We start from the raw sequence: 105,330 nt of genomic DNA, 5'->3' as shown, positions 1-105,330 counted from the left end.
TTATGTATAGTTGGCTGCCAACAGCCTGTAGAAATCAATACCAGAATGATATACGCAGCAGCTGTATTCATATTTACACATCCCAGCAGTAATTCCATACAGGGACAAATACCTACAGGGATGCAGAGCATATGTCCCTATACACATCAATCACAAAACTCCAGTACCACGGGGGATGGGCATTAATAAATGGGAACTGCTGCTGGGTGTTGCACCTTGGCATTGATTTCTACTAGCTGAATGCAAGACCTGTTATTTGCTAGCACAGGAACATGCCCAGTTTTTATACAGTACAGCTCTCAGTTCCCATGTGCATGAGCCATTAGAGCACATCTTTGTATTAACGATAACCCCCACTGACTACGGGAATTATAGGTCCCTTCTAGCAACAATAGTTACCCCAGCAGCAAGAATATATACCCCAATAACAACAGTAGATGTATGAGCAACAATAGATAGCAACAATAGTTACCCCAGCAGCAAGAATATATACCCCAACAACAACAGTAGATGTATGAGCAACAATAGATAGCAACAATAGTTACCCCAGCAGCAAGAATATATACCCCAACAACAACAGTAGATGTATGAGCAACAATAGATAGCAACAATAGTTACCCCAGCAGCAAGAATATATACCCCAACAACAACAGTAGATGTATGAGCAACAATAGATAGCAGTAATAGTTACCCCAGCAGCAAGAATATATACCCCAACAACAACAGTATATGTATGAGCAACAATAGATAGCAGTAATAGTTACCCCAGCAGCAAGAATACATACCCCAACAACAACAGTAGATGTATGAGCAACAATAGATAGCAAGAATAGTTACCCCAGCAGCAAGAATATATACCCCAACAACAACAGTAGGTGTATGAGCAACAATAGATAGCAAGAATAGTTACCCCAGCAGCAACAATCATTAGCCAAGAATCAAGAAAAGATAGCCCAGCAGCAACAATAGATACCCCAGCAGCAATAATGTGCCTCTTAGCAGCAACAATAGATCCCCATACCGTTCCTCAGCAGCAACAATAGATCCACATTCTCTATGTAACATGAACAATTAGTTATGGGGAAACTGTGCACTCAGCCAGGAGGAGCGAGGACACTAGGAGTGGGCACAGCAGCAAACCTACAGGCAGCAGAACTCTCTCAGTCCCTGCAGCCTGTTCCTGGCTCTCCTGTCAAGGCATATCCCCTACCCTATACAGGGAGAGGGCAGCTTCACATAGATCTCTGCTGGAGACGGTCAGAACTGCTGCAGCCGCCGGCCAGCACTATAGAGGCAGCGTTGGCAAATGCATCCGCCTGCTTACTCTGTGGCCGGCACAGCTGCAGAGAGCTGAGAAAGTCCCACTCGTTCCCCGCGTACATCAGTGGGGGTGTCAGACCCTAGTTCAGCCAGAAGGAAAGCCCTGTGTATATATATATATCTATCTCACACATGGACATGTTTTCTGTTCAGCATTAGGGACTCAAGCCTCCACATCACAAGGCCCCAATGATGAAGAGAACTGAATGACATGTCACTTGGGACACTGCAATAACATTCCAGCAAAATGTAAACAACCCCGTCCACCAAAATGTGATCTAGTGAATGAATTCTACAAATTCTACATAATTAGGGGATTAAAAATGCATTGTATGACAAGTGTATTATAAGGAAAAATCTATTGTTGCTATTAGCAACCAGTCAGAATTCATTTCATAGCCTGGTGCAGCACTGACAGCTAGAGGCTGACTGGTTGCTAGGGGCAACAAGAGATTTCTGTCACAGCACACTTCTCCTACATCATCCCCAGATAGGGCTTTCAGTGATTGCTGCATAGGGATGATGGCAGGCTGTGCATAACACACAGCCCTGATACCCAAAGGGATGCTGGGACTTGTAGTCTGCACAGACTCCAGCCTCAGGCTCATCACTACATCCTATATCATGGCATATGGGAGGGGCCTGGAAACCACAGGGCAGGCCTACCACACCAAACCCCACCCACAGGGAGAATAACTAGTCCTCTAGAGGAGGGGTAGGCCTTGTAGGTGGGGCTAGCACTGTAATTGGGATTACTGGTGGGCCATTCAGATTCCTAGGGACACTGCTAGGGACAGGCCCATCAAAACAGAGAAACGGTAACCATAGCAACGGTTTAAAAAATTTATTTAATAACACTCACTTATTGTCTCTGGGCGTTCAGACGTCATCTCCGGTCTTCTCTGAAACGAAATCACTGTAAAATCGCTGTGGATGTGACTAGAAATTACCATTCAGTCTCCCTGCTTCCCTCCTCTCCAATCTCTCAAAGCAGAGTGAGCTGTTAGTGTCAGAAGTGACAGTTGGAGGTCACCTGACCCTGACCGACCAATCACTGGAGACTTTCTTCATTTTCTTGCACTCCGGCTAAACTGCACGATTTGTGGCTCACAATGACTTTATATTCCTAATAAATTATATATTTTCCGAAAGCAGAGACTCTGGAGAACACATTGATGCTAGTTTCAAATTTTTATCTTACAGCATACTAGCACAGCGGTTTAATAAACCCCCTATTGTTAGTAAAAAAATGTATATAAGTTAGTTTTGATGTATACAAACACTAAAAAATTCTCATTGTTTGATGAAATATAAAAGATAAGGTTGAGCCAAGTACAAACCCAACATGTCAAGTCATAAAATTGAAATGGCAACAAACTTTGATACCCCAAATTATCCATAGGTGATGCTTTAAAGGGCTCTTTGCAGGTCATCAGTTTTGTCTTTTTAGATCTGTCCTAATAAAGAAATGGTTTTATCGGATGGCAGTCATTCCTCCATCCTCAGATCTAAGCTGGACTAGCACTTGATAGTCCTGGCAGACAAGGGTGGACCAGCCTGGAGCAGTAGTTTTGGTGTTCTTCAGTTCACAGTTAACCATGAATGATGGCCCTAGAATTGATCTCTCATTCATATCTAATATGTGTGATACACTCACTGTTTTTCTTTGGCACACTCTACATACGTGTTTACATTTGTATGTGCATGCGCTTATGTAGACGGTGGGGGGCTTTAACCCCTTGGTGACCAAAGGTAAAACAAATGTTAATGCCTGAACACCATTTTGCAACTTTGGCAAGTGTTAGTACAACTGTACATATCGGTGCGACTACTTATTGTATCCAGGTCCATTATACCATGGTGTATTTCAGGACAAATGGGGCTTTCTTACAGGGGTAAATGGTAATGGATAGCTCCTGATTTTTATTTTTATTATCAAAGGGAAACTGATTCAAATTATTTAAAAAGAAAAGCAAAAACTTATTTTTAAAAATTTAGCTTTTGTATTTTTTGCTATTACCATGCTTTACCACCAAGAAACAACCCAAAATAATATCTCCTACTCCTGATGATCGCAGCGATACCACATATGTGTACATTATTTGTTTGTACCCGTAGTACAGCCCATAGACAACAGTGTGTATTTTGCTTTTTTTATCCTACCTAAACAGTACTAATTAATAATTTTAAAAATGTTTTTATTTTTTAAATCCTACTTAAAATATACTGTCCTTGACCTTTTACCTTTACCTTAACCCTAATGCTGACCCTGGCATTGATTTAGATCGTACCATGGTATAGCTAATTTTTTCTTTGTTTTCATTTTTTCTAATATATTTTCTTTACACACATTTGTTTATTTACTTCTTCCTCTCGTGCAAGAAGAGAAAGATACAATGTATCCTCCTCCCACCTAGAGTAGGAAACACATGATCCACAATAATATAAAAATCCTGGGCACATGCTACATACGTGTTTACTTTTAAATATGCGTGGGGGTGGCGGCTTAAAACAATTTTTTTAATTCATTTTTTTCACAGGAACAGGTCTCTCCACAACGCCATTTCATTTCACTTCTTGCTCTAGTGGAAATGCTAACATTCTGCATTTTGTCGCACTTTCTGTCCCAGTGGCAGTGGTCTGCAGGATGCATAGAGAGGGTGAAGGGTGAATCTCCCCAGATGGGGACACCAATAGAAAAAAAAAAAAAGACAAAAATCTAACCCTTCCCCCAGACTATTTCAGTTTCTTTTACAAAGAGCTTTATTGAATAGTAAGCAAAAAATAAACAGACATTCGGAGCATAAATTCAAGGACCAACAATTATGGATCATAATAAATGACGAGGAACTTGTTCAAGGCATGCATCAATAAAGGCATAAGCTGAAGAGTTAACATAGAAGCCTTGTAGGAATAGGTGGAGGAAGGGGTTATAAGGGAATGATTAACAAACCTTTGTGGGTCAATGATAATGTAAACTCCAGAGAGAGTTTTAGCTACATCAACATTATAGAAAACAGGAGAGGCCCAAGAAGAGGCTTCTCCAAAAAATTGTTCATGCTCATAACCTAGAGAGTGTATTGCGGATGTAGCGCAGAAAACAACAAGCACAATCTGTGAAATATATTTAAGGACAAATTGAACAGCAGGAAAGGAAAAGACATACAGTAGAGAGACACGGACATCACAAACAACAACGACAACAAAAAAAAAAAAAAGGAAAGGGGGGGAAGTTGGCGCTCCAAGGGGATCACGGCAAAATCCAACCTCATATCGACAGGAGGGATTGGTCGAATCTCGAGGGTTGAGCTACATCCAACCAGGAGCGCCATATCTGCAAAAATTTTGTATGGGTATCTAACAATATGGCCGTCAATTTTTCATTAACCATGATGAAATTCATCCGGTTTTTGACAGCCTCAAAACTAAGGACAGGAGTCTTCCAAGCCCTTGCAATTGTCAATTTAGTTGCCATAAATAAGTGTGATGCCAGCTGCCGTTCAGAACGGAGAAGACCCTCCAATGGTTTAATTAGAAGCGCTTCATACGGATTACGCTTGATGTCTGTGTGAAGGATAGTGCGGAGAAGGGCGTACACCCTAATCCAGACTATTTCAGTTTCATTCAGTAACAATAGTTGCTAAAACCAATGAAATGCAAAAAAAAATAAAAATCCTTGCCCAGAGTAGTACAATATTACTATGGTAACATTGTATTGCTTTGGTCACCGTGTGTTGAAAATGGTAATAAAATAAAAAAGTAATAAAAAACTGAAAAAAATAATTAAATTATTATTTATTTTTACATACTGTCACCAGGTCAGTGTCCCTAATCACCGCCACACCACTTATATGATAATACTGGACTGGACTGGTGACAATATGTAAAAAAAAAAAATATATATATATATACAGTCAGGTCCATAAATATTGGGACATCGACACAATTCTAACATTTTTGGCTCTATACACCACCACAATGGATTTGAAATGAAACAAACAAGATGTGCTTTAACTGCAGACTGTCAGCTTTAATTTGAGGGTATTTACATCCAAATCAGGTGAACGGTGTAGGAATTACAACAGTTTGCATATGTGCCTCACACTTATTAAGGGACCAAAAGTAATGGGACAATTGGCTTCTCAGCTGTTCCATGGCCAGGTGTGTTATTCCCTCATTATCCCAATTACAATGGGCAGATAAAAGGTCCAGAGTTAATTTCAAGTGTGCTATTTGTGTTTGGAATCTGTTGCTGTCAACTCTCAAGATGAGATCCAAAGAGCTGTCACTATCAGTGAAGCAAGCTATCATTAGGCTGAAAAAACAAAACAAACCCATCAGAGAGATAGCAAAAACATTAGGCATGGCCAAAACAACTGTTTGGAACATTCTTAAAAAGAACGAACGCACCGGAGAGCTCAGCAACACCAAAAGACCCGAAAGACCACGGAAAACAACTGTGGTGGATGACTGAAGAATTCTTTCCCTGGTGAAGAAAAACACCCTTCACAACAGTTGGCCAGATCAAGAACACTCTCCAGGAGGTAGGTGTATGTGTGTCAAAGTCAACAATCAAGAGGAGACTTCACCAGAGTGAATACAGAGGGTTCACCACAAGATGGAAACCATTGGTGAGCCTCAAAAACAGGAAGGCCAGATTAGAGTTTGCCAAACGACATCTAAAAAAGCCTTCACAGTTCTGGAACAACATCCTATGGACAGATGAGACCAATATCAACTTGTACCAGAGTGATGGGAAGAGAAGAGTATGGAGAAGGAAAGGAACTGCTCATGATCCTAAGCATACCACCTCATCAGTGAAGCATGGTGGTGGTAGTGTCATGGCGTGGGCATGTATGGCTGCCAATGGAACTGGTTCTCTTGAATTTATTGATGATGTGACTGCTGACAAAAGCAGCTGGATGAATTCTGAAGTGTTTCGGGCAATATTATCTGCTCATATTCAGCCAAATGCTTCACAACTCATTGGACGCTGCTTCACAGTGCAGATGGACAATGACCCAAAGCATACTGCAAAAGCAACCAAAGAGTTTTTTAAGGGAAAGAAGTGGAATGTTATGCAATGGCTAAGTCAATCACCTGACCTGAATCCGATTGAGCATGCATTTCACTTGCTGAAGACAAAACTGAAGGGAAAATGCCCCAAGAACAAGCAGGAACTGAAGACAGTTGCAGGAGAGGCCTGGCAGAGCATCACCAGGGATGAAACCCAGTATCTGGTGATGTCTATGCGTTCCAGACTTCAGGCTGTAATTGACTGCAAAGGATTTGCAACCAAGTATTAAAAAGTGAAAGTTTGATTTATGATTAATATTCTGTCCCATTACTTTTGGTCCCTTAATAAGTGGGAGGCACATATGCAAACTGTTGCAATTCCTACACCGTTCACCTGATTTGGAGGTAAATACCCTCAAATTAAAGCGGACAGTCTGCAGTTAAAGCACATCTTGTTCATTTCATTTCAAATCCATTGTGGTGGTGTATAGAGCCAAAAATGTTAGAATTGTGTCGATGTCCCAATATTTATGGACCTGACTGTATATATTTATTTACAACTTAAAAAAACTTGCCGTGCCTCTTACTAAATAACTTTGGCTGTCTATTTTCCAAAAATGGGTCATTTGGGGGGTATTGGTACTGTCCTGGCATTTTTGGGCCTCAAGAAATGAGATTGGTCATCAGTACATCAGAATTGATTGATTGGTAGATATATGTATATGCCATGGTTTGTGGACTCTATAACTTTCCTACAGACTAATAATATACAATAATTTGGGTTATTTTCACTAAAGAAATGTAGCAGAATACATTTTGACCTGAATTTGTGAAAAAAGGTTATTTATTTAAAACATTTTATAACAGAAACAAAGAAAAATGTTTATTTAGCAAAAAAAAAAACTCAGTGGTGAATAAATACCACCATAAAAAGCACCTTACAGCATCTGTCTCCATCCTGGGGATAATGGGATCCTGCCGACATTGGGGATCCCTGTGGACCTGCTCCGCTGCCTGGAGCGGGGAATCGGGTTCTGTTTGACCCCCATCCGTAGAGCTGGAGGTTCACGGCCTACGTGGCCTCCGAGAGGGGCCACACTATATGCCACGGCTCATATATCCCCTCCCCTCGATGTGCTAGTGTCCTTCGATACCATGGGCAGAGTTGCTTCCCTCTGATGTGGGTTCAGTTTCCACCTAGTTTATACTTATTCAGTAATATTCAAGAAAATATTTTTCCTAACAAATTCATTCAAGACCATATTGCAAAAATGAATACACCTCAATGAAAGTCTTAGACGCAAAGCTAAGTTTTAGACAATAAAATCCTAATTAACAAGAATTCAACTACAGGTGAGTCTAAATATTCATTAAACAGGTGTACAGCAGTTGATTATAAAAGGGCATTACTTAACAAAGAAAACCCCTCCCATTTCATGCTGTCAGCAATGGCACCACATGGAAGAGAAATGTCACAAGGCCTGAGAAATAAAATAATTTCTTTACACAAGAAATGTGAAGGCTACAAGAAGATCAGCAACGCTTTACTTATCAGTCAGAATTCTGTAGCAAAAGTGATACAAAAATTTAAAAAATATGGAACTGCAACCATCTCACAGAGACTTCCAGGCTGTCCACGGAAGTTGACACCTCAACAAGAGCGTCTTCTGATGAGAGGGGTTAAAGAAAATCTCCATGCAAGTTCATTGCAGTTGTCTAAAATAGAAAGCAAAAACTGGGGCAATTGTTTCCTATGACGCAATATGGCGTATACTGCAGAGGAATGGCATGCATGGGTGTCATCCACGTAGGAAACCTCTCCCACGCACAAAAAATCCTGCCTAGAATTTGCCAGGGACCATACTCAAAAAGAAGACTGCTGGGACTCTGTACTCTGGAGTGATGAGACCAAGATAAATGTTTTTGGAACTGATGGCTTCAAAACTGTACGGTGTTGCAAAGGTGAGGAGTACAAAGAAAAATGCATGGTGCCTACAGTGAAACATAGCGGTGGCAACGTCCTTCTGTGCTGCCGCATGAGTGCTGCTGGTGTCGGGGAGCTGAATTTAATTCATGGTATCATGAATTCACTGATGTACTGCTCTGTATTGAAAGAGAAGTTGTGCACTTTTCCAACATGACAATGATCCAAAACACACATCTAAGGCCACTGTTGCATTTCTGAAGAACAAGGTGAAAGTGATTCAGTGGCCAAGTATGTCTCCTGATCTGAACTCAATCGAACACCTATGGGGAAATCTTAAAAGACAAGTTGAGCATCACTTTCCATCCAGCATCCAGGCTCTAAGAGGTTGTTCTTGAAGAATGGAAAAATTTAGATGTTGCAATGTTGCCAACTTGTTCATTCCAAGCTTAGAAGACTTGGTGCTGTCCTTACAAATCATGGAGGTCATACAAAATACTAGATGTAGTAGTTTTTGTTGTGGGGTGTATTCATTTTTGCATCAACTAATTGGAGTAAAACTGAAGATTTTGCAATCTACGTTATACCTTACTTTCATGTAATGAGCAAAACAAATGTTACATAAAACTCAGTTTTGACAACATTTTGGAAATTGTTCTTCTGTTGAGATATTGAATAAAATCTTACTTTTCAAAAGGGGTGTACTCATTTATGCTGAGCACTGCATATATGGAATGCCTTTAAATTATCAGTAGCACATAATGGTGTGATTTTATATAAAGTTTTATTACAGCCCAGTAAACATCAAATAGGAAAGTCCAACAGTTACTTATGGTGTCATTGAGTAAAAATGACAATTTTCAATTACGGAAGGTGTTGTGTACTCTTTACTCAGTATGGCCTATAACTGAAAACAACCCTCAACAAAGAGCAGAGCCCATAACCCCAATTACCATGGCACTTTGTTGCCATTTTGGTTTGTAGGTCACGCTGCTGACAAACTGTACATGAATCCATGTTTCTAGGAAGTAGCAGAAGTCCAGGGCGTTATCACACCGGTGTCCCTGTTTTGGCTCTCCTCACTTTAAGCTCCTTTTGGAGCTCATGATCAGATTCCCGTAATCTCCCAATGTCCAGCATGGGCTCTGTTAAAGGCTTTCCTTCTTTCTGCAACTGAGCCAGAGCAATAGCCCTCAGTAGTGGTGGGTATGGCACATAGCGGATGGGTTCTGGCTCCGGCAGAGGGATAAATTGCTTGAAGTTCTCTTCTTCATGCCGTGGTATAAGACGCCAGTCATGGTACATGACTTTGCTGATCTCCTGCTCTTCAGGCACGGTTTTACCTGAGTGAAGGAAGAAGATGACCATCAATATAAGATCACCAAGTCACTCTACCTCAGATAGGCTCTGCTTATGATCCTGGATGAGAAATATGCTATATGGCCAAAGCTACAAGGACCCCACTCCAAATAATTGAGTGAATGTGTTTTAGTGAAGGGTACTGTTCATTCTACAATTCTCTAGCATACAAAGACATTTAGATTTGGATGTCAAGCCTACTACACACGGGCCAAATGTCGAGCGGTATTTTGACATCTTCCAATTTTTATTGGATATTTGGCCCAATGTGGTAGCCGGTCTGTCAGAAGCCAGACGTTCGGTGGGCTTCTGTCAAAGAGGCATGATTGAAGAAGGTCTGCTGATCAGCTCCTGATCAGTGCTCTCAGCCAATGGCTGACAGTGTTGACCGAAGTGTTCTGTCCGGGATGGGGGGCGTCCCTGTCAGAACCCAGGGGAGCTCGCTGTACCAATATCATATCATTAGTATACTATGACATACAAAGCCATCCACAACACTGCCCCAATTTACATATCTGATCTTATCTCTACATATCACCCAAACCGTACTCTCCGCTCCTCGCAAGACCTCCTACTCTCTAGCTCCCTTATCTCCTCCTCCCATGCTCGTCTCCAAGACTTCTCCAGGGCATCACCCATTCTCTGGAACTCCCTACCCAAATCTATCAGACTATCACCTACTCTACTTACTTTTAGGCGATCATTAAAAATCTCTCTCTTCAGGGAAGCCTATCCCGCCCTCTGCTAACACTGGAATCCTCTATGCTTCTAACCACTCCATCCCCCCCAGTTTTACCTATTGTACCACCACTCACCCCTCCCTCCTAGATTGTAAACTCCAAGGAGCAGGGCCCTCAATTCCCTCTTGTATTGAACTGTATTGTTACTGTATTGTCTCCCACTATAATGTAAAGCGCTGAGCAAACCATTGGCGCTATAAAAATCCTGTATAATAATAATAATAATTAGTGCAGCGGCTCCTCCTGAGCTGTCCGTTTTTTTTTCTCATTCAGTGTGTACCAGGCTTTAGTGCAAATAAAAAATGTATCATGGACAATACTCGATTGTTCCTAAGACATTCAGACAATTACAATCTGGTGACAATTGTTCAATACGAATACCCTTAATTAACCTGAGATGTCCAACAAAATCATATGGGTTTGATGGTCAATAAATGTCCGCAAATCATTAACCATATAGTGTACTTCACTCTCTTTATTACACAGCTTAGTTCATCAATTACTTTTCTACACTGTTTACCAAACTATTCACTGCAAACTCTACAAAGAATTAAAAGGAAACAATGGGGGTTATTTACTTAAACTGGAGGGTGCAAAATCTGGTGCAGCTCTGCATAGAAACCAATCAGCTTCCAGGTTTTATTGTCAAAGCTTAATTGAACAAGCGGAAGTTAGAAGCTGATTGGCTACCATGCACAGCTGCACCAGATCCTGAATGCTCCAGTTTTAGTAAATCTACCCCTATGTATATGTTTAAGAATTTATACTGGAATTTGGAAAATTAATATAATGAGTTAGTTTGGCCAATTATTTTTTTTTTTCTAATTTCATAACCCCTCATTTGCTGTGGCTTCAGTTTGTGTTGCTTGCCTATGAGTAAAAGGTCGAATGTTGCAATCAAATTTTATGGCATACTCCCTTTCAGATGCTATCATTTAAAGGCTGCACTGGGTTCTAAGCAGTCCTGCCAGAAAGACTTGCTTTTTTTTTTCTTCAATAAAGTCATCTGCAGACAACTGGATCTATGAAAACAGAATTATATAACAAAATGCATCCCCAAGATTCCTCTACATTGATATGTTCCCTCAAGACTAGCTGGATGGGATCATCAGAGAGCATGTACGCACGGTTTTAAGCAAACTCCCACACCCCTTCCTTTATAGAAAACAGTATTTTAGATGTCATCCAGACATTTTTACCACCAACCTTAATTATTAAACTAATTGTAAAGGATTGCTTTTTATTTTTATTTTTAACCACTTCCTGTCCAGCTGTTGTATATAAATGGCCGGACGGTGGCAGTACAGGGTCAGGTAAACATTTATAAACGGCCTCCCCGCCCCCTGCTTGTGCGTGCTCCCTGGGAGCACTGTGATCTAGTGCCCGCTGTGTCCTCCGGACACAGTGGAACACCGATCGTCGTACGGGACCTCTGTGCAAGGTACCGATCATGTAATCACTGATTGGCCAATCAGTGATCACATGCAGAGTATTAAGCAAGATGTTACTTCTGACATCATTGCTTACTACGTGTGAAATCTGTGAATGATCACAGAGGTCACATGGTACAAAGCTATTCACAACAGCCTTGTACCATGTGACAAGCTGTGACCAATCACAGCTCACACAGTAGTTCTCAATGGCTACAAGAATGCAGCCAGAGAGAAGGAGCAATGATTGCTTTTATAGCCTTTATGGGTGTAAAAGCAATCAGTGTAAAAAAAAAAAAAATCTTCATCACCCCCCACAAGTAGTAGTGTCACCATGGTGACACTGTACTGCTAGGGCGACAGTATGTTAAAAAAAAAATAATAATAATAAAAAAAAAAATAAAAATGTACAAACAAATGTTTAAAAATTATAATTTTGGTTATAAACTAATTTGGGTTATTTTTTTTTTTTTACTAAAAAGATAAACGGAATAAATTTTGGCCAAGATTTACGATGAAATATTATTTGCAAACTTTTGTAAGAAAAACACTTTTTTTCAAAATTTTGGGACTTTTTCATTTACATAGCAAAAAAAAATCCCAGTGGTGAATAAATACCACCAAAATAAAGCTTTATCTGTTTAAAAAAAATGCTAAAAAATTCATATGGGTACAGTGATGCATGACCGCGCAATTGTCATTCAAAGTGTGATAGCACTGAAAGCTGAAAATTGGCCTGGACAGGAAGGGGGTAAAAGTGTCCGGACTTGAAGTGGTTAAATAACAAACATGTTATACTTAACTGCTGTGTGCAATGGTTTTGCACAGAGCAGCCCCAATTCTCCTCTCCGTGAGTTCCCCTGCTGGCACTCCTGGCTCTTTGCCCCCACCGAGTGCCCTCATAGCAAGCATGCTTGCTTCCGAGCTGGCTCTGTGTGTCCATAGACACACAGAGCGCGGCTCCTCCCTGGCTCTGATTGACAGCAGTGGGAACCAATGAGGAGGGAGAGAGCCAAGAGAACGGCTGCTCCTGTGCACACTGCTGGATTGAGATTGGGCTCAGGTGAGTACAAGGGGAAGCTACATGCAGAAGGTTTTTTTTACCTTAATACACATTAACTTTCCCTTAATAATTTCTTTGAACTAAAATATTAACATGGATTTCTATTAAACTTTTTACAGTATGTTTTTGGTCTGTTGCTTTTTTTTTTATTTTGTAATGACATTTAATGTACCAGGACCTACCGCGATATGTTAAATAACCCCAGGCTTGCCCATGGTCCATGTTCTGGAAGACACAAACACAAGTTATAATATGTAAATTAAGATTAAAGAATGAGCACACTGTTAACAAAACCTAGCTAGTTTCATATATTATTTAGGAAAATCAAGCAAGTTGGCAAACATAACCTTTCAAATTTATCCATCCTCCTTCGGTCACCTTAGGTCTTCGGAGTTCTTCAGTGGTATTCTAGAATCCTGCAGCTATCTTCACTGGAGTACATCAAAGAAAACACCCCTTAAACCTCTTTATGTGTGCGTGCTCTTAGCTGACAGTCTTTCAATAACAACTCTAAATTATAATCTGTCCTATCATAAGTATACACTGGAGGTTTAACTAAAGTTCTGCAAGATGTAGCTGGTACATCTATCATGAAATCAACAGCTCTCAGTTTGTGCTATCTAAACATACACTATATTGCCAAAAGTATTGGGACACCTGCCTTTACACACACATGAACTTTAATAGCATCTCAGTCTTAGTCCGTAGGGTTCAATATTGAGTTGGCCCCGCCCTTTGCAGCTATAACAGCTTCAACTCTTCTGGGAAGGCCGTCCACAAGGTTTAGGAGGGTGTCTATGGGAAGGTTTGATCATTCTTCCAGAAGCAAATTTGTCAGGTCAGGCACGAATGTTGGATGAGAAGGCCTGGCTCACAGTCTCCGCTCTAGTTCATCCCAAAGGTGTTCTATGGGGTTGAGGTCAGGACTCTGTGCAGGCCAGTCAAGTTCCTCCACCCCAAACTCAATCATCCATGTCTTTATGGACCTTCTTTTGTGCACTGGTGCACAATCATGTTGGAACAAGAAGGGAACATACCCAAACTGTTCCCACAAAGTTGGGAGCATGAAATTGTCCAAAATATCTTGGTATGCTGATGCCTTAAGAGTTCCCTTCACTGGAACTAAGGAGCCAAGCCCAACCCCTGAAAAACAACCCCACACCGTAATCCCCCCTCCACCAAACTTTACACTTGGCACAATGCAGTCAGGCAAGTACCGTTTTACTGGCAACCGCCAAACCCAGACACGTCCACTGGATTACCAGACAGAGAAACATCTCCACTGCTCTAGAGTCCAGTGGTGGCATGCTTTACACTACTGCATTCAATGCTTTGGATTGTACTTGGTGATGTAATGCCCGGATGCAGCTGCTTGGCCATGGAAACCCATTCCATGAAGCTCTCTACACACTGTTGTTGTGCTAATCTAAAGGCCACACAAAGTATGGAGGCCTTTAGCTACTTACTCTGCAGACAGTTGGCGACATCTGTACACTGTGCGATTCAGCATTCGCTGACCCCACTCTGTCATTTTACGTGGCCTACCACTTTGTGGCTGAGTTGCTGTTCTTCCCAGTTTGTTATAATACCACTAACAGTTGACCATGGAATATTTAGTAGTAAGGAAATGTCACGGATGGACTTACTGCACAGGTGGCAACCTATCACAGGACCACACTTCAATACACTGAGCTCCTGAGAGTGACCCATTCTTTCACAAATGTTTGTAGAAGGAGTCTGCATGCCTAGGTGATGATTTTATACACCTGTGGCCATGAAAATGATTGGAACCCCTGAATCCAATGATTTAGAGGGGTGTCCCAATACTTTTGGCAATATAGTGTATATACTGGAGCAGGGTGGATAAAAATCAATGATTTTTTAAAAAAAAATCTGATTTGTTTTTATTTAAATCTGATTTTTTTTATTTAAAATCGGATTTTTTTGAATAAAATGCTTTTTGAGAAAAATATATTACCATCCAAAGGTTATTCCATCATGAAATAAAGATTAGTTTTTTAATTATGTAGAATAAGGCTGTATATGTTTAATTTTTTTTGGTAAATAAATTCCATTACTACATTCACAATGTCATGCTCTTCCAGAGGTTTTTGTAAGATTATTGGGCAGTTTCTCTGCCTACAAGATATTATCACAGATGCTTGGTTTACTTTTGCAGTTCTCAAAACTGAATTTTACTCAGCGGAGATCACATGCCTCTTCTTCACAGCAAAAATGTTATAACATGAACAGAGTTAAGAAAAAGATCTTAATCCTAACTTCTACAAACCTATGAATACAGAATCAACCCCTTCACTGCTAAGTTTCAAGAAGTTCAGTGAATAGAATAGAAACAATATTTTTCTGATTGTTTGGAGTGGAATAGATCTGCACAAGAAGAAAGTGAAACTAAGTGTGAGGAGGAAGGGGCTGACAATCTAAGTTTCTTAAAATATATATATTTTGTTTAGCCAAATTAGTTACCAAACATGGATGTTTGTTTAAGGAAATCACATATGCTGGAATGTTATTGTTTCAGTTGAATAAATCTATTTAAATTGTTATTATTAAGGTAATGATTATTTTTCTCCTTCCTAAGTACAACAGAAAAGTTGTCCAAATATGAATGATTAACCTATTAAACTGGGGATAAAAAAACTAATATGAAAAGTTGTTATTCTAAAAATCTTCATCTACTTGCATATTAAAGATATACCAGCAAGAATCAGTCTTTATGTAGAAAACTAGGATTTAAATCAAGCCTTACTGACTAGTGATTTAAATTGTGATTTAACTCAGTTTGATTTAAATCAAATCCACCCTGTACTGGAGTATTTGTTACATCTGAACCTATGTCACCATACAATAAATAATTTACTATAAGAATAGTGATATGTAGAACTGTAGGGAAAATTATGGCAATAGATCTAGGAAGGTTCTATGTATTATTAAAAGAGCAACCTCAATGACCCTTTACCATCCCTGTGTTCTATTTTTGTTCCCCTCCTATCTTGTTAGCAGGGTTACCTTCAAAATACATACTTACACATCCAGCTGATATAGTGTTGTCCTGGGTCAAACCACCGATCCACTGCAGCATTCCAGGTCTTGCTCCACCATCTCATTTACTTACAACATCAGGGGGGAACTATCTATTTTGGGTTCTTGTAGCTGGCCTCATGATGGCATGCATGTTTCACTTCATCAGGGGGCTGGCTGCAAGAACCAGAGCCTCAGCAAGCCCCCTGATGACGTGGCATTGTAAAGTACCCCAAGGCCTCCCTCCCTTGATGCACCAGGAGGGAAAAAAAAATGAAATTTTTGAGGTTCCCATGGCATCACCACAGCCCCATATTACACATGACCCCACCTTGGCTTCTAGCCCACAAAAATGAACACAACATGCAGAAGACGTAAGAGGCAGGCAAGCAAGTGAGCTGTCTTGTCTACCATGTCCATGTGTGCAGTATCCTTAAGGGCTGATTCACACTAGAATGCTGCGCGGGTTTCGTGCACTGCATTCTGAATGCGCTGCCCTTGCGACCTGCAGTGGGTGTCAGTGCAATATTACTGACACAGTAAACGCAGTGCATTGGCCCATACCACATTGCATGGTACAAAAGTACAATGCAATCCAGTTGTAGTGCGTTTACAAAAGTAGTGCATGCACTAATTTAGGTGCAGTGCAGTACAATTTCAGCCCATTTAAAATGAATAGGCTGAAATCGTACTGCACATAACTGCATATGAATCGTACAGGAACGTGCAGCGCATACCGGTGTGATTCCTAGTGTGAATCAGTCCTTAGAGTCTGATGAGCTTAAATACCATGGTGTGTATTCTGGCTAAGATTGTCAGCGCCACTTTCTACCCTCTCAATTTTGCAGGACGGCGGTCATGATCTTCTGAACTCTCCCTCACCTCAGCTCTGTAATCCACTTTGACCTTAGTAATATTCCAGTAGCAAGGCTCATCGAATTGCTCCAGCCAGGACTTCTTGGTCACCTCTATGTTCTTACATGCAGGGTTTACAAACAAATGGGGCACATTGAGAACTGGCTATATATATATATATATATATATATATATATATATAGTCTTTTGGCGCAAGCTACCATTTCAGATTGGTGTTTGGCAGCTTTTTTGGAGGACCAGAAGAGGGTATCTGGCAGGTTAGGCCTTCTGTTCTTACATGTAGAGTTTACAAGCAAATTTGACTCATTGAGAGTTGGCACTATATAAATTGTCTTTTGGTGCTTGCTAACATTACAGATCAACTTTTTGCATCATTGCAAATCACACATATATGTCTACATTGCGTTGTTGATTGATCTCTTATTGCGCAGGTCTTCTCCAAGATGCAGGGTCAGAAGGTATGCTGGAAGCTCTGAGTTCAGCTGGGTATACTTACTCCTTAGAGCCACACTCTGTGCCATGGAGCATTACCTGGAGAAGAGAGATGCCTGCTGACTGGACATGTGTAGTAAGTTGTGATTGGAACAGACAACACGTTTTTGTATTAGAGCCGCTTATATTTAAAGTGGAAGGATCAGTCAACTCCAAACTGATATTTTAGTTCTTTGTAGGTGCTGCTGAGATAAAATGCCTGTTAGTTCTTTATATCTCCTGGGGATTCTCTTATTGAGATCTTTGTTGAGCATCACAGGTTTTCACACCTGATGTGGCCATTATGAGATGTCCCATTCTCTCTATTGGGTTTTCATATTTATTCTAGACTGCGGAAAACATAGCCAGAGCAAAGGTGGCCAGGAACAGTCATGGATTATAGCAGGAAGATCTCCCTGTAAGAGCAATCAAGATCTAAGAAAGAAACCTGGGGCAGTCTCAGTCTGCCAGACGTCACCTGCAATAAAATATCCATCTGAGAGGGTTAGTCCTATTTGAGGAAATCTGTACTATTATTATTATGCAGGATTTATATAGCGCCAGCAGTTTGCACAAAGGATGACAGTACAGTTACAATACAAATTAATACAGGAGGGATCAGAGGGCCCTGCTCAGTAGAGCTTACAATCTAAGAGGGAGGGTCAATTGATACAAAAAGTAATAACTGCGGGGGATGGGCTGATAGAGAAAAATACATGTACCGTTGCTAGGAGGGGGCAGGATAAGCCTCTCTTAAGAGATGAGGTTTTTAGGGATTGTCTAAAAGTGGACAGGGTAGGAGATAGTCGGACACATTGGGGAAGGGAGTTTCAGAGGATGGGAGTACCTTTGGAAAAGTACTGAAGGCAAGAATAAGAGGAGGTAACAAAGGAGCTGGAGAGCAGGAGGTCTTGGGAGGAAGGAAAAGAACTGGAAGACTGGAATTTTGAGACTAGGTTAGTGATGTAGCTGGGGGCTGAGTTGTGGATGGCTTTAGAAGTTGTTGTAAGTACCTTGAATTTAATTAGTTGAGTAAGCGGAAGCCAGTGGAGGTATTGTCAGAGAGGGGTGGAGGACACTGAATGGAAGCCAGTAGAGGGATTGTCAGAGAGGGGTGGAGGACACTGAATGGAAGCTAGTGGAGGGATTGGCAGAGAGGGGTGGAGGACACTGAATGGAAGCCAGTGGAGGGATTGGCAGAGAGAGGTGGAGGACACTGAATGGGGGCCAGTGGAGGGATTGGCAGAGAGCGGTGGAGGACACTGAATGGAAGTCAGTGGAGGGATTGGCAGAGAGGGGTGGAGGACACTGAATGGAAGCCAGTGGAGGGATTGGCAGAGAGGGGTGGAGAACACTGAATGGAAGCCAGTGGAGGGATTGGCAGAGAGGGATGGAGAACACTGAATGGAAGCCAGTGGAGGGATTGGCAGAGAGGGGTGGAGGACACTGAATGGAAGCCAGTGGAGGGATTGGCAGAGAGGGGTGGAGGACACTGAATGGAAGCCAGTGGAGGGATTGGCAGAGAGGGGTGGAGGACACTGAATGGAGGCCAGTAGAGGGATTGGCAGAGAGGGGTGGAGGACACTGAATGGAGGCCAGTGGAGGGATTGGCAGAGAGGGGTGGCAGACACTGAACAATTGGTAAGAGCAAATAGGAGCTGTCAGTACTAAAGTCTCTTTTGGAAATTCTAGTTGCTGGACTATTATGCTAACCCAAAGGCTTTCAGTACTTTGAGTCAATAACTCAGATTAGATGAGCCGTTCAGATTTTACTCTGGGTTCATTAGCTAAATTCTTGCCCTAGGTTGGAAGCTCTGAATTTATTGATGCCAAAAATAGCCAAACAACAAACATTTTCAGGGGAAGGTCAGTAATGAAGGCATCCAGGCTGTGTCAGTACTGGTTTCCTTTATGTTATTATGTTAAAAAGAGAACAATACATTATAATAATTCATATTTTATGAGAAAAGGTCTCCATTGTATTCTTTTTATGGCACCACCTTTGTGCACAAACAGCAAGCCACTGCACACAATGTAATTCTCACACACTGTTTTCTGTAATTCCTTTTACCTATATGCAGAATACATTTTTTAAAGCTGAATGCCAAAAGCTAACCATGTGTATAATGTCATCATGTAATCTGGTAAGTATTCAGTAAACTATAATCAATGTATCATAAAACTAGCATATAGTGTTAAAGTGGAATTTCACACAAAAGAGGGAGTTCTTCTTTTTTGCCGCCAACTCACCCCCCAACATGTTTGGTCATACGTTGTTACGTTACGGTCATACGGGAAGGGGGTCGAGCGGGTATCTAGTTTTGACAGGTATCTGCTCCCACTTCCACTTGGATCGCTTAGGCAATCCGAGTGAAACTTCGCCCAGGCGATCCAAGAGAAACTTCACCCCCACCCCCCTCTTAACCCGCAACATTTTGGGACACATCACAAGTCCCAGAAAGCTGCAAGACCATTCACAAAGTGCAGCTCAACTTGTGCATGCGCAGTAGGTAGCTGGCTGTGAAGCTGTTAGGGCTCACTGCGCACTTCAATTAATAAACATGCTTGCACCAGGCTGCCAAAGACCAGTGAGTAACCAGCCCAGGTGAGGGCGGCACTTGATCCATGGATATCTAAATATCCTTATAATGAAAGTCAGTAGCTACAGTATTTGTAGCTGCTGACTTTTAATTTTTTGGGGGGACTTTGAAAATCCTCTGACTTGATATCAGCCTGCACAGGGGGCACTAAGACTGAGAGAGGTATTCTGAGCTTATCATGGCTAACACTGGGAGCAGCCTCCAAGGGTGGGAATCAGAGGGATGAGATCATCAGTATTGGGCAGGGTGGATAAAAATCAATGCTTTTTAAAAAAAATCTGATTTTTTTATTTAAATCTGATTTTTTTGAATAAAATGCTTTTTGAGGAAAATATATTACCATCCAAAGGTTATTCCATCATGAAATAAAGATTCGTTTTTTAATTATGTAGAATAAGGCTGTATATGTTTAATTTTTTCGGTAAATAAATTCCATGAATCCATTCACAATGTCATGCTCTTCCCGAGGTTTTTGTAAGATTATTGGGCAGTTTCTCTGCCTACAAGATATTATCACAGATGCTTGGTTTACTTTTGCAGTTCTCAAAACTGAATTTGACTCAGCGGAGATCACATGCCTCTTCTTCACAGCAAAAATGTTTTAACATGAACAGAGTTAAGAAAAAGACCTTCATCCTAACTTCTACAAACCTATGAATACAGAATCAACCCCTTCACTGCTAAGTTTCAAGAAGTTCAGTGAATAGAATAGAAACAATATTTTTCTGATTGTTTGGAGTGGAATAGATCTGCACAAGAAAAAAGTGAAACTAAGTGTGAGGAGGAAGGGGCTGACAGTCTAAGTTTCTTAAAATATATATATTTTGTTTAGCCAAATTAGTAAATAAACATGGATGTTTGTTTAAGCAAATAACATATGCTGGAATGTTATTGTTTCAGTTGAATAAATCTATTTAAATTGTTATTATTAAGGTAATGATTATTTTTCTCCTTCCTAAGTACAACAGAAAAGTTGTCCAAATATGAATGATTAACCTATTAAACTGGGGATAAAAAAACTAATATGAAAAGTTGTTATTCTAAAAATCTTCATCTACTTGCATATTAAAGTTATACCAGCAAGAATTAGTCTTTATGTAGAAAACTCTGATTTAAATCAAGCCTTACTGACTAGTGATTTAAATCGTAATTTAAATCAGTTTGATTTAAATCAAATCCACCCTGGTATTGGGGGATTAAGTAAGAAAATTGTTACTCTACCGGGACCAAAGAAGAGAATTTTTACCAAAACAACAGCAAAATTATACAACAAGAACACAAACAGTAACACTAGCACTGTAATAATAATATGTTATGAGGCAAAAAGAAGTATGTGTGTGTGTGTGGGGGGATAAGGAGTGCACATAAGACCTACTACAAATATTTGCTCAGAATGGTGATATAATGCCAGCTATTGAGAGCTGCTATCTTGGGGAGTCCTCTCTTCCTCTTAGATTTGGTTCACACCTGCAGATGCAACCAAATGCAGGTGCATTTCCATGTGTGGCATGAATGGCAGCCTGTTCATTTCCATGGACTGCTCTACACACGAGAAACACAGAAATTAAGTTCCGAACTCTTTTCATTCAGCTAACACAAAAATATTTATGGATTTTCCAATCGCTGTTTTTATATTCCAGGATGGTCTGGATCTATGTAAAGGGAAAGAAGAGCAAATGCTGATTCTGGTGGAGCCTAGAGAATTTCTCAAGAGTGTCTTCTATTACATTCAGGTAAAATTTGGAAAGGTGAAGAACATGCAGATTTATATATATTCTGTATCTGCCACCCCTCTCTGCCAATCCCTCCACTGGCTTCCCATTGCCCAACGGATAAAATTCAAAACATTAACAATAACATATAAAGCCATTTATAACTCTGCCCCAAATTACATCACCAATCTTGTCTCCAAATATCATCCAAACCGTACTCTCCGCTCCTTGCACGACCTTCTACTCTCTAGCTCCCTTGTCTCCTCCTCCCATGCTCATCTCCAGGACTTCTCCAGAGCTTCCCCCATGCTCTGGAACTCTCTACCCCAATTTATCAGAATATCGCCTACTCTGCTCACTTTTAGGTGATCTCTGAAAACCTATCTCTTCAGGAAAGCCTATCCTGCCCTCAGCTAATAATGGAATCTTCTACTCCTCCTACCAGTCCATCCCCCACAGTTACTAACTTTTGAACCACTAGCCCCTCCCTCTTAGATTGTAAGCTCCAAGGAGCAAGGCCCTCCTATCCCTCTTGTATTGTTGCTGTATTGTCTCCCGTTATATTGTAAAACGCTGAGCAAACTGTTGGCGCTATATAAATCCTGTATAATAATATACTAATAATAATATAGGGACCCATGGGGCATATAGCTCAATATCCATGTGCCATATGTACAATAATTGCATTTGCTGAGGTCAATTATAATAGATGTAAAAAAAGGTTTACAGTATGTGTCCTAGATTTTTTATTTTTTTGTGCTTAAAGTGTTACTAAACCCACAACAGTAAAATCAGTCTGTATATGCAGTAAATCATGCTTGTTATACTCACTGTGGAACCTAAGGGGTTAATCCTCTGCACTGTGTAAAAATTATGTTTGATCCAGACTTCTCTGATCCTCCCCTTCTACTGCTGTCCCCAATCCATCTGCTGATAGAACAGAGCCTTGGAGACAAGCTGCACATGCACAGTTTGGTGTGTATTGCTAGAGACCTTTTTTTATTTTCTTGGGAGAGTGCATATATCCAGCACAGGGTCAATAAGCACTGTCCAGACAGAGGTTTAGGGGTCATGCAGCCTCATAAGTCAGTCGGGAGAATGAAAACTCCTCCTACCATCTTTATCCAGTACTCTGCTGGACATTGATAGAAGTCTCAAGACTGCTCTACCCGCTGATAAAATAAAAGGTACTTAGCAGTTTATATTTACTAAAATAATTATATTTCCATGTTCTATGTACTGTGGGAGGCCAGATATAGTTAATGCAGGGTCCAGGGTTTAGTAACACTTTAAAGTGGAGTTCTACTCACTTGTCAAAAAATAACTCATTAGCTACAAAAACTGCTGACTTTTAAAAAACAGCCATTTACCTGTCCCTCGGTCCTGTGGTGTGTCTCCCGCAGCCCGTTTCACCGGCCGTCCTGGATTCCAGGAGGCCAGCAGGCCGTCATGTATTCCAGGAGGCCGGCATCTTCAGTGTGGGCACCCAGCTGTGATAGCTTGCGGCTTCACAGCCGGGTACCCACTGCACATGCGCGAGTAGTGCTGCACTTCCTGAATGGTCCTGTAGTCTTCTGGGACCTGTCACGTGTCCCAAAAGACTACAGAGAGGGAGGGAGGACAACTTCTGTTTTCAATCGCCTAGGCAATCAGACCGGAAATGGGAGCAGGTACCTGTCAAATTTGGGCACCCAAAGGTGCCAGTCCTTAATGGGGAGCGGGGGAGCAGTCCTTAAAGCGGAACTTCACCTTTTGGGAGGAGCTCCGCCTTAAGGCTCAGTTTACATCTGTGCGTTTAACTGCGTTTTTATCAAGTTCCTGTGAGTTATGTGTGGATCAGTTTATTAATTTCAGTGGGCTTCCCTACATGTAGGAATCATGGTAAAGAAGCCCCTGACCCCTGTTAAAAATTATGCCGCATCAAAACGTACCCTGCATTTCAGTATGTGTGAAAACAGACGCATGGGAGTGCCATTAGGAGTTGATAAATACTACTACTACTAATAATAATAATTAATTAATTCAGAAATATTGGCACTGCCACGTGTCTGCCAAAGGACAGCCCTTTTGTTACCATTTAGTAACTTATATAAAGAGAAGTACAGACTCCTGTAGTGTTGGCTCTGAAGAAGAGGTTGTGTCCTCGAAACGCGTTAGCCAGTTGGTCATCCAGGGTTCCATCGTATGGACTCAGATGTTGTTTGGATCATACACCTTGTTCAGTTTGACATGCCTGTGTTATTATGTCCATTGTGAGTATGATACCTATTTTTGTTTCTTTAATACATTATTTTAAACGATAATGCACTAGGTCGGTGCGCCCTTTTTCTGTTTCTCCATTTGTATCCAGTGTATTCGGACCACCCTGGTCTGTTGAGGGCAGCAAGCAGTGCATATTCCAGAAAATTCCAGAACATTCTTATTAGGTCTACTGAGTCCTTTCCTAGCGCAGGAGTAAAGTGTTTGTTGTACAGGATGTTTTGCGTCAGGAAAGCGCACAATTTTGTTCACAACCAACAGTAGTGTGAATCTTACCTTAGAGAGACTTGAAGTAGTAAAATGTTGCTAAATGTCTATGTATATTTCAGTTGTTTTCATTTTGGGAGATTATACGTGGAAGTAGTTTAATTACAAAGGAATATGTAAGAAAAGGCATGTACTGTAGATGGATATAGAAAAGATATGAAGTATACAGATAGAACAAAGGGGAAAACAAGGGAGTGATGCGAACTGAACCCACATTTTCTTCCACTCAGGCTTTAGATCACCTGAGCAGCCATTTTTTTTAATAACAACAAAAAGGTACTTTTTTTACTCAAAAGAATGTCATGGTAAAATGTTCCCATATTGATTCATGTGCTTTCTAATTTGTAATGATAGATCCGCTTTCATTGGTATTAAAAGCATGGCATGATCGGGGTGGAGGTTGTGTTTAATCCTTTCACTGGCACTGACGTAAGGGCAGAACTGCTTGCAGTAGGCCATGGCAGTAATCCTTTTTGCAGTTGCATTCCCTTAAGCCAAGGGTCTCCAAACTTCCTAAACAAAGAGCCATTACTGTGCTTCAGACTTTTGGGGAGCCGGATTGTGGCCCTTGGGAGTAGAAAGGTCCTAACATGAGTGGGAAAACACAATGCCCCATTTTTGGTGTCAGTGGGAGGAATTGTGCTCCATCATTGGTGTCAATTGTTGATGTCATTAAAGGGAGTTGTGTCCCTTCATTGGGATCAGTGATGGGGGGAGGTATGGTTGGTATCAGTGGAAGAAATAGTGCCCTAAGGGCTGGAAAAAACAAGCAAAGGCCTGCATCTGGCCCCCGGGACACAGTTTGGAGACCACTGCCTTAGTCTATAAGCTAATAGCCACTACGCTGATCATGAATTTATGGCAGAGTGGTACCTGAGACTCTCCTAATTCATGAAGGGCCACAATCAGCAGCTGCCGATCATAACCAGTGAAAACATTGCCAAAGTGGTCTGGGTATGTGAGGTGAAAAAATGGACATCGGGCCCAGCAGTGAAAAAGTTAATAACAGCCTTGTAAGATCTAAAGTAGCTGATCCCTCTCCATTCCTGGCTCCTGAAAACGCCATGACTCCGACCTCTGTGTTTGGAATAGATAGGAAGTGTTCTGGAAAGAAGATCACCTTGGCTGTTTTGGGGCTACATGATTATAGAAGGTAAGTTGGATTACAGACTGCAACTTTCATTAAAGAGGACCTTTCACTTTTGAAATAATACCATTAGTCTGATTCAAGTTAAACATTTTTATTTACATTTTTTTGTCCAAAAAACTTTCTGTTCAAAGCTACAGTGTTCAATAGTCAGTCTGATTTTAAGATGCAAGTCTGGTTTACAGATTGAAATTTAAAGCAGAACTCCATGTAAAATTTTACTTTCCCATGCAGCGCACAGCCCCACTTTTTCGTTTTGTCCAGGGGTTTAGTGGAAAAGCTATATATATCCCGTCCTCCGATCTTCCGGAAAACCACGCTCCCCCAAGTCCAGCGGTGGACTGTTCCTGCCATCCTCAGGCTCTGAGATGATCTGTTGGCATGATGACGTCAGGAACAGTCCATTGACAAGACCGCTAGTATGCGGGGGGGGGGGGGGGGAAGCGGCAAGGACCAGTGTTGCGCTCTGTGGATCATCTGATTTGGTAAGTATATTTTCACTCTTATGACCCCTAGACAAAAACGAGCAGATGGCCCGTGCAGTATGGGCACAGCACCACTGAATGGTTCAAAAAACATTTTGCCCCGATTTCTGCTTAAAGGTTAAGTGTTGAAGGTGAGGTTGCACACACATTAATAAAATCAAAAATGTGCATTTATTAAAATAGAAGTATGGGCTATACAAAGAGAAAATCTTCTACTCACCTAGGTTGATGCAGCATCAATCTGATGCTGCATCTGTCCCCCACCGGCTATCCACTGAGAATTAAGTGATCAGACACTGCTGATCGCTCAGTTCTCCCCTCCACTCTGAGAAGGGAGCAGTGATTGTCAGTGACTGGCTCTCTGCTCTGCCCCTCCAGCACTCACTGGAGTGATAGGCGGGGGTGGGAGTGGCTGGCTCAGGATATCAGTGGATTGCTGAGAAGCTGAGTCAGTTGCCGGTCCAGGATTCTGGGTGGATTCCAACCATGTGGTTAGGATCTTTCGGAGCCTGGACTGGCTCTGTGAGGTCAGAAAATGGATCACAGGAGTGCAGAACAAGCTGCACACCTATGATCCATAGGAGACGATTGGCAATGCTTCTCTTTTAAATATATGCATTCAGTCCTGCAGAGCATTGCAAGTGTAATCAGTGCATAGTGGGTGTAGTTCACAGGCACCTGCATTATTTACCCCAAGTCCTCAGTTTTTTGCTAAAAACCGTGCACTAACAACACCAGACTTCTGGTTCCAAAAGCTAACGTAACAAAGAGGTGGGTTCTCTTTTTATAGTAAGTAAAGTGCAGCACTATAAATAAGTAAATAAATTATAATAATGTCCGTATAAATGAATATTCTTATGGTGACAATCCGTGTGTAGAGTACCCACTATGGCGGTACTTCAGTGCTTGTGCTTTTAAAAGTGGGGTAAGAATACGCACTCACCAGATGCGTAAATAAATTACGCATATAGATCAATGATCGGAGGTCCCCTTTAATGAAGTGGAGTCATTGATTTCCTAGAGCTCACCCCTGAATCAAGATCTACCTTATTACACAGAGGAGGGAGTTCCTGCTACACAGGTTGCTACACCCACTCATCCCTTAAAGGGGACCTCTGGTTTACTGGATCCATATACCACCCAGAAGTGCCTGACATACCACCCATACAGAGGGAGGATATCTCTATACATGGCTTAATCCGCTTCCTTAAAGGGGACCTCTGATGATTGATTTAAATGCGTAATTTCTTTACACATTTGGTGAGTGCGTATTCTTACCCCACTTTTAAAAACACAAGCACTGAAGTACCGCCATAGTGGGCACTCTACACACGGATTGTCACCATAAGAATATTCATTTTATACGGACATTATTATCATTTATTTAATTATTTATAGCGCTGCACTTTACTTACTGTTTTGACTGAAGTTTTATTTGGTTACCTTTAGTGCATAGCTGCTGACGTTGAAAGCACTCACTTTTTTATTTATTTATTTGGGGTTCTCTTTTTATGCTTGAAGACGGAAAACACTGAGATGGTATAAGTGAACTGACTGAGCTTTAATAGTAAATGTTTTTTTGACCACCAGATGTCAAAGACTGTCGCGTAAGATGGAGAGACACTCTCTAGAGCCAAGCCTTTGCTATGATGAACAGCCAGAAAGCCAAGTGACCAGGCGACATATAGATGAGGTTGGTAGCTAATCTACATTTAAATACCAGTCCTCGGTTAAAGACTTCTCCATACATCATCTTCTTTAGTATCATCTTCTAGGATTAGTTTTGGAAACTAAATTTTGAATACAATTTTTTGTTTTAAGCAAGAGCCTAAAATGAATTTTGTTTTGCTACATAGTTCTTTTACTTTGCTGCATTGTGTCCTAAAGGGGGGGGGGGGACTATGTGGCCCAGTGAGCTTATGCAATACATTTTTGTCTTAAAGTGGAACTAAAGGCACACGTACTTACCTTAGTTCTAGTTCCAACGATCTGACACCCATAAAGTCCCTGCTCGGCGCTGGTCTCTTCTCCCTGGGTTCTTTTGGACCCTGGTTTTTGTCTGTTTTGATTGGCTGATGTGGGATGACATCACTCCCATACATGTGCAGGAGTGCAGTCATCCGGGCACGCTGGGAGTTTGCCAGTTTGTGCAGTTCAGTGTACATTCTACAGAGGACTGCAAATAGGCAGGAAAGTGTAACATTGCATTTTTTTTCTGCAATAAAAAGACTGCCTGTTCACAAATGTTTCTATTTTACATTTAGTTCCACTTTAAGTTTACATGTTCCAGACACCTCAGGTCCCATGCACACTAGACATTTAGCAACGAAGCATGAGATCCCAGCATCTTGATGCGGGCGGAAGGCAAAGGTTGCACCATCCAGCCTCACTGTCGGCAACTTGTAAAACTCTATGAGAGGCTGAAAGCTGCTGCGGCTGGACAGGCCTGGATGTTGCACTGAGTGTTCCTAATGTTTGTGGCAGTATCAGGGGTGGACTGACAACTCATGGGGCCCCCGGGCAATAGGGGATTATGGGGCCCCTGTGTCCTTGTCCAAACTCAAAAAAGCCTATGAAAAAGGTACCGGGGGCATCTCATGGGGCCCCCTACTGACCCCGGGCCCTCGGGCAGTGCCCGAGTTTCCAAATGGTCAGTCCGCCCCTGGGCAGTATGTGGCCAAGGATGAATGATGGGAGTGCACACTGCATGTATTCTGGGTATTCGTTCCTGGGAACATACTGCCCTAAATGTTAGTACCACTCTGCGCACCATCCAGTCCCATCCATCCGCAGCAGCTTTCAGCCTCTCATAGATTTTTTCAGACTGTCAGCAGTGGGGCTGGATGGTGAACTTTTCATTTGCACCAAAATGCCAGGATTTCAGGCACGGGGGGCTAAACACCCAGTGAGCAATGAGGCTTTTATGTTGAAGCCATAATATATTTTTCAAACTAGCTTCTGGGGAGAATTTACTAAAGATTTGTCACTTTATTTAACCTTCCTGTGTAATTTACAGTAGAAACTGAGTTATTGTCAAAACTTTTTGCAAACTGACTGCCAAGTGGCAAGATCAGCCCTCTTTCTGATCAGTTTCAGAGCTGTAATAAGAATCTCAGACCTTCTCTGCATCAGTGGCCCCGGCTTAGGTGTTTTTTTTTCTTTTGTTTTTTTTTTTACTTTTTGTAGTCATGAATGTAAAATTATTTTGTAAGAAAAGGAGCGACCTTTGCATCTCTTTACAAGATCCTTTTAGATTGGGGCAGCACCTAAATATGGGCGTAACATGGTGCAAAAAGATGGAGTTGCCCTTTAACTCTGATTTTTCTCTAGTTTATTATCACTGTTAGGCATGCTGTCAAATCTAAATTTTAATGTGAAAGCATTATGTATATTCTAATAAAGTTTTCTCTGTGATGTCACCTTCTTTGATAACTGTTATCCTCCTCTGTGGAGGTAGGCACTTATCTTTCTACAGCTGTACCATGAGACCGAAGTCTTATTCTTGGATACATGGAGAGAACTGGGGCAACATGTGTGTGCTGTGACCAAGAGTATAGCTCAGCGCCCGTTCCGGTGAGTTCACAAAAAAGTGACTGGACAATGTAAATTCCTTGTGAGTGAAAGGTTATACAAGTGACATGAGCAGCCTTATAATCATTGCCCTGCTTTAATGGATTATTTAGATTTCTGTTTTTCAGCAAATCAGCATTTTCAGGTGGTATAAAGGAAAAAGAATTTACATTTAAAATGAATTGTCTATTTTGAATCCACTGAATGCCTACTAAATTATTTCCGTTTTAGGTGTACGCCAATAACCAAACTGCAACATCTTGAAATAACATACACTTAGAGCAGAGCTAAACCCTCTTGCCCTTTACAGCCAAGGAAGCTATTTTCTTAGCCTCTGTTTAATCATTTGACCTCTCGAAGGTTTTACCCCCTTCATGACCAGGGAATTTTTTTTATATTCACCACTGTGCTACTTTAACTGGCAATTGCTCAGTCATACAACACTGTACCCAAGTGAAATTTGAGTCTTCTTTTGGTGTTATTTTTTATTATATAAACAAAAAAAAACCCCAAAAAAGTTTGGGGAAATAAAACACAATATTTTCTACTTTCTGTTATAAAAAATAAAGAAATGTAAAAAATCTAATTTCTTCATAAATTTAGGCCAAAATGCTGCTACATGTCTTTGGTAAAGGAAAAATCCCACTAAGTATAATAATTGGTTTGTTTGAAAGTTATAGCATCTAAAAACTATGGTGTATATATACTGGAATTTACGCAGCTTTAACGCTGTGCTGGTGATCAGTGACTTACAGTTGGACTGTGATAGTGTGGTGGGCAATCTAGTGCTAACAGACCGTCACTGGGAGGTAAATTAAATGACACTGACATCACTAATACAGTGATCAGATATAATACTTTACACTGTCCCTGTACTAATTACACTGGCTTGGAAAGGGTTCACATCAAGGGGCAGTCAAGGGGTTAACTGTGTGCCTAACAAGTGTTGTATGTGTAATATGTGCTGCTTTTACTAAGGCCCCTTTCAGACGGGGTGGACCAGTCAGCGGATCAACTGTCTTCTATGAGCGGTCGAATGGAAAACAACCGCCTGTGTGTTTCCATCCAACTGCCATCCCATCCGATCCGGTGGACAGAAGGGGAATGGATCCCCATCCATCTCTTTTCGACGGATCAAATCGGATTGGATGTCGTTGGGTGTAAACAGACACATGTCCATTTACACCCGCCGCTCCATAGAGGAGAATAGAGGTTTCAATGGGTCCACCTGAAAAACGGGCAGATGGACCCGATCAGAACGTCTATGTGAAAGGGGCCCAAGAGATCTGGCTGTTTTTTTTCCCTGCTTTTCAGGGAGAAGAAACAGACAGATCGCTGTTCTGTGTACAGAGTCCTGTGTGTTTGTAAACACAGGGCTGTGTGCTGTGAATGGATACAGCCAATCAGCAGGTGTCAGCCATAAATCATTGGATGAAACCTGCTGACAAAATTGCACAGTGTCCAGTCTCAGTGGGGGTCAGCAGTGGGCACACGCATGCGTGCCCCAAATTTTTCTTTTCTTTGCAGCAAACATTGAGGTCAGATGACCTATAAGTGATGGTGCAGCAAGGTGGACCGTGGTAAACAACGTTCTCTCTCTGTCTGCAGGTTGCACTGGGAGGCTCAGAGCTACTCCTTCTGCACCTCAGCAGGCACCTGGCGAGGGTGGGGACCCAAAGGATCGCTCACTGGCTTACCATTGGCCTGGAAGAGACAGATCCAGCAGTTTAATAGAGTCAGTCCAGCAATGGCTGCAACTATAACAGAGGCCTATCCTACTCCACAACTCCTTATGCAGGTCAGTGTCTTTGTGTAATGTGTTTTCTGCCCAGGATCCACATGCAATGGGGGAGATTTACTAAAGCTGGTGCAGCTGTGCATAGTAACCAATCAGCTTCAATCTTCAGCTTGTTCAGTTATCCTTTGACAATAAAACCTAGAAGCTGATTGGCTACCATGCACAACTGCACCAGATTCTGTGTGCACCAGTTTTAGCAAATCTCCCCCACTATTTTTCACACTAAAGGGAAAGCTTGAGCATCTGCAGATATTAGACAGAGGAGTGTATAGCCATAGGGATCATTGGTCACTCCTATCAAAACAATGGACCATCTTCTAAGGCAGGGTCTCCAAACTTTCCAAACAAAGGGCCAGTTTAACCTCTTGACACATGCAAATGTGCGGCCTCCCGGTGTCTGGGCCTAGACGCTGAGCGGCCGCACATTTGCGTTCTATTAAAAAAACATATGTGCTGAGAGCACACGCCTGCGCACTCCCAGCACACATGTCCAGTACTCATGGAAAGGTCCCAATCTCCTCTTTCGATCGCGACCTTTCCCGATCATGTGACAGTGTGTCACGGCGGTCACATGACGCTAAACCCTGCCCCGCCTCCCGACTTCTGAAACCCTTAAAGGGCCAGGAGGCGCCGGTGCCAAGGGGTAATGTCCTTTAGACTTTCTGGGGGCTGGATTAGGAGTAAAAAAAGTCCCTGATGTTAGTGGGGAAAAGTCATTGACGCCATCTTTGGTGTCATTGGGAGGAAATTTGCCTCATCATTGGTATCAGTGAGATAAATTCTGTCCCATCTTTGGTGTCATTGGGAGGAATTGTGCCTCATCGTTGGTGTCATTGAGATGAATTGTACCCCATCATTAATGTCATATGGCCCTATTGTTAGTTTCATTGGGAGAAATTGTGTCCCATCCTTGGTGTCATTGGCAGGAATAGTGCCCCATCATTGGTGTCAGTGAGGGTAATTATGCCCCATTGTTGGTATCATTGGATGAAATAGTTCCCCAAGGGCCAGATAAAAGCAAGTAAAGGGCCGCATCTGGTCCCCGGGCCACAGTTTGGAGACCACTGTTCTAAGGCATGCCGTAGAAAAGCACATATCTGAAATTGACTGGAAGTAAGACATTTACTTAGTTACATCAAGCTGATGTACAGTATATATAAAAATAGACCTTGTTTTTTAATTGCTTGTATAAGATGGTTTTGAAATTTTACAATCTTTCACAAAGCCCCTCTCATCTACTATTCCCCACTGACAGGTAAGCTCAGTGGCCAATAGGGAGGCACAGGAGCCAGGAGAGGGGGAGGGGGTGTCAACCCTCACCATTACTCTTTTAAGGCAATATTTGCATATTCGAGCACCCCAGAATATGGGGATCTCTGGTGGATCTGGAAAATATTAAAAGGAAAGTGCTTCAAGTATTTCTTAGACTTTACCATACTAGTCTGGAAGGTATTAAAAGGAAAGTGCTTCAAGTATTTCTTAGACTTTACCATACTAGTCTGGAAGGTATTAAAAGGTAAGTGCTTCAAGTATTTCTTAGACTTTACCATACTAGTTTAATAGAAACATACATTGATGCTGTTCTGTAATCATTATTACATCATATTAATGTATTTTTTTCAGTGTCAGCAGTGTAAGCACCATGTTTGGCTTGGTATCAGCCTGCATTCCCCTGTACAGCAGAGCTCAGAAAGGAGGAAGCACAATCAGCCAGGTGTTGCTGCAGTGCAAAAGGAGCATGCTGATAAAAGAGCAGTGATGAAGGGATGAGCGCAGTGTGCTGCTTCTCCTTTCATTGCCCTGACACAGGGTGGGGTGGAAAATAGATCTGTAAGTAAAAATGAATCCACAGCAGAGACAAATCAAGTCCCCTCCCCTTCCAGGCAGGGATGTGCTGTGAGGCAGAGCTGTGTAAATGGTAAGACCGGATGGACAGAAACACAAATCCTTTAGCAGGTAAATAAGCTCACATGTACGCATTTCATCTGTTCCGTATTAATTCTAGTAGTCGGTGTATAAAGCTGATGTTATTCAAAGAAAGTAAATTCTGTATCTTTTCTCTCTATCCAGGCATATGTGGCATGTAATACTGATAAAGAGAGACTATCTCTCCTCAGTAACCTGAGGGTACCACGTGCTGGAGGTGCCACAGACGATATGGAGTATCCAGATGAAGATGTCACACAGTCTAAAGACCAAGACCAGACAAAAGAGAGGCGCATTGGTCCTGATTTGTCACGACACATCTGGCTGTTCATGACCTCAACCAATCCAGAACTGGTATTGGACTTAAATTCCTAGTACATAATCACTGGTGCTTTTGTACTGTTATTTGGCAGTAAAGTATTTATAATAAAAATATGTTTCCAATCATTGCAGTAAGGAAAATGTGCCTGTGTGTTTTAATGACTGGCTCATTCACACCCTATGGAAAGATCTATAGTCACTTTAGATCAGTGGTTGTCAACGTATGAGATAAAGGGGGCATCAAATGTGGCCCCTGACATCACCAAAGGACCGCACATACTGTTCAATATATATAATGCTTGAGTGGACTGTCGGAGACTTCAGACTTTAATAGATGAAAATGAGGGCTAGAGAGTGTAGACGTGCCACATTTTGGGCTGGGGGTGTGCTTTTGAAGACAATAGAAAACAGGGAACACGTTACATGAAACTAGTAAACATCAATTCTATTGCCCCAATCGATGTTTCCACTATAGACCACTAAGGTCTGAGGGCCACACATCATATATGAAAGGGCCACATGCCTACAGTCAATAAAGTGGTACTTTAGCTAAAATAATAAAAATGGGCAAACAGGCAGGAAGTTTAATGCAGAAAAGACATGCTTTGTCTCTTCTGCACTGAAGTTACTTACCTGCTGATGATTTTTAGGTGACAGGTTCTCAGTCTAAAAGATGTCTCCTCTGTACTTCACTGAGTGTACTGCAATGCAAATCGCACTGCAATACATTCCTTCCCGACTCTGCTAGCCAACGAAAGTGACAAGTGACCTGGAAAAGATGTCATACACATAGTTTTCTGGGTCACAGCAAGAAGGGGAGGAGAGTGGACGTGTGTCCACTCTCCTCCCTCCCCTCCACCACATAAAATACCCCTCAAAATAATTATGAGGCCACTCCCATATACACTATATTGTCAAAAGTATTGTTCGGCCTGCCTTTACACGCACATGAACTTTAATGGCATCCCAGTCTTAGTCCATAGGGTTCAATATTTAGTTGGCCCCGACCTTTACAGCTTCAACTCTTCTGCTGTCCACGAGATTTAGGAGGGTGTCTATGGGAATGTTTGACCATTCTTCCAGAAGCACATTTGTGAGATCAGGCACTGATGTCGAACGAGAAGGCCTGGCTCACAGTCTCCGCTCTAATTCATCCCAAAGGTGTTCTACCGGGTTAAGGTCAGGACTCTGTGCAGGCCAGTCAATACCTTCCACCCCAAACTCACTCATCCATGTCTTTATGGACCTTGCTTTGTGCACTGGTGCGCAGTCATGTTGGAACAGGAAGGGGTCATCCACAAACTGTTCCCACAAAGTTGGGAGCAGGAAATTGTCCAAAATGTCTTGGTATGCTGACGCCTTAAGAGTTCCCTTCACTGGAATTAAGGGGCCAAGCCAAACCCGTGAAAAACAACCTCACACCATAATCCCCCCTCCACCAAACTTTACACTTGGCACAATGCAGTTTGCCAAATACCAGTCTCATGGCAACCGCCAAACCCATCGGATTGCCAGACAGAGAAGCGTGATTGGTCACTCCAGAGAACACATCTTCACTTCTCTAGTTCAGTGGCGGCATGCTTTACACCACGGTATCCGATGCTTTGCATTGCGCTTAGTGATGTAAAGCTTGGATGCAGCTGCTCAGCCATGGAAACCCATTCCATGAAGCTCTCTACACACTGTTGTTGAACTAATATGAAGGCAGCCTTTAGCTATTGACTCTGCAGACAGTTGGTGACTTTGCGCACTGTGAGCTTCAGCATGCACTGACCCCGCTCTGTGATTTTACATGGCTTAATTGCTGTTGTTACCACTTTGTTACAATACCACTAACAGTTGACCGTGGAATATTTAGTAGCAAGGAAATGTCACGGATGGACTTATTGCACGGGTGGCAACCTATCACGGTACCACACTTGAATTCACTGAGTTCCTGAGAGCGACCCATTCTTTCACAAATGTTTGTAGAAGCAGTCTGCATGCCTAGGTGCTTGATTTTATACACCTATGGCCATGGAAATTATTGGAACAGCTAAATCCAATGATTTGGAGGGGTGTCTCAATACTTTTGGCAATATAGTGTATATGGAGGGAGGGGTGTAGAGGTGAACAGAGGAAGGGAGTGGCTGCAGAGGTGAGCAATGGAGGTGATATGGGGGGTGCAGTGGTGACCAGTGGATGGAGGGTGGTACAGAAATGACCAATAGAGGAAGGATGCAGAGGTGACCAGTGGATAGAAGAGGGGGGGGGTTGCAGAGATGACCAACGTATGAAGGTAAGGGATGCAGAGATTGCTGGTGAATGGAGGTGGGGGTAGAGGTGACCAATGGATGGAAAAGGGGTGCAAAGGTAAGCAGAGAAGGAAGGAGGTACAGCAGTGACCAGCGGATGGAGAGGGTGCAGAGATGACCAGTGGATGGAGGGGGTGCAGAGGTGACCAGTAGATGATGGGAGGTGGGTAAAGAGGTGACCAGTGGATTAAGGAAAGAGGTGGAGAGGTAACCAGAGGATGGAGGTGGGGGAAGAATTGACCAGCAGGTGGAGGGGGTGCAGAGGTGATCAGTGGATGAAAGGAGGTCGGAGCAGTGTAGGATCGTCTTTAAATTTTAAGTCAATGTAGAACTCTCCATTTTTTTTCTGTGGTCAGCGTAATTGCTCCATTACATTGGTGGTTAATGTAAATGTTCCATTATATTGGTGGTCAGTGTAATGCTCAGATTAGATTGGTGGTCGGGGTAGAAAGCCCTCATACTGACCACCAATGTAAAGGGGGATCTGAAGATTTTACACTTTGAAAAAAAAACGAATTTGCTCATGTTCGCCAGGGCAATCTTCTTCCTACTGACCACCAAAGTCAGGGCATTCTTCTTCCACCAGACAATGATGCCAGATATTTAGCCTCCCACTAACCACAAGTATTTGTTTCTAACCACTGAAGCTAAGGCATTTTCCCCTACTGACCATTGCTGCTGAGGCTTCTTCCTTCCACTGATGCTGGGGTATTTGTTCTGCCATTGACCAGAAATGTAAGTACATTCTCCAGCACTGCTATGTACATTGCATAGTCCGGACCGCTATGCTCTATATACGGTTTAGATCAGTGGTTCTCAACCTTCCTAATGCCGTGACCCTTTAATACAGTTCCTCATGTTGTGTTGACCCCCAACCATAAAATTATTTATCCAGTAATCATAATTCATGAGTGTCGTTTTACCTCCAATACTGCTGCTTTCAACACAGCAGCTGCTTTCTACACAGTAGCTGCTCTTTACACATCGGAAATATGTGTTTTCTGATGGTCTTAGGGGACCCCTGTGAAAGGGTCGTTTGACCCCCAAAGGGGGCGCGACCCACAGGTTGAGAACCACTGGTTTAGAGCGTCACATAGACCTGATATGCTATGTTATGTTTTACATACAGTAATTATGCATAAAGTGTTTATTTTCTCAAAAGTTGCTCATTGCTGTGTAGTTTGTAACTATTTTAAACCAATACTAAAGGATACTTTTTTTGCTTTAAAATAAAAAAAGATGTTATACTTCCCTGCTCTGTAGAAGGATATTCTGTGATATTGCACAGAGCGGCTCCTTAACTCCTCTTTTGTGGTCCCCTGCCAGTGCTGTCTGCTCCCCTTTCCTCTGGGTGCCCCTTCAGTAAGCCGTGTGCTAAGGGGGCACCCGTGCAGCAGCGGTTCCGAGCAAGGCTGTATGCATCAATAGACACACACAGCACTGGTAAGCCACATCTGTGCTCCCTCCTCAGAAGTTTGATGACAGCAGTAGGAGCCTTTGAACCCAGGAAGTGGAGGGGCAGTGCTGCAGCCAAGACAGCACGGGATTGGTGAGATGAGCCAGCTAGATGTTTAGGGGCAGGGGGGCTAGGACAGGTATTGCAGTACTTTTTTAACTTTAATGGTAAAAAAGGTTTTGCGTTTAGAAGCACTTTAATGAAATTCTTCTTCAAGGTAGGCTCAGACAAAGTGTTAGCTATCTGTCTATATTCTGTTTCATTTCAGTAAAATATTCCTTTAAGTTAAAGTGGAACTACACTGCATTTGAGCACCACAAACCAAGATCGCTATTTAATTCATTTTTAATATGCAAAGCAAACTCCCCCATCAAGCCATGTCTCCATGGTTTATTGTCCTTTTATAAATCACTTTGAAAAACAACTCCCTAGCGTTTCTGGCTGCTGCCATCTTGAGTAAGGGCAGATGATTCATGTAACATTCACTTCCTGGAATTTATCTGCCCTTAGCTCAGGAATACAGGCAGGAAGGTGTGCTTAGCTGAGAAAACCCCTCCTCCCCTCCCGAAGACTCCTGGGATGTATGACCTCATTTGCTGGCAGCAAAAAAATTAAAATAATCAATGTTGAGAAAGTGGAGTTCCACTTTAAGCAAGGTGGGTGGGGTGAGGGAAAGTAAGTAAACATGTCGCTTTTCATAAATTACACTACATGGCCCCCATCCTTTATTTTCCATACATGAGCATCCATTACCTGTGATTGTGCAAACCGGGACATCCTGGTATATGTTGGGCAGCACAGTGGCTAAAATGTTAGCACTTCCACCTGGCAGTACAGGGTCGTTGGTTCAAATCCAAACCACAGCACCACCTGCCTGGAGTTTGCATGTTCTCCCTGTGCCTGCTTGGGTTTCCTCCGGGTACTCCGGTTTCCTCCCACACTCCAAAGACATGCTGGTAGGTTAATTGGCTCCTGACTAAATTGTCCCTAGTATGTGTATGTATGAATGTGAGTTAGGGACCTTAGATTGTACGCCCCTTGAGGGTTAGCGACTGATGTGAATGTACAATATATATGTAAAGCGCTGTGTAAATTGATGGCACTATATAAATACCTGGAATAAATAAATATGTGGAGATTATATTATTATTATTATACAGGATTTATATAGCGCCAACAGTTTGCTCAGCGCTTTACAATATAACGGGAGACAATACAGCAACAATAAATAAAGAAAAATAGTGAAGCGCTTACATTACATAAAAATTAATATAAAATAAAAAGTGCCTTCAAAAATGATAATAAATATAATAATATGTGACAACTCTATATAATATACGCTAATATCTCCCTCTAGTGGAGGAAGAAAAATGGTGCAACCAAACTTATTAAATTGGTGAATTAACACACACTGTGAAAGATACTATTTTGCAGGGCATATAATCAAAAGGACTCCACAAATCAAATTAAGAGTGAATATACAAGTGAATAAAAACTCATATAATATATCAATTAACCACTAAAATATCGTGCCTAATTTACACACATTATATATACATCATAGGTGATAAAATGTCCATGCATGTGACTCTGTGCTTTTAAAACCACTCGTGTTCTCCACTTCTAGGTGTAAAATGAATCCTCCAAATGGCAGCAATGCCTGCTCACCTCCCCTCCTTGACCCTCACAGGGCCGCAGAGCTGTTTCCACCTCAGTGGTATATCCCTCCTGGCAAACTCCTTATTCCTTCTCCTCTCTTAGTTCTCCACTCCAAACTCTTGCACAGGCTCTACAGTCCATTGGTCCGCCACTCATGCTGGTAGGTTAATTGGTTCCTGTCTAAATTGGCCCTAGTGTGTGTATGTATGAATGTGAGTTAGGGACCTTAGATTGTACGCCCCTTGAGGGTTAGCGACTGATGTGAATGTACAATATATATGTAAAGTGCTGTGTAAATTGATGGTGCTGTATAAGTACCTGAAATAAATAAATATGTGGAGATTATATTATTATTATTATATAGCCAACAGTTTGCTCAGCGCTTTACAATATAACGGGAGACAATACAGCAACAATACAGTTCAATACAAGAGGGTTAGGGGGGCCCTGCTCCTTGGAGCTTACATTCTAAGATATTGTCTGAATCAAGGAGCACTACAAGCCCCAGCAGAGCCAGAATTTCCCACTAAGTGCTTTAGAGTCCAAGTCTAAGAGTCCGCTGAAGTCGGTGAGTGAGTGGGATCATTGGTGGGGAGCACAGCATGTGAATTTGCCACTAATTGTATGGAGAACAGCACACTGGCACTGATATTAATGTACTTTTGATATGATGGACTTTTTATAGTGATATTTGTTTACACGTTGTGTTGCACTTATGCGTTTGAATATCCAATAAGGCAACGCTTATCTACCCGTATTTGTACAAGTTTACTGCTGGCTGAAGGTCAGAAGTAAAGAATCACCAACCCAAGACAAGAATGCGGATCAGGTGCTGTCATTTTTTCTACCTCTCTGCTTATTTCAGGCCAGTGGCTCAGTATTGACACCATCTGGAGTCCTTGAGAAGTCACCTATTCCTGAGATTTCTTTCACTTTCATTTTGCTCTGTTTAGTATGGCGTCTGCTGCTATGAGAGAAGAACTGACTTGTGGTATCTGTCTGGAAATTTACATGGATCCCGTATCATTGAGATGTGGTCACTACTTCTGCCATGACTGCATAGTGAAGGCACTAGACACCCAGGAAGGGGGTAGATCTTATACCTGTCCTGAATGCAGAGGAAAGTACCCAAAGAGGACTTGTCTGAAGAAGAACAGGAAGCTACGTAATATAGTGGAATACTTCAGATCAATGCAGAGAGAACAGGAGAAAACCGGGGTATCATGTATGTATTCTATTTCATTTTCTGTTCCCGTGTTTGTATCCTGAAGTCTGTTAGTATGAGATCACATGGAAGTCTTTATTGTCTTTTGTGCTCAGGGAGTGTTTCTCCAGCTTTAGCAACCCCACCACCACTTTAAGCAGGGGTCTCATTCTGAACCCTGGTCTCAGATAAGTAGATTCTAGTATTGGAATCTTAGTCTTGTGTTCCAGTATAGAGGCTCCGAGGCAGAGGATGATGTGAATATAATGCGGAGTAAGTAGTAGAGTTTAGACTAGGATCCAAACACACCAGAATTCATCCCTATTTAGCACTACCTTGCTGTGCAATAAAATTGTTAAATGCCCCCCACAATGTATGAAGAGGACATGCCAGGCTGGTGATTTAGGAGCTCACTGGCCAATTTAAATAGCTTCTTGTTGTTTCTTAGATTGTATTTCTGGCATACCACACCTTGTTCGCAACTCACCTGCATCTATCCATGAATTCTCTGTTTCCTGTCCACAACTTGTTCATCTCTACACAACCCTTCTCCATACACCCTCTGCTCCCTGACCACACGTAATCTACCAATGCCCAACACCTCTCCATGAACCCCTGCTACCAATTCTGTTCTGTATATATTTGTCATAAGGGTATTCTGCCTGTGTTTCCATTTTTGCCCTCCACTCTCCTTCTGTAATCTCAATCAGTGCTCTGCTACCTGTCCCCACCTCTTCTCAACATCTCCCTATGAACCCTCTCCAACTTGTTCCCACCTCTCACCTCTCCCACCCGCTTTCTTCCTGCCCACACTTCATTCACCTCTCCCTGTTTCCTCTCCATGAACCCTCTGCCTGCCCACACCTTACTTACCTCTGCCTGACACCTCTTCATGAATCCTCTGCTTGCCATCTACACCTCACTCACATCTCTTTGTTTCCTTTCTATGAACCCTTTGCTGCTTGTCCACACCTCCCAATACTAGCTATTTTATGCCTTGTCCACATCTCACTTGCATTTCTCCCTAAACCCTCTGCTGCCTGACCACAACTGACCCACTTCTCCCTAACACCTCTCCATGAACCCCTGCTGCCTGACTACACCTTATTAATTTCCTATATGTCCTATATTTTTTACTTTAAGAGCATTCTGCTCATGTTTCCATTTTTGCCATCCACTCTCCTTCTATAATCTCAACCTATTGCTTGCCCACTTCTCGTTCACATTTCTCAGGAGCCCTCTTCCTACCTGCCCACACCTTGCTTACCTCAACCTGACACCTTTTCATGAACTCTTATTTTTGTGTCCACACATCACTCACCTCACTCATCTCTACCTGTCTGTTCTCTGTGAACATTCCGCTGCCTGCCTACAACTTACTCTCCTCTTCCCGACACCTCTTTGTGAACCCTCTGATTCGTGTCCCCACGTCACTCACCTCTCCGTTTCTATTCCAGGAATCCTTTGTTGCCCAACCACACCTTGCTTACCTCTGTCCTACACCTTTCCATGAACCCTTTACTACCTTACTACACATCACTCCTCTATTTCTGATACAAAACTTCTCCATGAAACCTGTGCTGGCTGTCCACACCTAAATCACATTGACCAACACCATTTCATGAACCCTTTGTTGCCTGACCACACCTCACTCACTATTTCCAGGTAACTCCTCATAAACCTTCAATGACCCCATATAACTCACCTTGTCATCTTTCCTACTTGTACAATATTCCTTTGGCCACCTAATCTTCACCTTTTGATCACTTTCGTCCCATGTAATTCTCAGAATATTTTTCACATTTCCCTTGTGTTTCCAGTTACCATTTCCAGTCTGATGAGTGAATTCGTTCAGTTGGCCATAGGGCTGCCTATCAGATTTGTCAGAGAGGCAGCCAAATGGACAACTAAGGCAACTTGCACAGCAGACTGACAATGCCACTGTCAATTGGAAGATAGTGGCTTAGCACTATCAGTCTGCAACCTTCAGGTTGCTAGGGCTTGGTTTGCTTTGATATGATTGAAGACTGTTTTGTATTTAAGTTAAATCAAGAGCCTTCCCCGACAGATTCAAGGCAATGCTTGAAGCATAAAGCTAACACTTTTTTTGTAGGTTTTTTGTTTTTTCTGACTGCACTTATTAATTTTTGATTGAAGTGGGTAAGTTTTTGTCAGCTCTCTCTATGTCTTCCCCATGTCTTTATTGCTTATACACTTTATTGATTGAATAAAGTATGCTTTATTTTTAGCGTATGTACTTTACAGTGTTTGGATGTCTTCTTTCCATTCTCCAGTCCCCTTTACAGGCTTGGGTTCACCCAGTAGCCACAACTCCTACCACTGAAACCAGCACAGGTACACTTTCCTCAATGGGAACCAGAACCTTTACTGGCCTAGAACGTCGCAAGCTTATCCAGCAGCAGTTGGTGTTATTGCTACATGCACACAAGTGTCAACGACAGCAGAAAGGCAGTGGTGTCATGCATGTATGCAGTCTTCCCCATTGTCTTACCATGAAGAATGTTCTGAATCACATGCCACATTGTAAAGCTGGGAGAACCTGCCAGGGTAAGCTGTTATCAAATGTACCAAGTTGTTAAAATAACCTTTACTGCTGCTCCGTATTCACTGTACCATGTTCCCAACTAGAGATGAGCGAATTATTCAAAAATTCGATTCGGCTGATTCGGCGAATTTCAGGAAGAAATTCGATTCGATGCGAATTTATTCGCTACGAAGTTAACTTATAAAAAGGGTTTCTAGGCTTCAGAGAGCCTTTAAATTAGTGCAGAACACTGTACCTTTAATTTAAATGCCCTTGGAGATGAGGAAGGAGAAGGAGAAGGATGAGAAGAAGGAGAAGGAGAAGGATGAGAAGAAGGAGAAGGATGAGAAGAAGGAGAAGGATGAGAAGAAGGAGAAGGAGAAGGATGAGAAGAAGGAGAAGGAGAAGGATGAGAAGAAGGAGAAGGAGAAGGATGAGAAGAAGGAGAAGGAGAAGGAGAAGGATGAGAAGAAGGAGAAGGAGAAGGATGAGAAGATGGAGAAGGAGAAGGATGAGAAGAAGGAGAAGGATGAGAAGAAGGAGAAGGATGAGAAGAAGGAGAAGGATGAGAAGAAGGAGAAGGAGAAGGATGAGAAAAAGGAGAAGGATGAGAAGAAGGAGAAGGATGAGAAGAAGGATGAGAAGAAGGATGAGAAGAAGGAGAAGGATGAGAAGAAGGATGAGAAGAAGGAGAAGGATGAGAAGAAGGAGAAGGATGAGAAGAAGGAGAAGGAGAAGGATGAGAAGAAGGAGAAGGATGAGAAGAAGGAGAAGGATGAGAAGAAGGATGAGAAGAAGGATGAGAAGAAGGAGAAGGATGAGAAGAAGGACAGTTCTGTGACAGTTTCTGTCTATTTCTAACAGTTCTGTGACATTCACTCCATACAGCGGTTTCAACCGCTGTATGGAGGGAATGTCACAGAACTGTCAGAAATAGCCTATTTCTGACAGTTCTGGGACATTCACTCCATACAGCGGTTGAAACATTGTATCTATTTGTTTCCATAAATGACATTCTGCAGATACACTTAGAGGAGCTCTGCAGATACACTTTTTGCCGGCTTGGAATTATTTTTATTTTCATCCTACTTCTTCTTTTTCTTCTTCTTCTTCATCCTCATCCTCTTCTTCTTCTTCTGAGGATGAGGATGAAGAAGAAGAAGAAGTAGGATGAAAATAAGATTAATTCCAAGCCGGCAAAAAGTGTATCTGCAGAGCTCCTCTAAGTGTATCTGCAGAATAGAGGAGCTCTGCAGATACACTTTTTGCCGGCTTGGAATTATTCTTATTTTCATCCTACTTCTTCTTCTTCATCCTCATCCTCAGAAGAAGAAGAAGAGGATGAGGATGAAGAGGAAGAAGAAGTAGGATGAAAATAAGAAGAATTCCAAGCCGGCAAAAAGTGTATCTGCAGAGCTCCTCTATTCTGCAGATATACTTAGAAGAGCTCTGCAGATACACTTTTTGCCGGCTTGGAATTATTCTTATTTTCATCCTACTTCTTCTTCTTCTTCTTCTTCTTCTTCTTCTTCTTCTTCATCCTCATCCTCTTCTTCTTCTTCTGAGGATGAGGATGAAGAAGAAGAAGAAGTAGGATGAAAATAAGATTAATTCCAAGCCGGCAAAAAGTGTATCTGCAGAGCTCCTCTAAGTGTATCTGCAGAATAGAGGAGCTCTGCAGATACACTTTTTGCCGGCTTGGAATTATTCTTATTTTCATCCTACTTCTTCTTCTTCATCCTCATCCTCTTCTTCTTCTGAGGATGAAGAAGAAGAAGTAGGATGAAAATAAGAATTCCAAACCGGCAAAAAGTGTATCTGCAGAGTTCCTCTATTTCTGACAGTTCTCTGACAGCTCCTTCACATGTACAGCGGTTGAAACATCTGTTTCCGAATAAAAACATCTGTATCCTAAATGGAAACTAATAGATACAATGTTTCAACCGCTGTACATGTGAAGGAACTGTCAGAGAAATGTCAGAAATAGCGGAGCTCTCTGCAGGGACACTTTTGCCGGCTGATCGGGAAAAATCCGATTCGCGCACCCGAAGTAGGCAAATATTCGGATTCGCCGCGAATCGAATTTTTCCTGAAATTCGTATCGAATTCCGGTTCGCCTGGTTCGATTCGCTCATCTCTATTCCCAACCTTTGACTCCCTACTTTTAGATATTTTTTTCCATTGCCTTCAGTGCAAAAACTGTCAGGCTGCTCAGTCATTGTAGCTTCTGAATGTGACATCATAGTGCCTGTAAAATATGAAATTAAAAGAAAAAAGATGCAGAATGTGAATAGGATTCCAATATGTAAATCTTAGCGTTCAGGAGATAGCTATTAAATCATTTTCGATGTCTTTACTGTATATTTCTTGGTTCCATAAAATTGCTGCTGGAAACCAAATTTGACTCTTCAATTCTACATTAAATAGCCCACCTTGCTTATGATTTGGTTGCCCGTTTGAGATGAAACAATTTTAAGCTTTTAGGTAGGCTAAAACTGAATGTTTTAAGAGTGTTTTATTTTATAACAGAGCTTTGTCTAAAGAATTGTAGGCTTCTTCTTCAACTTTTGAAATAAACCTGTGGGATTCACAAACGAAGATATAGGTCTAAGTGAATTCTCCCTTTGAGGTAGACCGACGGTGCTCCAAAGGACAGTGTCTTCTTGGCACTTTAAATAGCATGAGAGTATAAGGTGAAGAGCCAGCAATCGCTCTCCAGATAAAACTACTTTATTAACCACTTCCAGTCCGCACACTTTTACCCCCTTCCTGTCCAGGTCAATTTTCAGCTTTCAGTGCTGTCACACTTTGAATAACAATTGCGCGGTCATGCAACACTTTACCCATATGAATTTTTTAGCATATTTTTGAGACAGATAAAGCTTTATTTTGGTGGTATTTATTCACCACTGGGATTTTTATTTTTTTTTGCTGTGTAAATGAAAATGTCCAAAAATTTTGAAAAAAAGTGTTTTTCTTATAAAATTTTGCAAATAAATAGTATTTCATCATAAATCTTGGCCAAAATTTATTCCGTTATCTTTTTAGTAAAAAAATAAAAATAACCCAAATTAGTTTATAACCCAAAATTATAATTTTTAAACATTTTTTTTATTTTTTTATATTCTTTTTTATGGTTTTTTTTTACATACTGTCACCTTAGCAGTACAGTGTCACCATGGTGACATTGTACTACTTGTGGGGGGTGATGAAGATTTTTTTTTTTTTTACACTGATTGCTTTTACACCCATAAAGGCTGTAAAAGCAATAATTTCTCTGTCTCTGTAGCTGCATTCTTGCAGCCATTGAGAACTACTGTGTGAGCTGTGATTGGTCACAGCTGTTGTAAATAGCCTTGTACCATGTGACCTCTGTGATCATTCACAGATTTCACACGTAGTAAGCAGTGATGTCAGAAGTGACATCTTCCCTACTACTCTTGCCAATCAGTGATCACATGATCGGGACCTCGCACAGAGGTCCCTGTAACAGCGTATACCCAGAAATGGACGCAGTTCAACCATTTTGGCTTCAACCTCCATCTTGGCAAAGGGATTAACCATCCTGACAAATATATTTCTCCCTCATTCTTCCCCCCTCCCTTTCTGAGAGTCCCAGCGACATTTGGCCAGTGTGTATGTGTGTCACAGAAGGGTCATAGGAGCTATAAAGCCCCCCAAGGGAGCCGGGGCCTCCCTGTCCAAAGATCCTGAAAATTGTAACACCTCAGAAGAGATAAGGTAAGCTTTCCCAGGAGTTGAAAGAGATTCCGACCTAATAAACCTAACTCAGCGTATGTGACAGAATCAGATAACCGTTGTTAAAATCCATTTTCCCCCTATGTCTCATATCTTGGAATATGAGAGACTTACATAAAAACCTGACATATCGTCAGATTGGCTACAAAAAGGCGAACAGTTTGTTGGATTACTTGCCTTGTCTCGAATACACAGGAAAGCAGAAAAGTAGATCTCGTGAACCATTCAGTATAGAATTACATATTTCACCTCTAATCAATCCTCAGACGTGTCTGCATAATAATCTACCTGCGGGTGGAATGTCACTTGTGCAGATGGAAAGTTAAGGGCCAAAATATGAGTAACGGGAGATTTTGGCTCTAGTTGAGGTATCCACCCATACCTCCACGCCCTACACGGGGTATTGGTCCTTGACTTCAGAGACACCCCCTGCTGGGGACTACAAAATAGGCTGTCAGGCCTAAGAGTGGGAGTTGAAGACGTCTCCCATTTTAACATCAATGCCACCTGGGGAGACCCGTGCCCTTTTGCTCTGAAACTTGGATCTGCTAACCCAGGATTTTGGCAAGTACCTTAACCCTTTCACCTCTCTCTGATATCTCTTTGCTGTGCTGTTGGTCTCTGTATGTTTATATATATATCTTAGTTACCTCTTTTCTGTAAATATTTTTATTGCACCCGTTTGACCTTTTAGTAATAAATCTTTCCTTCTGAAAGTGTTGAACTGTTTCTATAGCGCTTTTATTGCAATTTACGAATTCCTGTCTCTAAAGAAAATGCTGCTGTTTGTTTAACCCTCTGTATAACCGTGTTATGCAGACGATTACCTCAACCATTATAGTGTTATTGCTGAGATTTCCGAGGCTCCTCTTTCTCTGTACAAAAAGGAGGTAGTGGCAGTGTGAAGGGTTAATTGCGTAATTAACCTGACCCAGTAACAATCGCTCAGGCTGCCGGTACATCGATTGTGGTCCAATTAGCTGGAAAATCATTGTGCAGGGTGCAGTTGGGTGTGGCATTGTTACGCACGTGACATCGCGGTTTTAGATCAGCTAGTCCTTCGGTCACAAGTTTGGTGAGAAGGCCTGGGGTCTGACGCCGCGATCGTGACAGTCCCATCTGACGATCGGTGTTCCACTGTGTCCGGAGGACACAGCGGGCTCCAGATCGTGGTGCTGCGTGCTCCCAGGGAGCGCGCACAAGCAGGGTGCGGGGAGGCCGTTTATAAACGGCCACTCCACCCTGCACTGCCACCGTCCAGCCGTTTATATACAACAGCAGGACGGGAAATGGTTAATAAAGGGTACAGTGTGCAAGTTACAGCAGCTTACGCATTTTGGTAAAAAAACATTATTCATAGCCATGGCTATGAATAAAGACCTAATAAAGACTGGTCACTGCTAATCTCTCTCCCTGTGCAGGGTGACTAGTCTTGTATCTGCCCCTATTGTATTTTGCAGGCAGCGTGTAGTGGGTGGGCCACATTAAATGAAATAAAGTTTTTATTTATATCTTACCCTACAGTATGCACTTACAGAATATTGTGCCTTTTCATCCCTTAGTTCCCCACTGCGCTTCCTCCAGGCAGATAATCTCTCATTGGAAGAATTGCACACGGCGTGACTGTCCTGTGTGCGCACCTGTAGGGAATGCCAGAAGCAACAGGAACCAGCTGTGTAAGTGTATTCATTGCCCATGTATTCTTTGGTGATATAGAACAATGTCCCGCAAAAGGGCATAATTGTGAGCCATATCTGCCCTTACTGATGATAGAATATTGTGCATATGATATGTTGCAGAGCAAATGCAATTCCAAGCTTTAAAGTGACCCTGTTGTAATACCAGGATATAAACCCAAAGTACTCTGTAAAAGAAGGAGCTGAATACTTTCCTGTCCGGTGGGCAGAGAGTCCAGTATTTGTTTTATTCCAGAGCTAAAGGGTGCTGCTGCTATCTGACACTTCTGGGTGTGTCAGATAGTGTGTACTCACTGCACTCTGTGGTTCCATCTGCTGGTCACTATGTCACTCCAGCACCTTAAAGTAGTGTCGGAGCAGGTAGGTGATACTGCAGAACACGGCAGGGAAAACACTAACCTACAAACCCGGAAGTGTTGAAAAACAGTGATGCCACTAGCTCTGGAAGAGAAAGAACACTGAGAAGCTAAATACTGTGTTTCCCCGAAAATAAGACACCGACTTATAGTTATTTTTCCTCAAGAAGACACACTATGGCTTATTTTAAGGGGATGTCTTATTTTTATTAAGTATCGTACAGCAATCTACATTTATTCAAATATAGTTAAGTTGTCTTAAGCTGAAGCTTTTCCCCTATCCCCTGGTGTTTGTGGGGGGTGAGAGAGACCCACAGACTGTTGCTAGTCGGTGCTGGGGAGCAGCAGCTTTACTGGTGTTTGTGGGGGGTGAGAGAGACCCACAGACTGTTGCTGGTCGGTGCTGGGGAGCAGCAGCTTTACTGGTGTTTGTGGGGGTGAGAGAGACCCACAGACTGTTGCTGGTCGGTGCTGGGGAGCAGCAGCTTTACTGGTGTTTGTGGGGTTGAGAGAGACCCACAGACTGTTGCTGGTCGGTGCTGGGGAGCAGCAGCTTTACTGGTGTTTGTGGGGGTGAGAGAGACCCACAGACTGTTGCTGGTCAGTGCTGGGGAGCAGCAGCTTTACTGGTGTTTGTGGAGGTGAGAGAGACCCACAGACTGTTGCTGGTCGGTGCTGGGGAGCAGCAGCTTTACTGGTGTTTGTGGGGGCTGAGAGAGACCCACAGACTGTTGCTGGTCGGTGCTGGGGAGCAGCAGCTTTACTGGTGTTTGTGGAGGTGAGAGAGACCCACAAACTGTTGGTCGGTGCTGGGGAGCAGCAGCTTTACTGGTGTTTGTGGGGGGTGAGAGAGACCCACAGACTGTTGCTGGTCGGTGCTGGGGAGCAGCAGCTTTACTGGTGTTTGTGGGGGGTGAGAGAGACCCACAGACTGTTGCTTGTCGGTGCTGGGGAGCAGCAGCTTTACTGGTGTTTGTGGGGGGTGAGAGAGACCCACAGACTTTTGCTGGTTGGTGCTGGGGAGCAGCAGCTTTACTGGTGTTTGTGGAGGTGAGAGAGACCCACAAACTGTTGGTCGGTGCTGGGGAGCAGCAGCTTTACTGGTGTTTGTGGGGGGTGAGAGAGACCCACAGACTGTTGCTTGTTGGTGCTGGGGAGCAGCAGCTTTACTGGTGTTTGTGGGGGGTGAGAGAGACCCACAGACTGTTGCTGGTCGGTGCTGGGGAGCAGCAGCTTTACTGGTTTGTGGGGGGTGAGAGACACCCACAGACTGTTGCTGGTCGGTGCTGGGGAGCAGCAGCTTTACTGGTGTTTGTGGGAGGTGAGAGAGACCCACAGACTGTTGTTGGTCAGTGCTGGGGAGCAGCAGCTTTACTGGTGTTTGTGGGGGTGAGAGAGACCCACAGACTGTTGCTGGTTGGTGCTGGGGAGCAGCAGCTTTACTGGTGTTTGTGGGGGTGAGAGAGACCCACAGACTGTTGCTGGTTGGTGCTGGGGGAGAGAGACCCACAGTGCCGAGTAAAACAGCAGGCACAGCTTTACTTCTTCCCCGAGGCCACACAATATGGTACCTAAAGCAGAGCGTCCTGATCCTCACTTCACTGAGAAGACTTTTACTTTCACTTTCTACCTCTTCACCATCTCCCTCTATGAATTGGCTTGCAGCACGCACAGAATGACTGGGAGCCGACCTTGTTCATGGGGCTGCCCGCAACCTCTCCATTCACCTCCGAGATAGCAGCTGTCACAATGGGGGAGATGAGAAGGGCTGCCCGGCTCCGCGCCCGTACACTGCATAGCCACGCCTATCACTGTCTTATTTTCGGGGTATGGCTTATATTGCGCAAATGCTTAGAAATCCTGCTATGGCTTATTTTATGGGTATGTCTTATTTTCGGGGAAACACGGTACTTACCTATCCAGTGGGCACTGAATCCAATTTCAGGAATTTTTTATTATAGCGGCACATTCACTTTAAGGTGCACATTCCGGAAACTCTCCATGTGCATTCTTGAAATGCTCAAAAAATGTGTTAAAAATGCACATCACACTTGTTTTGCCATTAATTGTTAATGGTACCCCAAATGTGGCTAGCAAACACGTGTTTTGCGGCATGGTAAAACGTGTGCGAAACTTAATGCCCGAAAACGTCCGAGAGCTTCTTTTGGCACGTTTGTCCCCCATAGGGCAGCCCATTCAAATGAATAAACTGCCATATTCTGTTGCGGAAAAAGCACAGAAAAACATGGGTGACAAATGTGACACAGCACTGTGAATGGGACCTTGAATGTGGCATGCATTCCTGCAATATTGCACTCTCTGCTGTGGAGTATAATGGAATGCCCATCTATCTACAGACATGCAGGGAGGCTGGCACTCTTTTATACTCTATGGCATGCCTGTATCCAGAGGTGTACCTACAGGGGTCGCAACTGAGACCTGGCCCCATGCTTCAGGGAGCCCATGTGGTCAATTGTACGCCTGGATAGGAGGAGAGGCAGGGCAGCTTCGACCGCAGGAATTCAGTGGTTACAGGAGGAAAATCGAGAGATCATTTCCTCTATATGCAGCTTCCCCCATATCTCCTCCTATCCAGCTTCTTTCTGCTTTGTCATTTAGCGGCCCCTTCATTTTCTCAACAGACAGTTAGTGATCAGTACCAATCACTGACTCTATCTATTCATAACTGAAACACAGTAAACTGTGTTTACTATGCTTCAGTTTATGAATGGGCAGGGAAATCTGTACAGACCTATTTCTGTCCATTCATTCTGTGCAGCTGAGGATGCAGAGAATGAGATTGAGGGCTGTCTCCTTAATCTCATTTCTCTGTCCCAAAGGTGGAACATCAGAGGTCTGTTTAGACCCCTGATATCTCACCAAAGCCAAAGAGCTCCTAAAAACAAAATTGTAAAAAATAATTTAAAAAAATTTAAAAATGGTAAAAAGAATAATAAATAAAATAAAACAACAACAATAAAGAAAACTACTGACACCAGTGGCGGAACTACCAAGGTCGCAAAGGTCACACTTGTGATTGGGCCCTTGCGCCCCCCCCCCCCTTAGCTATTTCTCTAATGATTGAATTAATTTTTTTCCCTAATTATTTTATTATCACATTAAAAATGCTCCAAATGAAAAAAAAAAAAAACTTTTATTTTGATTATAAGTAGGTCCACCAATGCTTTGTTCTATTATTGTAAGTTTAGTGTTGTTATAAATTGGACAAATCAAAGAACAATGTAGACATTTTTATCTACTACACTAGTTGTTTTAAAAAAATACTTTTCAAAGTAGAAAACAAAACAGTTTATATATATATATATATATATATATATATATATATATTTATTTATATTCTATCCCTGGCCATGCGGGATCTCCTGCATGGTAGGGGTTGGGGAAAGACCTGGAAACCTACCCTGTACAATAATTGCTAAGAGAATTCATGGAAGAAGTCGCTTGCGAGTGATGGTCCATGCAATTGCCAAGGGTCGGATACAACTGAATGGATAGATAGATATTCTATGGATTTAATAGACAATAAAATATTTTTTTGCAAGACAATATAATCAAAAGAAAGTGTTGTTTGTGCTAAAAACTGTATTGTTTTGTTAAATTCTATGCAGCCATCCAATCAACCTATGGATATAAATTTGACCCTTTGTCTCTTTTAAATAGTGCTTATGTAGTGTGCAAAAATGCCTATAAAAATGTGATATCAGCACCAATATAACCACACATACATACATAGTATACATCTTCTTTATAAAATGCATTAGACTATTGGTGGTTTATGTGGATCCTCTGAGATCTATGCAAAGCAGAATGGGCCCCAGGTCAGTAAACATGCAGATACATATGTATGTCAGTAAGAAGATATGAACCAGGCTGGGCTGCAGGCAAATATCCCCTCTTCCTTTGTGTCCCTATCTGATAAATAGGTCTGAATGTGCAGTTTATAAGCATGATGTCCTTTTCCTCAGGAGACTTTATATAGTCATCATACAGGGTTTTTTAGTCTGGAGACTAAAGCTTGCCATAGATGGATCAAAATTTGACCAGTTCAGCAAGGACCGGACAAATTTCAATTAGTGTGAGACCTTCCCTTAGATTGATGACTGTCAAATGAACAAGCCGGAAAACTTTTGATGATCAACTGCTGCAGTCAATTGGCTGCAGCTGCTAATTAGTGTATTCTGACAGCACCGGGCCCCACTGTCAGAATACAATATCCCAGTTGGGTAGGAGGGGTTGATGGATTCCTCCATCCAACCCGTTTGTGTAGTTGGAGGAACTGTCTACGGTCAGCTTTAGTTAACAATTTCTAACACAATAGTTTGGATTGTCTTGGGTATATACAGGTAGTGCTGCAAAAACAAATAGCAAATAGTATTTCTCTGTTGAATATTTTTACTTTCTCTCTTTTTTTTTTTTTTTTTTTTACAGCATAGGTACATGGATATAAAGTCAATACAGAACTGAAAGGCAAAATGAAGCAAGATTCACTGACATCAGTAGCCCAACTGAGCGAACAGTGCCAGAACCTACCGTGTGAACTTACGTGGTGCCGCCATGCAGATTTTACTAAAGATTCAAAATAAAAAAACTATACAACTAACAAATAAAAATGGTCTTTGTGTATGAATTCTAATGGTTGCCAGTAGCCAAAAGCCCATTGAAGAGTACAAGTTTTTTTCTTATTTTTCACCATTTTTATTTTATATGATACCAATCAAGGTTTACGCTGGGCAAATAACCTTTCAGTTTTTGCCTGCATAGAATGAATAAATACAAATTATTTGTAGGTGATACTGCATGTATGAAACTGAAATATAACAGATGAAGACTTCAAGGGTTATTGGGGAACTGTCCAACTTCTTCTGTATGGTTCTCAGTGGTCTGAGAATTTAAATTGAAGAAGGCCCAGACTCTTCTCTATCTGATAAGTTATGCTTCCTCACATCATTATGCAGCTAAGGACTGGGAAATGTTTTAGGGCCCCTTTCTCCAGGATAACATGGTGTAAGCAGAAGTTGTTACTATACTCTTAAGTACCGAAGTGCTGTAATCTTTATTTCTGGAATTAAAGTATAACTAAAAGCAAACATTTTTTGTGTCAGATAGAAGGGAGCTCCTTCTGCTGCCAGTCAAACTCCTGCAAGGAGGGAGCATGGGCATGGCTTACCAGCGCTGTGTGTATCTATGCATGCACACCGCTCGGCTTGGGAGCGCATACACATGGGTGCCTTCTTAGCATCCGGCTTGCTGGGGAGGCACCCAGAGGAGGAGCAGGAGGATCAGACAGTGCCAGTAGGGAATTGCCAAAGAGGAGGTAAGGGACCTTTTAAATAAAACCTTAAAATAAAAGCCACAATATTGCACAGAGCAGGTAAGTATAACCTCTTTTTTTTTTTTTTTTAATTACAAAAGGTATTTATTGAAGTAAAAGGCATATCAGGTCATATACAGATACGGAGCACAGTCCGCGTATATACATCTGGCCTATTCTCCCGTAACGCAGACGGGTTATCAGATATTCATTTGAAGTGTGAATCGTTCTGAAGCAAAATAACACATTATAACAGGTGAACGATATAAACCAGTAAAGTATTGATTATAAATGGTAGTCTAGAAAATTAGGATGGATGCTGATCTATTGAGTAGGGAGTGCTCACATAATAGGACAATGAAGCATAGGACAACGATATCATCTAAAGGCGTGCATATCGTATGTGTCCGTATCCAAAAAATGTAGGTTTTTTTTTTTATAAAGGACATGCACACCTATATGCGAGAGGACACTCCATCCCTTATAAGAGATATAGTCAGTTGGGTAAGAAAAAGGTGTGAAGGAAAGAAGGAAAAGAAAGGAGAAGGGAGCATCAGATGAAAAGATAGGAAAGATAATGTCATAGAGGGGAGGGAGAGAAGGAAAAAAAAAAAAAGGGGGGGGTCAATTATTAAGTAGTTACTGTTAAACCAATCATATCGTGGTACATTAGTCAAACTAACGTATATTATTCCTTTGATTTAAGATACAGTATGGTTAGGCTCAATCCATGGAGCAATTCTGGGGGTGAGAGCTTTAAAGGTTGTCTCTTTTTTTTACTTTAACAAAAAAAATTATAGCCTTTAATATCACTTTAAGTGTGGGCCCTGACATGTCCAGAAGGCTGAAAAAAAGTTAGTTTTTGAAAATTTGCTTTTTATTAGTTATTGAGATGGTAATAATGCAACATATCTAACGAGCAGGGCCCTCTGTTTCCTCTTGTACCAAATTGTATCGTAACTGTAATGTCTGCCTTCATTTTGTAAAGTGCTGCGCAAACTGTTGGCGCTATATAAATCCTGTATAATAATAATATATTTCTCTGCAGCTCCTTCCCTGTTTGGTCAGGTGACAAAATGGAAAGTGATGGGAGCACTCACAATCTGCCACCAACAAAAGAAGGCATTCTAATGTCCTCCAATGGAAGGGGCACACAATACTGACCACCAACCTAAAAGGACCACTTTTACCATTGACCACTAATGTAGGAGACACTTCTCCACTGACAATCAGTGAAAAGGTGCACTTCACCTATGACTGCCTATGTAAGGAATATAAGGTGATACCACACTGAACACTATGTGAACATACTGCAAAAATACCACTGAATTTCATAAGCAGTGCTGTACATTACATACTCCTGACCTAAGGGTTTGTTATCTCAGCGGTTGCTGATTGCTAACTAGTACCCAACCTAGTTAATCAAGTTCTTACTTAAAGAGTAACTCTACTTTTGTTGAGAAGAATGCAAGCCCTATTGGGTAACAGTGTACTCTCCAGCACTCCGGGAATCAATTGCCAAAGGAAGGCCAGGGGAACCAAGGCAAAAGGTGGCCTATGGATAGCGTTTTGGAGATGCAGCCCTCCTCAGATAGGGAAATCAACAACTTAAAAAGAGCAAACAGGTGGCGCAAACACCTACTGCATTATCCAAGGTTTATTGAAAAGTAAAAAAGACAAAAACATACAGACATAGCATGTGTGCAAAGCTTTGTATGATAATAAGAGATGGCCACAACAATGGGCAGGGTGTTCCGACTGTCAGTGTGGTTGGCTCTCTGAAGCGTTTCAGGGACGAATCCCTTTCCTCAGAGCTAAGCTAAGCTTCCATCATTAGCTCTGAAGAAAGGGATTCATCCCCAAAACGTGTCAGCAAGCCGACCACACTGACAGTAGGAACACCCTGCCCATTGTAGTGGCCATCTCTATTATCATACAAAGCTTTACACACATGATATGTCTGTGAGTATGTTTTCGTCTTTTTTACTTTTCAATAAAACTTGGATAATGCACTAGGTGTTTGCGCCACCTGTATGCTCCAATCCCTATTGGGTGACCAATGTACATCTCAAGGATTTTATCAAACTTTGTGGCAGATTCCTGCCTTGCCCTTTACCATGAAGTTTTCTCTGTTTTTGTTTCACCATGTCCTCTGCAGACTGATTCTGAATGGGAGGGGCTGACTCATTATAATCAGCTGGTGTACTCTCAGTATTTTAATGAGAAAAGCTGCAGTATCTACATCCCTGAAGAATCATTTAACCCTTGGGGAGTACCTAACCCAAACTGAAATCCCTTGTGCAGGGGGTGTTTAAAAATTTTACTTATATCTTAGTGCAAACATCTGGGAAATTTAGTGAACCAATCAAATAAACAGGAATATGAATTTCTGGGACCCTTCTCTACACCAGCAGTGTATAGAACACAATCAGGTTGCCATATTACATTGAATTTTTCATAAGATTACAGCATCAGATTGAAAAAGAAAGGTAATTTTAATAAGATAACATTACAACATGGCTTGTGTTGCAATTCCACAGTATATGCTTCATTATTTTTTGCATTTTCTCTATTTTTTTCCACAAATGTTGAAGTTAAGGAAGGCAAAGGCATAGAGTTAGCTTAATGTCTATATTTTGTGCATAGGAAGGCATGCGGTTTCTTTTTTTATTTTTGTTCCAACGTTCACTGTGGTATGATATACTGTACGTTCCTTGGGATTTCTCTTTCCAGTGCGCCCAGGGTTGCACAAAATTTTTTACAATCAAAGCAATGCACCTGACTTAAAACATTCAGATTAAAAAATGAGGTGTCGCGCAGATATTATTATTACAGGTACTTATATTATTATTATTATACAGTATTTATAAAGCACCGATGATTCGCTCAGCGCTGTACATTACAAAGGGGGACAGAACATGTGACAGAACAATACCAATACAATGCAAAACATGAGGGGATTGAGGGCCCTGCTCTTTCGAATTTACAATCTTATATAGCGCTGTCAATTTACGCAGTGCTTTACGTACAGTTCAGCTCATATATATTTAGGCACAATTTTAGTTTTTTTTTCAGGTATTTACCAACACATATTCAAACTATAGTTATATCATGGATATGGGCTGAAAGTGCACACTCTCAGGTTTAATTTGAAGGTATGTACATCCAAATTGGAGGAAGGGTGTAGGAATTACAGCTCTTAAGAGTAGCCATCTGACCTTTTTCACGGGATTCCAGAGAAGGGATACTGTACAATAACCTTGCCAGCATAAGAACAGACATCTAGGATTACTCCTACACAGGGGCGGACTGACCATTTGGAAACTCGGGCGCTGCCCGAGGGCCCGGGGTCAGTAGGGGGTCCCATGAGATGTTCCTGGTACCTTTTTCATAGGCTTTTTTGAGTTTGGGCCCCATGATCCCCTATTGCCCGGGGGTTCCATGAGTTGTCAGTCCGCCCCTGCTCCCACATAAGGTCAAAAGAAGCGTTACTGCGTAGCATCCAGCCAAGGCTTTGGCTATAGACAGGGCTGCTGATAAGACAGTTCAGCCGGTCTTGTTGTACTAGACCTGGGCCCCATCAGCTCAACAGGGGTGTTTGGGGCAGCTTTATAATTCTTTTCTGCCAAATACAAAGATAGGACTCTCCTTTAAGAATCTTTCACCCAAGCTTTTCCAATTAGGGCCACCTGCCAGTTTTTCATGCTTACCTTAATTGAAAGCTCCATGTGGGTCTACAGGAGTCTGGATGTAAATGGAATTCTTGCCATTTACATCCGCCTACCTCCATGTCCATTCAGGTCCAGAAAAAAAGTTTTTTTTCAAGGCAGGGTCAGGGGAGGGGCCAGGGGTGGGATCAAGGGTGGAGTCAAAGGGGGCCCTATCAGGTAGACTGTACAGGATTTCTATCAGTGACCCTGGCTATAGATACCCTTTAACATGTGATCTGCATTCATCTCTTGGGTCGGCTGCTGAAAGTATTCAGCATTCGTTGTCGTTTCCAGTATGTGCTGAATATCTTCACCCATTCAAGACAAGAACGCAGATAAGCAACTGTCATTTTTACTTCCTCCATACTTATCCTGGGCCAGTGACTCAGTATCTGGGGGGTTTCCAAGAAGTCATCTGTTCTTCTTAGAAATTCTTTCACTTTCATTTTGTGTTCATCATGGCGTCTGCTGCTATAAGAGAGGAGCTGACCTGTGCTATCTGCCTGGACATTTACACGGATCCCGTATCACTGAGATGTGGTCACTACTTCTGCCATGACTGCTTTATTTTATTTTATTTTTGAATTTTTTGGATTTATATTTATTTGGTTGGACTTTTTTTTGGACTTTTTTTAATTTTATTTTTTTTTTAATATTGATATAGAGTTGTTCTATGGGGCGGACTGTATAAGTATTAGTTTGTATAATTTTGGCACATTTCTATATTGTTATGCAACAGTTTAGCTGTGTTTTTGCAACCCCTGTGCTTGAAATCCTGGGCAGCAAATTGTGACAGATTTACAAATGTCTGACACAGATTTATCATTGTTGATAAGACAGAATTTCACTTTAAACAGACACACACAAAGTGGTCAGGTGAGGTTTCATTCTGTGGCAGTGCTCCTTTAGAGCAGCAGGTCTCTGGATGGCCAACAGCAACAGCCATGCTAGCCCAGTGCACCTCCCTCCATCTTCCTGAAACAGGAATAAGTATCTGAAACAGATTTATCATTGTTGATATGACAGAGTTTCCTTTAAACAGACACACACAATGTGGTCAGGTGAGGTTTCATTCTGTGGCAGTGCTCCTTTAGGTTGGCCAACAGCAACGGCCATGCTAGCCCAGTGCACTTCCCACCATCTTCTTGAATTATGGAGGAATTCTGCCATCTTGGCTATTCAAGTACTCCCGGCCTGAGGTCTGCTCCCAAGAACACTTGGTATTTTTGCTAATGAACGATTTTCAACACAGTCGGCTTTTTTGGATGCTTTACTAAAAAAAAAGAGTGGTACAAAGCTGTTCTGGCATACAAAACTGTTCCAATACTATTTTAAATTTTTTTCCGTTATCAGCTCCACCACCACTGACAACAGTCATCCGCCCCTTCAGAGGGAAGCATTCCCCTTCTCAAATCAACCCTAACTTCACCTGCAGCTCCTCTACATCTTTCTCCAGCACCACCTCTATAGATTCCTGCAACTTTCCCAACTGTGGGGTATTTGAGGCTGAGGACACGCTTGATCACACTGATCACAACTACACTTGGGAAAGTATTAGGGAAGCTGTCCACTGTTCCACCAGCCCAGAATGACTAGGAACAAGGAGAGCCCAGGGGGTCTGTTACTATTGATCCAACCCCTGACCCCTTGCCAACCAAAATTTCTTCCTAGGCTCCGTCTGTCACGGATCCACGGTCGCCGCCACCAACATGCGACAATCGCACGACCGTGACTAACAGTAATACATCACGCCCACGGCGTCAGACACCAGACCTTCTCACCAAACTCGTGACCGAAGGACCGGCCTATCTAAAACCGCGGTGTGACGAGCGTAACAAGGCCCCACCCAGCCGCACCCTGCACAGCGATTGTCCAGCTAATGGGCTACAATCGGTGCCGCCTGCAGTCTGAATGCGCTTGTTACTGGGTCAGGTTAATTACACCACTAGCCCTTCACATTGCCACCACCGTCTTTAAATGTACAGAGAAGACGGACTCTGTCAGAAATACACTATAATGATTGAAAAGTCACCTGTCCAATATGGTCAATTGGGCAGGGAGTAAACAAACACAGTAGCCTCTCTTCAAAAGGCAGGAATTCGTGAATTGCAGGTAAGCACTTAAAAACAGTTTAACACTTTCAGAAAGAAAGATTTATTACTAAAAGAGTCAAACAGGTGCAATAAAATATTTACAAAGAGATGTCACAAATATATATATATATGTATATAAAGACACAGCAGCAAGATAATAGGAAGGAGATTACGGGGTTAAGTTACTTGCCTTGCCGTGGTTTTGCAGATTCAAGTTGCAGAGCAGGGTGATTCTTTGATCTCCTTTTGTTACGATGTTCACTGGGAGATGTGTGTGTATCTTAAACTAGCTTTTCTCTTCTTAAAAGTCCCTCTCAAAGGGGAGGGGGGCTCTTACTACAAGTTTTGGGAGTGGTCAGTGGGAAACTCAGTTAAAACTAACAGCTTCATAATCCATGACATGAAACACACAGTTGACCTGAGGAATGTTCAATTCTCTTTTAAGTCCTGGAGAGAAGCTATTATCTGTTTTATGATGTGGGGGCTTACACAGTTTTGGGGTCAGTGCTTCCCAATTCTCTTAGAAATGCTGCCTTATCAGACGTAGGTGAGAAAGGTTACATGTTTCCCCAGACAACTGGCACCCAACCAGGGATGTCTTAACCTGGTTGACCCACACCATCTGTCAGGAGATAACGTTTGCCTCTCAGGACTGCAGGGGGGGGTAGGAAATGAGGCTGAGGAATGAGAAATATCTTGAATAAAAAGAGAAAAAATGGAAAAGGAGAACTCAGCTCCAACTCTGATGAGTTAGTTTGCTACACTGTCCTCCTCCCAAGGTATGGCTAGATATTTTGGTTTCTCAGGATCTGTAAGGGTTTCAAACAGATACATATGACACTTCCCACACTGTGGCTACAGTGGTACCTGCGATTCCCTAACATCATGATGGCACAAAGGCAGTCCTCTGTTGTGCAGGAACCTCAGCCCACTGTCCACTGTAGTTCCCCCACCATACAGGGCCAAACCTCATCCTAAGTAGCTCTTTTCCAAGGTAGTAGAAACCTGCTTTCCACTTTAACCACATGACCTGACAAATTGCTGCGTTCTTTCCACTGCCCCTTTGATTCCGCCTTTCAATCAAGCCCCAACTAGCAAAGCTGATATATTCTCCTTTGGTGGCAACATATCCTACCCTGTCAACTACGCCAAGTGTAAGCAGTTCCTGGTTGGCCACCAATAACTGTCATGCCAGGCCAGGGCACCACCCATTCCCTTCCTGAAACATGATCGAGATGGGGTACCAAACACCTGAATTATGGAGGAATTCCTTCATCTTGGCTACTCACATAATCCTGGTCTGAGGCCCACTCCAAAGAATACTTGGCATTTTTGTTAATCAACGATTGTCCATACGGTCAGCCATTTTAGATGCTTAACTAAAATAATATAAGAGTGGTTAAAGTGGTACAAAGCAGTTCCTGTGTACAAAACCATTCCAATTCTTTTTCCTTCTACCTCTCCCCACAAACTCTGGCAACTCTAGTATGAACACGGTGGGTACAGCAAAACCTTCGCAGATTCAGTCCCAAAAATAATTGTCCATAGCTCAGACCCACTTCTCTCAGGAGCAGCCTGGGGCCTATCAGGGTATTTCTCTAAACCCTTGTAGCCTCACATGTTGCTATTGCCAGGTCACTATCTCCCCTTCAGACCCTTCTCCCTTCCTGCAGGGGCAATATATATGCCAAACGTTGACTCAACCCCCCAACACGTCTCCTGGGCAGGGCTTACACTTAAAGGGCCTTTATCCCCTGAATACACTGATCAGGGGCTTCAGCTGCCGACCGACAAAAGTTTTCCAACAAACCATAGATATTTTAAAAAATGTAAAGTGTAAGTTCACCTTTGCACAAAAAAAGGATAACTAACTAACACACTGCAACCTCCCCACCCCCTGGTTCCCGCTACTTACTTTGGTGGATTAGCTTTCATTGCCCGTGCAGCCAGTGCGCTGGTCCAGGGATTTGAAATGTGCCATTTTCTTCCCCTTCTTTTCTTAAGGATGTTGGGACGTATGAGAGTGATTCCAATTGGTCAAAGCAGTCACGTGCCAGCCCTGACCAATCAGAATCCCAAACTCTGTTCTGAGTGGGGCTTACACATAAAGTGCCTTTACCCTCTGCCTGCAAGAATTTAAGAAGTGAAGCATCATTACACACTCCATGAAACAGTAAGAAGAACTGTAGCAGCATACCTTACTGTGCTGTGTTCAGGCAAAGCATGCACATTATGGGCAGTGCACAGTGAAACATGGGACATGTAGTCCCACAGATTTCAATCTCTGACATGCTCAAGGTATAATCCCTGAGTGGATATTCAGGGAAACTGAAGAGAAGGACTAAAGAAAGAGGAAATCAAAAAAGGAAGTTTTTGGGGAACCTCAAAGGAAAATAACACTATACTATGTACTAGTTGGGTGGATCTTAATGTAATCTTAATGTAATGTAAGAGAAATGTTACACAAAGGTTTAATGTTCTCTAAGGAGTAACCTTGTAGTAAATCTGTCTCCAAATCTGTTTCACCATTTCTGTTTAGGATGAGCTAAGGCATGTTTGGATCCTAGTTCAAAACCACCAGGAAAATATTCCCAGAGAGAAATCACATCTAGTGCATCACTATATACGCCTAGCTCAACCAAATTCTAAAACATAATGGAGACCATCACAAAGCAACATTACAGCAGACACAATGTTAAGAGCTCACCCCAAGCTGCACAGGGCTGCCCAGAATAATAGGAGTGAATGAGGCAATGATTACCAGATAGAGGTTAGAAGCCAACTATCATCCCATCAATTGCAAGGCCTGTCCTCCTCTCCCACGGCACAGTTTTTCCTGAAGAAGCAGGTCTTAATTCCTACATAACGTGTTGAGACATTGTCTGCGAATTTAGCCACGCTCAACAAACCATATGCTCATCTACTGTAAGGACTTTTGCCCGGTTTTAATACGTTGGTGATAACCACTATGAGATATTTATAATTGTCTATATTTAGCTGTATTAGGGTGGCACAGTTCTGCAGAGGATTTCTCTTAACCTTTCCCCATGATTGTTTTTAACAAGAATTTGAGTGTTTTTTTAATCTTTTGAATTGATAAACTTTATAGGGGGTTACCACATTTTTTACAATATGTTGCGTTAAAGCGGAGCTCCAGTCCCCCTAAAAATGTTTTGTTAAAAACAGATCCACAATGACCTTACAAATAGCATTAACAATTGGAATAACTCAATATTAAAAGCATTGTAATTACTTAGAAAATCGTAAAGATTTACCAGGATCTCAGAAGCAGGCAGGCGCCATGATGGCTGTGGGCATCTGAAGCCTGCAAGTATTTATTTCCTGGAATCGTGCTGCTAGCTATCCCAGCGTGCACCACTCGTTCTCACACATGCGCAGTACAGACACTGCTCGGCGCAACGTGTGCAGTACAGGTTGCCATAACAATGGTGGGGACGGATGAAGTTCCCGCCCCCCGTCAGGCAACCTGTACAGCACTGCACTGCAAGGAAGGGAATATATCATGAACTCCGGTAAAATGGCGCAAAACACCTCCCATTTGCAAGTCCCGCGATTACAGGAAACCAAAGGACTCCTGGGATACAGGAAATGACATCCCAGGAGACCTTTGCAAATCGCCTTACAACGTCATCGCCTAGGTGGTCGGGACCGGAACTGCAGGCTTGCAGTGGATTAACCATTAGCCGCCCGGCCTATAGCCGTTTGGCGGCCGCAAAAATGCTTCAGCTTTCCGGGTGCACACCATTTGGCGTGCTCCCGCACATGCGCAGTTTGCGCGGTTGCAGAGCCGCGCAGCGGCGCGATCTGTCACCGGCCGTGTACCTCGGACACGGCCGATGACAGATCTGAGTACCGGCCCCCGTTGCCGGTACCATGTGACCTGCTGTGACCAATCACAGCAGGTCACATGACAGTTGTATACAATGGATGGCTTCATTCATGCCATCCATTGTATACTAGTGCCTAGCTGTGAATGGTCACAGCAGGTCACATGCACATGTCATGTGATTAGCTGTGGCCAAATCACAGCTAAGCACAAAAAAAAAAAAAAAAAAAACCTGAATGAATCGATTTTATTCAGGTAAATGCTTGCTTATAGCAAAGTAATTCTTTGCTATAAGCAAATTGTGTAAAAAAAAAAAAAAAAAAATACTGATCACTTCCCCAAAGTAGTACAATGTTACTATGGTAACATTTACTACTTTGGTCATAGTAAAATATGAAAAAAAAATCTTAAAAAAAAAAAAAAAAAAATGTAATAAAAAAAAAAAAAAAAAAAAAATATATATTTTTTTTTCATACTGTCACCAGTCAGTGTCCCTGTTCACCGCCATGCCAGTTATATGATGATGCTGTACTGCACTGGTGACAGTATGTAAAAAAAATAGTGAAAATCATTTTTTTAATTTTTTAATTTTCCGAAAAATTATGACAAAAAAAATACAACTTCAAAAAACTCGCCATTCCTCTTATGAAGTACGTCGGACTGTCTACTCTGCAAAAAGGGGTCATTTGGGGGGTATCTGTACTGTTCTGACATTCTTGGACCTCAAGAAATTAGATTGGCTGTCAGTACTTCAGGATTGATCAATTTTCAGATCTATACCATAGTTTGTGAACTCTATAACTTTCCTACAAACTAAAAAATACATCCTAATTTGGGTAATTTTCACCAAAGACATGTAGCAGAATACATCTTGGCCTAAATTTATGAAGAACTATTATTTATTTGTAAACTTTTATAACAGAAACAAAGAAAAACGTGTTTTTCTTTTTAAATTTTTGGTCTTTTTTTGTTAATTTAGCAAAAAATAAAAACCCCAGCAGTGATTAAATACCACCAAAAGAAAGCTCTAGTTGTGTGAAGAAAATGATAAAATTTTAGTTTGGGTACAATGTTGTATGACCGCGCAATTGTCATTCAAAGTGTGAGAGCGCTGAAACGTGAAAAATGGCCTGGGCAGGAAGGTGTAAAATTGCCCGGTATTGAAATAGTAAAAGGTATGTATAATGAAGAAAACAAATATTCAACTTGTGCTTTATTTCACAGTGACTACATAATAAGGTAAAGTATTAAAAATGGGTGGCACCCCGCTTTAAGTGTGTATTCCATGAGAACCTCTAAAGTCCTTTTGTAGCCAAACCCATTTTGTTATATGTTACTACTTGGGCGTGGTGCTCCTGCAACATGTCCCAATTAGCCCCTCCCATCAGGAAGCTGCCATTGTGCTTGGCCAATCATAAGCACGTATATGCGTGGGGAATGCCTCGACCACTTTTGACCACGATTGACCAAGTATAATGACAGCTTCCTGATGGGAGATGCTTTAGCCTTACTTTGCTTTAGCAAAATTGTTAAATGTCTCCCACAATGTATGTAGAGGACAGACTGAGGTTTTGGTAGCTCTCTAGGCAATTTTCAATATCTTCATTAGTTTCTGGTGGTTTATTGGATTTGTATTTCTGGTACACTGTGTTATACCAACATTGTAATCCTGTCCAAATTAGGTGGCGAGCCCCCCGTTCGGGAGTGTCCTGAAAAATTCCAAGACAACACATTGTAAGTAAACTGATCTTTCCATCTCCTAGTAAACACTCACCTATTTCATTTTAATTTCATAATGAAGGTTAGAAAGTGATTACAGTGGGTTTCATTTTTACTTTAATCAGAGGGCCAAACAAAAAAACAAACAGATTCCCCAGTCGACACAAGCGAGGTGGATGGAGGAATCCTCCGCATTGTGCCATTGGATTCTGACAGCGGGACTCACTCAGTCTCTGTCCTCTCCTCTCAGGACTGTACACGGAGCCAACTTACTCCATCCATTCTGCCCCATCCTTTCAGGAGCCTGTCATGGGGCCCCCAACTAACCTGCCCCTGGCACCTGCACCCTGCGAAGTGAAACAACAAGAAGCGCACCAACCTTGTGCATTACCTCAGTAACCAAAATTTATTTAATAAAAGAATGGTACTCACAAACAGCGAATAAACACAGGCATGTAAGTCCTCCAAGGGACTTCAAAGGCAAGAGGCCAGCGCAAATCCCATCATGGGGGTAGGCACTCAGTACAGCTGACGCGTTTCGAAGGTCATGCCTTCTTCCTCAGAGCTTAGCTGTTTTTATTCGCTGTTTGTGAGTACCATTCTTTTACTAAATACATTTTGGTTACTGAGGTAATGCACAAGGTTGGTGCGCTTCTTGTTGTTTCACTTCACAGTTCTGTTCGGGCTTCCCCAGCCTTGGTTTGGAGCTGCACGACCTTGTATACTCCGGTGGTTGCTTTTTTGGAGTTTTGATTTCATCTACTCACCACCGGCCTGGGTCCCGGAGCGCAGGAGAAATCGCATTTGGTTACCTGCACCCTGCTCCATGTCCATCCGTGCCATGTGTATGATAGTGTTTGGGGCAGAGGACATGGTGGGGTGTCTGTCTGATAGATCATCGAGGAGGAGGATACTTTCTGAACCAGTAAAAGAACCCAGGGTGTAACAATGAGAGAAAGGAGGGAGAGCTATGTGTGACTGGAGAGCTGAGAACTGAAATGTGAGAGCTGGAGGGGAGACCTGTGTCTGTGTGTTTGTGTGGAGGTGCTCTGTATTCTCTTTATGTAGTAGGGGGGCCAGGGGCGGACTGACAACTCATGGGGCCAACGGGCAATAGGAGATCATGGGGCAATCTGTGTCCCTGCCCACACTCAAGCCACACTCACACAAAGCCCCACCTACATATTGTAGTGACCGCATTACATGTGTTTGTCACAGAATTTCTCTACACTATATTCAAAATAAATGTTTATTATAGAAATTAAAGAAAGTTTTACCAAAGACATGTAGCAGAATACATTTTGGCCCAAAATTTATGAAGACATTTTATTTTTTTAATTTTTTATTGGATATATTTTATAGCAGAAAGTAGAAAATATATTTTTTTTTCAAAAGTTTCAGTAAACAGTTAATAGAGTCCACCTGTGTGTAATTTAATCTCAGTATAAGTACAGCTGTTCTGTGAAGCCCTCAGAGGTTTTTTTTTAGAGAATATTAGTGAACAAACAGTATCATGAAGGACAAGGAACACACCAGATAGGTCAGGGATAAAATTGTGGAGAACTTGAAAGCAGGGTTAGGTTATAAAAAAAAAAATCCCAAGCTTTGAACATCTCATGGAGCACTGTTCAATCCATCATCCGAAAATGGAAAGAGTAAGGCACAACTGCAAACCTACCAAGACATGGCCATCCACCTAAACTTACAGGAGAGCATTCATCAGAGAAGCAGCCAAGAGGCCCATGGTAACTCTGGAGGAGCTGCAGAGATCCACAGCTCAGGTGGGAGAATCTGTCCACAGGACAACTATTAGTCGTGCACTCTACATATATGGCTGTTATGGAAGAGTGGCAAGAAGAAAGCCATTGTTGAAAGAAAGCCATAAGAAGTCCCATTTGCAGTTTGCGAGAAGCCATATGGGGGGCACAGCAAACATGTGGAAGAAGGTGCTCTGGTCAGATAGGGCAGAATGGAACCTTTTGGCCTAAAATCAAAATGCTATGTGTGGTGGAAAACTAACAATGCACATCACCCTGAACACACCATCCCCACTGTGAAACATGGTGGTGGCAGCATCATGTTCAGCAGGGACAGGGAAGCTGGTCAGAGTTGATGGGAAGATGGATGGAGCTAAATACAGGGCAACCTTAGAAGATAACCTGTTAGAGTTTGCAAAAGACTTGAGACTGGGACGGAGGTTCACCTTCCAGAAGGACAATGACCCCAAACATACAGCCAGAGCTACAATGGAATGGTTTAGATCAAAGCATATTCATGTGTTAGAATGGCCCAGTCAAAGTCCAGACCTAAATCCAATGGAGAATCTGTGGCAAGACTTGAAAACTGCTGTTCCATCCAATCTGACAGAGCTTGAGCTATTCTGCAAAGAAGAATCGGCAGAAATGACCCTCTCTAGATGTGAAAAGCTGGAAGAAACATCCCAAAAAGACTTGCAGCTGAAAGGTGGTCCTACAACGTATTGACTCAGGGGGGGTTGAATACAAATGCCGCCACGCTTTTCACAGATTTATTTGTAAAAAATTTTAAAAACCATTTATCATTTTCCTTTCACTTCGCAATTATGTGCCACTTTGTGTTGGTCTGTCACATAAAATCACAATAAAATACATTTACGTTTTTGGTTGTAACATGACAAACATAACATAACAAAATGGGGAAAATTTCAAGATGTATGAATGCTTTTTCAAGGCACTGTATATAACACTAATATCTGTACACTGACTGCTATTCCCTATATATAACACTGATGTCTGTACACTGACTGCTATTCCCTATATATAACACTGATGTCTGTACACTGACTGCTATTCCCTATATATAACACTGATATCTGTACACTGACTGCTATTCCCTATATATAACACTGATGTCTGTACACTGACTGCTATTCCCTATATATAACACTGATATCTGTACACTGACTGCTATTCCCTATATATAACACTGATGTCTGTACACTGACTTCTATTCCCTATATAAAACACTGAGTGTACAGATGTCAGTGATATACAGTTGTGTTCAAAATAATAGCAGTCAGACATCACTAACCTGATCAATCACTCTTTTTGGTAGAAATGATATTTCTACATGGCAAATAATTTACTAGCAGGTGTAGTAGAGTAACAGAAATCCAACAGACCCAACAGTCATGACATGCATGCTGCTGATTCTGTGTAATTGAATCACTAATTGAAAGGGGCATGTTCAAAATAATAGCAGTGTGGAGTTCTATTAGTCAGGTCATTCATTCTTTGAAAAACAGGTGGCAATTATTGCCCTTATTTAAGGAAGGAAGGCAGTAAATGTTGTACATGTTGGTTACAGTGCATTTTTCTCTGAAATTCTGAGGAAAATGGGTCATTCCAGACATTGTTCAGAAGAACAGCGTACCTTGATTAAAAAGTTGATTGGAGAGGGGAAAACATATAAAGAAGTGCAGAAAATGATAGGCTGCTCAGCTAAAATGATCGCAAATGCTTTAAAATGGCAACCGAAACCTGAAAGACGTGGAAGAAAGTGAAAAACTACCATTTGAATGGATAGAAGAATAGCCAAAATGGCAAGGACTCAGCCAACAATCAGCTCCAGGAAGATCAAAGAAGCTGTAAAGTTCCCTGTGAGTACTGTTACAATTAGAAGACGCCTATGTGAAGCCAAGCTATCTGCAAGAAGCCCCCGCAAAGTCCCACTGTTGAAAAAAAGACGTGCTGAAGAGGTTACAATTTGCCAAAGAGCACTTTTTCTGGCCTAAAGAGAAATGGCGCAACATTTTGTGGACTGATGAAAGTAAGATTGTTCTTTTTGGGTCTAGTGGCCGGAGACAGTTTGTCAGACGACCCCCAAACACTGAATTCAAGCCACAGTACACTGTGAAGACAGTGAAGCATGGTGGTGCAAGCATCATGATATGGGGATGTTTCTCATACTACGGTGTTGGGCCTATTTATCACATACCAGGGATCATGGATCAGTTTGAATACATCAGAATACTTGAAGAGGTCATGCTGCCTTATGCTGAAGAGGAAATGCCCTTGAAATGGGTGTTCCATCAAGACAACGACCCCAAAGACACCAGTAAACATGCAACATCTTAGTTCCAGACCAACAAGATTGACGTTATGGAGTGGCCAGCCCAATCCCCGGATCTTAATCCGATAGAAAACTTGCGGGGTGACATCAAAAATGCAGTTTCTGAGGCAAAACCAAGAAATAGAGAAGAACTGTGGAATGTAGTCCAATCATCCTGGGCTGGAATACCTGATCACAGGGGCCAGAAGTTGGGTGACTCCATGCAACACAGATGTACAGCAGTTCTCAGAAACAGTGCTTATACAACTAAATATTCATTAAGTGATTCAAAGGAAAGCAAAATCTTCAAACATTTTTCAGTTTATATAGTGAATGTTTGAGTTTGTAAAGAAGAATACAAACACTGCTATTTTTTTGAACAGTCTAATATTCACTTTTCTTCCATTTTTTTAGAGGAACAACACAAATTTGATATATTTTTCTTCATGTTTTGATTTGGAATAGAATGTGTAGTGTTTCCAATGCATTTGTGTGTATGGAAATAAAAGCTATTAGAAGGATTTTGAGCTTTATTCACTTTTTTCAACACACTATTATTTTGAACACAACTGTATATAGGGATCTGGACACCCAGGTGACACCATTGGTGGCATAGGGGTACATCAGTTTCTCACTGTGCAGGATTTGTGATGATGAGGATGAATTCAACAAAGAAGCAGCATGAATGTGTTATTTTTTTCTGTCAGTGTGAGTACCCTGAAAAATCATTGAAAAGAGCAGGAAGATATGAAATCTCTGTTATAAGACAGGAATTGATACATGTTCTTCACAACATGCAGCATAGAGTTTAAAAAGACTAAAACATTGTGGAACGATACCTACCAGTATTGTATGAGGAGGATACATATGCCCAAATTTTATCTGGGGGGGTTAAAACTGTCTCTCAGTGAGCCCTTTCTGTAGGGATATTTCTCTCCCTCAGCTACTTTCCTTTAAGGGCAGGACTCCAATTAAAAGGTTTTTAAAGATGTGGTGGGGACAGGTTCCTTTGTTGTCCCCATATTGTTAGACACAAAGAGATTGAGTCTACTGTAAATGGCAAAAAATGGAAAAGAAAAATCGTTATTAATTTCAACACTCAGTACGTTGTCTGATAACATGCAAGGTTTGCTCAGTACCATACAGGGGCGGACTGACAACTCATGGGGCCCTGGGCAATAGGGAATCATGGGGCCCCTGTGTCCTTGCCCAAACTCAAAAAAGCCTATAAAAAAGGTACCAGGGGCATCTCATGGGGCCCCCTACTGACCCCGGGCCCTTGGGCAGTGCCCGAGTTTCCAAATGGTCATATGTGGGTGGACTAGTAGAAGACTGTGGGATTGTCTCCATAATCACATCTATAACAATGAAAAAAATCTCTCCACAAATGTGGCTAAACATTTTATGGGCGTGCATGGGGGTGACCCCACAGTCTTATAAATACAGGGCATAGAAAGAATGGGAGGTGACATCTTCAGACTTCTCTGTAAGTGGGAAGTCTTCTGGATATTGCACTTACAGACAAGGATTCCAGGAGGCCTGGACTATGAATGAGATTTACCCACTGTTATGAATAGGCCACTCTGTCCGAGATTTAACAAGTAGGTGCTGGAATATAGATTTTAGTAGAAGAAAAAAAATCGAAAGTCATGCACAACCTGAAATTTTCAGATATGTTTTTATTTATTAGTTTGTTTTTTTTTCCTTGCAACTGTCACAGGGTATCTTTCATGCACACAAGATATTTAAAAAACTCTCCTAGAAGCTGTCCTCATGGCAGCAGTGTTTTTGCATAATAAAAGCCTGATGCTTGTAAAAGTATCTAACGCTTTTACAAGCGTTTAGGCACTTCTAAAATCGCATTTCATTGGCCAGAATGATCATTTATTCTGGCCATTGAAATGAATTAACACTCAAGCACTAGACATGCCTAGCATTTAGATGTGTTTAGCTGCGACAAGCATTTTTTTTCAGCCAAAACACTGCTGCTTCTGGACACACTGGCCCTGGATTTTTTTTTTCTGCTAGTAAACGCTACTGCAACTAAAAGCTTCTAAAAGTCTATGTGTGCATGGACACATAGGACTACATAGAGGGCCATTTGGAAGCACTAAAGCACCCCTAAAAGTGGCTGCAAAAACACCCTGTGTGCATGAGGCCTTAATGTGATGCTTTAGAAGGGGAAACATATTAAGTTGTTGATGGCATGTTTTGTTTTTATTTTACCAGTCTCTCATTCCCCCCACACTGAGTGGTTGCTTCTGTGTGACCCTATGTAGTCTCTTACAGCACCGCTCCAAGCGCCCATTCAGCCCCATCCAGTAACCCACTACTCAAGGGTCCTGGCCGGCTGTACAAAGTATGACTCAGAGGTGCCGCATCCTGAATCAGTGGATGGAAAATGTTCTCTGCCTAGGCTCTTCCCAGGCCATCTCCTCTGACACATTTGCTCCGCCCACATGCCTCTATGACTAAACCTCGTGGGTGGGGTGGAATTGTCCAGCACACACAAATTTGGTGGGGAAACGCAAACTTGTTGAGAATGATATATAAACAACTGAAAATGCCACACATGAACCAGTGTTGCATGTCACAAATGCTATAAGTTCCCAAGAATGCATATAAAATAGTGGCAATAGAAAAAAGTTAGTTATAATGCTCCAATTCTGTGCCCCAGATTTGGGCTACACTGACTTGTTGAAATGTACCAGCAAAGGGGGGCTGCTTCGGGGTCCCTGAAGGCTGAATCATCTCAAAGGAATATCCTTCGAACAGCCTCTGGCTCTGAGGAAGAAGGGTATTCCTCCGAAACGCGTCAGCCATTAGGGACCCCGAAGCAGCCCTCCTTTGCTGGTACATTCCTCTGTGCTTTGGAAACTATCCAAATTTGGCCACTAATGTGTGGCTTGAAGAGTGTATTTTAGTTCTGTGTTTGTGAGCACTTTGTGAGCAGTTTTCTGCTGGTATTTTTTATTAAAATCTCTTGGATAATGCACTACGTTGGTGCGCCCTCTTTTTTTTCTGTTGTTTCCACTCGCTCACCTCTATCTGTCTCCTCATAATGAACCCTTTGCTGCATGACCACACCTCCCAATACTGCCTGTCCACACCTTGTTCACATCTTACCCACATCTCTTCATAAACCCTCTGCTGCCTGACCACACCACATCCACATCTTCCCAACACTTCTCCATGAGCCCCTGCTGCCTGACCACAACTTGTTCAATTCTGTCCTATATTATTGACCATAAGGGCATTCTTCCTGTGTTTTCATTTTTGCCCTCCATTCCTCTTCCATAATCTCAATCAATGTTCTTCTGCTTGCCCACACCTCTTTCTCTCTCTTCGGCACCTCCTTATTTGCCTTTTCCTGCCTTCCCTAACTTTTGTCACCCCTCTTAATGAACCCTCTTGCTACCTGCTCACACCTTACTTGCCTCTCTTTGTCTCTTCTCCATGAGCCCTCTGCTTCCTGTCCACATCTCACTTACCTGTGTCCTGCACCTTTCCATGAACCTTCTGCTCCCTCACCACACCTTGCTCACCTTTCCATGAACCTTCTGCTCCCTCACCACACCTTGCTCACCTTTCCATGAACCTTCTGCTCCCTCACCACATCTTGCTCACCTTTCCATGAACCTTCTGCTCCCTCACCACATCTTGCTCACCTTTCCATGAACCTTCTGCTCCCTCACCACATCTTGCTCACCTTTCCATGAACCTTCTGCTCCCTCACCACATCTTGCTTACCTTTCCATGAACCTTCTGCTCCCTCACCACACCTTGCTCACCTTTCCCTGATACCTCTCCATGACACCTGTGCTGGATGTCCACAACTAAAGTACCTCGACCAACACCACATCATGAACCATGGATAGGGGTTTGGCATTGTCAGCCTGCAATGGGAAGTGTTGTTACTGACAGGCTCTTCAGGTAAGAAACTTTGTAACAGATTGAAAAAAATGCTTTAGTGACTTCAGTGGGGCATCTCATCTGTATGCCTTGTCTTGGTTGCCGGGGCTCTGTTTGCATTGATATGTTTTTTATTGTTTAATGATGAAGACTTTTCTATATCTAGGGTAAACCAAGAGCTTCTATCAGAAATTTGAATGGAAATGCTCAGTTCCTCCTTTGTTTAGCCTTTCCCTACAGATTCAAGGCAATGCTTGAAACCTGAAGCTCAGACTTTGTTGTAGGTTTATTGTCTTTCTTCGACTTCACTTATCTTCAGTTTATGATCAAAGTGGCTAAGTTTTTGTCTGAACCAATGTTTATTCTATCAGCTCTCTCTACACACTATACTGAGCATGTCTGCCTTCTGCTTTATTGCTTATACACTTTTAGTTTGTATAGCTTATATGTTTTACAGTCTTGGAAATCTTCTTTCCATTCTCCAGTCCCCTCTACAGTCTCCGGTTCAGCCAGTAGGTACAAATCTTTCCACTGAAACCAGCAGAGGTACATCTCCCTCAATGGAAATCAGACCCCTTACTGATCCAGAATATCGCAAGCTTATCCAGCAGCAGTTGGTGATAATGCTACATGCACACAAATGTCAACGACGGCAGCAAGTCAATGGTGAGATGTACGTATGCACCCTTCCCCACTGTCGTACCATAAAGAATGTTCTGAATCACATGACAATCTGTACAGTTGGGAGAACTTGTCAGGGTAAGCTGTTATCACATGTACTGAGCTGTTAAGACCCTTTCACACTTGAGCGTTTTTCAGGTTGAACCTCCATACTCAAAAACACTCAACAAGTAAAATCCCATTATTTCCAATTGTACCTGTTCACACTTGAGCATTCTGTTGCCTGTAATAAAATGCCTTTCACTGAAAAATGTACTTGCACTAATTTTCAGGCAGATCTGAGCATTTTGTCTCCATAGATTTGAATGGAAAATGCCTGAATAGTGGGAATGAGCATTTTTTTTTAGGCATTTCAGGCTCAAACAGCAGTTATCTCTATTGGCCTCAGCAAAAACGTCAAAATGAAAAACACCTGAAAAAAATGCCTATAATATTTGCAAATCTGCTAAAACAAAAAAGGTTAAAATTGCCTGAAAAAATCAAAGCTTGAAAAAACGCCTGAAAAACTCTCCTCCTTGTTCACTGCTTTGAATGTGCTAGGTTTCCAACCTGTGACTTCCTACTTTGGATGTTTTTTTCAATCAAGCTGTCAAATCATTGTAGTTTCTGAATTTATTACCATGGTGCCTGCAAAATGTGAACTTAAAAGAAACAAAATTTGCAGATGTGAATATAATTCCAGAATAATTATAGGATCATTCCAATTCTTAGGGGTCAGAAGCCAACAATTACTACATTTTCACTGTCTTTACTTTATAATTCTCGGTCCCATAAAATAACTGCTGGTAGCCAGATTTTTCTTTTTGACTCTTCAATTCTACATTAAATGGACCAACCTGCTTCTGATTTGGTTTTATTTTTTGGGCCAAAACAACTTTACATTTTAAGTAGGCTAAAACTGAATTTTTTAGGAACATTTTACTTCATAATAGAGCTTTGTCTAGAGAATTGTATGCTTGCTTTAATATTCCCCTCCCCAACAGCATATACTCACCTTTTCTTAACTATCCCCTTCGCTCCGTTCAATCACTGGTACACTTCTAAATATGGGTTCTAAATACAAGAAGCATGTTGAATACTGGTGCCCTTTGCGTACTTTGCTTCTGTGCATGACCGGTCACTGCTACTCTCTCCCTGTGCAGGATGGCTGTTCTAGTATCTGCTCCCTGCAGTTTCTTTGCAGGCAGCCTGTAGTGGGTGGACCAGATTAAATAAAATAAAGGATTTTATATGTATGTTAACTTATGTTTTACCGATTATTAACCCTTTTCATCCCTTAGTTCCCCACTGCTCTTCCTCTAGACAGATAATCTCCCATTGGAAGAACTGCACAAGGCATGACTGTGCTGTGTGCCTACCTTTAAAGACCTGCAGTAACAACAGGTCCCGGCTGTGTAAGTGTATTTTCTGTCCTTAGACTCTCTGGTGACCTAGAACAATGTTACTAAAAAGGTTGTCATTGTGAGCCATGTCTGCCCTTACTGATGATAGAATATTTTGTGTATAATTTATTGTGGAGCAAATGCAATTCTAAGCTTTAACGTGACTCCATTGCTATAATAACCCAAAGCACACTCTAAAAAAAGATGCTGATTACTTGCCTGTTGAGGAGGCAATGAGTCCGGGTGGTTTTATTCCAGAGCTATTAGTGATTCTATTATCTGACACTTCCATGTGTGTCACATATACATTGCATTCTGTGGTTCCATCTGCTGGACACTATGGCCCTGATTTACTATTGGGCTTGGGCGCATATTCGTGGGCGAACGTCTAATTTTTATGAGCGACCGTCTACTTTTACCCCGCAACAAGATTTACTATTGAGCAGCGTCCATAAGCAGATTCCCAATCGAATTTACTAACAAGGCACACGCACGGAATCAGACTCACAAAGCAGACTTGCTAAGAAGCACGTCTAACACCATGAAAAATCACTGCAGAGACATGTTCACTTAGAAATTTGCTTTGCCAAATATCAGGACTTCACTTTAAACAATATCTGCTATTTCCCAAAAAATTAAGAATGTGTTAAAAATCATTTTTTTAAAGGAAATCGACACAGTGAAAATCTAGACGCCCGTGCAGTGTCTTTGGCCGATATAAATGCGCATGTGCAGAACACATGTTAGACGTCCTCTGCAGGAGCTTGCTTTTTAGCCACTGCCCAATAGTAAATCTCTGTGTGGATTCCTCTGACAGCCGACACTCGGGCGCGTCTACCGTGTTTAATAAACAGCACTAGGCATATCTTTATGTATTCTAATTTGATTTCCGTAGTTTTAGTGATTCTATTTTTGTTTCTTATCCTTTATAATTATTTCTGTAATGATTTTACTTATTTCGAAGGTCTAGATAATATTTATTTTGACAGCTGAATGTAAAAATAAAGGTCTGCAATAAACCAAAAAAAAAAAAAACAGCGTGGATCCCCCCTCTCATCCATACCAAGCCCTTCAGGTCTGGTATGGATATTAAGGGGGAACTCCACGCTGAAATTTAAAAAAAAAAACAGCGTGGGTCCCCCTCAATATCCATACCAGACCCTTATCCGAGCATGCAGCCCGGCAGGTCAGGAGCGAGCGCCCCCCCCCCTCCTGAACCATACCAGGCCACATGCCCTCAACATGGGGGGGTGCTTTGGGGCAGGGGGGCCCCCCCCAAAGCACCTTTTCCCCATGTCGATGAGGATAAGGGCCTCTTCCCCACAACCCTGGCCTGTGGTTGTGGGAGTCTGCGGGCGGGGGGCTTATCAGAATCTGGAAACCCCCTTTAACAAGGGGGCCCCCAGATCCCGGCACCCCCCCTATGTGAATGAGTCTGCAGTACATGGTCCCGCGACTCATTTACAAAAAGACAAAGTGTGGTGTAAAAAAAACACAGTACAGGGTCTTTGACAAGTCCTTTATTAAAACAATGTCCCCCAAAGTAGATCCAGCGTCAATCACGGCGGGATGGGTCCTCCAGCATGACAATGACCCAAAAATTCCGCCAAGGCAACAAAGGAGTGGCTCAAGAAGAAGCACGTTAAGCTCATGGAGTTGCCTAGCCAGTCTCCAGACCTTAATCCTACAGAAAATTTGAGATCTGTTAAAAAGAGTGGACCAAAATCCCTCCTGAGATGTGTGCAAACCTGGAAACCAACTACAGGAAACGTCTTACTTCTGAGCTTGCCAACAAGGGTTTCTCCACTAAGTACAAAATTATGTTTTGCTTGGGGATCAAATACTTATTTTACAAATTCTGCAGAGTATCAAAGAATTTTTTTCCCCACTGTAATTTTATGAAGATCATACTGAATTAGGTACTGTTCTCTTAAAACCATTTCATCTTGAGATCTTGCATGCTATTAGGCTGAATAACTCAACATTTACATATGTTTTTCTCATTAAGTTATTTCAATTAAATCTTAGCACCTGAGTTCCCTGCTCCACCCACTTGCAAGGGCCATTACAAGGGCTATCACTTGCCATAAGGTACCATTGTGTATACAGAACTTGTATCATTTGGTTAGTAAGCAAGTATGATGAGTAAGACTTCACAGAATTTGTAAGCAGACCTGGGAGCCTCCTAATAGCTATTCCTAGCAATAAACACACAAATAATAGGAGGTTGTGATACATATCAGGATATGTTTTGTAAGAAGTCACTACTGCAGCATAGATTTTGATTTTGATTTCAAGAATACATATGTACAGATTATACCTAAGGTTCACCATAAAAATCCTGATCTTGCCCCTGCAGTGAAGGGTACATGAAATGCTCAGTTCAGGACCAGGCTATTTAGGGTTACCCTAGGAGGCACTTATGAGTGAATCCAACTTTGGAAGCACTCCTAGCCATATGGATATTTTTCAGATTTCTAGGTTGGGTAGCAGAACACTTAGCCTGGGTTCACATATATGCGGTGCGGTATATCGCATGTGATTCACACAGGATCCGCACCACATTCCTGTGCAAATCACATGTTACTTGTGTGCGTTGCAGTTGGAGCCATACATTTTGTATGGCTCTAATTGCAACGCATCCGCACCAAAAATGTACAGGACCCTTTTTTGGGTCCACACTAGAATCGGATCGGGTATTCACACCTATGTGATCCGATTCTGCACATTGCACCATGGCTTGCAGACCGCTTTTTGGGGTGTTGTTAACTTAACATACACACCCGCAGTGGTTCGCATGAACGGGGTGCGATTCTGAAGCGGTGCGGAATTCGCACAGAAAACGCTACAAATTCCGCACCGCATCAGTGTGAACCCGGGCTTAAGTGAAGGGTCCCAGCATGTTGAAGGATGAACGCATGGTTTCCCAGGGAGATAGTTGCACATCTATGACCACACTATGGGGGTTATTTACTAAAACTGGAGGGTGCAAAATTGGGTGCAGCTCTGCATAAAAACAGCTTCCAGGTTTTATTGACAAAGCTTAATTGAACAAGCTGAAATTAGAAGCTGATTGGCTACCATGCCCAGCTGCACCAGATTCTAAGTGGATTAGGTTTAGTAAATCCCCCCCATGTCTACCTGCAGTACCAGTCTACTGTCATACCTGGTTTATGGTAGTCCAGAGATACACATTAGCCCTTTAGTCTTCCTTCAGCGACCTCGTATAACAAACGTTAAGATTTGTCACTGCCTTTCTACCAGAAGTTTGCAGGAGGGAGGAGTTCCATTGTGATGTCAAGAGAACCGAAAAAAATGTATACACCACAAGAAAAGAGACTTGGAACTCAACATAAAAAGAGATGGGATACAATCGCGAGCTAGACTGTATATGTCAAAAAGGGAAGTTTGTTTGAAAAAGGACAGCAAGGAACCTCGAAGATTAACACTTTCTGTCACTGTCAGTGTGGACTTCAGCAGAAGAGTTCTCAGGATCAGAAAGGTGAGTTTGTTATGTAGCACTACCCCCTTAGGAGTTGCTAGAGATTTGGGTCCCCCTATAGTCCTGCACAGCCAGGCAACACGCATTTCTTTCCAGACTTGCATTCCAGAGACAGTACACAGTCCTTGAGCTTGTTTTTTTTTTTATATTATTAAGGCGTAAATAACTTAGATGGGATGAGGGGGTACATGGGATGCCCGAGGAACTGTAAAACTGAGGACAGCTTCCTGGATCTATGCACCAGTAGTCAGGGCCACTGTTAGATATCATGGGGCCCCGTACAGAGTTAATAAATAAAGCTGTGTGAGTAATTGAGGTCTTGGGGCTCATTCTCATGGGTGCTGTGGCTTGTAGAGTGTGAATCAGTGGTTTGTTTATGTGGCTGGAGCCACTTGGAGCCGTTTGCAGGCAACCTATGTTACACTATGGAAATGCTGCAGGTCCTAATTCGACAGGCATATAGGTGCAGGTGTACAGCCCTGAACACAGACAGTGAGCATTCAGGGCCACTTTCCCACGCCTGCACACCTGTCAGATGAAAACCTTTGTTCATACAGCTGCTATGTCCCCATAGCATAACAGGTGGCATTTTGTTTCTTTGCTGTGCAGGAAAATGCATGCATTTCTGCACCACAAATGATGTGAACAAGTCCTAAGGGCTGGTTCACACTATAGAAACATAGTCTAGATGTGTTCCAGATGCGTTTTTGCATGTGCGTTTTTGAAGCGTTTTTAGCGCATTCCGGTGCGTTTTTGATGCATTCCATTTCATTTTTCCTGTCTTTCTCTTCATTTTAATTAGGGACATCTGCGTTTCAGTGCCTTTTTGTTCATTCTGGAGTGTTTTTGATGCATTTTACCGCGTTCCAGTACAGTTCCGTGCAGTGCAGAAAAAATGCAGCCTGTTCTACTTTTTTTTTTCTGCAATCACAACACACTGGCGACATCTGAGCTGTAGGTGATAGGAAATGGGACACATTAACTAGATCAGTAAATAAATAGTTAAAAAGAATTGAACTGTGATTTGCAGAGGGAACAGGTGATGACAGTGGGGGGGGGGGTCAAGTTGTATAAGGAAAGAGAGGTTTGTATCAGTGAACTGAAAGGGATCAGCAGTTTGAGGGAGAGGAGAGAAACAAAGTTGCAATCAACTATAAACAGAAGGAAACTTGAAACTGTCAAACCTGTGGAGATGAAAACTTGAAATTGTCAAACCTGTGGAGATGAATGACAGGAGGCTAACAATGGACTTTTCCAGCTGTAGATGGGCTTGTCAGCTGCCCGGTACCTCCTCTGCAGCTGATGGGGCCGGGCCCCCTACAGGAGGGCCAGGAGTACCCCTTTATCAGTGGCCCTGCCAGTAGTCAGAACCAAAATTTGACCCCTCTGACTATTCCTCCAGCTCCCCCTAGCTACTTAGGAGGGTGCTACAGTTATATCTTCTTTTACAGGTATGGCTTTTTTTAAAACATTTTGTAAAGAGACAGGGTCATTTTAAAGAAAAGAGAGAGACCTCTGAAACACATTGTACCACAGTCATCTATTTTACCAAATGGTGAACTAGAAGGCTGAAACAATTCTGATTTTACTAGTGTTTCAGACTTGACTCAGCGCCCTACATTTTTCATGGTAACTGCATGCATGCTATATAACATGTAAACCTAAAGTGCTTCTAAGCGCAAAAGTTTTTTAAATCTGTGCATTCTTTGCAGTATGGGAAAAAAAATCTAATACCTGCCCCCCTAATCCTTAAACACTTACCTGAGTCCTCTCACAATTCAATGCTGTCCCCTTTGCAGAACCACTTTTCTTTTTTTTACCTTGGCTCACATCAGATTCTGAGAGCAGCAGGAGCCATAGGATCCTGCTTTTGTCAGTCAGAGGGAGCAGGGGACATGGCAAAAACACACTGTGTTTCTATGGACACACACAGCCTAGCTCAGGAACGTGCCTGCACAGGTGCCTGCATGACACAGCTTGCTATAAGGGTATCTACAGAAGGAAGGAGTGGACAGCGCCAGCAGGGGATGCCAGAGGAGTAGGTCAGGAGCATCTCTGTGTAATATCCTTTCACAGAGCAGGTAAGTATAACCTCTTTTTTATTTTAACCAAAAAAAAATAACTTTTAATATCACTTTAGCCATTTCTCAACAGGTGGACGTCTATGGACATACTTAACTTTCATCCACTATACCAGGATGATGCCTGCAGCTACAGGCATCATCCCGGTATCTTTCTGTTCAGCCAGTGATTCCCTCTTTTGTAAAAGCCATCCTAGTAGCTGATTATCCACTGGATTGCTTTTATGGGCAGCAGGAGGGGACACCCCCCCCCCCGGTGCCCACTGGTGCTTCTCTGGACCCTCCCATGTGTTTTATGGAGCCCAGTATCCGATCCGCCATTGCCATTGGGCTGCCATAGAGCTGTCTCTATGATCCTGGGAGACGGAAAGTGACATCATGACGACATTATTTTTTAAAATCATGCTTTCCAGGGGAAAGGAGATATCTGGGGTCTTATTGACCCCAAATGACCCCAGTAACAATGTAAAAATAAAAATAAAGAATTCAGAAACAAACACAAACGTAGGTTGCACCTGCATATGTAAACAGTGTTTGTACCACACAGGTGAGGTATCGCTGCAAACGTTACAGCGAGAGCAATAATTCTAGCACAGTAACATTTTTAAAGTGTCGCCTATGGAGATTTTTAAGTACTGTAGTTTGGCGCCATTTCATAAGTATTCGCAATTTTAGATGTTAGGTATCTATTTACTCGGTGTAATATCATCTTTTATATTTTACCAAAAAAATAGGTTATATATTGTTATTTTTTGCTTTAAAATTCATTAAAGTATATTTAAAAAAAAAAAGAGTATGAAAAATCACTGCGTAAATACAGTGTGACAGAAAAATGCAACAACTACTGTTTTATTCTCTAGGGTCTCTGTTTAAAAAAATAATATATAATATTTGGGGGTTTCTGAGCAATTTTCTAACAAAAAAAACTATGGTTTTTACATGTAGGAGTGAAATGTCAGAATTTGCCTGGTAGGCAAGTGGTTAACACAGGGGACGTCTTTGTTTAGTCATCATCCAGGGTTACCATATACTTCCTGGCTTGAGATGCTTTCTCAAAAATGACACAATCATATAAATCCTGGTGACCTGCAGCCTCTCACCTACAAAGTTACAATGTTGCATTTTGATCACTAGGGAAGAGGAGACTGGGGAAAAGCTTCCTCTTGCCTGCAGCAGACTGATCACATGACATCAAGCAGAACTATAGGTAAAACTTTTTTTCCATTTTTGGATAGAGTAAGAGAGGGTTATAACCCCTGTCAGATGTCTTTTTGCAGTCTGTTGACCATTTCAGAGATTTCCATTCACTTCCTATCCCGTAGCCAAACAGGAAGTGAGAGGAAATCCCTGAAGATTAAGGAAATTCCTTGGGGACTCCCAGGTCACCAGAACTAGTGTCACCATTGGAAAATTTCCCCATTACTTTTCTGGGGACATCTCAAAATTTGGGACCCCGCATTCACTATATCTGGTCTCCCACAGTACACACAACATGGAAATGCGATGATTTTACTAAATATAAATTAATAAATACCTTTTTTCATCAGCAGTATATAACAGTATTGTGACTTCTATCTGTGTCCAGCTGAGCACTGGTTAAAGCTTGTAGGAGGAATTTTCATTCTCCTCTGACTGTCCTATGAGGCTGCATAACCCCTGACCTTCTGTCTGGACAGCGCTGATTGGCCCTATACTGATCCCATGCACCTTACCAAAGAAGAGAAAAATTCTCTAGCAATACACACTAAACTGAGCATGTGCAGAGTGACTCCTAGAGCTCTGTACTATTAGTAGATAGATTGGGGACAGTAGAAGGGAGGATCAGAGAAGACAGGATCAAACAGTCATTTTACACAATGCGCAGGATTAACCCTTTAGGTTTCACAGTGAGTATAACCAGCATGTTTTACTGCATATACAGACTGATTTTACTGTTGTGAATTTAGTAACACTTTAATTTCTCTTTAGGTAATTCAAATATATTCAGCATTTTCTGAAGATAAATTTGACAATTACTTTTAAATATACCATTTGCATTTTGTGGTTTGAAAGAGAAAGAAACACGTAGAGTAAGGCTTAGAAAAAAACAAAGAAAATAAGGATGATAGTACAATACCCCTATTTAATTTGCATGGATACAGGAAAGTATTTGAAAATAAACCACTAAGTCTAACTGCTACGAACGTCCTAGTTTCTCTCGAAGTTTAAACCATATTAGAGTTCTGTTTTTGTATATTAAGTAAATAAATTTGAGGAATTAGTTGTATTCCTTAAAGCACCGAATCTTCATTTTAATGTACTGTATGAGTTTCCTCATTTGCTTTCAGAATATTTCCCTCTGGTCTAATGTATTCTGCTTCTTTTAACCAGAAGAATGATGAAGGTCTCACAATAGTTATTACATTGGCGCCATCAAATCTCTCCTGGGCACAGACTATAAGAGCACCTAAGTACAGAGAAATCTTTTCTACAGTAGAATTAACTGAACATTCTGAGGCCCTTTTCACACTGCATTGCTCATTCTTAAGGTGGCCATAGATGACCCATTTTTTTTCAATCAGCCAGCAGACTGATTGAAAAAAAAAATGAATGGCTTACTCCATCCACAAAAGATGTTTTAATTTTTTTTATTGGATATGTTTTATAACAGAAAGTAGAAAATAGTTAGGGTTTTTTTTTCAAAATTTTTGATCTTTTTCAGTTATATAATAAAATATAAAAAACCCAGTGGTTATCAAAAACTAGCAAAAGAAAGCTCTATATGTGTGGAAAAAGTATATACATTTAATTTGGGTACAGTGTTGAATGGCAGAGCAATGTCCAGTTAAAGTAGCACAGTGATGAATAGCAAAACAATGGTCTGGTCATGAAGGGGGTAAAAAACCTCTGGGGGTCAAGTGGTTAAATGCACTTTTAATTCTTGATAGACAGAACATAAGGCCCATTTTAAGCACCTGTTGAATGACCACATGACGTGTTTTATTGGCTTCTGTGTATCTTCCCAGTACTGCAGATCAGATGTTGGTTGGGGTTATAATGTTGATTTCTTCTAATTTCTCTGCTGTGCGATTTTTAAATAATAAGATGTTTGTACTCATTATAAAATCTATTTTTTGGAGTCCATTGAGGGATTTCACCTTCAGTTTATACTGCTGCCTACAGGAGGATTAGACACTGGCAAACCAAAAAATTGTGTCAACCCAAGATAACAATTCCTACTACTGGCATGCTTCAGTTTTGTCGCAAACAGTAACAGGAGCATGATCATAAACATGGAGGAGTGAAACCTGTGTTCCCCAGTGATCTCCAAGAATAGCTTTTAATGTAAGCACAAAAATCTTATTTTCTTTCTTGTCCATGGAAGACCTTCCATGGACAAGAAAGAAAATAAGATTTTGGGATGCCCAAGAGCAGTCCAACTGAGAGGTGGGCAACAGCAAACAACTGCTAACAGGCCCAACATGAATAATATAATACTGGAGACTGTCTATTGCTCGAGAAAACCATTTATCTGAAGGACCATACAATTGAAGTTGGCACCAGATGACGCCACAACACCCATTTGGTAACAGAATGTTAACAAAGACTAGGTGCTAAATCAAATATAGGGAACCGAAGCTGGATGTCAAAAGAGCAGAATACATAGTGAGAAATGTCCTCACATGGAAAAAAAGGACATTGCTTCAAAACAGTATAAGCTTGAAGTTGGCCTAACAGATCCATCTGCAAGGATGAAAATAAAATGAATTCCCTACAGGGAACATCAGGAAGGGCATCTAAGGATCAATACAGAAAGGAAGAGACTTACAGCCTAAACCTTGGCCAGCAAGAAGAAGGAGCTCCACTCAAGCAGACCATACACAATCAAAACCCGAAAGCTTTGTGGAGTAAAAAACATAAATAGCTCATATGATTATGCCATCACTTGTTTAGTTTTTCTAATAAAAATCCATCATGTTGAATCAGGCATTTTCTGGCACGCTAATGCTGTGAAAAACAAACAATTCAAAATTTTCGTTCAGTTTTTGCATTGTCTGTGGCCTGCTTTAGAGACTTGGGGCTGGACAGAGGGAAAGCAATGTCCAGGTTAAGGGAAGATCAGTCAGAGCCACACTAAAATAGAAGTAGGTCCTAGGGTCTCATTGCACATGAACCCAAAATAGGTACAGGATTCCCTGCATGGAATGGCTGTCAGGGCAGACATTAAGCCCACTGAGGAGATGACCAAGGAAGACCCCTGCAAAGTGAACTTAGTGCAGAATTTACTTCAGGAAGTGTATTGGTAATTCCTGAGATCCCATGGAGTCCCCCTTGGTGAGATCCCATGGAGTCCCCCTTGGTGAGATCCCATGGAGTACCCCTTGGTATGATCCCATGAAGTCCCCCTTGGTATGATCCCATGGAGTCCCCCTTTCCAAACAAGGTAAAGAACATGGGAACACTCCATACAAGTGTTAGGCAAGAGGTAGAAGGCTGATCTCTTTCCCAAACATTAGTGAAGAAGAATTCAGACTTAATAGAACTGAGGACAAAGCTCAATCAGCTCTGCTTGTTCATTCATAATAGTGAAGGACCATTTAGAGTTGTGTATCTGTGTAAAGTATCTGCTCTGTGTTTGCATAAGCATCACCAGATACATTACACATCATCACAGGCTGTGTGCTGTTTTTCATGGTCTCCAGAGCAGCTCCTGCTGCCAGATACCAGAGCTGTCAATCACAAATCCTTTCTAACAACATTATCTGATGGGATGGTGGAATGTCCAACCATGCTGCTTAGAAATGAAGAGACGGATTTGAACAGGACCAAATGCTATATTGCACTTAGACTAAGCAGCTAAACTAAATATGTATAGTAATAGATCTTCTTTAAGCTGTATATTCTGTGTAGCACCTATCTGTCAGTGGCATCTTTTCCTCATCCGTGTGTACCTGTTTTGCAGCAGGTCACTTTACTGCCTAGGCTGTAAATGTGGAGGCCACATATTGTCAGTTCCTCCCAACTGTTTGCTCCTTGCTACTCATGTGCTAGTCATGCAACATGCAACAATATAACATATAACGATCATTTTGATGTTTCTAGCATGTTGAATGTACAAATTAAGATATTTAATCGGTAAAAATACTTTTTGATGAATTTGACCAAATCAATCGGTCCTGGCAGAAATAGCCAAACTCTGATTTTTTTGTTTTTGAGCAAATGATCATTTGAAGTAATCAAATACATGATCAATAATTTATTTCCTGTTATGTGCATGATCGAAATTAGAGAGAAGGGATGGCATGGAGTCTGGTGGCTACAGGGTGCAGCCAATAAATACAATTTGATGGATTTGCTACATCTTCCTTAGGACATGTATAATTAACTAATTAATTCAGCTTGTGGCCTGGATATGCTTTTTCATCACTTTGGCAGATCCTCTTTAGACAAATCCAGAAGTAAATAAAGCCATATAATTAATTGTTTTCTGTTGGATCCACATTATAATCATTATTTTATAGCATTATCCCGTTGATTGAGCCATCCTACTTGAGATATCTAGCCCAGCATCTGCTGTTTGATTAGGTGATGAGCAATTACTGCATTCAGTCCTTTGATTTTGCAAATATAATCCAAATTTCAATTATGGCATGTTAATAATACATTGTGAGGTAAGTATTTTGTTAAGTAATGCACACTAAACAAAAAGTAGGAACAGGCTTATGATAAAGAATACAGGGAAATTTCAAGTTTGTGGCTCTTTCTTGAGAACTGGGACACATTTCTTGTTGCAGTCCAGAGGTAGTGTTGTTAACTGTCATGCTACAGGCAAGAGTAAGTAGGCCCAAATCATATTTTCATAAACATTTTGAAAATCAAAGTACATGTCTACCATTGTTTTAACAATGCCATGTCCAAGGAAGGTCAAATGTTTACTGTGTGTGCAGGGGCGGACTGACCATTTGGAAACTCGGGCACTGCCCGAGGGCCCGGGGTCAGTAGGGGGCCCCATGAGATGCCCCTGGTACCTTTTTCATAGGCTTTTTTGGGTTTGGGCAAGGACACAGGGGCCCCATGATCCCCTATTGCCCGGGGGCCCCAGGAGTTGTCAGTCCGCCTCTGTGTGTGTGCCTTCACAATGGGGACAATTCGCTACAAAGTGTGTTCCCACTGGACACCAGACTATGCGGCTGCATTTCAGTTAGCACAATCTAGAGCACACTTTCTCAACTACAGTAGAGTTCTTCCTGAGATTACTAGAGGTTCCTTGAGCGGGTAACAATGGGGAATTGATCTCCATCCTACACTGACCACCAATGCAAGCGGCAATGTAACCACCAATGTAGGGAGCCTTTTCTATGCTGTGATCACTAATATATAGGAATACCACATTTTTTTTCATTTCAAGATTATTACTGAAAATGATTTTGTTGTATAGAGCAGAAAGGTGGTAAAAAATAATAGGAGTATCTGTCCCAGGTGTCAAATATGCTAAGTAGGCCACATTTGTTAATCTTTAATTAAAACTTTTTACAACTTATGGATCATGTTAAAGTACCATGTGCCATAGGTTTTCAGGTAGAGGTTTCCAAAGACCTGAAAGTTATTTCACAGGTTCCTTCGAGGTTAAAAGGTTGATAAAGGCTGGTCTAGGGAGAAATGTTCTCACCTAGCCTCTGAGACAAGCCTCTGAGTGCATTTAATTTTCAGAATTCTGAAAAGGATGACCCATGTGACTTGGGTTCCTTCCAGTGCTTGTCCGCTCCTCTCCTGCTTTCTCCTCCTCCCAATATAAGTACTCCATGCAGGGTGTGACTGACAGCTCTTGTTTCCTCCTCTTCTGATCCCTTCTCTTCATTGCTGCAACAGAATTCTGCATGAGGTGCTTGTTCTCTCTCATCCTGCACCTGTGGGCAGCGGAAAATGCTCACAACATCATTTGGCACCACCCTAAGTGCTGTCAACAGCGCTATGTACTTGCCAGCAGAAAAGGGATTCCTGAACTGACTCCTCAGGTGAGCTGTGCACATTGGTGGCAGGGGTTGCACAGATAAAAGGGGGTGCAGAGGTGGGAGGGAGTGCAGAAATGTGAAGGGTTGCAATGCAGATGTTGAAGTAGCTGCAATAGTAGATGAGCGTGCAATGATGGAAGAGAATGCAGAGGTGGAAGTGGTTGCAGTGTCAGAAAGGGGTACAGAAGTGGACATTGTTGCAATGGTGGAAAAGGGTGCAGGGGTGGAACAGAATGAAATGTTAAAAGGGGCAGAAAAGGTGGAAAAGGGTGCAAAGTTGGAAGTGATTGCAATAGTTGAACGGGTTACATTGGTGAAAGAGTGTGCAATGGTGGCAGGGTTGCGGGGTGGAAAGGGTTGCAAAGGTTGACTGATGGAAGGGCGTGAAGAGATGGAAGGGAAAGGGGCTACAGTTGTGGAAAGGGATTGCAGTAGTACAAGGAGGATGGAGCAGGGAATGCAGATGCTAGAAGGGGTTAGAACTAGGTAATGCAATGATGAAAGAGGGTGTAGAGGTGGAAATTGTTGCAATGCTAAGAGTGGGTGCAGAGGTGGTTGCAATAGTAGAACGGGGTTCAGAAGTGGAAATGATTGCAATGGTGGAAGATAGTGCAGATGTGGAAGTGGTTGGGGCTGCAGTTGTGGAAGGGTGAGCAGAAGTGGACAAGGGGGTTCAGGGATAAGAGGTGAATGAAGGGGTACAGAGCTTAGTAGTAGAATGAAGGGGTACAATAGGTTAGTCAGGGTGTGCTGTGGTGAACAAGGGGTTCATAGGTGATGAGGTAGTGCAAAGGTAAGACAGGGGTTCACAGGTGAGCAGTGGACAAGGGATGCAGAGAAGAGTGGTGGACTGCAGCTATGGGGGTTGTGGATGATTTCTGTGTGATAGAGAAGTGAGGATTTTTGCTTCAGGAGAGAATGTTCTTTGGGAAGGAGGGATATTTTTTTTTTTTCGGTGAGGGATTTTACTGGGGAAGACTTTTGTTGGTGGTAAGACTACTGCACAGAAAAACAAACCTAACAAAAAAAAAACAACAGAACTCTGGCGGACTTTTAAGACACCCAAACAACCAATTAAAATACTACATCACTTTATTGCTACATCATGTTAAAAATAAACCGTTTAAAATTATAAAGCACATTCCTTTATACCATAAATTAAATTGTCTTGAACCTATCTGAAGGGTATGTTGCACTCTCAGCCTCATGAATTGTACAAACATACTGTATATCAAATATCAAAAAACATCATATGTGAGTTCAGTTGGGGGTGGGATCATTCCCAAACTCTAGGTGTTTCGCAGAATCAGGTTCAGCTTCTTCAGGGGATTTATAGAGCTCTGTGGCCTAAATTCAGATCAAACAATGTTAGAAAATATACACATTTTGCATTTTTTACAAGGATAAAACCCCTGTAGATCAAACATCCTTGTATTTTTTTTAGGGGGTGAAATAACCCCCTTAACTAGTAGGGTTCTAAGATTAGCACTTTTTCTATAAACAAACTGGGGTTGCGTCGGTAACACATTACTCAGTGTTTGATCTTTTTTCAGAATAGGCCAATATCTTTTAAAAATACCCTCTACTTCTTTATACTGACAGTTGAATTTTGAAATAAAGGCAAATTCAGCTCTATTTTTATCCTCTTTCATCTTAAAGGCTAAAAGTAAGATGAAAGAGGATAAAAATAGAGCTGAATTTGCCTTTATTTCAAAATTCAACTGTCAGTATAAAGAAGTAGAGGGTATTTTTAAAAGATATTGGCCTATTCTGAAAAAAGATCAAACACTGAGTAATGTGTTACCGACGCAACCCCAGTTTGTTTATAGAAAAAGTGCTAATCTTAGAACCCTACTAGTTAAGGGGGTTATTTCACCCCCTAAAAAAAATACAAGGATGTTTGATCTACAGGGGTTTTATCCTTGTAAAAAATGCAAAATGTGTAGAGTGACAGGTATTAAGCAGAGAAAAATCTTGAGTTGCAAATCGGTTCACACAGGAGAAGAATTCAATATAAAAAAATGTATTACATGTAACACAAAGTATGTAACGTATGTGTTAGAATGTCCTTGTCCATTACAATATGTAGGAAGAACTAAAAGGAATTTAGGTACCAGATTAAAAGAACATGTGGTTAATATAATAAAAGGAAAAAAGGACCATAATGTATCACGACATTTTAAGGAATTTCATAACTCTGACCCTAGGGGAATAAAGTTTTGTGGTATAGATACGGTGGACTCCCATTGGAGGGGAAGTAATAGGGTAAAAGGCATTTCACAAAATGAGACCTATTGGATTTTTAAATTAAACACTTTGAAGCCTAATGTTTTAAATATCGAATTGGATTTGAACTGTTTCATTTCGGATTTTTAATTTTAATATATATTTTAATAATATTTTAGATTTAATATTTTAGATTCATTTGGTATTATATTTATCTTATAGGAAATTATTATATAAAAAATTCTTTAAGTACTGAGAGGAGTTTGTATGGATTCACGAATAACATGTGGATATATGAAGGTAATATAATATAAGATTATAATTTTATAATTTTTTAATTATGATGGTAATATAATGAATGATTTTATATTTATTTTAGAGTATTATTATAGATTTAAAAAATTATTAAGTGTTAAGATATGTGTCTGGATGTATGGGTAAAGATGGTAGAGGTATATACATTTTGATGATGTATTCAAATATTGGTAGTATAATCACATTGGGATTTGATAGAAAATATGAGAGATGTAAGGTATTTTAATCAGTATAGGGGTTGTTCTATTTATTGACCAGTAGAGGGAGTATTGTGTATCCTTTAGGGGGATGTTATATATGGATATGTATATACACATAGGGAGATATATACACTGAATTTTAATGATATTTATAGGAATGTTCTAGACTGGAAGGTAGGGAGAATATATGAGTAAGGAGTATATATATGTATATCGGTATAGTATGTTAAGATGGAGTTATTTGTATGCTGATATTTTAAATTTTATTTTATTTTATTTTATTTTATATATGGGACATTGTATAGTATGCTTTGTATTGTGGATGATAATACAGAGGTACAGGATTTGGATGAGATCGATAAACGGCTATGAGATGAAGTAAGGTGCAATGTGGACAGGTATGGGCGGCGTTTTCCAGCTTCCAAGATGGCGGTTTTGCAGTGCCTTCAGTGGAGGAAGGGCGGTATATAAGGAGTCGATGCACAGACGTCCTTACCCTTCTGAAAAAGTCATAGGAAGTGACAAAACGCGTCAGGACACGTGACGTCAGACACATCGACGTTAACCGGAAGTGCGATCGCGGCCATCTTGGAAGTGGGAACATGTGGCCAGTGTTCCCTAACTTGCCTACACTTGTATTCCTGTGAGGAGGAGCTGCTTCATCCAAATTTATATGTAAGTTGCTACAATAAAGGATGTTATCTTTGGATTCACTGTTGTAATGGCTGATTTTGTTATGAGGAAAATGGAAGATAAACCCTGAGACTGGATGTGACCCTAATGACAAGAAGTCAACCCGGATTTGTGTTATGCCCTGTCATTTTTCTTATAGGGTAATTATCCATCAGTACATGAGTTGGAGAGTGTTGGTTTGGGTTTAAAGGTGTTCACTGAGGAATATAGAGTGTGGTGATACACTCCTGCATTATTATATGTTGTTTTTTCACAGTTTGTGCAATAGACACGTTGTGAGGGTTTTTACTTATATATTTTGGTACACAAAGGAATATTTGTTTGTGTGTAGAGATTAGTACACGGAGTGAACACATATATATATATATACATATATATATATATATATATATATATATATTTTTTTTTTTTGCATGTTGCACATTGAGTGGCACGTGTGTATTTATTATTTAAGGTATGACACTATGTTAAGTTTTTGTTTTTTGAGGTATATTGCCATCAGGATTTGCGTGTATTGAGAAAAAGACTTGTTGGAAAAGAAAAGAAAGAAAAAAGACGATTTTGGACAATTGTTTACACCTGTGTGGGTTTATTTGTTTTGGACATTTGTTGGTTCAATTTTTGATTGTGATGTTTGATTGTTAGATAAAGAGAAAAGTTTATAATTTTTATTTGTTTAGCCTTCAAGGGTGGAGGTGGATCACTTTTCTGGGATATTACACGGGATTTTGTGCTGTGTATTTTAATATATGGTCTATGGAATTAAGCCCCATTCTCATCCCTGCACATTACACAGGTAAGCCAGAGATTTTGTCACATGACTTCATGGGAAAAAAAGGAAAATAGGTATTTAAAATGTGATTTATGCTCAAATGTATGAAGACCAATGGGAGGCAATGGGGAAGCAGCATTTAAAGGTGTTGTATGGTATAGCCTAAACTTGTACTGTAAATAAACCGCCACCTTCCATTTTGTCCCAAACATGTACAGGCACCATATTTATCTATATGTTTTACCAGAAGAATCCAATTTCCTTTTAGCTTTCAGATAACTGCCCTGTCAGGAGGTTAGAAATCAGGAAACAATTCAGCTGTTGAAAAAGAACATTAATTACCAAAAAGCTTTCAGATAACTGCTCTGTCACAGGAGGATAGAAATCAGGAAACAATTCAGCTGTTGAAAAAGAACATTAATTACCAAAAATATTTTTCTTTCCTATTTCAAGGTATGGCAGGAGTCACAAATGCACCCTGACAAGTGTAAGAAAGCCAGTGATGAGCCAAAGACATACTGTAGGTAAGGCTGGCCACACAATATACATTTTTTGTTCAGCCAGGGGGTTGAACAAAATAAAAAAGTGCCAATTTCCCCATCCACACATTTGAGGTAGATGGGGGGAATCCCTTCCACTGTGCTTTTGTGTTCTGCCGGCAGGGAGCCTTCCCCGACATTCGAATACAATGATCAGTGTTGTTGGCTATACAATGATCAGTGTTGTTGGCTATTATTAATTGTTGGGGAAAAACCCAACAAGCTGGTTGTACACCAGTTGATTGACTTGCGTACAGCCAGCTAGCCCATACATGGTTCAAAATTTGCCTAGTCCCTGACTAATTTCAATCCTTGTATCACCAGCTTAAGGGGTGAGAAAGGTAAAGTGTGAGGACTGATAATGCTAAAGTCTGTCCTACTGTGATCAATGTATAAATATTATGTGACAGTCTCTGCATGTGGGGGCTTTAATGTAGGCAAGTCTGTACAATATTGAATAGGAGATTTATTTTCCAGCGTGCCAGAAGAAAGATAATCTAAAGCTTTATTTATTTGTTACTTTATTAATTTACTCATTCACTGTAAGGAATAGAGATTGCCATTTAAAAAAGACTGGATTATCAAAAATGTCCTTTTATTTGGGTATGGAGGAGCATGTGACTTGCTTTATGTGACAATGGTACTTGGTGATTGGCCCAGTGTTGTCACATGGGTGATGGTAACATGAACCCCTTGCTTTGCTCTGCACAGGTTCACTTTCAGCCAATTTGTTACAGTACTTGTAGGAACCCTGCTGTTTTTTCCAGGATTCCTCACAGGACCTCTTGCCGGGTCTTCCAGGATCCCTCTTGATAAGTCCAGGAATCCTATGAACACTAGCTCCAGGGTTACCAGTAAAGATGCCGAGCATGTCCTCTGACCAAAAGAGTATTTGAGCACCAGCCCTTGGAATGGCTAGTTCTGTGGCTTATCACCAGCTACCTTAGAGCTAAAAGTGCTAAAATACCTGCCAGTTGCCTGTTTGTTGCTGAACTTTTTTTTTCCGTACTTACCAAACTAGTATGCCAAATCACTTCCAATAATGCATTTATAATGGACCTTCTACCTTTGTGGCAAAGCCCGCTTATTCTTATTGTACCCCCTCCCCAAAACACTTTCGGGGAAATGGATAATATACTTACCTTTCTCTGTCTTCCTCCTGCAGCGCCTACTTAAGTGTGACCTCATCCTGCTTCCAGTCAAGAAGATGACCCTGCACCGTGCTGTGCTCAACATTCCCCAAGTTCTTGTCGACAGGAGGATGATGTCACCCCTGCACTGTGGAAGTTAGGGAAAGGTGAGATCTCTAGCTCCCTCCAGAGGTACTTTTATGCAATGGGTAGGGGAGGGGGCAACTTGAATAAGTGGTCGTTGCCACTGAGGTAGAAGGTTCACTATATCAGACCAGGGAGCAAGTAAAGAAGTTCATAGTTGAGGATAACATACACTTTAACATGAACTCTCTGATAATCACTAATCCAAACCCTTTTCCACAGGTTGGGATTTGATGACTGCTCCAATGAAGCTGCTCTGTATGCCGGTTTCCAGACTGACCCTCTCACTGGTACAGGAGTAGCATCCACATGATCCAGATGGAACATGTCTGAGATACCTGGCAATATTCCAGGGCTGATGATCAGAGGACTGGGACATTGGCCGTCATGGGTTAATGTGAGTGTTACTGGGGGAGTTAAGAGCTCTTACTGTGGAAAGTGGAGCTCTGTTTTTGTTACATGGCTAGAGCAGGGGCGGACTGATCATTCGAGCACTCGGGCACTGCCAGAGGGCCCGGGGTCAGAAGGGGGCCCCATAAAATGCCCCTGGTACCTTTTATAGGCTTTTTTGGGTGTGTTTTGAGTGTGGGCAAGGACACAGGGGCCCCATGATCCCCAATTGCCTGAGGGCCCCATGAGTTGTCAGTCCGTCCCTGGGCTAGAGTTGCCATTTTTCCTTTGTTATCTTGGAAATCAGACAACTAAACCAGCACTGACCAACACAGACACCCTTTTCTTCCAGTGTTCTAAATTGGACATCTTGAGAATTACATTTACAACTGTAATGAATGGGTTAATGCTAACGTGTTAGTGCTGTCTGCATCAAAGCTGATATAAAAGATACAAAATAATGCAACAAGGTGTGAATAAATCAATAATTGCATTTTATGATGCAATTTAATGTAGGTACTTGCATTTGATTTAGTATCAGCTTCTTGTAATCCTTTATACAAAAACTAGGGACCATCAGGGCTGGGACCCAGCGAGGTGTGCTGCATGAAAATGTGTTGGAAAGGAGCATGGTGACAGGTAAACTCCCAGGATGTTGCTAAGTGAGGCCAAGTTATTACTGTTCACCTTCACCATCACAGTGATGAGCTCTCAAACTGTGAGCTCAGAGATACTGCATCGGGGGGGAGAGCGCAGGTGAAGGGGGTGTGAATCGGAGAAAGAGCTCACTTCTGTGAAAGTGAAGGTGAACAGTAATAGCTGAGCCATGCTTAACAACATCCTGGACAGCTTCAGGTCAGGCTTCTTAAGGTATGTAAATGGCCTATCCCTATAGCAAGGGCATTATTCAGTTTTGGTCAAAGCTGCTCTTTCTTATCTGCAGACATCCCTTATCTGTATAGGCTTTTTTTTCATAAAGGTGAACTGTTCCTTTAAATATGAGCTGCATCTTCTTCTTCAAAATTTAGAAAATCTCTACACGTTTATGCTCGCACAACTCTTTAATTCCCTCCAATATTTACACAATTTTTAACCCTTTTTTTATGAAATCCAACTTAAAAAACATTTATAAATAGATCCCATAGTGTCAATACGGTAAAAATATTGATTATTTGAAATGATATTAGGTGATTTTGCGATATTTGAGGTTTTCCAAAAAAATGTGATGCCTGCTCAAAGTGGAGTCTACACTTGTAATTGAACATTTGCTCTTGAAGCTGCTTTTTTGTTTGCAGCATATTACTGCATTATTGAAATAAAAAAAAAAAAAAGAATTGCAAGAACAGTGTACAAGTAAACTACCACCCAATAAATCACTTACTTTTCACTGCGCTTCAAAACCCCCATAGAAAAAATAAAAGTCAGGCATACATTAGTTCTTTATCCCCCTGAATAAAATGGTTTTGCTGCTGGCCAATTTACACTGTTGTAACCTGTGCAGTATCTTAACCCCTTGACGCCGACGTCACACAAATATGCGACCTCACGGAACTGCGCTTTTTTCTGTGGGGCTGCATATTTGCGTACCTGTCTTTGTGCTGGGAGCGCGCCACACTCCCAGCACAAAGACCGCGGTGTCACTGAGAGCACCGGGTCCCGTTCTAACGATCGGGACCTGGGAATCCCGATTTCGGGTCACAAGATCGCTGTGATAGCCTCTAATTGGCTATCACAGTGATCAGTCACTGTGCAGCCCGGCCTCCTTGTTTTATACATTGATACATTGTATCTCTCTAACTCCTGGCATAGAGAGAAAAAAATTTGTAAAAAAAAAAGATAAATAAATATTCAAAAATAAAATAACAAATAAAAAAAAAATACCTAGATCAAGGTTTGATCTAGTTCAGTGCCAGGGTTATTGTATGGGTCAAGGACAGGGCCAAAGTTCAAGGTCAAAAGTCAGGATTTAAAAAAAAAATTGGTATCAGTGTCAGTGTTTTTTAGGTAAAAAAAAAAAGACAAAAACAAAATGCACACTATTGTTTCTGGGCTGTAGTACGGGTACAAACAATGCTGCGATCGTCAAGAGCTGGAAAAGTTATTTTGGGTTGTTTTTTGGTGGTAGGTTATGGTAGTAACAAGAAACACACAGCTAAAAAATATTTTTACTATTTTGGGCCAGTTTTCCTTTGATAACAAAAAAAAATCAGGAGATATCCATTACCATTTACCACCAAATGAAAGCCCAATTTGTCCTGAAAAAAATGTGGTATAATTCACCTGGATGTACAAAGTAGCTGTGATGATATGTACGGTTTTACTAACACATGTCAATGTTGCAAAATTGTGCTTAGGCATTTAGATTTGTTTTACCCTTAAGCGAGAAGGGGTTAAAACAGTTGTAAAGGTTTGCTTTTTTTTTATTAACATACATGTTAGAGTTACCTGCTGTGTGCAGTGGATTTGCATAGAACAGCCCTGCACCCCCCCTTCTGTGGTCCCCCACTAGCACTGTAGGCTCCTCCTCCCTTCTGAGTGCCCCCATAGGAAACTGCTTCCTATGAGGGCACAAATGCATGCATGATCCAAAACTTGGCTGTGCGTGTTTATTGAACAGCGCAAAGCATACTCGTCCCCACCCACTTCTGCATCTTAGGTCTTTGGTGAGAGAGAGCAGCACTGCTCTTATTGTACACAGTCCTGGTTCGAAGTCTGGCTCAGGTAAGTATCAAAGATAGAAAAAACCTTTAAACGTTACAACCACTTTAATACTTATAATAATGCCCCAGCCCTTGTCTTTGGGTCTAGCCTTGCTATTCCTAATATTCCTGATACTTGTCAATTTTACACTTCTGTGTCATCTGCTGTAAATAATTCTTGTTATAGAAAGCATGCCTGTGGTTTTTTTAATACATTTTGGCCGATTTGCACTCCATTAAAAATATTCTGCTGCTGGCCAATTTTAATCTGATCATCTGCAGTCTCTTGTTTCCTTATGAAACTTGATGGAACATTGTCCTGTCGTTGGCCAATTTCTATCAGCTAGAACAGGGACAGCCACAGAGAACTACTGGCCAATTCTATCTGCCGGTCCAAGTGGGCCTTATTGCCGTTTGATGTAAAAGCATGTATCACTGTAAAGCTACTTAAAGTTTTTTTTTTAACTTAAAGGTAAACTTCAGCAATTTAGTCACTTTTTAAAATGTGCTAGCTTATATGGGATAAGGCCAACAAAGTGCATGACACTTCACAGACTTTCCTTTAATTCTGGTGCTCCAATGCTGCACCTTCAGTTCCTGCAGATTCAGATTCATATGCAGCCTCTCTGTCAACCCCTCCGCTCTGCTGGAGCGCTATGTATTATGTGAACCCATTCAGAAAATACAAAGCCTCCTGTGAATGGACAGAAGAGCAGAGGGATGAGCAGAGAGCTATATGAGAAAGCAGGATTACTCCTGGATCTGTTAGACCCCTGATGCATTCTGTGCTTGCAGTGCCTGTAGATGGAAAGGACAAAGTCCCTGAATTGAAGTTTGCCAAGCTGCTGCCTCTGGGATTCTGAGGCCCTGAGCCCAAAAGTGCTCAGAGCTAAGCGCTTCCAGGTTTCAATCTAAGCGGAAGAGATTAGCCAGCACTCTTTCCATGTGGAACTCACCTGCAGGGATGCCAGGCACACAAAAAAGCTTCATGACTACATGTCGGTAGGAGTGATCAGGTAGCTTTACATCTACATGTAAAGATATAAAAATCATCTGTATTTTCTATGTTTAGCCAATCAGATTCTGTTGGCTGTAAAGCCACAAAATCACTTCTATCTGCTGGCCCATATTTACCCTGCACTTGTGTGCACTTGGGATGAGTTTTAGCAACAGTGGAGATGTTTGGAAGTGGGGCTGTGTACATATGACTTTGGTCACAAGACAGTTAAACAGTAAAACAAATATAAAAAAAGAAAACAAATCAACTAATATGCATTTTTATAACTTTATTGAGATGTTATGCTCTTGAAACAGTCTGATTAATTTGTGCTCCATCAGCTTTAAAAGAAGGTAAGTGAGATGTGTCCCATTAGAAAGAAAGAATACAAATATTTCTATCTTCTATTGGATGATTTTCCCTATAAGATATGAATAAAGTTTTAGTAAAAGTAAAACAACTTCAAAATATAAAGTTTCATCTAAGCTAAATATCTCCCCTAAAAATGTTTGAGCCTATGCTGCCCCCAAATACACACAGGAATGTCATTGCACCCATTAGGGGCACCTATGTATGAAAACTAAAACTTCTGAATGAACCCTCTACACACTGCTAAACACCCTTTCTAGCAAACGTTGCATAAAAATAGGGATTTTTAGTTCACATAGATTGCAATACATGTTTAGGCTGGTCCACTGCATCACCATAACCCCTCTCTGGCCAGTCTCTTCTCTACTCAAAATGCAAAATACTTGCTTATAGAAAACTTTAGTTGATATTGTGCCAATATGGGGCAAATAGACACAAGATGTAGAAGAGCTATAGGTTGAAGTCTGGTCACTGACCTGCACTATGCAATATAAATTAAATATACCTGTGCTCAAATCCCAACAGCTATACATTTACATGCAGCGGGCAAAATAACTATTGAACACGTCACCATTTTTTTAGGTAAATGTATTTCTAAAGTTGCAATTGACATGAACTTTTCACCACATGTCGATAAAAACCCATGCAATCAATACATACAAAGAGACCAAAACAAATATGTTCAGGAGATAAGGTATGTGTAATAAAATGGAATGACACAGGGAAGAAGTATTGAACACATGGAGAAGGGGAGATGCACAAAGGCATGGAAAGTCAAGACACCAACTGACATCTTTCAGTAATTAGAAAGCAATCCTGTCCATTGTCAGTGCAAATGAATATCAGCTGGTTCAGTCTCAACTGATGGCCTATAAAAAGGTGTCTCATTACCAAGGTGTCACACAAGAAACATCTCATGATGAGTAAAATCAATGAGCTCTCTCAAGACCTTTGCAACTTTACAGTTGCAAAACATACTAATGGCAGTGGTTACAGAAGGATTTTTAAACTTCTGAATGTTTCTGTGAGCACTGTTGGGGCCATAATCCAGAAGTAGAACATCATTTCACCATAAACCAGCCACAACCAGGTGGTGCTCACAAGATTTCTGATAGAAGAGTGAAAAGTATTTTCAAAAAGGTTGTCCAAGAGCCAAAGACAACTTGTGGAGAGCTTCAGACAGAAAGAGACATTTAAAGTTTGCTGCACAACATTTAGACAAGCCTGTGAAATACTGGGAGAATATAGTCTGGTCAGATGAGACCAAATTTGAACTCTTTGGATGCCATAATACACACCATGTTTGGAGGTCAAATGGCACTGCACGTCACTCCAAAAACACTATACCGACAGTGAAATTTGGAGGCGGGAACATCATGGTGTGGGGCTGTTTTTCAGCATACGGTACTGGCAAACTTCATGTCATTGAAGGAAGGATGAATGGAAAAATGTATCAAGACATTCCTGATAAGAATCTGCTGCCATCTACCAGGATCATGAAGATGAAACGAGGGTGGACATTTCAGCAAGACATTGTTCCCAAACACAAAGCCAAGGAAACTCTCATTTGGTTTCAAAGAAAGAAGATAAAGCTGCTAGAATGGCCCAGTCAATCACCTGACTTGAATCCAATAGAAAATCTATGGAAAGAACTAAAGACCAGATTTCCTAGAAGGGGCCCACGGAACCTTCAAGGTATGAAGACTGTGTGGAAGAGTGGGCCAAAATCACATCTGAGGAGTACATGTGACTAGTTTCTTCATACAAGAGGTGTCTTGAAGCTGTCATTACAAAGTAAGGATTTTGAACAAAGTATTAAACTTCAGTTAATGTGTTCAATACTTTTTCCCTGTGTCATTTCATTTTATTACACATAACTTAATCTCTGAGAGAGAGAGATACACACACACACACACACACACATTAGGTGTCTAAGGACTATATGTTACCAGTAAAAATACTAAATGAACCCTCTGCATGGTGCTATAGCCCCCTTCTAGTAATCTTTGCATGAACACAGCAATTTTTAGTTCACATGCATTGCAATACATGTTTAAGCTGGCCAACTGCGTCAAAGTAATCCCTCTCTGGCCAGCCCTACTCTACTCTAACTCTAGTCTACTCTAACTCTAGTCTACTCAAACTAATTTTTTTTTTTTTTTATATATATATATATGTATATGTATTTTATATATATATATTTGTTTATATTTGTATATGTTTTATAGTTTTTAATTTTATTACCATACTCCTAATCTTCTCTACCGTAGTTTACTCTAGTTTACATTAGTAGTAGTGGTAGTAGTAGTAGTTTACATTAGTGTACTCCAACTCTACTCCACCTCTTCTCTAATTCCTGCTACTCTTCTCCTACTCTACTCCTCTCCTGCTCCTTCTCTACTCCTCCTCCACTTTTTACATTTTTACTAGTTTACATTAGTAGTAGTAGTAGTTTACATTTGTGTACTCCAACTCTACTCCAATTCCTGCTACTCTTCTACTCTACTCCTCTCCTGCTCCTTCTCTACTCCTCCTCCACTTTACTCCTCCCATATCCTGCTTCTACTCTACTCCTCTTCCTATGCTACTCCTCTCCTTCTCCTCCTCTTTCTCTACTGTACTGTATCTCTAGCCTGCTGCTGTACTCAATACTTACCTCCTCATATTTGGTATATGATTTGTTGCATAGTGAATATGAAAAATCAGTTGTTAGAAATTGGATGGTCCAACCAAAATTATGCCTATGTGGGTTTGGGTGGATTTGGTGGTGGACGCTTGCGTTTCCTGGGAAATCGGGTAAATTTTTGATTTTCCAGGCATTGAATAAAATGTGGTCTTAGGAGCTTTATATTGTACTTACACTCTGGATTACCTCCAGGAGTCAAAAGCTCAACCATATTTGCAGCTGAATACATGACACAACTGGGATCATTTGCTGGCTGCTGCTGCACTTTTAATAATGTAATGTGTTTTAGTCGGTCTTTCAGAAGAACTCTATAGCATTGTTCAGTCTGTTTAAAGGCAGCTGATGTATAATCGATCACCAGTTGACTGTCGGCCATCACCACCCGATTACCATTATAGGCCGTTACAAAAACATGTCCTGGCAGTAGGTGTAACTGAATGGTTGGTTTTAACACTGGTATTACAAGTGAGCCAACCATTCTTATGTGCATGTTCTGTGTGTGTTGAAATTGATTTTTTATTATTGTGACTACAGCCTGGACAACAGCAAAGCTGACAGACTGATCATTTTCAATGTTAGCCTTGTCCTGCATGCGGAGTCCCAATTGTGGAATCCAGGCTGCAGTAGGGTCAAGTTTTAAAACCTTCGCCTGTGGCTCGCTGTCTTTACATGGTGGCCTCTTTCTTTTCCTCTTTCCACGATCCTGCTGGCGTTCCAACGTAGGTGGGTCCTCTGTAGAGCGGCTTGTTGAAGCTGAAGAAGATAAATCATCTAACATATTATTATATGCCGTGCTACTTTGCTATATATTTATATACAGTATATATATGTGTTTTTTGCGTTTTTTGCACACGTTTAAAAAATCATTTAGGGCCTAAAGATGACACAAAACTCCAAAACATTATATATATTTTCTGAAATCAGAGACCTTAGAGCAGGGGTCCTCAAACTTTTTAAACAGGTGGCCAGTTCACTGACCTTCACACTGTTGGGGGGTCGGACTATAGTTTGAAAAAATATGAACAAATTCCTTTGCACACCGCACATATCTTATTTGTAGTGCAAAAAAAACAGGAAAAAACAATACAATATTAAAAATGCACTGCACACGGTAACGCACTGGACACCGCAATGCACTGTAACTCACTGGACACCAAAATGCACTGTACACTGTAATTCACTGGACACCAAAATGCACTGCACACTGTAATGCACTGTACACTGTAATTCACTGTACACCACAATACACTGTACACTGTAACGCACTAGACACCAACATGCACTGTACACTGTAACGCACTGGACACCAACATGCACTGTACACTGTAACGCACTGGACACCAACATGCACTGTACACTGTAACCCACTTGACACCGCAATGCACTGTACACTGTAATGCACTGGACCTGGTGCATTGTATGCTCTCCTCCTCCTCTCCTGTTGCTCCTCTGGCTGCAGAGAAATCAGCCTTAAGTCAGGGGGTGATTCTTCACCAGGCTGCCGCATGCTTGGTCCTCACAGCCGAGAACCCAGCAAGCAGCCTAGCTATTTGCTGGCGCCATATTTTGTTTTTTTTTTTGGGTCAGGTAGATTACTTTGGCGAGCCGTATCTGGCCCACAGGCCATAGTTTGAGGACCCATTGCCCTAGAGAATAAAATAGTGGTAGTTCCAGTTTTTTTTATGTCACACGATATTATCGCAAAGGTCTATGAAATGCAAAATTTCAGTAAAAAATACACTTAAGTTAATTTTAGGGCACAAAAAGCAAAAAATTATCTATTTTTTTAGTAAAATATAAAAGACGAGGTTGCATCGAGTAAATAGATATCCAACATGTCGAACCTTAAATTTGCGCACACTTGTGTAATGGTAACAAACTTTAGTAACCCTATATTTTCTATAGGTGACACTTTTAAAGCCCCTTATAGGTCATCAGTTTAGCGTTACAGAGGATATCTCGTGCTAGAATTATTGCTCTCATTCTGGCGTGTGTTGCGATATGTAACGTGTATCGCAATCATCGCTTTCATGCGTAGACGCCCCTGCGCACGCTTTTATGTTTGTACGTGCGTACATATGTGGGGGTGGGGAGTCCTTGAAAAATTTGTTGGGGTTATATATTTGGATGTAACTTTTAATTTTTTAAAAATTAAACTTTTTTTTTTTTTTTACTTAACTTTTTTTTTCATCACACATGGGACAAAAAGTGATGATTTTTGGTGACAGATTCTCTTTTTTTAAAAACATACAGGGTCTAAAAGACCCTGCATGTCCCTCCTGTGCTCCACTGAATTTAATGCTGTGCATATCGCAACGCATTACATTTTATTCCAGCCTTGATGTCCGGTAATCTGCCGACGGGGACCCGGAAGTGACGTCACATCACTTCCAGGTCAGGACAAGAAGGGGAAGGGAACAGATGTGTTCGCTCTCCTCCCTCTGCTATACACGTTGGCAGTCACTGAAATGGTCCTGAGCCCGCAGATGGGCAAGCGGAGCCGGGGCAGAGGCTGGCAACATAGTAGGCTGTGTGGAAGCAATCGGGCGGCAGCGTTGCCACCTGAATGCTTCCACCTGACAGGTGAGCCCTGCTGCTTGCCCGCAGCAGGGCTACAGGTAACAAAAAACTACCTGACCGACGCCCGGAACTACATGTCCTCGGCGTCGGCCCATATGAATTGCACATCCCTGAGAGAGATATACAGTCATATATATAAAAGCAAAGTGAAAACCATAGATATATGTAAACCTTAACTTATAGCAGATATTCAAAGCCCAGTTCTATCCACATAAAAACACTTGTGATTGGTGCTGCTTCTCCTTTAAAATGCTCACTCATCAGACTGTATGGACCCCTTAATAATAATCAGGTCTGAATGCATGTTGGATGTAATCTCCACACTCTCCTGCTGTTATACTCCACCTTGCTCTTCTCCAACCTTGGAAGGTAAAAATATCTGTACCGCCAGTTAGCTCCTTTCCTTTAACCATCAGACTCCCAGAGTCGGTCACCAAACTGTCACTTCATAAAGCTCATGTGATGACACAGACCAGAAAGAACCCTCATCATTTTCCATCTGTATTATTTTTAACACACATATAAAAACATAAGCATATGTATTGACGTTGCCCTGTGCCTGATCCTGCACCCGGAATGACAAGCCTGCATAAGCTGTAAGGGAACCCCGCTGCTCCACTACTCACCTGGAGCCAGAGTGTGTCACAACTTAAGCAGAGGTGAGGTCACCAACTGAAGTCACAACCAGGGGCGGACTGACCCGTTGGAAACTCGGGCTCTGCCCAAGGGCCCGGGGTCAGTAGGGGGCCCCATGAGATGCCCCTGGTACCTTTTTCATAGACTTTTCTGAGTTTGGGCAAGGACACAGGGGCCCCATGATCTCCTATTGCCCGGGGGACCCATGAGTTGTCAGTCCGCCCCTGGTCACAACCTACACATTTTGCAACATCCGAACGTCATCAAGCAGAGGTACGGCTGCGACATCCTCCACTCGCTAAGAACTATTTTACAATGAACCATCTGCATGTAAGTTAGCCAGCTGGGCCATGATATATTATTATAAGCAATTATTTTTTTACAAATATCATGTGGAAGAGCAGGATTACAATTAAGAACAAATAAGATCAACCAATTTGTACCCAGTAATAATAAAAATCCATAAACCGTTATCTAAGAAAATTGCCATTTAGTGATGTTGTAATACATAACCATCATCATCAAAAATGCATATACAATCTAATGTCATCTAGTGGCCATTTATGAAAAATAGTAAAATGAAAATAAAAATGAAAAAATGTGTGCTCCCCATTTATAAAATCGCTATCAACACCTATCTAGCTTAGTTTGAATGATAAAATCTCAGAAGTATGAAATATCTCCTCCTTGATACTGGAGATAAAACAATTGAGATCTTTCTCTATCTTCAAATCCTGTGGGCTCAGGGCTTCCAATTTGTAAATCCCCTGGGTTTTCTTTCTAGAATTATTCCCCAGTTGTGTTTTCTTCACTATTTTTGTTTGCATATTAGGGTCACCTACACACATACATATATATATATATATATATATATATACTGTATATGGCTTGTTCTTTATTCTAGGAAACTATATTCTAAAGTTGAGTGATAATTCACAGACTTATAGGTAGAGCTGCCTAGAGGGTACATCTGAAAGCAGCGGCTGGGTTCATTTGCTAGTAGCACACTAAAAAAATTAGAGCTTTCAAAAATAGACGTGTTAATAGTTTATGTAATTTCCATTTTGCTCATAAAAATAAACAGCAGAGAATCCCAAATCAAATCAATATTTGGTGTGACCACCCTGTGCCTTCAAAACAGCATGAATTCTTTAAATCTTCTAGGTACACTTGCACACAGTTTTGAAGGCACTTGACAGGTAAGTTGTTCCTAAACATCTTGGAAATAACAACAGATCTTTAGATGTAGGCTGCCTCAAATCCTTCTTTCTCCTTATGTAATCACATACAGACTGGATGATGTTGAAATCAGGGCTCTGTG

The 105,330-nt window shown here is 41.5% G+C and overlaps 2 protein-coding genes across 2 annotated transcripts; one reads left to right on the top strand and one right to left on the bottom strand.

The window, feature by feature from the left end:
- Window positions 1-9,310: 9,310 nt before the first annotated feature.
- LOC149473129 (small ribosomal subunit protein mS34-like) lies at window positions 9,311-24,535 on the bottom strand. The gene is made up of 4 exons (XM_089684119.1): window positions 24,506-24,535; window positions 16,774-16,866; window positions 13,035-13,077; window positions 9,311-9,603 (listed from the first exon to the last, which is right to left on the bottom strand). The coding sequence occupies exons 1-4, from the start codon at window positions 24,533-24,535 to the stop codon at window positions 9,311-9,313; spliced, it is 459 nt and encodes a 152-aa protein (XP_089540245.1).
- Window positions 24,536-25,047: 512 nt separating this feature from the next.
- Window positions 25,048-97,604, top strand: LOC149473128 (structure-specific endonuclease subunit EME2-like). The gene is made up of 8 exons (XM_089684107.1): window positions 25,048-25,229; window positions 27,299-27,401; window positions 29,166-29,281; window positions 30,887-31,076; window positions 33,147-33,356; window positions 92,293-92,363; window positions 93,875-93,942; window positions 97,537-97,604. Exons 1-8 carry the CDS (start codon window positions 25,048-25,050, stop codon window positions 97,602-97,604), a joined length of 1,008 nt encoding a protein of 335 aa, XP_089540233.1.
- The last annotated feature ends 7,726 nt before the right edge of the window (window positions 97,605-105,330 follow it).

The sequence above is a fragment of the Staurois parvus genome, unplaced genomic scaffold (assembly GCF_062004578.1).
Source record: "Staurois parvus isolate SC_StPar_1 unplaced genomic scaffold, SC_StPar_1.0 ptg000018l, whole genome shotgun sequence".
NCBI classification, from domain to species: domain Eukaryota; kingdom Metazoa; phylum Chordata; class Amphibia; order Anura; family Ranidae; genus Staurois; species Staurois parvus.
This window is presented reverse-complemented; position numbering and strand designations above follow the sequence as displayed.

Coding starts and splice junctions, on each gene's coding strand:
- LOC149473129 (XM_089684119.1), bottom strand. CDS start 24,535: ATGGCCTACTGCAAGCAGTTCTGCCCTTAC. Junction 16,867..24,505: donor GCAAGCAGTTCTGCCCTTAC/GTCAGTGCCAGT, acceptor CCTGCATGTAAG/AACATAGAGGTGACCAAGAA. Junction 13,078..16,773: donor AAGTGGATTACAGAGCTGAG/GTGAGGGAGAGT, acceptor TGTGTCTTCCAG/AACATGGACCATGGGCAAGC.
- LOC149473128 (XM_089684107.1), top strand. CDS start 25,048: ATGGACATCGGGCCCAGCAGTGAAAAAGTTAATAACAGCCTTGTAAGA. Junction 33,357..92,292: donor CCTCAACCAATCCAGAACTG/GTATTGGACTTA, acceptor TCCTATTTCAAG/GTATGGCAGGAGTCACAAAT. Junction 93,943..97,536: donor CCAGACTGACCCTCTCACTG/GTACAGGAGTAG, acceptor CTGTGCTTGCAG/TGCCTGTAGATGGAAAGGAC.